The sequence below is a fragment of the Loxodonta africana genome, chromosome 12 (assembly GCF_030014295.1).
Source record: "Loxodonta africana isolate mLoxAfr1 chromosome 12, mLoxAfr1.hap2, whole genome shotgun sequence".
NCBI lineage: Eukaryota > Metazoa > Chordata > Mammalia > Proboscidea > Elephantidae > Loxodonta > Loxodonta africana.
This window is the reverse complement of record NC_087353.1, coordinates 36,301,544-36,445,722: the sequence shown is the minus strand read 5'-3', so window position 1 is coordinate 36,445,722 and position 144,179 is coordinate 36,301,544. Positions and strand designations below refer to the sequence as shown.

General features: G+C 42.2%; 1 non-coding gene across 1 annotated transcript; it reads left to right on the top strand.

Annotated features, from left to right (window-relative positions):
• The first annotated feature begins 138,019 nt into the window (after positions 1 to 138,019).
• TRNAR-UCU (transfer RNA arginine (anticodon UCU)) lies at positions 138,020 to 138,090 on the top strand. The gene has a single exon. It is a non-coding gene; the product is annotated as a tRNA-Arg (tRNA).
• Positions 138,091 to 144,179: the final 6,089 nt, after the last annotated feature.

Here is a 144,179-nt window from a genome sequence, read left to right as displayed (position 1 = left end):
ATGAGCAATTGATGGTCTGTTCCGAAGTCCACCCTGGCCTTGTTCTGATTGATGATATTGAGCTTTTCCAGATGTAGTTGATCTGATTCTTGTGTATTCCACCTGGCAAGATCTACATGTTCAGTCACCATTTCTGTCGGTGAAAAAAGGTATTTGCAATGAAAATGTCCTTGGTATTATAAAATTCTATCATGCGATCTCTGGTATTGTTTCTATCACCAAGGCCATATTTTCCAATTACCGATCCTTCTTCTTTGTTTCCAGGTTTCGTACTCCAATCACCAGTAATTATCAGTGCATCCTGATTGCATGTTTGATCAATTTCAGACTGAAGAAGTTGATAAAAATCTTTAGTATCTTCATCTCTGGCCTTAGTGGTTGGTGGGTAAATAGTGGGTAATAGTCTCATTAACTGGTCTTCCATGTATGCATATGGATATTATCCTCTCACTGACAGCATTGTACTTCAGGAGAGATCCTAAAATGTTATTTTTGACAATGAATGCAATACCATTCTTCTTCAAGGTGTCATTTCCAGCATAGTAGACCATACGAATATCTGATTCAAAATGGTAAATACCAGTCCTTTTCAGCTCTCTAATGCCTAGGGTATTGGTGTTTATGCATTCCATTTCATTTGTGATGATTTTCAATTTTCTTAGATTTATATGTTGTACATTCCATGTTCTGATTATTAATGGATGTTTGCAGTTGTTCTCATTTTTAGTTGTGCCACATCAGAAAATGAAGGTCTCGAAAGCTTAACTCCATCCTCATCATTAAGGTCAACTCTACTTTGAGGTTTTCACTGGCTAATTCTTTTCAGAAGTAGACCATTGGGTCCTTCTTCCTATATCATGATAAATGGAGAAAAGATTAAAGTTGTCAAGGATTTCCTTTTACTTGGATCCACAATCAACAACAATGGGAGAAACAGTCAAGAAATCAAAAGACATCGCATTGGGGAAATCTGCAAAAGACCTCTTTAAATTGTTGAAAAGCAAAGATGTCACCTTGAAGACTAAGGTGTTCCTGACCTGAGCCATGGTGTTTTCAAACGCCTCATGTGCATGTGAAAGCTGGATGATGAATAAGAAGACTGAAGAAGAATTGATGCCTTTGAATTGTGGTGTTGGTGAAAAATATTGAATATACTATAGACTGCCAAAAGAATGAATAAATCTGTCTTGGAAGAAGTACAACCAGATTGCTCCTTTGAAGCAAGAATGGAAAGACTATGTCTCACATACTTTGGACATGATATCAGGAGGGATCAGTACCAGAAGAATGACATTATGCTTGGTAAAACAGAGGGTCAGTGAAAAAGAGGAAGACCCTTAATGAGATGGATTGGCACAGTGGCTCCAACAGTGGGCTCAAGCATAGCAACGACTGTGAGGATGGTGCAGGACCGGGCAGTGTTTTGTTCTGTTGTACGTAAGGTCACAATAAGTCAGAACCTACTTGACAGCACCTAACAATAACATTCTTAATTGATATAAAAGATAACTGTTGGTTTAAAATAATAATTGTAGCAATCTAATGGATGATAATAGCATATGAATAAGTAGAATAAACGGCAGCAATGTCATAAAAGGCAGGAAGGAGGAACTGCGAATAGTCTGTTGTAAAATACCTGTACCATCTGTGAATCCATGTATCATAGTGTTATTTGAAAAATGGGTTTAGATTAGTTAAAAATGTATATTTTAAACTCTATACCAACTACAATTATTTTTTAAAAGAATAATTGATATGCTAAGAAAGGAGATAAAATAGAATGACATGAAATGCAAAAATAAAACCAGAGAAGGCAGGAAAAAAAAAAAAAAAAGAAACAAGGAACAAGCATGATGAATATAAAACAGTTACAAACATGGTCTATATTAATCCAACTATATCATTGTTGTTAGTTGCTGTCGAGCCAATTATGACTATGGCGACCCTATAAATAACAGAATGATTTGTTTCCTGGTCTTCAACTATCTTCATGATCATTAGTATGTTTGAATCCATCGTTACAGCTACTGTGTCATTCCTTCTTATTGAGGTTTCCCCTCATTTTTGTTGGTGCTCTGTTTATTAGCTATGATGTTCTTACCTAGCAACTGGTCTTTTCTGATGACCTGATCAAAGTAAGCAAGCTGAAGTTTCACCATCTTTGCTTCTAAGCAAATCCTAGTTTTATTTCTTCTAAGACTGATATGTTCGTTCTTCTGGAAGTCCTCAGTACAGTCAATATTTTTTGCCAACACCACAATTGAAACGCATTGATTCTTCTTCTGTCTTCCTTTTTCACTGTCCAGCTTTCATGTGAATATAAGGAGACTGAAAATACCATGGCTTGATTCAGGTGCACCTTAGTCATCAAAGTGACATCTTCATTTTTTAAAACTTTAAAGAGTTCTTTTGCCACAAATTTGCCCAATTCAATACATCCTTTGATTTTTTGACTGTTGTTTCCGTGAATGTTGATTGTTGGTCCAAGTAGAATGATATCATTGACAAGTTTATTTTCTTCCTCATTTATCGTGGTGTTATTTATCGCTCCGGTTCTAAGGGTTTTCATTTTCTTCAGCTTTAGGTATAATCTATACTGTAGGCTGTAGCCTTTGATCTTCATCAGTAAGTGCTTCAAGATGTCTTCATTTTCAGCAAGCAAGGTTGTGTCATCTTCATATCCCAGGCTGTTAATGAGTCTTCCTCCAATCCTGATGCCACATTTGTCTTCATATAGCCCAGCTTCTCAGATTATTTGTTCAGCTTACAGGTTGAATAAAGTGAAAGGATATAACCCTACCATATACCTTCTAAAGGAGGCAGAAGAAAAAATAAAATAAAATCAATGAAATTGAAAAACAGGAAATTAATAGAGAAAATCAATGAAAACAAAATCTGTTTTTTTTTTGAAAACATCAATAAAATTGATAAGCCTCCTGCCAGGTTAACCAAGACAAGAGAGAAGGCACAAATTACTAATATCAGACATAAAAGAGAAGCCATTCCTACTAATATCATGGACATTGAAAGTATAGTAAAGGAATAATATACACAATTCTAGTCCCACAAATTTGATAATTTAGGTGAAGTAGATCAATTCCCTGAGAGAAAATCTACCAAACTCTCACAAGGAGAAACAAATTATCTCAATAGCCCTACAACCATTTGAAAAATTAAATAATTAATAACCTTTCATAAAAAGAAAGTACCAGGTACAGACGGTTTTACTGGTGAATTCTATCAACCATTTAAGGAAAAAATTATACCAAGTCTCTACAATGTCATCCAGAAAATAGAAGCAGAGTGAACACTTTCTTACTCATTCTAAGAGGTGAGCATAATCCTAATATTCAAACCAGATAAATTCATTACAATAAAGAAAAACTACAGACCAATATCTCTCATGAACACAGATGCAAAAATCCTCAAGAAAATATTAGCAAGTTGGATCAAGCAATGTATTAAAAGAGTTATACACCACAATCAAGTAGGATTTATTCCATGTATGCAAGGCTGATTCAATATTAGAAATTCAATCAGTGTAAACCACTACATCTGCAGTCCACAAAAGATAAAGAAGAAAAATAAGGTGATCATATCAATTGATTCAGAAAAATCATTTGACAAAATCCAGCATCCATTCATGATAAAAACTCTCCGAAAACTAGGAATAGAGAGAAACTTCCTCAACTTGATAAAGAATGTCTACAAAAATCCTACAGCTAACATACGCAATGATGAGAAACTGTATTCTTTCCTCCTAAGATCCAGAACAAGGCAAGTAGGTCCTCACTCCTATTCAACATTGTACTGAAAATTCTAGTTAGTTCAATAAGACAAAAGGAAGTAAAGGTATACAGAATAGGAAGGAAGAAATTAAACTGTCTTCGTTTTGCAGATAAAATGATTGTCTAGGTGGAAAATACCAAAGAATTGACTAAAACAAACAAACAAAAACTCCTGGAACTAATAAGCAAGTATGGCTAGGTCGCAGGGCACACGGTTATTATATCAAAGTCAATTGCTTTCCTATTTGCTAGCAATAAACAATTAGAATAACAATTGCATTTACAATAATAGATATACATAATGAAATACGTAGGTATATATGTAACAAACTATGTGCAATATCTATATGTGAAAACTACAAAACTGATTAAAGAAAATCTACATAAATGCAGAACTTTTCCAAAGTAATGGATTGGAAACACAAGTCATGAGGCAAATTAAGAAGAGGGTTGGGATTAAAAGTTCTGTTTTCAAACCTTTAATTTAGAAAAGAATTTCAATTTGAGGAATTGGGTTTTGAGGCCTCCTTAACAGGAAAAACTTTTTGTATTAGCTAATTAGTTATTTAATTTTTTATCTTGTATTTTGAAATGCAATGTATGTTGAGAGTGAAAAATCCAGCAGCATAAATGGGTATACTCTGAAAGGTAAGTTAATCTCCATTTCCCTGATGCAAACATGGTTGCCAGTTTCTTATGTGTCTTTCCAGAAATGTTCTAATCATAGCCAATCTTTTGGACAGTAAATCAGAGCCTGTGACTAAAGATGTTAAGGAAGTTGTTGACCGTTCCACCTCTGAAAGGTTCATAAATTATACACATGTGGGAACTTTTACTTCCTACTTTGCATCATTTTATTTATTTATTTTATGATGAATACTTAGTAATTTCATAGTGATCTAATTTATACTTGTGGTTATTAATATTACAGCTAACACAAAAACCTGGCTTCTATTGCTTCCTATTCCTTTTCATCAAATAATCCAAGACTGGGTGTGGATGGGTGAGAGCTGACTGCTCTTTCTGAGTGTGAGTTGAATGTGAGTATGTCTGTGGAGCTTGGAAAGGAGAAAATGCGTAGAAATTATGGACAGCAGTAGAGATAAACAGACTGTTTCCCTACTGGTCTGTCTCTTGGTCCTCCAGGAATCCTTATGGATGTTTAAAGGGGCTTTCCCAGGCCACAAGATCTTCTCAGTGAGCATAACTATTCTCATCTTTCCAGTGCTCTTGTCTTGCTGAAGGTAATATAATTGCTATTTTTGTTCTCATCATTTCTCAGTGGGGTAATTTTTATGTTTTCTATGCCTTGTGAAGAACACTTTGAATTGCTCTGACATAACTGTCTGCGGGCATATTAGAAACAGTGGTCAGAGCCTGAAGCTGCAGCAGACCTTTCATTCCTAGGGCTGTGGTGTGGGGCATTAGCCTGCGTGAGTTTCCAGGGTCTGATTGTGGATAGAGGAGCTCTGCATCCTTAAATATCTCTCTGCCTCCCCACCAGAGTCTCTTTCATTCAGCAAAGTTGGCGTACAGCAAGAAGGGAGATGTACAGAGAGTGCTAACTCATTATTTTCACCACTGATACCCGGTCCTGACTAAACCCAACTTTGCCTTCCTGTTTTCCATATTTTAATTTTCTTGCAAATGATCATGGTCACATCACACTTTTGAAAGCAAGCTTCGTATCATTTTAAAGAACTTTAAAAATCAGTCCAATAAGCAGGAGTTTGACACGAAGAAAAAGAACTGTGACAACCCTTGTGGGTGAAAGTCATCTTGTGCAACATCATACACGAGGACTCCCTCCTGGGGGTTCCAAGTGCTGAGAGGTTGAAGCAAACGTGGATCTCTCTTCTCATTCATGCCACAAGCCTTAGTGTGAGGCCCCAGAGTATAGTGTCCATGCTGATACTGGGGCTGAAGCTAGGCCTGGGCGAGGGCTTTAGAGAAGAAGGCAAAGATATGAGAAATTGGAGAATGGCTTTGTGTTTCCATTGAAGAGCTTAAACTTTGGGGAGGGAGACAAAACATTTGGATAATCTTAAAACGTTATTTCAGCAAGAGTCAAATAATGCATCAGTAGCAGGGAGTGCCTGGAATGGTGCCAGGGTTGGCTTGGGAATAGAGGGAAGCATTGGGGATGAGGTTGGAAGGCATCACACTGTGCACAAGGGGTGTCGAGGAGAACTTTTCAACTGCAATTGGCAGGATGTTCTCAATTCAGTATGTAGTGGATCCAAGTGGCAAGGTCACTTTCTCAAATGCTTTGCTGTGGGAATGCAGCCAGATGTGGGCACAAGATTTGCTCAGAATTTACCAGGTTGCCATGTCTGAGGGTTCAGATCTTAAAAGGCTTAGTGACATTTCCCTGTAATGTGGCATGCCATGTGTATATAATCATATGCTGCCCTCGGACATGAACTCCAGGGGAAATCTTGTGGTTCTGATGTTTACATCCTAAACCACAACAAAAAACCCATTGCTATCAAGTCAATTCCCACTCATCCCACCGCCATTGAGTCGATTCCGACTCATAGCAACCCTATAAGACAGCGTAGAATTGCCCCGTAGGGTTTCCAAGGAGCAGCTGGTGGATATCAACTACTGACCTTTTAGTTAGCACCTGAGCTCTTAACTACTGCACCACCAGGGCTCCCTGTTTACTTCCTGCAGGCTTGAGAATGCGTCTCTCTTCCTGAACTATGCTGATTCTCATCTTCTCAGTGCTCTTGTCTTGGTGAAGATACTATCGTTGTTTTTGGTTCTCATCATTTCTCAGTAGGGTAATTGTTGAACTCTCTATATCTTATGAAGAACACCTTGGATTGCTCTGAAAAAGCATGATCTGAGGCCAGTTGTCTATCAGATATGTGGATGTGTGCAAGGGCAGGCTCGGTGAGTCAGATACCCTCAACACCAAATGAATCACTGGGACGCCTTTTAGGAACTTTCCAGTGACAGGCTCAAATATATTTACTTGATGCTACTAGGTTCTTTGCACTTTAGTTTGCTCATGTCAGAAAGAAGGAGGGTAGTGCTGGGTGCACTGTCAGCTGTCTTTGTCTGCTCTGGGGACCTCATGGCTGTGGAAGTGTTAATCCGTTTCTGATGTATTTGTATAGTGTAAATTTCAGAGCTTGATGGCATCTAAACCACTCTGCAGCCTCCATGCTGGAAGCAGCTCCTTTTTTTCCTCAAAATATTAGACCTACTATTTATTCCATGCCTGCTCTGTGCCAGGCACAATACTTTATAGACCTCTCTTCTAATTCTTTTGCTTAACTATCGCATGAAATGAAGCCCCATCTTATAAATGAGGAAAGTAAGGTGGTGCTTAAAGAATGCTTATTTAATTAACTTCCCAATGTCCCACTATTGGGATATGTCAAATAATGGAATACCTATTCTGAGTCTCCAGGTGAGAAGTTGGCCCTATTTGATACTATTTGGAAGCACTCGTTCAGTGCAGACTCATTTCAAACTGCTCATCTCAGGTTAATTGACATTAAGGAAGATGTGCTGGGTGTGGGGCACACACTGCTTACATCACAGTTGATGATGTTTGAGGCCTAGGGGAGAAGTTCTGACTAAGTATTCACTTCTTCTTCCTTGAAAAATACACGGATTTCACTAAATTTATCCACAACCCACAAAAGCAAAACCAAAACAAAACAAAAAGCTTGTTGCTGTCCAGTTGATTCCAACTCATAGTGACCCTATAGGACAGAGTAGAACTGCCCCCATAGGGTTTCCAAGGCTATAATTCTTTAAAGAAGATTGCTACATCTTTTTGCCATGGAGCAGGTTGTAGGTTCAAACCATCAACCTTTCGGTTAACAGTCGAACACTTAACCATTGTGCCACCAGGGTTCCTTCCACAACCCACAACCCTTCCAAAACATTTGTCATATCCATTTTTACCTGCTGGCTTAACTTGTCGGTCAGCCCATATACAATAATTCCTTCTTCATTTTTCAAACTGTACATTTACCTGCCTCTAAAATTTTCTAGTATTGTTTAGCTGTTTCTATATGTTATGCGTTTACACTGAGAAATAAAGCTAAACTATGTTCAGCAGCAAGTACCCCAGAACAGAACAGATAGTTTTTTTTGTTCCTTCACTAAGATCTTCACCTTTACACTAATCTAGTTTAAGTCAAGTTCAGCTCAATGCCAGCCCTTTTTGCATAGCTGCCTGGACCTTAGTTTTGATCTCTGTAAAACAGGGATTGTGATGAGTCAGATGTATCCAACCACCTCAAGACTTTTTGTGCAAATAAAAGAAGTAGATATACATGAAAATGCTCCTAAATAAGTTGGAACACCACCAAATGTAAGGTCTTGTCACGAGAGGGAGTGGTGTTGACCCTTCTCTTTTGGTTCTCTGCCTTCTGCCTCCCCCCTCCCAGTGGTCTCTCTTAGACTTCGGTCTCAGATGCATCATCATGTCTCTCTGAAGCCTTCCACTGCCACATCCCATTACTTTTTCTCATGCCCCACTCTTCCAAGATGCCCTTCCTGTGTACTTTCACAGCATCCTTTGTTTTTCCCCATCATGGCATTTAACCCTGTTAAAATTTCTTATTTACTTGTTTATATTCCACTCTAGACCCTAAGGAAACACTGGTGGCATAGTGGTTAAGTGGTATGGCTGCTAACCAAGAGGTCAGCAGTTCGAATCCACCAGGCGCTCCTTGGAAACTCTACTGGGCAGTTCTACTCTGTCCTATAGGGTCGCTGAGTCAGAAGTTTGTATTTTCTTTCCCTAGAATTTCCATCTCTTTCCCTAGAATGATACCAAATTGCTAGGTATTGTTTTGTTTGTTTTAGCTCTATTGGCCTGAAAACTTTATACTTTTTCCTCAGGATGGGCTGTCTGTAGCAGACATATTCATAACACCAGAGTATATGTATGCTTGCACCTGCCCCACCATACATCCACCAAGGTTATGTGATGAAATGCCAGCAGAGCTTTTATTTTAAAACCATCAATTCTAAGATGTGGCTCCTTCCATGAGCTAGAATTAAAAATTAGATACGTTTTAGATATATGTCTAGAATTAGAAAAAATGTTTTCTCTCTTGTACTTTGAATGTTCCTCATCCTTCCTTCCTCCTTCTAATCTGTTTTCTGATTTTGTAAATTACTGTGCTATGTGGCTGCTCTAGGAAATCACCCAAATTGCAGTGAAGATATGCCTAGTTGGAATGGAAAGTCTGCAATGAGGTCATTGAATACAGAATAGGTACACACAATTTTATTTGCCTAGCTTCTTAAAAATCCTTACGGACTCTCCCTTCTTCCTGCCAGAATTGACCCTCACAATCAGACTTTTTTACTTACCAGGATGGGAGAAGCTTGCATGAGAAAGAAGTATTGTCCTTGCTAACTTCACAGATAACTCTTTGGGAGAGTCACAGAGTAAAAGGACACTTGGTCTACATGCTTCTCTGCATCTTAGCAGCATACCTGACTGTGGCCAGAAATCTAGAAATTTAATTTTGATGCTGGAAGTCATTCAATTTTTGACAAAGCGGTTTAGTCCAGTTCTGATGTACATAGCCCTTAGATGCTGCCTCCGCTTGCCCTGCTGCCTCAACTCCCTCTCTTGATGTGGGGAGCTTGGTGGTTATCTATCTTGTGTCCAGATTCCAGGTCATGGATTTGGCTTTGGATGTGCAATGTGCCCTCTCCAAAAGATATTTGGACCACCCCTGACTTTGAGGCTTCAACCAATTGCTTCACTCTCCTGAAATTTTCATCCACTTTTTTTTTTCTTTCTGACTATGCAATTCCTACCTATACTTTAAGCTCAATTCAGGTGATACCTCATCTCAGAAGCTTTCCTTAACAATTAAAGTTTACAACCTCCCTCTGTATTTCAATGGCTCCTGTCATCTCTAGTCATGATCTAGCATATATTATTATTATTTTTCTGCGTAGTTAATATTCGCCACTAGATTGTAAGCTCTCTAAGGCCAATGGCTCTGCCCTTCTCATTCTTTGTATGACCAGCAGCTTCTACCTCAGAGACTTGTTTATAGCAGGTGTGAAATAAATGTGTGATACTGTTTGATTTATAAGCATGCCCTCTAGTACAAGACATATGGAGTTTGTTGGCCTGGTGCTTGAGTGTCATCACCCCTACTCCCACCCCTTTCTCCAAGTTATCCTGTTGGCCTGGCCCAGCTGAAGCTGTGGAGAGTAGATAAATCACCCAGCTCCTAGGTCAGACAGCTCAGAGACAAATGAACACAGCAGGTTGTTGCCACTATAATGATGCAGTGGCTGTGCTGTTTGCCAGTTTCTGGACAACAATAGATTGTCTTCCTTCTCTTAACTTTAATTCCATTTCTCATAAGCCTGAAATTGTACTTGCTATTTTCCAACTTCTTTTCCCCCCACCCTGCCCCAGTTCATGTCAGTGTTTCCTTAACTAACATTTTTATGGCTTGAAAATCAATTCCATGCCAGATATAAAGACATACTCTGTCTCCAGCCTTTGTTCTCAGCACTAGCCTCAGCATTCTCCATTGGCCCAGTGCTGTGACTTCAGGCCCACTTGAGGGTTTCTGGAAACCCTGGTGGCGTAGTGGGTAAGTGCTACAGCTGCTGACCAAAAGGTTGGTAGTTCAAATCCACCAGGCACTCCTTGGAAACTCTATGGGGCAGTTCTACTCTGTCCTATAGGATCTCTATGAGCTGGAATTGACTCGATGGCAACGGATTTGGTTTTGGTTCTGGTGAGTGTTTCTAGTCTCTGATTCCTTTTTATTTGAACTCTGTTTATATGTGGGCTTACGTTTATGCGATAGACTTTCTCTTGACCTCTTTTCATCAATTCATTACTGGATTATAGAATCATTGGTGTTATGGAATTGAAAAGATACTGGTTTCCAAAATCCTTGTTAATTGGAAGTCTTACTTATTTTATCCTGTTCACCTAGAAGATTTTGAAAGAGAGGAGATACTTGGGAATTAGGGAAGCGGGCTGGGAAAAGATTTTACTGATTCTCAATGGCCAGGCTTAGTGTGCTATTCAAGATCTCTTACCACCTGAATTCAGATTACTTTATCAATTTTCTTTATGTCAGCTATATTCTTTAAGGGAGGGATGAACCTTCATCAGCAGGCTGGCCTTCCTGAATTAAGGTATTGCTGGCAGTCAGGATTGCTGGTGATGCAGTGTTTAAGCACCTGACTGCTAACCAGTGGTTCTAACTTACTAGCTCCCTCCTTGGGATAAAGGTGTGGCAGTCTGCTTCCATAAAGATCTACATCCTTGAAAACTGTATGGGGCAGTTCTACTCTGTCCTACAGGGCCTCTATGACTTGGAATCGACTCTAAGACAGTGGTTTATGGTCTTTAAATTCAGCACCATGGACAGACAATGTCAGAGCCTGGGATTGCTAGAGCAAAAATAGGCCTAGGAAGCTTAGTAGGACACAATAGGATCACTTCCGTTATAAGGGATGTCATATCCCCATAAGCACATGCGTTTCAAATTGAGCAAGCCTGTTACGGACCATTCTACTTCCATAAAAGATCACCTGAACTAAGTTTCAGTAAAAAGCATGACCCTTGGGATCAAAATAGCAAGACTTGAATTCTAGCTTTTGCATGTACTGAGTGTATGACTTTGGGCATTGATACCGTCCTTGAGGGCCAGTTTATATACATGTAGATTTGGAAAACTACTACTTATAGAAGATGTAGAATGTGGCTCTAAAAACTCGGTGTAAATCCTGGTTCTACTCATAACTAGCTTTGGAATCTTGGGCAAATTAATGAAATTCTCTATGGCTGTTTTGTCTCAAGTGGAGATAAGAATGATACTTTCTGTATAGTGTTGATGAGAGTATTAAGTGAATAATGTATGTAAAGTTCTTAGAAGAGTTGTTGTTAGTTGTCAAGTCAATTCTGACACATGGCAACCGCATGTGTGCAGAATAGAACTGCTTCATAAGGTTTTCAAGGGTGTAACCTTAAGAAGCAGATCACCAGGTATGTCTTCTGAGGCATTTCTGGGTAGGTTTGAACCACTAACCTTTCAGCTAGTAGTTGAATGCTTAATGTTTGCACCACCCTTGTACCTGACATATAAGTGCCTGGTAAAAATTATTATCATAGTTATTAAATAAAATTATTGTGAAAATTAAAGAGATAACGTATATAGAATACTGGACAAAGAGTAGGCATAAAATAAATTCTGGTTACAATTATCTTCTCTCCTCATTGATGTTTGAAATCATTTCTTCCCTTATTGAGTTAAGCATTATCCTCTGCTATGGGTTGATTTAAACCCAAAACAAACAAACAAACAAACAAAAATGAACCCATTGTTGTTGCCTACTCATACTGACCCTATAGCATAGAGTAGAACTGCCCCATATGGTTTCCAAGGAGCATCTGGTAGATTTGAACTGCCAAGCTTTTGGTTAGTGGCCATAGTGCTTAACCGCTACACCACCAGGGTTTATTTGTGTCCCGTCAAAAGATATATTCAAGTTGTAACCTTTAGTACCTGTGAATGTGAACTTATTTGTAAATAACATCTTTGCCAATGGAATTAGTTAGCATGAGATCATACTGGAGTTGGGCGGGCACTAATCCAATATGACTGATGTCTTTATAAAAAAGAGAAGAGACACAGACAGACACACAGGGAAGAACGCTATGTGATGACAGAGGCAGAGATTGGAGTGATGCAGCTACAAGCCAAGGGATACCAAGGAATGCCAGTCACCACCAGAAGCTACAAAAAGACAAGGAAGGCTTCTACCCAGAGTCTCAGGGGGAGAATGACCCTGAGGACAACTTAATTTCAGACTTCCAGCCTTCAGAAGGGTGAGAGAATACATTTCTGTTGTTTTAAGCCACCCAGTTTATGGCATTTTGCTACACCAGCCCTAGGAGGCTAAGCCTTTTAAGTACACTTGGGAGGGGATATATACTTGGACAGCCTTGTGTGTTTACATGGGTTCATCGCTTACTGTGGAACAGGGGTCCATAAAGGTTATTGGTGCTGGAGCTGGGGAGGATGGACAAAGAAAGGAAGGATGGAAGTGTGCTATATTATTTTCCAGTTTGGCGAAAAAGGTCAGTGTGATTTAGAGAACTAAAAGATAGGAGTCCTGTTTGTGATTCTATACAAAAGGCAACCCACAGTGGTCGGTGTTTTGTGATTTTCCGTGTGAAACTATGGAATCTGGTCCACAGTGCAAAGGCACTCAGACAGTATGGGTATATATTCAGGAGCTCTAGAGTCCAGTTTTCATGGAAATTCTACCTATAAAGAGGAGTTATTTTGCTTCATACATTCATCGTTGCATTAATTTATTTATATTTAATAAGCATTTATTGATCATTTACTGTGTGCTGGGCATAATGCCAAGGATTATAGGAAGATGATTTAGACTGAAGCCTGCATTCAGAGTGGAAATATATATATGAAAATCATTAATTAAGTTATTGTTGTTGTCATTGTTAGGTGTCATTGAGTCAGTTCTGACTCAGAGTGACCCTATGAACAACAGAATGAAATGCTGTCCTGTCCTGAGCCATCCTCATAGTTGTTGCCCGTTGTTGCAGCCACTGTATCAATCCATCTTGTTGGGGATCTTCTTCTTTTTCATTGACGCTCTACTTTATCAAGCATGATGTTCTTCTCTAGGGACTGATCTCTCCTGATAACATGTCCAAATTATGTGAGATGAAGTCTCATCATACTCACTTTTAAGGAACATTTTGGCTGTACTTCTTTTTTTTTTTTTTATAATTAATTTTTATTAAGCTTCAAGTGAACATTTACAATTCCAATCAGTCTGTCACATGTAGGTTTACATACATCTTACTCCCTTCTCCCACTTGCTCTCCCCCTATTGAGTCAGCCCTTATAGTCTCTCGTTTCGTGCCAATTTTGCCATCTTCCCTCTCTCTCTATCTTCCCATCCCCCCTCCAGTCAAGAGTTGCCAACACACTCTCAAGTGTCCACCTGATTTAATTAGCTCACTCTTCATCAGCATCTCTCTCCCCCCCACTGACCAGTCCTTTTCATGCCTGATGAGTTGTCTCTGTGATGGTTCCTGTCCTGTGCCATCAGAAGTTCTGGGGAGCATTGTCTCTGGGATTCCTCTAGTCGCAATCATACCATTAGGTATGGTCTTTTCATGAGAATTTGGGGTCTGTATCCCATTGGTCTCCTGCTCCCTCAGGAGTTGTCTGTTGTGCTCCCTGACAGGGCAGACATCGATTGTGGCCGGGCACCAACTAGTTCTTCTGGTCTCAGGATAATGTAGGTCCCTGGATCATGTGGCCCTTTCTGTCTCTTGGGTTCTTAGTTGTCGTGTGACCTTGGTGTTCTTCCTTTGCCAGGTGGGTTGAGACCAATTGATGTATCTTAGATGGCCGCTTGTTGGCATTTAGGACCCCAGGCGCCACAATTCAAAGTGGGATGCAGAATGTTTTCATAATAGAATTATTTTGCGCATTGACTTAGAAGTCGCCTCAAACCCTGTTCCCCAGACCCCAGCCCCTGCTCCGCTTACCTTTGAAGCTTTCATTTTATCCCAGAAACCTCTTTGCTTTTAGTCCAGTCCAATTAGGCTGACCTTCCTTGTATTGAGTGTTGTCTTTCCCTTCACCCAAAGCAGTTCTTATCTACTGATTGATCAATAAAAAGCCCTCTCCTTCCCTCCCTCCCTCCCCCCTTTGTAACCACAAAAGTATGTGTTCTTCTCCATTTTTTCTATTTCTCAAGATCTTATAATAGTGGTCTTATACAATATTTGTCCTTTTGCAACTGACTCATTTTGCTCAGCATAATGCCTTCCAGATTCCTCCATGTTATGAAATGTTTCAGAGATTCATCACTGTTCTTTATCGAGGCGTAGTATTCCATTGTGTGAATATACCACAATTTATTTACCCATTCATCCATTGACGGACATCTTGGTTGCTTCCAGCTTTTTGCTATTGTAAACAGAGCTGCAATAAACATGGGTGGGCATATATCTGTTTGTGTGAAGGCTCTTGTATCTTGCGAGGAGTGGGATTTCTGGGTTGTATGGTAGTTCTATTTCTAACTGTTTAAGATAATGCCAGATGGATTTCCAAAGTGGTTGTACCATTTTACAATCCCACCAGCAGTGTATGAGAGTTCCAATCTCTCCGCAGCCTCTCCAACATCTATTATTTTGTGTTTTTTGGATTAATGCCACTCTAGTTGATGTGAGATGGAATCTCATCGTAGTTTTAATTTGCATTTCTCTAATGGCTAATGATTGGGATCATTTTCTCATGTATCTGTTGGCTGCCTGAATATCTTCTTTAGTGAAATGTGTGTTCATATCCTTTGCCCACTTCTTGATTGGGTTGTTTGTCTTTTTGTGGTTGAGTTTTGACAGAATCATGTAGATTTTAGAGATCAGGCGCTGGTCGGAGATGTCATAGCTGAATATTCTTTCCCAGTCTGTAGGTGGTCTTTTTACTCTTTTGGTGAAGTCTTTAGATGAGCATAGGTGTTTGATTTTTAGGAGCTCCCAGTTATCGGGTTTCTCTTCATCATTTTTGGTAATGTTTTGTATTCTGTTTATGCCCTGTATTAGGGCTCCTAGGGTTGTCCCTATTTTTTCTTCCATGATCTTTATCATTTTAGTCTTTATGTTTAGGTCTTTGATCCACTTGGAGTTAGTTTTTGTGCATGGTGTGAGGTATGGGTCCTGTTTCATTCTTTTGCAAATGGATATCCAGGTATGCCAGCACCATTTGTTAAAAGGACTATCATTTCCCCAATTGACTGACACTGGTCCTTTGTCAAATATCAGCTGCTCATACGTGGATGGATTTATATCTGGGTTCTCAATTCTGTTCCATTGGTCTATGTGCCTGTTGTTGTACCAGTACCAGGCTGTTTTGACTACTGTAGCTGTATAGTAGGTTCTGAAATCAGGTAGAGTGAGGCCTCCCACTTTCTTCTTCTTTTTCAGTAATGCTTTGCTTATCCGGGGGTTCTTTCCCTTCCATATGAAATTAGTGATTTGTTTCTCTATCCCCTTAAAATATGACATTGGTATTTGGATTGGAAGTGCGTTATATGTATAAATGGCTTTTGGTAGAATAGACATTTTTACTATGTTAAGTCTTCCTATCCATGAGCAAGGTATGTTTTTCCACTTAAGTATGTTCTTTTGAATTTCTTGTAGCAGAGTTTTATAGTTTTCTTTGTATAGGTCTTTTACATCCTTGGTAAGATTTATTCCTAAGTATTTTATCTTCTTGGGGGCTACTGTGAATGGTATTGATTTGGTTATTTCCTCTTCGGTGTTCTTTTTGTTGATGTAGAGGAATCCAAGTGATTTTTGTATGTTTATTTTATAATCTGAGACTCTGCCAAACTCTTCTATTAGTTTCAGTAGTTTTCTGGAGGATTCCTTAGGGTTTTCCATGTATAGGATCATGTCATCTGCAAATAGTGATAGCTTTACTTCCTCCTTACCAATCTGGATACGCTTTATTTCTTTGTGTAGCCTAATTGCCCTGGCTAGGACTTCAAGTACGATGTTGAATAAGAGCGGTGATAAAGGGCATCCTTGTCTGCTTCCCGTTCTCAAGGGAAATGCTTTCAGGTTCTCTCCATTTAGAGTGATATTGGCTGTTGGCTTTGCATAGATGCCCTTTATTATGTTGAGGAATTTTCCTTCAATTCCTATTTTGGTAAGAGTTTTTATCATAAATGGGTGTTGAACTTTGTCAAATGCTTTTTCTGCATCTATTGATAAGATCATGTGGTTTTTATCTTTTGTTTTATTTATGTGATGGATTACATTAATGGTTTTTCTGATATTAAACCAGCCTTGCATACCTGGTATAAATCCCACTTGATCATGGTGAATTATTTTTTTGATGTGTTGTTGGATTCTATTGGCTAGAATTTTGTTGAGGATTTTTGCATCTATGTTCATGAGGGATATAGGTCTAAAATTTTCTTTTTTTGTAATGCCTTTACCTGGTTTTGGTATCAGGGAGATGGTAGCTTCATAGAATGAGTTGGGTAGTATTCCGTCTTTTTCTAAGCTTTGAAATATCTTCAGTAGTAGTGGTGTTAAGTCTTCTCTGAAGGTTTGGTAGAACTCTGCAGTGAAGCCATCTGGGCCAGGACTTTTTTTTGTTGGAAGTTTTTTGATTACCGTTTCAATCTCTTTTTTTGTTATGGGTCTATTTAGTTGTTCTACTTCTGAATGTGTTAGTTTAGGTAGGTGGTATTGTTCCAAGAATTCATCCATTTCTTCTAGGTTTTCAAATTTGTTAGAGTACAATTTTATGTAGTAATCTGAAATGATTCTTTTAATTTCATTTGGTTCTGTTGTGGTGTGGTCCTTCTCGTTTCTTATTCGGGTTATTTGTTTCCTTTCCTGTTTTTCTTTAGTCAGTCTAGCCAATGGTTTATCAATTCTGTTAATTTTTTCAAAGAACCAGCTTTTGGCTTTGTTAATTCTTTCAATTGTTTTTCTGTTCTCTAATTCATTTAGTTCAGCTCTAATTTTTATTATTTGTTTTCTTCTGGTGCCTGATGGGTTCTTTTGTTGCTCACTTTCTATTTGTTCAAGTTGTAGGGACAGTTCTCTGATTTTGGCTCTTTCTTCTTTTTGTGTGTGTGCATTTATCGATATAAATTAGCCTCTGAGCACTGCTTTTGCTGTGTCCCAGAGGTTTTGATAGGAAGTATTTTCATTCTCGTTGTTTTCTAAGAATTTCCTTATTCCCTCCTTGATGTCTTCTATAACCCAGTCTTTTTTCAGGAGGGTATTGTTCATTTTCCAAGTATTTGATTTCTTTTCCCTAGTTTTTCTGTTATTGATTTCTAGCTTCATTGCCTTGTGGTCTGAGAAGATGCTTTGTAATATTTCGATGTTTTGGACTCTGCAAAGATTTGTTTTATGACCTATTATGTGGTCTATTCTAGAGAATGTTCCATGTGCACTAGAAAAAAAAGTATATTTTGCAGCAGTTGGGTGGAGAGTTCTGTATAAGTCAATGAGGTCAAGTTGGTTGATTGTTGTAAGTAGGTCTTCCGTGTCTCTATTGAGCTTCTTACTGGATGTTCTGTCCTTCTCCAAAAGTGGTGTGTTGAAGTCTCCTACTATAAATGTGGAGGTGTCTATCTCACTTTTCAATTCTGTTAAAATCTGATTTATGTATCTTGCAGCCCTGTCGTTGGGTGCGTAAATATTTAATATGGTTATGTCTTCCTGATCAATTGTCCCTTTTATCATTATATAGTGTTCTTCTTTATCCTTTGTGGCGGATTTAAGTCTAAAGTCTATTTTGTCAGAAATTAATATTGCTACTCCTCTTCTTTTTTGCTTATTGTTTGCTTGATATATTTTTTTCCATCCTTTGAGTTTTAGTTTGTTTGTGTCTCTAAGTCTAAGGTGTGTCTCTTGTAGGCAGCATATAGATGGATCGTGTTTTTTTATCCAGTCCGTGACTCTCTGTCTCTTTATTGGTGCATTTAGTCCATTTACATTCAGCGTAATTATAGATAAGTAAGTTTTTAGTGCTGTCATTTTGATGCCTTTTCATGTGTGTTGTTGGCCATTTCATTTTTCCACATGCTTTTTTGTGCTGAGACGTTTTTCTTAGTAGCTTGTGAGATCCTCATTTTCTTAATGTTTAACTTTGTTTTTTTTGAGTCGTTACGTTTTTCTTGGCTTTTTTCTTGAGTTATGGAATTGATATTCCTTTCTGTGGTTACCTTATTATTTACCCCTATCTTTCTAAGTAAAAACCTAACTTGTAACCTTCTATATCACGTTGTATCACTCTCCATCTGGCAGTTCAATGCCTCCTATATTTAGTCCCTCTTTTTGATTATTGTGATCGTTTATCTATTGATTTCCATGATTTCCTGTTATGTGTATTATTTTGTTTATTTATTTATTTTTTAGAATTAGTCTTAATTTGTTTGTTTTTGTGCTTTCCCTATTTGAATTGCGTTGATATCAGGACATTCTGTTTTGTGACCTTGTATTGTGCTGGTACCTGATATTATTGGTCATCAGGGCAAACAATCTCCTTTAGCATTTCTTGCAGTCTTGGTTTAGTTTTTGCAAATTCTCTAAATTTGTGTTTATCTGTAAGTATTTTAATTTCTCCTTCATATTTCAGAGAGAGTTTTGCTGGATATATGATCCTTGGTTGGCAGTTTTTCTCGTTCAGTGCTCTGTATACGTCGTCCCATTCCCTTCTTGCCTGCATGGTTTCTGCTGAGTAGTCTGAACTTATTCTTATTGATTCTTCCTTGAAGGAAACCTTTCTTTTCTCCCTGGCTGCTTTTAAAATTTTCTGTTTGTCTTTGGTTTTGGCAAGTTTGATGATAATACGTCTTGGTGTTTTTCTTTTTGGATCAATCTTAAATGGGGTTCGATGAGCATCTTGGATAGATATCCTTTCATCTTTCATGATGTCAGGGAAGTTTTCTGTCAGGAGTTCTTCAACTATTTTCTCTGTGTTTTCTGTCCCCCCGCCCTGTTCTGGGACTCCAATCACTCGCAAGTTATCCTTCTTGATAGAGTCCCACATGATTCTTAGGGTTTCTTCATTTTTTTAAATTCTTTTATCTGATTTTTTTCAGCTATGTTGGTGTTGATTCCCTGGTCCTCCAGATGTCCCAGTCTACATTCTAATTGCTCGAGTCTGCTCCTCTGACTTTCTATTGCGTTGTCAAATTCTGTAATTTTATTGTTAATCTTTTGGATTTCTACATGTCGTCTCTCTATGGATTCTTGCAACTTATTAATTTTTCCACTATGTTCTTGAATAATCTTTTTGCGTTCTTCAACAGTTTTATCAGTGTGTTCCTTGGCTTTTTCTGCAGCTAGCCTAATTTCATTTGTGATATCTTGAAGCATCCTGTAAATTAGTTTTTTATATTCCAGGATTGTATCTTCATTTGGGAAAGATTTTGATTCTTTTGTTTGGGGGGTTGGAGAAGCTGTCATGGTCTGTTTCTTTATGTGGTTTGATATGGACTGCTGTCTCCGAGCCATCACTGGGAAACTAGATTTTCCAGGTAATTAGCTAAAAAAAATGCAGTCAGATCCCTATCTGAATTCTCCCTCTGGCTCCGGGTATTCGGATGTTAATGGAGCCGCCTGGGGAGGGTGGGGGAGGGATCAGAGAGCGAGGAGTGTAGCACCACAGAATATAGAGCTGATCACCGCGTTCACGCTCCACCCCTGTCCACGAAAATCCAGGCGGGACGGCTCCCCGGCTGGGACGCTGCTTTCCCCGCTCCGAGACCTGTCACTTCCTCCTGGGGACTTCTCCCTCCGGTGCGCCGCGCCACACGTGCGGACTGGGTGCGCGTCCTCCTGCACGAACGTGTGGGCCCCGCCCCGGGGTGGCTTTAGGGAAATATAGCTGACCCCCCCACCGCTCGCGCCCCGCCCGCTTCCCGCCAAACTCCTGGCGGGACGGCTCCCCAGCTGGGACGCTGCCCTCCCCTCTCTAAGATCAGTCACTGCCTCCCAGGTGCTTCTCCCTCCGGCTGCACCGCTACGCCACCCGCGCCAACCAGCTAGACTTCCTCCTGGGATGCGTTCGGGGGGGGAAGGGCTGGGCCCCCTGTCTGTGCTGTCTGCCCCCCTGGGCTCTGCCCCAAATCAGGCTCCGAAGGTCACCTGCCTAGTACGCTGGCTCCTAGTTCTGAAACGGTCACTGTCTACCCGTATTTGTTCGTTTTCCATCTCTAAGTCTGTGCTTGTTGTTCAGAGTTCATAGATTGTTATGTATGTGATCGATTCCCTTGTTTTTCCGAGTCTTTGTTGCAAGAGGGATCCGCGGTAGTGTCCACCTAGTCCACCATCTTGGCCCCGCCTCCGGCTGTACTTCTTTTAAGAAAAATTTTTGTTCATTCTTCTAGAAGTCCATGATATATTTAATATTCTTCAGCAACGCCATCATCCAAATGCGTCAATTCTTCTTTGATCTTCCTTATTTATTGTCCAGCTTTTGCGTGCATAGGGCAGTTAAAAATATCATAACTTGGGTCAGGCACACCTTAGCCCACAAGGTGAAATCTTTACTTTTTAACACTTTAAAGAGGTCTTTTGCTGGAAATTTGCCCAATGCAATGCATCATTTGATTTCTTGACTGCTGCTTCCATGGATGTTGATTGTGGATCCAAATGAAATGAAACCTTGACATCTTCAACATTTTCTCAGTTTATCATAATGTTGCTTATTGGTGTAATTCTGAAGTTTTTTGTTTTCTTTATGTTGAAGAGTAATTCACGCTCAAGGTTGTAGTCTTTGATTTAATCAGTAAGTGGTTCTAATCCTCTTCACTTTTAGCAAGTAAGGTTGAGTCTTCTGCATATCTTAGGTTGTTAATGAGTCTTCCTCCAATCCCAATACAGCATTCTTCTTCGTATAATCCAGTTTCTCAGATTACTTGATCAGCATACAGATTGAATAAGTATGGTGAAAGGATACAACCCTGACACACACCTTTCTTGATTTCAAACCACGCACTATCACTTGTTCTGTTTGAATGACTGCCTCTTGGTCTATGTATAGGTTTCTTATGAGCACAATTAAGTATTCTGGAATTCCAGTTCTTCTCAGTGTTAGCCATAATTTGTTATGATTCACACAGCCCAATGCCTTTATGTATTCAATAAGACACAGATAAACAACTTTCTGGTAATCTTTGCTTTCCATCAAGTTCCATCTGACATTGGCAATGATATACCTCATTCCATGTCCTTTTCTGAATCCAGCTTGAATTTCTGACAGTTCTCTGTCAATGTACTGCTGCAACGATTTTTGAATTATCTTCAGCAAAATTTAACTTGCATGTGGTATTAATGATAATTCTTGCATTCTGTTGGATAACCTTTCTTTGGAATAGGTACATGTAAGGATCTCATCCAGTCAGTTGGCCAGGTAGCTCTCTTCCAAATTTCTTGTCATAGACGACTGAGCACTTTCAGTATTGCATCTGTTTTGTCAAAACATCTCAGTTGATATTCCATCCATTCCTGGAGCTTCAGTGCAGCTTGCATTTCCTCCTTCAGTACTGTGGGCTGTTGATCATATGCTCTTGATCATATGCTTCCTGCTGAAATGGTTGTCTGTGTATTTCTTCCATCTTCTTTTGATGCTTCTTTCATGTTTCACCATTTTGCCCCAAGAATCCTTCAATATTGCAACTCAAGGCTTGAATTTTTTTTAGTTCTTTCAGCTTGAGAAATGCTGAATGTGTTCTTCCCTTTAGGTTTTCTAACTCCAGGTCTTTGCACATTTCATTTTAATGCTTTGTCTTCTTGAGCCATCCTTTGAAAAATCCTGTTCAGCTCTTTTACTTCATTTCTTTCATTCACTTTAGCTACTCTATGCTCAACAGCAAGTTTCTGAGTCTCTTCTGACGCCCACTTTTGTCTTTTCTTTCTTTCCTGTCTTTTTAATGACCTTTTGCTTTCTTCATATATGATGTCCTCGATGTCATTCCACAATTTGTCTGGTCTCCTGTCATTACTGTTCAGTGCATCAAATTTATTCTTGAGATGGTCTCTAAATTCATGTGAGGTATACCCAAGTCTGTACCTTGTCTCTCATGGACTTGTTTTAATTTTCCTCAACTTCACCTTGAAGTTGCATATGAGCAATTGATAGTCTGTTCTGCAGTCAGCCCCTAGTGTTGCTCTGACTGATAATATTTGGCCTTTCCATTTTCTTTTTCACAGATGTAGTCAATATGATTCCTGTGTATTCCATCTGGTGAGGTCAATGTGTATAGTCACCGTTCATGTCATTGAAAAAAGGTATTTCCAATGAATAGGTTGTTGGTTTTGCAAAATTCTATCATGCAGTCTCTGGTGTCATTTCTACTACCAAGACCATAGTTTCCAACTATTGATCCTTCATCTTTGTTTCCAACTTTCACATTCCAATCACCAGTAATTATCAATACATCTTTATTGCATGTTTGATCAATTTCACACTGCAGAAGCTGGTAAAAATGTTCAGTTTCTTCATCTTTGGCCTTAATGGTTGGTATGTAATTTTGAATAATAGGCCAAGTAACTGGTCTTCCTTGTAGGCATATGTATATTATCCTGTCACTGAAAGAGCTGTACTTTAGGATAAATCTTCAAATGTTCTTTTTGACAACAAATGCAATGCCATTCCTTTTCAATTTTTGATTCCCAGCGTAGTAGACCATATTATTTTCCAATTCAAAATGGCCAATACCAGTCCATTTCAGCTCACTAATGCTTAGGATATCAATCTTTAAACATTCTATTTCATTTTTGACAACTTCCAATTTTCCTAGACTCATGCTTTGTACATTCTACATTCCGCTTACTAATGGATGTTTGTAGCTGTTTCTTCTCATTTTGAGTCACTCCACATCAGCAAATGAAGGTCCAGAAAGCTTTACTCCATCCAGGTCATTGAGGGATTGACTCTGCTTTGAGGAAGTAGCTCTTCCCTAGTCATATTTTGTGTGCCTCCAACTTGAGGGGCTTATCACCAGCAGTGTATCAGACACTGTTCTGCTGCTATCCATAGGGTTTTCACCGGCTACTTCTTTTCAGAAGTAGATCACCATGTCCTTCTTCTAGTCTATCTTAGTCTGGAAGCTCTGCTGAAACCTGTCCACCACGGGTGACCCTGCTAGTATTCGAAATACCAATTTCATAACTTCCAGCATCACAGCAATGTACAAGCCACCACAGTACAATGAACTGGCAGGTGAGTAATGGAATTAAGTGATTACTTAACATTCATTGAGATTCAGTATTTATTGGCTGTTTTTTCTGTAAGCTACTCTTAATATTGTTAGTATCCAGTGGTTAGTAAATGACTGTCCAGAGATGGAGTTCAGAGGAGGAGAGAAAGATTGCCATTTGGGGGAATGACAGAGGGTATCTTCAGAAAGGAGGTGATATTTGAGATGGGACTTGAGGCATAGGTATAACTTAAAAAAAAAAATTAGTCACAGATAAATGGGGAAGAAGTGGGTCTCCAGCTGAAGGGTATGTTGTTGTTGTTAGGTGCTGTTGAGTTGATTCTGACTTACAGTGACTCTGTGTTACAGAGTAGAACTGCCCCATAGGATGTTCTAGGCTGTTTTATGGGAGTAGATTGTCTGGTCTTTCTCATGTTGAGTCACTGTATGGATTTGAACCACCAGCCTTTTTGTTAGCTGTGGAGCACTTAACAATTGTACCATCAGAACTCCCTGAAAGGTATGATTTGGACCATAACATGGTACAGGAGTGTAAGAGATTGATTATAAAGGAATAGTACGTTCTTCAAAGTGGCAGGAACATTATGTACAAGTACTGGGAGAAAGAACTTGGTAGGAAGGTTAAAGACTTATCCTGATAAACTTGAGTACCAGGCTGTGGACCTTGGGTCTTGTGGCCCTTAGCAGTGGGGCACAACTCAAAGTTTTGTTTCGTGTTTTCCCCAGGAGAATGACTAGGTATTGATGGCTTATCTAGTTTTTTTTTTTTTCCCCCAATAATTGACAATAGTCAACAATAACACTACAGTTCCTGTTACAGGTACAGACATCCCCTGCTTTTTGAAAGTTCTCTTTACTCCACTTCACTTCCATGAAAGACCTACATTAGTACCTGTTTTCACTAATGGAAAGAAATCTGAAGAGGATTTTTGGTTATACGAAAAAAGGCAAAAAGTGGAAATAGCATTTAGCATTTGTTTTGCAGCTAGCCATTACAAAGGCCTTGTGCACCCTGCCCAGCAGCAAGAGTGGTGTCTCCAAGTTCCTTCCCTGGGAACTACACTCAGCACTCGCATCAAGCTACCATAGCTCTGAACCATGTCTGTGAGCATCTGTGCTTTATCTTGATTTATTTTGTGCCTTTGTTAGCAAGATGTGTTCTAAGGTATTTTTTGGGTCTGGGGACACTCAAAATTTTTTCACATATATATTAATGGAAATTGTTTCTTTCCTTTACTCCATTTTGGTTTACAAAAGTTTCATAGGTATGCTCTACTATTTTTTTTGGCTTACATAATGTGTGCATAACTGGAGAAGAAGGAAACACCGATTGAAGCTATAAGTTTATTTGTAATGTTTCCAACCCCTAAAGACAAATAAACATTGGATTTATAGGCATACTGATAATAAAAGGCAATAATAATGAAAAGTTAAAAAAAAAAGAGGTATTTGACTTACGTCAGAACTGACTGAAGTTGGCATTGTCACAATAGAACCCCATTGTAAATCAGGGACTACCTGTATATTTAATTAAATTTTTGTGTGAGAATCTCAGATATACAAACAGACCTCACCTAGTCAGCCAGATTTTGGGTAATAATCTTTTGATTTGTGCTTTTCTATTGGAACGAAACCTTAGCATAAGACTATTTTGAGATACTCATCACACCAAATTGGGAAGAGGGCCTATAATTCTAGGACATACTACAACTGAGAAGGGTGTCTTATTAGCTAGAGTATCTGGACCAAAGTCTCCTGTCCTTACATCCTAAGGGTATAGCTGTTGGTTTCTGTGCTGCATGTGTGCCAAAAGACTCCTGTTCTTGTAATATTTCACTTCTGTCTTGTTCTCTTCTCTGGAAGCTATTATCATTGGATACACAAAGAAATTGAGATCATCTCTGCCTGAGTTCTATCTTCACCACTTAATGCTGATGAAACAGCATTCTTTGCAGGAATGTGAGCTGAGGGGAGGTGATGCTAAACGGAAGCAATGTGGGAGACGAGGAGTTTCTTTATTGTCTTTTTGGTTCTTGCTCCTCTTTCTTCTTTTCCCTTCCCTTCCTTTCCCTTTCCCTTTTTCTTCCCTCTCTTCCTCCTTCTCTCTTTCCACACACACAGTTGTTCACATGCACACAATATGGCATCCTCAGCCTGAAGAACAAAGTTAAGATTATAAGAAAGTCAACTTCAGAAGTTAAAGCCCTTTTTCTCTCCCTCAAAGGCCTACAGTTGGACCTTTGGCTTAGTCTCTAGCACCTGGTCCCATGACCAATACAATAGCCTCTCACATGCTTTCAAATACAATCAAGTGTCATTTAACATCCATGATACATTCTGTGAAATAGGACATTATGTGATTTGGATGTTTTGCAAACATGCCTAAATCACAAGCAAGAGCATTCACTGATTTTCCACATTTCTGATGTTTAATAACCTTTTGTTTCATTTCCAAATCAGTACTTCTCCTTTGTCTCTTTCTTCTGCTGTCACGAGCACAGGTTTTGCTGCATTTGGGGGCCATGATGCACTTCACTGTAATGTTTTCAAAAGAAAATTAAACAGAGAGATAATGCTACAATACTCAAGAGATGTGCGATACACAAGATTGGGTGCTGCTGCCTATATGTTGAAGCATACATTGTTATATGATAAACTTTTTGTTTGTAAGTAGGGGAAATTCAAATTAAAATATTGATAGAAAATACAGTACAGTACATACACAAGCCAGTAACATAGGTGTTTATTATGACTATGAAGATATATCTATTATAAATAGGTCGTACATGTACATACCATTATATGCCTGGCAACATAATCACTTTGTGTACAAGAGGCATGAGATACATGAGTTATGTGCAGGAAGCTGTTGAGTTGGCTATGTCCAGTTATATCCACTAGGTCCTGTTTTCTGATTGGAATTTCTGAACTCCATTATACCCTTATGGGACCACGGATGTATATACGGTTGGACATTGCCCAAAATGATGTTATATGGTGCATGACAGTAAATCAAAGATAGTTTTCATGCTGGTTCAGTTGAGTGGTGCTGATTGTGAGACAGAACTTAAAATAGATCATGACAGCTCATTGACCTGGGCATATTTGTAGGGTGTTTAGACAATGATTGACATGTGTAGGTATAAAGAACCAACAGAGAATGGTTGCATTCTGGAAGACGCTTTCACAAGGAACTGAGCCAATTCTAGGTACTCCTAAGCAGCTGACTTTATTAAGAACAAGTATGAGTTTTCTTTGTGTGAAATGTGACCCCCAGAGATCATCTCTCTTTGCAAAAGAAAAGCCTTGTATCATTCAATCAATCAATATTTTTTGAGAGCCCTGGTGGTGCAGTGGTTAAGAGCTCGGCTGCTAACCTAAAGGTCAGCAGTATGAATCCACCAGCTACTCCTTAGAAACCCTATACGGCAGTTCTATTCTGTCCCATAGGGTCGTGATGAGTCAGAATTGACTCGACAGGAATGGGATTACTTTTTTGGTTATTATGTGTCAGGACTCTACTAGGTCTTAGGAGGGCAGTAGAGAACAAAATAGACAAAAATTCTTGTGCTCACGAAACCTGCTTTGTAGAAGAGATGGAAAAATTTACCTCAGTGATTTGATCTCAGGCATTTGATCCCTGCTTCTTGTTTTCAATCAGATTTTAGTAAAACACTTTGACCCAGAAATGGCAATGAGTCAACCTTCATTTCTGAATGGTTCAAAGTACCAGATCACAGCCTGCTGGTCATATTCAAGCTGAGGAACAGGATGGAAGCCTCAACCAAAGGATGCATACCTGGGGGAGTGGTCTCTTAAGTTGTTTCTTGCCCATTTTGAGAGTAAATGGAGTATAGGACTAGAAGACAGAGAAGTTCAACTGCCAGAAGATTCCAGGGAGGTGTCCCAGAGACAGTGCCTTAATGGATTTTTACAGAGAGTAAGTTTCCTTCCAAGTACAGGATCACAGAGCAGGTCAACATTGGGTTGACTTTTGAGATATCACAGAGCAGCCTAAGAAAATCACCTAGACCAACAAGGATTTGAGCTCAATTTGCCTGAACCTTGAGTCGGTAGCCCATGCTTGCCTCTAACACTTATTTATTCCTTTCTGCTCCTAATTTGGCATTGACACAGGCATAGCCCTTCACTGGCCTGTCTGCTACTAATTGATGGCCATAAAAAACCTGTTGCTGTTGAGTCGATTCTGACTCATGGCAACCCTATAGGACAGAGTAGGGCTGGGGTTTCCAAGGAGCAGCTGGTGGATTTGAACTGCTGACCTTCTGTTTAGCAGCTGAGCTCTTAACCACTGTGACACCAGGTCTCCAATTCAAAGAATAACCCAGTATCCATACCTGGCACTTACCTGACACAGCCCGACCTTGTCATATCAGCTGCAACACAGACAATTCCATCTCTATTGGACACCATGCGGCTCACAGCTTGTGTGCGTAGCTCTGTAGAGCTGGGCCTGTGGGCTCTTTTATTTGCACACACCACATTTGAGGCAGGCTATCATTAACCAAATGGAGAGCAGCTGTGCTTACTGAGAAAGTGTGCTTCCTCAGATTTGTGGACATGCCAGAAATTCTTTAGCCAAGATGTCTGGCTCTGGAGGTCCAGGAACATGAGAAACAGCCTTAGCTAATGTTCTGGAAGATCCCCTTTCTCTCTGGCCTAATATCTTCTGAGCTGGCCTAGTGTTGAAGCCTTAAGCTCCTCAGAGGATCATGCCTTTGTGATGAGTAGGGTTTTCTCTGTTAAAAGGCAAATTCCACTAGCAAGATCTCACATTAAGCAATTCCCAGCCAGTGACAAATTCTTTAGTGTGAATTAAGTCTTGGCAACTTCCTCTAGAAATTAAACATGGATCTTAAAAAGGACCAGATGAAGGAGAGAAAAATAGGGGTTACCTCACTTGGAGGCCACCAGGGATGAGGAGAAGTTCACAGCTGGAAGGAAGAGCTTTCAGAGATGAAGTCTGCACATTTCATAATTTTGTTCAGTGCTGTCCCTGGCCTGGAGAATCCAGGTTAATTTTTATTTGTCCTTGTCATATGACCTAAGTTACTATCAGATAGACATCTTTGCCACACACTTTTTTTAAATCTCTCTCTTTCCTCTCTCCTCCTCCCTTCCCCCCCCCCATTTTTGACCTTTCACTCTTTTTGACTTGTCCCTATTTTCAATGACCTCAAGAACCAAGCTACCATTATCCACTTACTTCTAGGAACTCAGGAAGCATTTGTGAAGAGATGATTTCTGGAATGGCACTGTGAGCAGCTCCATGGACCCCCACCCCCAGCCAAACAACCATAATTGCTGAAAATTAGTTTTTTTTTTTCAATGAGTCTCTAGAAATTGTCCCAAGGCCATAAAAGAAATGAAGAAGCATTTATCCAAGAAAGTCTACTGAATCTTGGTAAGAGCAGTTCCTCCCCCATTCTAAGCTCACAGTGATGGAAGCTCCTTTCCAGGTAGGTGCAGCCAAGAACACAGGGCTCCTTCTTCCCTCAGCTCCCAGTAAAGGGCTACACTGCAAGCATGTCTTACCTCCCCCAGTTGGTGTTGCAGAAGTTCTATTCTAGGAAAGAGTGACTAAGAGGTCTGAGGCTCTTGTTCTAAACCTAGTCTCTACTTTAAAAAAATCAAAACAAACCTGTTGTTGTCATGTGGATTCCAACACATAGTGAACCTATAAGACATAGTAGAACTGCCCCATAGGGTTTCCGAGGAGCTACTGGTGGATTCAAACTGCTGACCTTTTGGTTAGCAGCCGATCTCTTAACCACTGTACCAGTAATCTCTACTTATAGGGCTAGAAATTCTGGGGCCCAAATTGCCCTCATCTCAGCTTGCTCATAGAGCAGTGCTTCCATGCTGGGAAAGGCAAGCTGAGAAGGCTAGCGGCTGTCATCCCAGCTCAGTTCTCTGCTCATGAAGCAAGGGCATCACCCTATGAGAACTGGACCACTGTCTCCACCCTTCGGCTCTGGAGCTGTGGTGCAGAGTTGTTGCCCAAGGACAGAGGTGACCATAAGGACAGAGAGCTCTGTAGATCTCCCCAAGTGCACTGTCTTTCTTTGTAACACATTGTGATGCAGTTCAAGGCTAAGGGCACTTTTGAAAACAATGGAGATTTTGGTGATAATGAATTAAGAGGAAGCTGATAGCAACCTTAGACCACATAGAAGTTTACCAGAGAGAACCAGTGAAAAAGACAGCTAAAGAGAGCCCTCTTGGGGTCAGAACAAACCTCAAAGAGTAGCCTCAAAGATTATCTCTGCAAAGGGATCTGACTCTAATTAGACCAGGTTGTGGAACAATTTATGCCCCAGGGCATTGTCAAAAATAATAATCAGTCAGCAATTAGTGGAGGCAAATAGTTGGGTGAAGTCCCTGGGTGTTACAGATGATTAGTGCTCTAAGCTGCTAACCAAAAGTTGGAGGTTTGACTCCATTCAGACATGCCACAGAAGAAAGGCCTGGTGATCTACTTCTGGAAAATCAGCCATCGAAAATCTTATGGAGAGGCAAGGCCAAAATGGCGGAGTAGTCAGATGTTTCCAGTGATCCCTCTTACAACAAAAAAGACCCCCCCAAAATAAGAGAAATGATTATATTTATCACAAGCTAGGAGTTCTGAACATTAAAGGCAAAGTTAGAAAATGGACTGAGCAGTAGGGGGAGGGAGAGATGGCTCAGAAGTGGAAAGAAGTTACTGGATCTGAATCACCAGGAATCCAAGGCACCATTCCTTGGAGCAACCATGGTGCAGCTGGTGGTAGCATCCTGGAAGCAATTTCCTCAGGGCGAAACAGCCAGCCACACAGCATACTAACACCTCTGGAACTAGAGAAGAACAGTGTTCTCGGCAAAAGCTAAGTGCTTGCATATATTTTCCTGCACCCCCAGCCCCCAAGTCGGGTTCAGTGGCTGTCGATTTCCCTGGGCCTTTTTTTTTTTTTTTAAGATAGGTCATGCTGAGTGTCCTGAGCCATTCTCCCAGCCTTGGAGAAGGAATAAATTCACAATTGGGGAAAAAGATAATCTGCCAGCTGCACTAAGCTGGGGAGCTCAGGACAGAAGTGGCACCTGTCCAGGCATAAAAGGTCCATGGACTTTGAATACCTTTCCCCCCTTCATGGACCTGTGTTGGCCTATTTCAGGAGAATAGGCCCTTGTTGGAAGACTACAGCTGTTTCAGCTGTGTGGGGGAGAGGTGGGTGTTTGATGTTTGACACCACTTCACCTATTAAACAGGGTCCTCACCTACCCACCTACCTACCCTGAGGACTGGTGGCACCAACCATGACAAGGGCCCAAGGATAACTGGTACCTTCCAGTCCTTACAACCAAAAGCATTGGGTGCCCATGGTCTGTCTGCAGAACCCACCCACCTTACGCTCTAGGGATCAGGGACATGCTTTCCTAACAGACACTTAGGGGATACTTGTCAGCCCCTTGCCTTGTTCACAGCGTGACAACCTGCTGCAACCAGTACCTACACCAGTCACTGACCCTCTAAGACTGTAGGGCAGAGCCTGTACCATACACTTGATAACCAACTACCTGGATACCTGAGCTGAATCCATACAAGAAAAGTGACTGGACTCCTAGGCTCATATACCTGATAAAAGCTCTAGCCATCTGGTGACAGGACATTAGAGCTTCAGCAGTAAAAATAATCAGCTAGCTCATTGAAGCAGCCTATTTGGGCATATCAAAACAAAACAAAGCAAGAAGTTAGGACACAGTAAGCAAACATAAAATAAACTAATACAATAACTTATAGATGGCTCAGAGACAACAGTCAGTACCAAATCCCATGAAGAAGCAGATCATGATTGGTTCAACAAGCTCTCAAAAAAAAAAAAAGAATCAAGGGATCTTCTGGATGAAGGTGCATTCCAGAATTACCAGATGCAGAATACAAAAGATTAATATACAGAACTTTTCCAGACATCAGGAACGAGATCAGGAAGATCAGGCAAAATGCAGAACCAGCCAAGGAACACCTAGATAAAGCAGTTGAAGAAATTAAAAAGGTTATTCAAGAATATAATGAAAAATTTAATAAGCTGCAAGAATCCATAGAGAGACAGCAATCAGAAATTCAGAAGATTAACAATAAAATTTCAGAATTAGACAACTCAGTAGAAAGTCAGAAGAGCAGAATCAAGGAAGTGGAAGGCAGAACTAGTGAGACTGCAGATAAAACGCATGGCACCAATATATTTGAAGAAGAATCAGACAAAAAAATTAAAAAAAATGAAGAAACCCTAAGAATCATGTGGGACTCTATCAAGAGAAACAACCTATGATTGATAGGGGTACCAGAACAGGGAGGGATTAGAGAAAATAAACGGAGAATTGTTGAAGATTTGTTGGCAAAAAGCTTCCCTGATGTTGTGAAAGATGAGAAGATATCTATCCAAGATGCTCATCAAACTCCACATAAGGTAGATCTCAAAAGAAAGTCACCAAGACATATTATAATCAAACTTGCCAAAACCAAAAATAGAGAATTTTAAGAGTGGCTAGGGATAAATGAAAAGTCACCTACAAAGGAGAGTCAATAAGAATAAGCTCGGACTACTCGGCAGAAGCCACGCAGGTAAAAAGGCAATGGATGACTTATATAAAGCACTGAAGGAAAAAAAAAAAAAAAGCCAGCTAAGAATCATATATCCAGCAAAACTGTCTGTCAAATATGAAGGCAAAATTAGAACATTTCCAGATGAAGAGAAGTTTAGGGAATTAGTAAAAACCAAACCAAAACTACAACAAATACTATACAGAGTTCTCTGGCTAGAAAATCAATAATATCAGATATCAACTCAAGACTAGAACACAGGACAGAGCAACCAGATGTCAACCCAGAAAGGGAAATCACAAAAATAAATCAAGGCAAAAAAAAATTCAAAACAGGGAAACAGCGATATCATTATGTAAAAGATAACATTAAAGCAATAAAGAGGGTCAAAGAATTGTAGTCATAGATCTTTCATATGGAGAGGAAGTCAAGGCGATATAAAGAAATAAAAGTTGGGTTTAAACTTAGAAAAACAGGGGTAAATATTAAAGCAATCACAAAGGAGGCTAACAATCCTACTCATCAAAGTAAAATACAAGAAAAATAAAGACTCAGCAGAAACAAAATCAACAACAAATAAGAGAAAAAGACAATATATAAAGATAAACTGCTCAGCAGAAAAAATTAAGTGGGAAAAAGAAACTGTCAACAATACGTAAAAAAGGCATCAAAATGACAGCACCAAACTCATACCTACCCGTAATTACACTGAATGTAAATGGACTAAATGCATCAATAAAGAGACAGAGAGTGGCAGAATGGGTAAAAAAAAAAAAAATCCGTCTATATGCTGCCTACAAGAGACACACCTTAGAAACAAAAACAAACTAAAATTCAAAAGATGGAAAAACATATACCAATCAAAAAAGGGCAGGAGTGGCAGTATCTAATTTCTGACAAAATCGACTTTAAAGTTAAATCCATCACAGAGGATAAGAAAGGACACTATGTAATGATTAAAGGGACAATACACCAGGAGGATATAACCATATTAAATATTTATGCACCCAAGGACAAGGCTGCAAGATACATAAAACAAACTCTATCAGCGTTGAAAAGTGAGATAGACAGCTCCACAATTATACTAGGAGACTTCAACACACAATGGTCGGTGAAGGACAGGACATTCAGAAAGAAGCTCAATAAAGACACAGAAGATCTAAATGCCACAGTCAATGAACCTGACCTCATAGGCATGTATAGAACACTCCACCCAACAGCATCCAACTATACTTTCTTCTCTAGTGTACATGGAACATTCTCTAGAATAGACCACATATTAGGTCATAAAACAAGCCTTAAGAGAATTCAAGACATTGAAATATTACAAAACATCTTCTCTGACCATAAGGCCATAAAAGTGGAAATCAATAACAGAAAAAGCAGGGAAAAGAAACCGAATGCTTGGAAGCTAAACAACACCCTGCTCAAAAATGACTAGGTTATAGAAGACATTAAGGATAGAATAAAGAAATTCATAGAATCCAATGAGAATGAAAACACTTCCTATCAGAATCTTTGGGACACAGTGAAAGTGGTGCTCAGAGGCCAATTTATATCAATAAATGCACACATACAAACAGAAGAAAGGACCAAAATAAAAGAGTTATCCCTACAACTTGATCAAATAGAAAGAGAGCAACAAAAGAAACTCTCAGGCACCAGAAGGAAGCAAATAATAACAATTAGAGCAGAATTAAATGAAATAGAGAACAGAAAAACAATTGAAATAGTTAACAAGACCAATAGCTGCTTCTTTGAAAAAATTAACTAAATTGATAAACCACTGGCCAAAATGACAAAAGAAAAACAGGAGAGGAAGCACATAACCCGAATAAGAAATGAGATGGGCAACATCATAACAGACCCAACTGAAATTAAAAGAATCATATCAGGCTTCTATGAAAAATTGTACTCTAACAAATTTGAAAACCTAGAAGAAATGGATAAATTTCTAAAAACACACTACCTACCTAAACTAACACAAACAGAGGTAGAACAACTAAATAAAACCATAACAAAAGAAGAGATTGAAAAGGCAATTTAAAAACTCGCAACAAAAAAACCCTACCCCAGACGGCTTTGGCTTCACTGCAGAGTTCTACCAAACTTTCAGAGAAGAGTTAACACCACTACTACTAAAGATGTTTCAGAGCATAGAAAAGGTTGGAATACTCCCAAACTCATTCTATGAAGCCAGCGTATCCCTGATACCAGGTAAGAACACCACAAAGAAAGAAAATTACAGACCCATATCCCTCATGAACTTAGATGCAAAAATCCTCAACAAAATTCTAGCCAATAGAGTTCAACAAAGTATCAAAAGAGTAAATCACCATGACCAAGTGGGATTCATTCCAGGTATGCAGGGATGGTTCAACATTAGAAAAACAATTAATGTAATCCATCACATAAGTAAAACAAAAGACAAGAACCACATGATCTTATCAATTGATGCAGAAAAGGCATTTGACAAAGTTCAACACCCATTCATAATAAAAACTCTCAGCAGAATAGGAGTAGGAGGAAAATTCCTCAACAAAATAAAGGGCATTTATACAAAGCCAACAGCCAATATCATCCTAAATGGAGAGAGTCTGAAAGCATTCCCCTTGAGAATAGAAACCAGACAAGGATGCCTTTTATCACCACGCTTATTCAACATTGTGGTGGAGGTCTTAGCCAAAGGAATTAGGCTAGATAAAGAAATAAAGGGCATCCAGATTGGTAAGGAAGAAGTAAAAGTGTCTCTATTTGCAGATGACATGATCTCATACACAGAAAACCCTAAAGAATTCTCAAGAAAACTACTGAAACTAATAGAAGAGTTCAGCAGAGTATCGGGATACAAGATAAACATACAAAAATCAGTTGGATTCCTCTACACTGACAAAAAGAACATTGAAGAGGAAATCACCAAATCAATACCATTTACAGTAGCCCCCAAGAAGAAAAAATACTTTAGAATAAATCTCACCACAGATGTAAAAGACCTATGCAAGAAAACTACAAGACACTACTACAACAAACCAAAAGAGACCTATATAAGTGGAAAAACATACCTTGCTCATAGATAGTAAGACTTAACATTGTAAAAATGTCTATTCTACCGAAAGCAATCTATAGATACAATGGAATTCCGACCCAAATTCCAAACAGATTTTTTAATGAGATGGAAAAACAAATCACCAAATTCATATGGAAGGGAAAGGGGCCCCCAAAAAGTAAAGCACTACTGAAAAGGAAGAACAAAGTGGGAGGCCTCACACTACCTGATTTTAGAACCTATTACTCTGCCACAGTAGTCAAAACAGCCTAGTACTGGTACAACAACAGATACATAGGCCAATAGAACAGAATTGAGAATCCAGACATAAATCCATCTACCTATGAGCAGCTGATATTTGACAAAGTCCCAAAGTTAGATAAAGGGGGAAAAGACAATCCTTTTAAGAAACGGTGCTGGCATAATTGGATATCCATCTGCAAAAAAAAGAAAAGAAACAAGACCCATACCTCACACCATGCACAAAAACTAACTCCAAATGGATCAAACACCTAAATATAAAATCTAAAATGATAAAGATCATAAAAGAAGAAATAGGGACAACACTGTTGTTGTTGTTGTTGTTAGGTGCTGCAAGTCAGTTCTGACTCATAGCGACCCTATGCACAACAGAATGAAACACTGCCCAGTCCTGCACCATCCTCACAATCGTTATGCTTGAGCCCATCGTTGCAGCCACTGTGTCAATCTACCTCGTTGAGGGTCTTCCTCTTTTCCGCTGACTGTACTCTGCCAAGCATGATGTCCTTCTCCAGGGACTGATCCCTCCTGACAGCATGTCCAAAGTATGTAAGATGCAGTTTCACCATCCTTGCTTCTAAGGAGCATTCTGGTTGTACTTCTTCTAATACAGGTTTGTTCGTTCTTTTGGCAGTCCATGGTATATTCAATATTCTTTGCCAACACCACAATTCAAAGGCGTCAATTCTTCTTCGGTCTTCCTTACTCATTGTCCAGCTTTCACATGCAATGATGCAATTGAAAATACCATGGCTTGGGTCAGGCGCGCCTTAGTCTTCAGGGTGACATCTTTGATCTTCAACCCTTTGAAGAGGTCCTTTGCAACAGATTTGCCCAATGCAATGTGTCTTTTGATTTCTTGACTGCTGCTTCAAAATCCTCACAACTGGACCAGTGAGCAACATCATGATAAACGGAGAAAAGATTGAAGTTGTCAAGGATTTCATTTTACTTGGATGCACAATCAACAGCCATGGAAGCAGCAGTCAAGAAATCAATTTTAGGGACAACACTAGGAGCCCTAATAAATGGCATAAACAGTATACAAAACATTACTAATAATGCAGAAGAGAAGCTAGATAACTGGAAGCTCCTAAAAATCAAACACCTATGCTCATCCAAAGATTTCACCAAAAGAGTAAAAAGATTACGTACAAACTGGGAAAGAGTTTTTAGCTATGACATTTCTGATCAGCGTCTGATCTAGATACTGCAAAAACTCAACAATGAAAAGACAACCAAATTCAAAAATGTGCAAAGGGGATATGAACAGGCACTTCAGTAAAGAAGACATTCAGGTAGCTAACAGATACCTGAGGAAATGCTCACAATCATTAGCCATTAGAGAAATGCAAATCAAAACTACAATGAGATTCCATCTCACTCCAACAAGGCTGGCATTAATCCAAAAAGCACAAAATAATAAATGTTGGAGAGGCTGTGGAGAGATTGGAACACTAATGTACTGCTGGTGGGAATGTAAAATGGTACAACCACTTTGGAAATCGATTTGGTGCTTCCTTAAAAAGCTAGAAATAGAACTACCATATGATCCAGCTATCCCACTCCTTGGAATATATCCTAGAGAAATAAGAGCCTTTATATGGACAGATATATGCACACCCATGTTCATTTCAGCACTATTTACAATAGCAAAAAGATGGAAGCAACCAAGGTGCCCATCAAGGGATAAATGGACCAATAAATTATGGTATATTCACACAATGGAATGCTACACATTGATAAAGAACAGTGATGAATCTGTGAAACATTTCATAACATGGAGGAATCTGGGAGGCATTATGCTGAGTGAGATTAGTCAGTTGCAAAAGGACAAATATTGTATGAGACCACTATTATAAGAACTCAAGAAATAGCTTAAATAGAGAAGAAAATATTCTTTGATGGCTATGAGAGTGGGGAGGGAGAGGAGTATTCACTAATTAGATAGTAGACAAGAACTATTTTAGGTGAAGGGAAAGACAATACGCAATACAGGAGAGGTCAGCACAACTGGACTAAACCAAAAGCAAAGAAGTTTCCCGAATAAACAGAATGCTTCAAAGGCCAGCATAACATGGGCGGAGGTTTGGGGACCATGGTTTCAGGGGACATCTAGGTCAATTGGCATAATAAGATCGTTTAAGAAAACATTGTTCATCCCACTTTGGGGACTGGCATCTGGGGTCTTAAACGCTAGCAAGCGGCCATCTAAGATGCATCAATTGTTCTCATCCCACCTCAAGTAAAGGAGAATGAAGAACACCAAAGACGCAAGGTAATTATGACCACAAGAGACAGAAAGAGCCACATAAATCAGAGACTACATCAGCCTGAGACTGGAAGAACTAGATGGTGCCTGGTCATCCTACAAAAGATGACTGCCCTGACAGGGAACACAACAGAGAACCCCCGAGGGAGCAGAAGAGCAGTGGGGCACAGACCTCAAATTCTCATAAAAAGACCAGACTTAATGATCTGACTGAGACTAGAAGGACCCCGGAGGTCATGGTCCCCAGGCCTTCTGTTAGTCCAAGACTGGAAGCATCCCCGAAGCCAACTCTTCAGACAGGGGTTGGACTGGACTATAGGATGAAAATGATACTGGTAAAGAGTGAGCTTCTTGGATCAAGTAGACACGTGAGACTATGTGGGCAGCTCCTACCTGGAGGGGAGAGATGAGAAGGCAGAGGGGTCAGAAGCTGGCTGAATGGACACGAAAACAGAGGGTGGAGAGAAGGAGCGTGTCATCTCATTATGGGGAGTGCAACTAGGAGTATATAGCAATGTGCATATAAATTTTTGTATGAGAGACTGACTTGATCTGCAAACTTTCACTTAAAGCACAATAAAAATTAAAAAAACAAAAAGAAAATCTTATGGAGCACATTTGTACTTTGGCACATACGGGTTTGCCTTGAATTGGAATCTACTTGATGGCAAGTGGCTTTAATAGCTGGGTATGATACCAATGGAGTCAGACAACTTACAAGAAAGATCAGAGAGACATATTAAAACCAGTGCCATCCCAGGTGACTGTGTGACATCCAAGTCACTAGACAAATAAACAAGCGAACCACAAGAAGAAGCCCCAGGGGAGAGGGCAGTATACAGAGCGGCTACAATACACTATCTGAAAAGTAGTTCACCATGAGCTGGCACTTTCTCCAGAGAGCTCAAGCAGAGGGAAAGTCTGATACTCGCAGACCTGGCCTCATCCTTGGGAGCTCCACACCACATCAGGGAGGTGGTCAGAGAAAAGAGAAAGAAGAGGCAAAGACTTCCATTTTTTACTGATCTCTCAGTTTTATAGAGGTCCATCCCAGGGACAGAAGGTCCAGCGGGGAGTGCAGGGCATGAGGAATCAGTGGAGGTGGGTGATGGAGTGACTGCCAGTGGAGAGAAGTGGAGGCAAGGCTGGGCTTTGGAACTGCTTCCGTCAATGACTCATGTCTGACCTCAGGTGACTTGCTGAATGATGTTGTGTGTCAGGATCGTCACATACACCGTGAGGGTACTAATCCCCGGGCCATGCTCCTTCAGGGTTGTTGTGACGATCCTGTATCATAATGGGAGTGTTCTTTGAAAAATGTAAAACACTGTGTGACATTTGAGGTGATATTCCAGCTCTCTTGCTAAGACACACAAAGTGCTGCTCAGGTTCTGAAGGTCAGACTAGCCCAGGTTTCCCATCCCCTGTCTCGCTCCTCTGCCCTGTGCAGTTTTACTTGCTCACCTTCTAGGTGCCCCTCCGCTTGAGCACTGGGCATACTACTCCAATGCATGTGAGGTGCTAACTTGCTTTTGCCACGGTGGAGGGCCTGGTTTGGGCTGCGGTTAAACTGGAATTATTGCCCAATCTAATAGTAATTTCAGTAACTCAGGGACCCATATTTAATCCACAATTTAGAAACCCACCTTCATGGTATTGTGTCTGAATACTGATTCTCGTCTCCGAGTACAATAGAGACAGTAGCCTGATCTCTATGAAACCCACTTTTATTAGGTGGGGAAACTTGCAGCAAACTTACCTTGGCACCAGGCTGGGCACACAGGTGGAAGAAAGTGAGCATCAAGGGACTTATTCCCACTGGAACTTAAGATTCTGATATTTAAGGCGGGCCCCTGCAAGGCTTGGTTGAAGGCAGCTCTAGTCAGCAGAGTTGAGAATGGGGAAGTCTGTTTCTGGGATATTATCTGAACACATTTTATACAGTTTTCAAAAATCAATGGGACCCCTCCTGGGATCAGGTAAAGTCACCACAATAAAAAATTTCATAATAACCACACGTTATAGATCGAATTATGTCTCCCAAATATGTGCGTCAACTTGCCTAGGTCATGATTCTCAGTATTGTGTGATTGCCCACCATTTTGTCATCTGATGTGATTTTCCTATATGTTGTAAATCCTACCTCTGTGATGTTAATGAGGCAGGATTAAAGGCAGTTATGTTAATGAGGCAGGACTCAATCTACAAGATTAGGTTGTATCTTGGGTCCATCTCTTTTGAGAGCTAAGCAGAGATACAGGGGAACCTCATACCACCAAGGAAGAAGAGCCAGGAGCATGAGAGTTCTTTGGACCTGGGGTCCCTGTGCTGAGAAGCTCCTAGACCAGGGGGAGATTGATGACAAGAACTTCCCCTAGAGCCAGCAGAGTAAAAAAGCCTTCCCCTGGAGCTGATGCCCTGAATTTGGATTTCTATCCTCCTAAACTGGGAGAGAATAAACTTCTGTTTGTTAAAGCCCTCCACTTATGGTATTTCTGTTATAGCAGCACTGGATGACTAAGACACCATATTATAAAATTATACATGCACATGCAAACACATACAAATATATAAATCTCTCTATATTGCATATCTATTATCTGTTACCTGTCAAAGAATAAAGTGATGTCCGATGTATCTGTTTGATTGTCTTATTTGATTTGTTAATTAATTAAATATTTATTGAATGCTTACAATGTTTCAAACCTTCTGCTGAGGTCTGTTTTTCAAATATTAAAATGATTACTTCTTTGGCTCTTAATTACCAGATCTTTAGAAAATTAGGGAAGATAGTTCAGCCTTCTTCACCATATCAAGCTCTCTTAGCAATAGGAGGTTGGTCGTTTTTTAAGCTACTTCTCAGATATGCCAGTCGGTGCTGTCTTGCAGTGTTGTTGGTCTCGCCTTCTCTAGGAAGCCAATATAATAGCTTCCCTGATATATTGCGTACATGTCCTCATCCCTGCGGACCACCAGACTGGAATGGCTTCAAATTATTTGGAGGGGAGTGAGTGGTTGTTTGTTGCAGGTTAGAAGGGTTTAGTACAAAAGTGAGAGAGCCATGGGAATACCTAGTGTGGCTGTCAAGTATCTGAAAAGTGGTCTGATTCCTTCAGTACGATGAAGGGCTCCCCTTGGCCTGGAAGCTGCCAAAGCAAATTGCAGGACTATCAATAGCAGATATCCACCTCGTAGGTAGAAACCTGGAGTTACTGAAAGATCAATTATCCCGTATTCACTGGCATCCAAGACTGTGGGTCTATGCTCTAAAGATTTGACCATTGTGAGAATCCAAGGATAAAGACTAAGTTAGAGTGACTGAATCTCGGGGGCTAAGGGAATGGACCCAACAGGACAGTGATCGTCCAGCCATGTTTTTCTTATTTACCTGAACCTGTAATTGTGCCGGTGTATACAGATTGTTGTTTAAAAATTTGTTTGGAAGAAATATCAGGAAGTTTTTTCCAGCAGTGTGTGGATGTTCCACCAAATAGCATCACTGGATATAATCTACTCAGGTGCTACTATAGACATGAGGTTTGTCTTTTTTGTGTGTGTGTGTGCTTTAAATGAAAGTTTACAAATCAAGTCAGTCTCTCACACAAAAACTTATATACACCTTGCTTATTCTCCGCCTAATGAGACATCCCGCTCTCTCCCCCCACTCTCTCTTTTCATGCCCATTTCGCCAGCTTCTAACCCCCTCTATCTACCCTCCAGTCAGGAGATGCCAACAGTCTCAAGTGTCCACCTGAACCAAGAAGCTCACTCCTCACCAGTATCCCTCTCCAACACATTGTCCAGTCCAATCCATGCGTCCTGTCCTGGGACAACAGAAGGCCTGGGGGCCATGACCACTGGGGTCCTTTGAGTCTCAATCAGACCAATAACTCTGGTTTTTTAATGAGAAATTGGGGTCTGCATACCACTGCTCTCCTGCTCCCTCAGGGGTTCTCTGTTGTGTTCCCTGTCAGGGCAGTCATCGTTGTAGCCAGGCACCATCTAGTTCCTTGGGTCTCAGGATGATGTAGTCTCTGGTTCATGTGGCCCTTTCTGTCTCTTGGACTGGTAATTACCTTGCGTCCTTGGTGTCCTTCATTCTCCTTTGATCCAGGTGGGTTGAGACCAATTGATGCATCTTAGATGGCTGCTTGCTAGTGTTTAAGACCCCAGATGCCACTCTTCAAAGTGGGATGCAGAATGTTTTCTTAATAGATTTTATTATGCCAATTGACCGAGATGTCCCCTGAAACCATGGCCCTCAAACCCCTGCACCTGCTACACTGGCCTTTGAAGCGTTCAGTTTATTCAGGAAACTTCTTTGCTTTTGGTTTAGTCCAGTTGTGCTGACCTCCCTTGTATTGTGTGTTGTCTTTCCCTTCACCTAAATTAGTCTTATCTACTACGTAATTAGTGAATGCCCCTTTTCCACCCTACTTCCCCCCTCCTCGTAACCAGAAAAGAATGTTTCCTTCTCAGTTTAAACTATTTCTCAAGTTTTTATAATACTGGTCTTATACAACATTTGTCCTTTTGCAACTGACTAATTTCACTCAGCATAACGCCTTCAAGATTCCTCCATGTTAAGAAACGTTTCACAGATTCCTCACTGTTCTTTATTGATGCATAGTATTCCATTGCGTGAATATACCATAATTTATTTATCCATTTATCTGTTGATGGGCACCTTGGTTGCTTCCATATTTTTGCTATTGTAAACAGTGCTGCAATAAACATGGATATGCATTTATCTGTTTGTGTAAAGGCTCTTATTTCTCTAGGATATATTCCGAGGAGTGGGATTGCTGCATCGTATGATAGTTGTTTCTAGCTTTTTAAGGAAACACCAAATCGATTTCCAAAATTGTTGTACCATTTTACATTCCCACCAGCAGTGTATAAATGTTCCAATCTCTCCGCAGCCTCTCCAACATTGATTATTTTGTGTTTTTTGGATTAATGCCAGCCTTGTTGGAGTGAGATGAAATTTCATTGTAGTTTTGATCTGCATTTCTCTAGTGGCGAATGATCGTGAACATTTCCTCATGTATCTGTTAGCTATCTGATAGTCTTCTTTTGTGAAGTGTCTATTCATATGTTTTGCCCATTTTTTAATTGGGGTATTTGTCTTTTTGTAGTTGAGTTTTTGAAGTATCATGTAGATTTTAGAGATCAGGCACTGATGGGAAATGTCATAGCTAAAAACTTTTTCCCAGTCTGCAGGTAATCTTTTTTCTCTTTTGGTGACGTCTTTGGATGAGCATAGGTGTTTGATTTTTAGGGGCTCCCAGTTATCTAGTTTTTCTTCTGCATTTTTAATTCTGTCTTGAATACTGTTGGGTTATACTGTTTATGCCATGTATGAAGGCTCCTAACATTGTACCTATTTTTTCTTACATGATTTTTATCATTTTAGATTTTATATTTAGGTCTTTGATCCATTTTGAGCTTGTTTTTGTGCATGGAGTGAGGTATGGGTCTTGTTTCCTTTTTTTGCAGATGGATATCCAGTTATGCCAGCACCATTTGTTAAAAAGACTCTTTTCCCCATTTAACTGTTTTGGGGCCTTTGTCAAATATCAACTGCTCATATGTGGATGGATTTATGTCTGGATTCTCAATTCAGTTCCACTGGTCTATGTATCTGTTGTTGTACCAGTACCAAGCTGTTTTGACTACTGTGACGGTATAATAGATTCTAAAATCAGATAAAGTAAGGCCTCCCACTTTGTTCTTTTTCAGTAATGCGTTATTTATCTGGGGCCTCTTTCCTTTCTACATTAAGTTGGTGATTTGTTTCTCCATCTCATTAAAGAATGTCCTTGGGATTTGGATTGGAACTGCATTAAATGTATAGATCGCTTTTGGTAGAATAGACATTTTTATGATGTTAAGTCTTCCTATCCAAGAGCAAGGTATGTTTTTCCAGTTATGTAAGTCTCTTTTGGTTTCTTGCAGAAGTGTACTGTAGTTTTCTTTGTATAAGACTTTTACATCTCTGGTAACGTTTATTCCTAAGGATTTTATCTTCTTGAGGGCTACTGTAACAGGCATTGATTTGGTGATTTCCTCTTCGATGTTCTTTTTGTTGGTGTAGAGGAATCCAACTGATTTTTGTATGTTTATCTTGTATCCCGATACTCTGCTGAACTCTTCCATTAGTTTCTGTAGTTTTCTGGAGGATTCCTTAGGGTTTTCTGTGTATAAGGTCACGTCATCTACAAATAGAGATACTTTTACTTTTTCCTTACCAATCTTTATCTAGCTTAATTGCTCTGGCTGGGACCTCCAACACAATGTTGAATAAGAGCGGTGATAAAGGGCATCCTTGTCTGGTTCCCAATCTCAGTGGGAAAGCTTTCAGGCTCTCTCCATTTAGGGTGATGTTGGCTGTTGGCTTTGTATAAATGCCCTTTATTATGTTGAGGAGTTTTCCTTCTATTCCTATTTTGCTGAGAGTTTTTATCATGAATGGGTGTTCAACTTTGTCAAATGCCTTTTCTGCATCAATTGATAATATCATGTGATTCTTATCTTTTGTTTTATTTATGTGGTGGATTACATCTATTGTTTTTCTAATGTTGAACCATCCCTTCATACTTGGTATGAATCCCACTTGGTAGTGGTGAATTATTTTTTTTGTCAGAAATTAATATTGCTACTCCTCTTCTTTTTTGCTTATTGTTTGCTTGATATACCTTTCTCCATCCTTTGAGTTTTAGTTTGTTTGTGTCTCTAAGTCTAAGGTGTGTCTCTTGTAGGCAGCATATAGATGGATCGTGTTTCTTTATCCAGTCTGTGACTCTCTGTCTCTTTATTGGTGCATTTAGTCCATTTACATTCAGGGTAATTATAGATAAGTAAGTTTTTAGTGCTGTCATTTTGATGCCTTTTTATGTGTGTTGTTGACAATTTCATTTTTCCACATACTTTTTTGTGCTGAGGCGTTTTTCTTAGTAAATTGTGAGATCCTCATTTTCATAGTGTTTGACTTTACGTTAGTTGAGTCGTTAACGTTTTTCTTGGCTTTTACCTTGAGTTATAGAGTTGTTATACCTTTTTGTGGTTACCTTATTATTTACCCCTATTTTTCTAAGTAAAAACCTAACTTGTATTGTTCTATATCGCCTTGTATCACTCTCCATATGGCAGTTCAATGCCTCCTGTATTTAGTCCCTCTTTTTGATTATTTTGATCTTTTACCTATTGACTTCCATGATTCCCTGTTATGTGTATTTTTTTTTTTAATTAATCTTAATTTGTTTGTTTTTGTGATTTCCCTATTTGAGTTGATATCAGGACGTTCTGTTTTGTGACCTTGTGTTGTGCTGATATCTGATATTATTGGTTCTCTGACCAAACAATATCCTTTAGTATTTCTTGTAGCTTTGGTTTGGTTTTTGCAAATTCTCTAAACTTGTGTTTGTCTGTAAATATCTTAATTTCTCCTTCATATTTCAGAGAGTTTTGCTGGATATATGATCCTTGGCTGGCAGTTTTTCTCCTTCAGTGTTCTGTATATGTCGTCCCATTCCCTTCTTACCTGTATGGTTTCTGCTGAGTAGTCTGAACTTATTCTTATTGATTCTGCCTTGAAGGAAACCTTTCTTTTCTCCCTGGCTGCTTTTAAAATTTTCTGTTTATCTTTGGTTTTGGCGAGTTTGATGATAATATGTCTTGGTGTTTTTCTTTTTGGATCAATCTTAAATGGGGTTCGATGAGCGTCTTGGATAGATGTCCTTTCGTTTTTCATGATGTCAGGGAAGTTTTCTGTCAGCAGGTCTTCAACTATTTTCTCTGTGTTTTCTGTCCCCCCTCCCTGTTCTGGGACTCCAATCACCCGCAGGTTATCCTTCTTGATAGAGTCCCACATAATTCTTAGGGTTTCTTCATTTTTTTAAATTCTTTTATCTGATTTTTTTTCAGCTATGTTGGTGTTGATTCCCTGGTCCTCCAGATGTCCCAGTCTGCATTCTAATTGCTCAAGTCTGCTCCTCTGACTTCCTATTGCGTTGTCTAATTCTGTAATTTTATTGTTAATCTTTTGGATTTCTACATGTTGTCTCTCTATGGATTCTTGCAACTTATTAATTTTTCCACTATGTCCTTGAATAATCTTTTTGAATTCTTCAACAGTTTTATCAGTGTGTTCCTTGGCTTTTTCTGCAGTTTGCCTTAGTTCGTTTGTGATGTCTTGAAGCATTCTGTAAATTAGTTTTTTATATTCTGTATCTGATAATTCCAGGATTGTATCTTCATTTGGGAAAGATTTTGATTCTTTTGTTTGGGGGGTTGGAGAAGCTGTCATGGTCTGTTTCTTTATGTGGTTTGATATGGACTGCTGTCTCCGAGCCATCACTGGGAAACTAGTTTTTCCAGAAAATCTGCTAAAAAAAAAATGCAGTCTGACCCCTATCGGAGTTCTCCCTCTGGCTCAGGCTATTCAGATGTTAATGAAGCCGCCTGCGTCCAGTCCAAATCCCGGCGAGATGGTTCCCCAGCTGGGACGCTGCTCTTCCTGCTCCAAGACCAGTCACTGCCTCCCGGGGACTTCTTCTACCGGCTGCGTCCCACGCCGCCCGCGGAACCGGCTGGTCTCCCTCCCGGGGTTAGTTCAGAGGGGTGGAGCAGCTCTCTGTGCTTGTGCCGTACCTGACTGGTACGCTGGCTCCAGGCTCTGGAAACAATCACTGCTTCCCCGTATTAGTTCGTTCTCCGTCTCTAAATCTGTGTTTGTTGTTCAGGGTTCGTAGATTGTTATGTATGTGATCGATTCACTTGTTTTTCCGTGTCTTTGTTGTAAGAGGGATCCGAGGTAGCATCTGCCTAGTCTGCCATCTTGGCTCCGCCCCCCGAATTATTTTTTTGATGTGTTGTTTAATTTTATTGGCTAGAATTTTGTTGAGGATTTTTGCATCTATGTTCATGAGGGATATAGGTCTATAATTTTCTTTTCTTGTGGTGCCTTTACCTGGTTTTGGCATCAGGGATATGCTGGCATCATAGAATGAGTTTGGTAGTATTCCATCCTTTTCTATGCTCTGAAATACCTTTAGTATTAGTGGTGTTAACTCTTCTCTGAAAGTTTGGTAGAACTCTGCGGTGAAGCCATCCGGACCAGGGCTTTTTTTTTTGTTGGGAGTTCTTTGATTACCTTTTCAATCTCTTCTTTTGTTATGGATCTATTTAGTTGTTCTACCTCTGTGTTAGTTTAGGTAGGTAGTGTGTTTCTAGGAATTCATCCATTTCTTCTAGGTTTTCTAATTTGTTAGAGTACAATTTTTCATAGTAATCTGATATGATTCATTAAGTTCCTGAATAATCTTTCTAATTTCTTCGATTGCTTTATCTGTGTGTTCCTTGGCTTGTTCTGCATATTGCCTCATTTCCTTCCTGATGTCTTGAAGGGTTCTGTATATTAAACTTTTGTATTCTGGCTCTGGTAATTCCAGGAATGCACTTTCATTTAGAAGATCCCTGGATTCTTTGTTTTGAGAGCCTGTTGAGGTGATCATGGTCTGTTTCTTTATGTGACTTGATATTGAGCGTTGTATTAGTTTATGCTTGCTTATTGTGTCATAGCTTTTTGCTTTGTTTTGTTTTTTTATACCCCTATGGGTTGCTTGAGTGAGCTAGCTTGATTATTTTCACCTTTGGAGCTCTGACGTCCTGTCCCCAGATGGCTAGAGATGTTATCAGGTATATCAGTCTATGAGTCCATTCAGTTTTCTTGTATGAATTCAGCTCAGGTTTTCAGGTAGCTGATCATCAAGTGTGTGGTACAGGCTCTGTCCTACAGTCTTAGAGGGGCAGGGGTGATTGTCGTATATACCGGTATCCGATTGCATCAGGGGGCCACGCTCTGAACAAGGCAGGGGGCTGAGAACGGACCCCCGACTGTCTCTGAGGAAAGTGCATCACTGTTTCCTAGAGCGTGCAGGTGGGTGGGTTCTGCAGATGGACCGTGGGCACCCAAAGTTTTTGGTTGTAAGGACTGGGAGGTACCAGTTATCTTTGGATACCTGTCAAGTGTGCCTGGGTGACCTGAGTGGAGCTACCAGTCCTTAGGTCCCTGATGTCGGTTGGTGAGGACCTTCCTTAATAGGCAAAGCGATGTCAAACATCAAACACCCACCTCTCCACTGCACAGCTGAAATGGTTGGAGTCTGCCAAAAGGGCCTATTCTCCCAAAATAGGCCCACACCGGTGCATGCAGAAGGGAAAGGTGCTCAAAGTCCATGGACAGTTTATGCCTGGACAGGAGCCACTTCTGTCCTGAGCTCCCCTGGTTAGTGGAGCTAGGAGATTGTTTTCCCCCAATTGCAGATATTTTCCTTCCCCAAGACCGGGAAGATGGCTCTAGGTGCTCAACAATGTCTATCTCAGGCCCAAGGAATTCAGCTGCTGAAGCCAGCTTGGGGGCAGGGGGGAGGTGGGGTAAAATATACACAAGTACTTAGCTTTTGCCAAGAGCGGCGTTCTTCTCAGGTTCTGGAGTGTGAGTAGGCTGTGTGGCTGGCTGCTTCTTCCTGAGGAAACTGTGGTGGAATGCTAGTACCAGCCTGCCACCACTGCTCCGGGAATGCCTGAGAGATCCCCACGATTCAGGTCTGGTAACTCCTCTCCACTTCCGAACCATCTTTCCTTCCCCTTCTCCTCAGTTCATTTTCTAAGCTTGCCTTTGAAACTCAGGACTCCCAGCTTGTCACAAATATAGTCATTTCCCTTGTTTTTTGGGTCTTTGTTGCAAAGAGGGCTTGTTGGAAGCGTCTGTCTATTCTGCCATCTTGGCTCTGCCTCTAGTTTGTCTGTCTTTGATGAGATATTAAAAAAGTCAAGGACACCCATGTTTCCAACAATTACATATATCTGATTCCAGCTCTATTTCTATTCAACCTGCTACATTTGATGCCAGAAGCTGCCACACAGCTGGTCAGTTAACCAGGTAGCAGACAACATGCAAGGGGAAAGAAGAGATGTACCTGGGGGAGCAAGTGCCATGTCCTTGGAGTGTGCAGTCTCCTGGGACTGGCTCTTTCTCTGTTCCAGAATACTCCTTCTTCACCCTTGCTCGGCCCTGGACTTGGAGCACACTCAGCTGATGGTTTTCTCCCAGGCTGAACACTTTTTCTGAAAACCATTTTTTCATCCTGGGTAAGACAAAGAGAAAAAGGGAAAGGAAGTGAAGTCTGTTTTCACTGTAGCTGCTCCTGAGTGGTGTCCAGCTCGTGGCGCGCAGGGTGGCATCAGAGGATGGGTTGTTGAGTGGCTGGGCTGAGACGGTGTCAGTGCTGATCCTGAGTACACCAGTTGCTGTCAAGATGATTCCGACACATGGTGAGTCATTCCAACTCAATGGCTGATTTTTTTGGGAACTAGATAGCCAGGACTTTCTTCCTAAGTGCCTCTGAGTGGACTTGAATCTTCAACTTTTCAGTTAGCAGCTGATCGTGTGAACTGTTTGCACCATCCAGGGACTCCAATCCTGAGTATAAGTGGGTGGAGATTGTAGTCAGGGTCTCTGGAGGCAATGTGGTTTATATGTACTGCATGTATGCATTTATCTGGCTAAAATCCCTATTAATTTATATATGAACCAATTTTAGAAATGTCATCTTTGTTGGAAAGGTATGAGCGAGATGGAAGGTAATATTCCCATAACTGACAAGGACTAGGGTGAGAACAGAAAAATATCAAGACTATGTAGATGTGGGGGAGGGATCTGTCTTAATCATCTAGTGCTGCTATAACAGAAATACCACAAGTTGGTGGCTTTAATGAACAGAAATTTATTTTCTTACAATTTAGTAGGCTAGAAGTTCCAAATTCAGGGTGTCAGCTCTAGGGGAAGGCTTTCTTTCTCTCTCTTTCCATCCTGGGAGAAGGTCCTTATCTCTTTTCAGCTTCTGTTCCTAGCTTCCTTGAAGATCATGTGGCGTGTGTCTTCCCCTCTGGTTGTGCTTTCTTGCTTAATTTAATCTTTTATATCTCAAGATACAACTTAAGGCACTCCCTACACTAGTACTGTTTTATTAACATAACAAAACCCATTCCCAAAGGTATTATAACCACAGGTATACCCATTGTCTTAGAATCTACTCCAACTCATAGAGACTGTATAGGACAGACCAGAACTGCCCCATAAAGCTTCCAAGGGTGGTGCATTGGTTAAGAGCTTGGCTGCTAACCACAAGGTGGACAGTCTGAATCCACCTGCCACTCCTTGGAAATCCTATGGGGCAGTTCTACTCTGTCCTATAGAGTCACTGTGAGTTGGAATTGACTTGACGGCAATAGGGGTTAATATTTAGAGAAAAATACTGGCACATCTTTCTTGCCAGGATTGGCTGATGGGGTTGAACTGCCGACCTTTCATTTAGCAGCCAAGTGCTCAATCACTGTGCCACCAGGGCTCCTTACCATAGGTGTACCAAACACACACACACACACGCACACACGCACGCACAAACCCAGTTGCTATGGAGTTGGTCCCAACTCAAAGTGTGACCCTATAGGACAGAGTAGCTGGTGAATTTGAACTGCTGACCTTTTGGTTAGCAACCATAGCTCTTAACCACTGTGCCACCACAGGTATAGGGGTTAAGATTTACAACACGCATTTTTTGTGTGTGGGGGGTGGGAGAGAAACACAATTCAATCCACGACAGTGACTGCTGGATTAAGCAGCTAGCTAGGTATAGAGAGAAAAACACTGCAAGGTGAAGAGGCAAGGCCTTTTCTGGTATTTCATAGAACTGGGTTTGTTACTCCAGCACTTTGAGGAGGCTCTTTCCTCTCAGGTGCTGGCTATAATTTGGGGATATTATGGGCTGGTAAACAGAAATACCTGCGATGTGGCCCCAGGGTCCAAACAGCCATTTGTATATGGCGGCAGGTCAATGGAAAAGAAGGTTCCTATCTTTTTCCAGTCGATTAGAAAATTTTCTAGGGAGTTCAGAGTCACAAACATGACTGTGATGTACCTTTCTTTTTCTGCTTTTGCCTGAACATGGAGGACAGTAAATCCAGGTGAAAATAAAATAGGGGAAATGGTAGGGTCATTCCCTTATCTAAATTGGTCCAGGAGAAAAACAATCTGGCTGTGGTTACGGTTCAAGAAAGCTGTGGACAAGCTGCCAAAAAGGCTTTTGATGTCAGCCTGGCTTGCAATTCAGAGCTGTCCTGGAGGGACTGCTTTTGAAATTAAAGATTTAGGATATATTAGGAAGAAGTCCCCTGATTAAGACTGGAAGTAAACACCAAAGCTAAACAATGAATTAGAAAACAGCGTAAATTTGTGAGAAAGGTATTAAGCATGTCTTGAAATTTTATTTGTTTAAAAGTGTATTTTTTTAGTTCTATCTACTCAGCCTTTCAGGTTTAAACCATGCTTTTTAAAAGTGGAGTTCCTGCACAGTGCAAAGGATTAACACACTTGGCTACTTACCAAAAGGTAGGAGGCTTCAGCCCATTCAGGGGCATGTTGGAAGAAAGGGCTGGCGATCTACTTCCAAAAAGTCAGCCATTGAAAACCTTATGGAGCACAGTTCTACTCTCAACACACTTGGGGTCGTCATGAGTCAGAATCAACTCCACAGCACCTGTTTATTTATTTATTTAAGAGGCAGCATTTTATTACGGAGAATTTTGAGTATACGCAAAAGTGGGCAGAATGACTGTTTACTCATACCAGGCCTACCCCACCCACACCCCATGTACTCTTTGCCCTCCCATATTATTTTGAAGCAAATCCCATCAATCACATCATTTTATCTCTGAACATTTCCTCGTACCTCCTAAAAAGAGAAAGCATTACTCCTTTAACAAGATAAACCTTTTCTTATCCATTCAAACCCATGGGGAGAGGAAATGTTTAATGTGTGAGGTCCTATGTCAGGACAGCTTGCTTCCCTTGGGAATCCAGAACCCATCAGCCTCTGGGGTCCCCAGCCTAGAAACATAAATCACGACTGGAGTAGGGAATGCTACAGTGTGTAATGACCCTCTGTGTTGGGAGAGCCAGTCTTAAGTAAGTGCGGGATGGCCGTTTCTCAGTCAGCCACGTTCTGAGTCAGGCTGTATTAACTGGGTCATTTAGCTCCAAGCAGACTTAAGTTCCTAACTGCAGAGGAGGGAAAGTGAAATTAGAAGTTTTAGTGTGCTTGAGGGGAAAGAGATGGGTTCTCATTTAAGACATACTTTTGTCGTCTGTAACAGGGCAGGCTGGGCAGAGATGGAAAGAGAACACAAATGTAATCAGAACAAACAGGCAGACGTGAGAACCGTGGGCAGGTGAAAGAGCTGGGTTGGACTTTGTTCTTAGCCTGGGGAGTGTACTGAGTCCTGGACCCTGCCATTTCTCCCACTCTGCCCTTGGGTCCAGTGGTAAGGAGGGAAGAGGGGAGTGAGACAATCTTCAGGCTTGTCTTCCCAGGAAGCAATTGTTCATATTCTTTTTTGCTAGTGTATGCTCACCACAAGCCTGTGTGACAACTGTTTTCATTCTCTGTTTCATAATGAGTATGCTGGTGCTGCTGCAGGCTAGGGAAGCAGGGGTCATAGATTGGAGATGCAGTCTAGGGACAAGCCGTGTAGGTTTAATAATTTCAGATGTTTAGTTCCCTCTCTGATTGATTATTGAGCTCCAACTATGAGTAGCCCTCTAGTGGGGCCATTAAAAAAAAAAGTTTATTCTGACTCATGGTGATTGCATGCATGTCAGAGTAGAACTGTGATCTGTAGTGTTTTTAGTGGCTGATTTTCCAGAAGCAGATCTTTAGGCCTTTCTTCCAATGTGCCTCTTGGATGGACTCCTACCTCTAACCTTTTGGTTAGCAGCTGAGCATGTTAACTCTTTTCACTACCCAAGGACTTTGATGGGGCCTTCAGGCCCCCCTATTGCAAACAAAGTCCCTCTGTGGCTTCTAAGAGGGGCCAGCTCCACCAAGAAGCTATGCCTAAAGAAAGAGTAGGTGTCCAAGGTGCTAATTATGGTATTCAAGTCCCAACTGGGTAGATGAGACCTGAATGCTTTGATAGTTCTGGTTTTCTGTGTGAGCTTGGACCTCAGTCATCCCAGCTCTCATCTGGCAATGAGAACTGCCACCATGCCCCAAACCTTCAGAACTTTTGCCATCAGAAAGCTCTCCAAGCCAAACAGAGAAGAAAAAGCACAGGGATGGAAATCAGAAGACACACGTTTGAGCCCCAGCTGTACCACTGATTAACTTTCAGAGTTTCAATTTCTCAGTTTAGAAAGGGACAACAATAGAGGTACTTACAAGGTTATTGTGGAAGTCAAATTAGATCATAGGACCTTTAAGTTTGTTACAAGTCTTATTGTTTATGTTGTTGTCATTATTATTTAAAAAGGTATTGTATTGTACGTCATACATGACAGTGGTATACTTGTCTCAGTAGCATGCTTTTCATATATCCAGTAGATTAAAAAAAAAAAAAAGTGAATTCTGATTCCACTGCTCATTGACTGATGTAATTTTAGTAATTACCATTCTTCCCTCCCCCTCTCCCTTAGAAAAAGTGTATAAAGGATCTTCCTGATAATTAGTTATCACAACACCAGTGCTAGATTCATTCTCATTTTGATTTCCTGGCCCCAACCCAATTCTGCCTCTGTGGGGCCAGGTGCAGTTTTTCTTTCCCTGGCTTTCTTTTCCCTGAGGACACAGAATGTTCACAAGGTACAACATTTTCCTTTGAAAAGATTTCCCCTAAAATCCAAGTGTTATTAATGGATCCTCTCAGTCCCTCCTGGAAGACACTGACCCAAATAGCAGGCGCAATTTAAAAAAAAAACATACAGTTGTATAATGGCCTTTGAGTTTGTACTTGCTTCTCCCCTCTGCCCTTTCTGCTGCCCTCGGGTTTGTAGAATCTAGTTAGAAAGTCACATAATAGTATTTGATACTATATTATATATAATATATAAAATCAACATAATGATTGAGCCAAAGGAATTGAAACTTGCTTATGATTTCTTCAACTATTTCATAGTAAGCTTTCTTAAAAAAAAAAAAGGTTCATTTATTCATTAATAATTTTTTGTATGTCTACTATGTGCCAGACCCTTTGCTAGACATTATGGAGAATACAGAGGGAAAAGTTCAGGTTCCTGGCCTCAATGAGTTCATATCTAAGAGGTAGGTAGTATATCAAATAGAGAAATACAAAATGTGAGAAGATGAAGAATGAGTGTTAGATTTTGCCTAGAAGGATGGAAATGGCATCCTGGCTTGCCTCACTTTTCACTGCTTACATTCTGCATGGGCATCCCCCTCTACCCCTGCCTCTACCAACTCCTACAGACCTGACTCCCAGCCTCCCGGCCTGGACAATCCTTGTCTTGCGGTAGGTGTGGCCACCTCTGGCCTCTGAATGTTATTCCTCCCATTTACACCTTCTCTACACAGGGTTTGTGTCTTACATCTCTTGAAGTCTGTTCTGAAGGATTCCAAAGTATTTCCAGGGATGTATCTGGGAAGGAAAGCAGAGGATTGATTACTGGATCTAAGTCCTCTCACCTACCCATTCCCCTTCTTGCCTCTCCTGAGCTAGAAAGGTAGAATGAGCTTGGGGCCCAGAGCCCTGCTGGTGCTGGAGAAATGGTTGAGGACTTTCTGAATCCCAGACTTGTCTGGAGCTTGACAGAGAGAGAGTGAGGACATGGATCAAATGAACCATGGCATACAGGTCCTCACTGAGCACCTAATGTGGGCTCATCTCTGTCCTTGGCCGTGCTGAGCCACACTGGCCATGGGGAAGGGTGGGGCAGTACTGGCCCACTAGGAGCTGGTAGTGTTCCTGGCGAACTAGAAATTACCAGAACAAAATGTCATGTCCTCAGCCCTGCAATGGGCCTTGCTAGAGGTTGGAAGTGGGTTCGTGGATGGATTTCAACCTTCCAGGAGTCCTAGATTCACAGGTTTGATGTGGGAGCAGGACAAGTTAACAATCCCCAGGCCTTGTGCACTTAGAGGCTAAAGAGAACCAGAGTTCAACAAGGCTAAAGGTGCTCAGAGAAGTAGAGGCTGTCTAGTCTGCAGTGATCAGAAAGATTCTGGAATGAGGATGGGCCAGAGAGGTAAAGCTAGGGCTCAAAGCTTGTGAGAGATTTTGATGAGGCCTAGAGGGGATTAGATGGCATCACTTTTGCCTCTTTGGATTCCTGAAGGTATAGAGGTGGTACTTTGTTATACTGATTGATTGATCGATTGGTTGTTGGGTTGATTCTAAGACTGGCATGAATTCCAAAAGTTCCTTTCGTTCATTCTACTACTGCTTGACTTTCTCATTGTATCTCCTTCTTGCTCCTAAACAGAGATATGAGACTCTTATAGAGAAGCATTTGATTCTATTTTTTAAAATTCTCCAGAAAACCTTTTAATTGACTCTCCGTAGAAAAAGTTTATCTACCCAAGCGTTAGACATAACATATTTTGAATAAAATGCTGGGAACTATCATTCTTGTGTTAATGACTCGTTGTCTAAAGCTCAACCCATATATTTGGTTTCTTTCCAGACCCAAGTATCCAATCGTTTGCTGGACATTGGTACCCTAATATCCAATAACCCGTTGCCATCAAGTCGGTTCCAACTCACAGTGACCCTGAAGGACAGAGTAGAACTGCCCCATATGGTTTCCAAGGAGCACTTGGTGGATTCGAATTGCCGGCCTTTTGGTTAGCAGCTGTAGCTCTTAGCCACTATGCCACCAGGGTTTCCCTGAGGTCCTATACGTACCTCAAAGTTAACATTCCCCAAGCTTTTCTTCATATCTGCCTGCTCTCCACCCCCGCATAAAACTTAGTCTCATTCCTCAAAACCACTATTGCTGAAACACTAGGGTCAGCTCTGCCTTCCTCACCCTCTTTTGGAAGCTGGTGTCTAAATTTCACACTTCCACCTGTTATACTACTCCCTATCCCATCCCTTTTCCTCACACCATTGCTGTGACCTTAGCTAAGTTTCCTCAGGACATTGCTTGGATTACTTCAGTAAATGCAAATTGGTATGTTTGCCCTGTTATTGGTCTCTCCATTTCATTGCTCCCCAGCCCCCAGAGTGCTCTTGCTGAAATAAAAATCTCACCAGTCAATATCTTGCTTAACAACTGCTTGTGAGCTTGTCTGCAGGATGAACATCAAACTTCCTAGGTTGGCTTATCAAATCCTCATCTTGTTTCAGTTCTCCTTTTCAGGCCCATTTCCTCACTTACCCCACCAAACTTCTCATGATCTGAAATGGGCACACTGTTGTGTCTTGCTGTCTTTGCATATGCCTGTAAACACGCTTTCTTTACCACTCTTTCCTCACTACTGCACCTAGGAAAATCAGTTTTCAAGAGCGAAAACATCATCTCTTTGGTGAAGCCTTCTCCAACTCCTACAGCAAAGGTCACTCCTTTATCCAGGCTTCTCTCTCCTTGGAAGGACCACATTTCCTTGTAATTATATCGATATTTGTATTAGGATAGTCTGATTTTCATCTGTCAGGTTAAAAGGAAAGGGATGCTGTTTATCTATCACAGGCACTTTAATGTTCAAGGAATTTTCTGTAAGCATTGTTAATGCTTTGTTAGTGGTTACAATACAAAGGACTTTAGATCTTAAAGAACCTCTCCCAGCTTAATTTCTCTTGAATGCATTCATTCATTTATTCATTCATTTACTTCTTTCACATATATTCATTGGATACCTGCTTTGTGGGAACTCTCTGTCTAGGCAACAAAGCCTTGATTAAACAGACATAAAAGAGCAGCAGCGCCAACCCTTCCTCCAGGAAGCTCTGCACCACAGGCCTTCATTTAAGAATACTGGAGCTTCGGTTTTCTTTCGTCAGCTTTTTCCTTAATGGCCAAACTCGTGGTGGCGGTGACAATGGATTCTGCATTAGTATTAAAAATTCATTCAATAAATAATGGATTAGAACCTCTGTTTAATAATTATTAATGCACTGCAATTTTAGTTGCCCAAATCTCAAGATGTTTTAAAATAACTAATTGAAAACACAATTAACAGCAACTTGCTGAAATAAATCTGAAAGGCAAAACACCCTTGAAAGCCTCAGACGATAAGAATAAAAATTCAAAAGCAGCCTCCTCCCCACACTGTCCCGACTCTCCCAACACAGAGTCCATGCTGGGCTTCGGTGGACACTTTGGAAGGATGGTGGTATGTGGCAGGGTTGGGGACACTGAGATTGGTTTAATGGCAGCTTCTCTGTAATGACTGAAACTTCAAATGATCTCTTCATCATTCTTAGAGGAGCATTTGCCTGACCACTATGCTGTGCTCAGACACTTATGTCAGGTGGGTTCTTAGGGAGAGGCTGATTAAGGCATCTCTTCTTGAGCAAACTGAGCAAATTGCAGACCAGATCCTGGGGTCTGGCAGTGACCTGAGTGGGGCACTGGCTGGAGCCACAGGAGGAGTAAGGAGCAGACCTGTGGCTAGTAAACCCAGGTCCCAGCATCTAACTCTGTGTTCACTAGCTGTCCCTGGTGCTTCCTGTGTTCTTTCTGTGGCTGTTTCTGATTACCCTGGCTCAGCAAAAGTGATACAGCAGGGTCTTTGGATCAAGGGTCTAAGGCAAGGGACCCTTTGACTTCCTTATTACAGTAACAGTCAGAAAGCAAAGAAAGAAAATGCATTGAGGCATTTAGAGGCTGAGCCCTGGGCTGGTGGTTGGGCTCGAGGATCCTGAGAGGGTAGTAATGAAGGCTTTGGGCTCCAGGCTGGGCTTGTTGTTGTTGTTAGATTCTGACTCATAGAGACCCTGTGTACAATAGAACCAAACACTGCGCCATCCTCACAATCGCTGTTTGAGCCTATTGTCACAGCCGCTGTGTCAATCCATCTTGTCCAGTGTCTTCCTCTTTTATGCATATCCTCTACCAAACATGATGTCCTTCTCCAGGGACTGGTCCCTCCTGATTACATGTCCAACGTATGTGAGACAAAGGGTCAGCTTAACATTGTCAAGTATGGATTTTTTTCCCCCACTTTTTTTCTTAAGGTTTTTCCTACTCCACTCCCTACCCCAGGAAGGTTTTCCTTTTTGTATTTGCTTCTGGACTTGGATACACTGGTCTCCTAGCTTCAATCAGTGATTCATAGGTTTTTGTTTTTGTTTGCAGACTGTTAATTGAGACATTATAAGTTATAGAGAAATTAATCAACACCAGTGTTGGCCAGTGATAGGCGCTCAAGACATAGCAATTTTCCTTCCACTCCCTTTTTTTTTTTTCCCCAGACTTGTCCACTGATCTTGCTTGGTTAATGCATCACCAGGATTGTGAGCACTGCTTGTAAGTAACAGAATGATATGGCAGATGTTACTGGACACATGAATGTTAGTCGTATAGACACGGACAGGTTACCCAATAAGCAAAGTATGCATGGGCTTACTTGTGCTTACTTACTAATCTGTAGTGCACAATTTCACCTGTTTTTCACTCTATCAGAGTAAACACAATTGTGTACCTTGCCTACATAAGGTGGTGTGTACCATGCTTACCGGTTAATCTGCCCCTGCTTATAGAGCAAAAGGTAGTAAAAGAGAAAGCTGCCCCATCCTGCAAGCAGTCTGGAGAGCAGCTTGGCTTGAACTTGAGGTACGGACGAGGGGGCAGCAAGTGATGTGACCAGACACACAGGATGGAGACATATTGGAAAGCCAGGCCAGACGAAGGGGTCAATGACAGCTCTTTAAACTGAAAAGTAACATGGTGTTTAGCTTAACCTGTGTACTACAGAGCAGTGGTCCCTAAATTTTAGCACCCATTAAGATCACCTAGGGGGCAAATTCAAACACAGATTTCTGGGCCTGACCTCCAGAGTTTCTGATTCAGTAGTTCTGGGATAAGGGCCTTAGAAATTGCATTGCTGATGACTTCTAGGTAATGTTGATGTTACTGGTTGAGGGATCACACTTTGAAAACCACTTCAATAGAGGATGACCTGGAAGCAGGTAAGCCTGCAGGCAAAATACAAGATGGTGGAAGCCCGATATAGGGCAGGTGCTGTGGCTCTTGAAAGACGGAGAGAGACCACAGAAGGAAGAATCAACAAGATTTGGTGGTCCAACTGGATGAGGGGTAAAGATAGGAGAATCTTCCATGGTTTTTCTAACTGGCAGACTGAAAGAATGATGGTGTTTCTCACACTCAAAAACATGGAGCAAAGACTCCTGGTCTGGTTAGAGGCAAGGTGCTTGGTTGAAACTTCCAAAGCATCCCAGGTGTAGGTTTATCAAGAAATGTGACAGAGACCGGCTGTTTCCTACATGGGCACTTTGAGTATGGCAGTGACCTGCAGGAGAAATATTTCCAAGAAAGGAACACAGGGATGGGACTAGGGTGATTCAAGTTAGGTGCCTCACACAAAAAATTTAATCAGGCACTCACTCTCAGGATCACGCCTCCTTAAATTTTGCACCCTAGGTACCTAGCTTGACTCACCCTAGCTTCAAGGTTTTGTGATGTTGTTGCTGTTGCATCCAGCCTGGAAGGAGGCTGGTGAGGTCAGGAAGGTGAGAGGGAAGCTGTGAACCCAGCTATGTATTGAACCCTGCCGTTGGCATTTCAGTCCATATTGGAACAAAGGCATAAGCTATTATGTGCTGCCAGAGGCTCCTACACACCAGTACAAGGCTTGTATTGATTCAAATTTTGTGCCCACAGGACTGTTTGGATGGGGCCAGTCATTGGAGAACAGAGAAGACTGGAAGCCTTGAAGTTCTGCAGGGTCTCCAGTGGACAATGTGAAAGCACTTTCTTAAGGTGTTAGCAATGCTGGGCATTTCTGCACTGGCTGAGCCAATGAGCAGAGCCTGCTATTCAGTAGAAGGGCAAAGATCACGCCTGGAAGCTTCTTTCTTGAACATATTTTTAAATACAGTTTTGTTGTTGTTGTTTTTTAATCTAACGAGTTCCATCCTGCAACCATAGCAATCTAAGTTTAATCTCTATGCATTCATCTCCCAAGTTCAGATTTTTCTTCCCTCTTCTCAGCTGGTGCATTTGCCAACTTCTGAATTTCTAAAAATACCCAGTGTGGTTCCCTCTGCAAAACACCAGCACCCTGCCAGCTGTTAAATAAATAAACTTGAAACAAAAATGCTTTGGTCGTGAAATAAGATATATTTAATTAAATAAAAAAAAGGAAAAGCAAGTGCTATTACAAGAACATAAAACTGTAAGGCATAAGATAAAAACTAAATTACTACAAGGCAGCTCGATCCAATCTAATCCTTGAAGATAAAGATGAAACCAGAAAATTGCATGTATTGAGAAATCAGCATAAGCCCTGAACAAATATTAACTAGAGATCTATAAACTGGTTGATAATAAACAGTACTATGAACATTTTTTTTTTATGAACATTAGGATTAGGGGAGGAAATGGAAACAGAACCGCACTGGTGTTTGGGAGACTAGAGTTGGTCTCACCATCCTGCTTGGAGTGAACGTTTGTGGAATGATCCTGTGAGAGTTCCTTTCCCATTAACTAATTTCAGTAAATCTGAGAGGAAAAATCGAATGGTGTGGAGGTACCTGGGTGAATTTCTATCATTTTTTGAAAGACACTGAGATGGATGTGATCTCATCTTACCAGGCTATAAAATGGAGCCTGCAGATAAAATGTTTTGCCTTTTACCATGGGCTTCTAACTTAGCTATTGCTGTGATTTTAACAGGGTCTTTAAGCATGAAGAATGGTCCAATTACATATTAAGTAGCCTTTTTCTATAGTTCTAATAAAGATTCATTTAGACGTTTATACTGACAGCTTAGTTCTCTAGAAGGACATTTTTCAAGTTGCCTGCTCTAAGAGGACATTTCCTGAGCTCCCCCCCATCCCCCCACCCCTCCAAAAAAAAGCCTGCTATTATATGGAGAGTGTTGCCCCAGCTCTCAGAGAGCCCTTTGTGTAGTTGCTTAGAGGCCGGGCCTTCTGATGGAGGAGTCAGCAGCAGCAGCTGGAAAAATCAAGCTAATTCACAGGTGAAGATGTCCTTTTTGTCACGGTTTCAGGCTCTGGGATAAAGAAGCTCCTTTGAGAGCATTCATGCATTTCATACCCCACACAGGGAGCTGCTGAATGCAGTCTGAATGGAAACCTATGTGGAGAGTGAGGGGGACGGCTCTGACAGGCAGGGAACACAGTCCTCCATCAGATCAAGGTCCGCAGATGGCCAGGTCCTCAGAGGGAACCAGAAGGCCCTCCGGGGACAGAGTTAGTGTTCTTAGGCCTCCAGGGATGTAAGTGACCTGGGGGCTCTTAGAAACATAGGTTTTTTGTTTTTTTTTTTAACCTCAAGTAAGACTCCAACTAAAGTGTTTCTGACAGAAAAAGAGAGGCCTGTGTGCTCTTTGGAAACCCTGGCTGTGCAGTGGTTAAAAGCTCAGCTGCTAACCAAAAGGTTGGAAGTTCGAATCCACCAGGGGCTCTTGGAAACCCCGTGGGGCAGTTCTACTCTGTCCTATATGGTCCTATGAGTTGGAATCTACTCAAAAGCAATGGGCTTGTTTGTTTGTTTGTTTTTGGTGTGCTCTTAGCTCTAGGTAAAAAGCCTCCACCACCACCTGGAGCCAGGAGTCTTGTTTGAGTCTTGTTATGAACTCATCTTGAATCTTCTTGCGGGCTCAAATTCTTGCTGCTAACTCCACCTAGATAAGGACTGTGTCTTAGTCCTCTTTGTATAACTGGGAGTCAATGTGCATCTACTTCTCACCCTGCTTCCAGAAGTTTGCTCAATATGTTGTTGTGTGCCATTAAGTGATTCCGACTCATAGCAACCGCATAGGACAGAGTAGAACTGCCCCCTAGGGTTTCCAAGACTGTAAATCTTTACAGAAGCAGACTGCCACGTCTTTCTCTCATGGAGCAGCTGGTGGGTTTGAACAGCTGCCCTTTTGATTAGCAGCCGAACGCTGTAACCATTGCACCATCAGGGCTTCTCAATATAAAACCAATAACCAAACACGTTGTCATCGAGTTGATTCTGACTCATAGCAACCCTATAAGACAGAGTAGAACTGCCCTGCAGGGTTTCTAAGGAGCATCTGGTGAATTTGAACTGTCAACCTTTTTGTTAGCACCCATAGCACTTAACAACTACGCTACCAGGGTTTCCCCTCAATATGGCGGGGGTGGGGGGGGTGAGGTAAAAAAGAAACTTCATGTATTCCCCCATTCTGTGTATGAAAATCTGAAGGAAACCTGTCCTACCTAAGCATTTCTGTTGCAAGGTGTCTACAACACGAATACCACAAATGGGTGGCTTTAAAGAACAGAAATTATTCTCTCACAGTTCTTGAGGCCAAAAGTTCAAACAGGGGTCTGGGCCACATTGATTCTTTTTTGTCAGAATCCTCAGGCATTACTTGGTTTCTTGGTGATCTTTATATGAAATCTATCTTCCTCCGTGTGTGTGTCTTTGTGTCTAATCTGCTCTTTATAACTTAAAAGTGATTAAATTTAGAATTCACCCTCCTTGGGTATGGCCTAATTAATACAACAAAGAAAGCCCTATTTACAAACAGAATTAACATCCATGGGTCTAGGAGTTAGGATTCCAACACATATTTTTGGGGGGTAAAATTCAATCCATAACCCAAGGTAAGAACAAACTTGATTTTTAAAGTTCTACAAGATTGACTCTCAACCCAGGCCTGGACCCCATGTCCAGGGCTTCTCATATAACTGCTCTGGGTTCAAGTTCAGACACTGAGATTTTTTCAAAGCTCCCCACACAATTCTAATATGCAACCAGAGTCGATAGTCACCATTTTATAGATAAAGGTGACCATCTAGGGTATTTGGTTTTATTTGGCAAAGCATTTTTGAGGCTGGATACATTCTGAAAACAGGAGAGAAGACCTATAACTGATTTGCATAATAATGTACAGGGGATTTTCATGGTGGTCAGGGAAAAAAATCTTTGCCCATGTTGCCTTTAGAAAAAAATGTTTTTCCTCTTGCTGAGGATTTAAACTGTGCTGTCCCTCAGAGTTATTGTACTCACTTGGGAAATGTACATGTCTGTATGTGAGTGTGTGTGTATATTATTGCAAATATCTCAAGAAAAATAGGGTGTCAAAGGTTCTGCTTGGTCCAGATGAAAGGACTTTAAAATCAACTGAACATGCAGTGCCATAATCCAGGAATGATCAGCTGACAGCGCAGTGGGGGTTATTCCACATAGAATAAGCCAGATCATGGAAAGACTTGTGTCTGAAGCATTGTCTTATCGAGAAGAATGGTTGGATGAAAGACTGAGACCAGCTTCTAGTGGTAACATGCATGGGGAGTCATCAGCGGAAGGTCTGAAGCAGTGCTTCTTTTCAGGAGAAAGGGTTGGCAGATCTCAATTCTGGGAGGCAAGGCTAGGAACAGGGGTCTGCTCATGAGAGGGTCTGCTGTGAAGACTTTAGTATTCTTTTGATATTTCTCTTGAATTCTACTAAAATCATATTGAGTCCTATGTGTAAAATCATATTGTGCCCAACCCCTTCATTATCATTCCCCGTAGTTGCCCACACACTTTTAGTAGTCTGTTTACAGATTCAGCCTTTATAGACAAAGAGAAGGGCCTTAAAGAGCAGTGAGTATGGCTCTCCTTGCCCTCCCCTCTCTGACTGTGGCAGTAATGGGTGCGTATAGTGCAGTGGTTCTTAACGATAGCTGTACATTAGAAAAAAGTGGGGGCTTTTCAAAAAGTGCTAATGTCTCAGCCCCCGCTAGATCACTTAAATCAATCTCTGTAGGCTGGGGTCCAAAGATCTGGTTTTTAAAAGCTCCCCAAGCTTGTGCAGCCAGGGTTAAAAGCCAGTGACACAAAGACAAAAGCTTGTCATGGAGCTCTGGGTAGTGAAACAAGTCAAAGATCAGGACTACTCTAAAGGAGCATGATAGAGAAAGAACAGGTGAGACAGGCCTGCTTCTCCAGATATACTAGAAGAAGGTGAATCATAAAGTGATGGTGCGAGTGACCTGGGCTACTGTCATACCCCTAGAATCTAGTAAAGGGCTTGATATTTAGGCATATAAAATTTCTGCTGTATTAATCTGCATGCTTTGTTATATAGTCTCAGGATTAGTGGAATGTCGGCCAGAATGCTGGACAGGTACAACGAAGCAGATTCTAGCATAAAGAGTAAAGCGTTAGGATTTATTCTTTCTTATGTTTAACCCCACATGCATCCCATTTCAATTCCCCTTGCTCTACCCTTAAAATCAATAGAGAGTGATTGGCCACAATCCTTCATTTAAGAAAATATTTATTAAGTATTAACCATGTGCTCAGGGCAGCACAGTAGAATTCTCACCTTCCATGGGGATACCTGGGTTCAATTCCTAGTCAATGCACGTCATGTGCAGCTACCACCTGTATATCAGTGGAGGCTTGATGTTGAGCAGGTTTCAGTGAAGCTTCCAGACTAAGACAGACTAGGAAGAAAGGCCTGGTGATCCAACAAATCAGCCAGTGAAAATCCTATGGATCATAGCAGTCTGATCCTATTATGCATGGGGTCGCCATGAGGCAAGGGCAGATTCAATGGCAACTAACAACAAAAATAACAACCATGTACTGATCACATGGACCTCCAGGAAGCTTTTGATTAAGTTGTGAGGATAAAGTATGTTCACATGAAAATAGAAATTTCCACACAAGTCTGTGCATTTTAAAGTCTATGGGAAGAGTCCATGGCATAAGTACTGCAGGGTTAGAGGGAGGAGAGCTCCCTGTGAACTGAAAGGAGGCTGGACCCATGGAGAATCAGAGGCTTGAGGTAGGCCTTGCAGGATGGGGATATTTATATGGCTGTAGGAAGGGGAAAGGGCCTTCTTGGTACAGTTGGTCATGTGGGGGCAGGCATGGCTTATATTATAGGGAGTGGGGATAATGCAATAGTGCATAATGCTTGACTATAGGGTTTGCAATGCGGAAGATTTAGGAGTCTCTACAAGATAGTACATGGCACTTTGGAGCCACTAGGCACAGATGTGGTTAAGTGGTAAGTGAGTGCGCGGCTATTACTTGGTTACCCAGTCATACTCACTGCCCATGCCCATCTCTGCAGTGCTATGACGATTAAAACAAGCAACCACTGAGAAGCTACCAAGGGCACGTATCTCTGAGTTAAAGAACACTAAGTAGTCATAGATAGGGATGGGGCCAACTGAGTTGAAGTCAAGAGGAAAGAGACTGAAAGGGAAAAAGCAACTGCTGCATTTTAATAAGAAAAGAATGAATGGGTAGATTAGATGTGGATGATTTCATTTTAGACTCGAAGGCTCCTTAAAGTATCCCTGTCTCTTCAACTGTCTCTTGTTAAAACTGTATGACCACAATTCCTAACCTACCTTAAGGCGTCCCATTTTCCAAGTCATTAATTGTTTTCTTGCATTCTTACCAATTTTCATGTTTCTCCTAATCCTTCCTAAATCCTGTGCGTTTCAGAGGCAACCTGGAGAGTCTCAGAGTGCCCTAGAGATGTTGATAAATCTCCAAATACTTCGTTTTCTGGAGGAGCGTTTTCATCATTCACCCATGCATTTATTTCACTTAATGCATTTGGTTCACTTGTGGACAATGGTGATGCCCCATGTGCTGGGACAGGAACTGATTGAACCTGGCGCAACTAGAACACCAGCCTTCACTTCACAGGCAGGAGTTTCTATACAGGACTTTGTAGTCTACACAGGATTTTCTACTCAGTAAACTGTAAAATCAGGTATGTATTATTAGGGAAAAAAGGCAACTCTGGTTTATATGAATTATAATTATACTTAATTGATGAGCTTTGGAAGAAAAAAAATCACCCTGTCTTAGTTACCTAGTATTGCCATAGCAAAAATATACCATAAGTGGGTGGCTTTAAAGAACAGAAATTTATTTTCTCCAAGTTTTAGAGGCTAGACGTCCTTCCTGGTTGGAGCCCTGAGTGTTCTGGCATTTCTTGGCTGCTTGTGGCTGGATCTTCACATGGCTCCTGTTTTTCCTCTGAGTGTGTGTCACTCTGTGTCTGTACTCCCCTTTATAAAACGCCACTCGAAGGGATTAGGTTTAGGACCCACCCTACTCCAGTATGGTTTCATTAACATAACAAAAGAAAGCTTATTCCCCAACTGGGTCACAGTCATAAGTATTAAAAAAAACCATCACTGTTGAGTCAATTCTGACTCATGGCAACCCTATAGGACAGAGTAGAACTGTCCCATAGGGCTTCCAAGGAATGCCTGGTGGATTTGAACTGCTGACCTTTGGTTAGCAGCTGTAGTTCTTAACCTCTATGCCACCAGGGTTTCCTTCGCAGGCATAGGGGTTAGAATTCTAATATCTTTTTTTGGAGGGATGCCATTCAATCCACAAAATACCACTTTATAGGAAAAAGAAGAGTGACACAAAATTACATCAATGATGTCATGTTATATTCACCATATGTCACAAAGTTTAAATGAAAAACTCTAAAATGGAATATCTAGGCCAAAATCATGACAAGGCAGGACAATCCCTGGCTTTTCGGGAAGTTGTTCAGCCTGTTTCCTGACCACTGACTTTGCATCTAAGGGGATTCTTTCCACCCCATTGCTCGAACTTGTCAGCCTCCTCCCTCTTCTCTGCCCAGAGGTGTGCTGGCCCCTGCAGAGAGTGGTACAGGAACCTTGAACAAAGAGGAAGTAGTTGTTTGTGGTAGGGGCCCACAGTGCAGGTGCAGAGTTCGCTGGATAATGCCTGGTAGGCTGCCAGCTTGTGCCTGTATGGACTGTCCATTCCCAAGCAAATTGCTCCTTTATCACATTAACTGATAGCTTTGGCCTCATTTGGAGCTGGAGTCCCTGGGCTGTGCAAACAATTAAGTGCTTGATTACTAGCCAATATGTTTGCAGTTCTAACCCACCCAGAGACACCTCAGCAGACAGACCTGGCACTCTGCTTCTGAAAGGTCACAGCCTTGAACACCCTATGGAGTAATTCTCCTCTGTACACATGGGGTCACCATGAGTCAGAATCGACCACAGCAGCTAACAACAACAGGAACATTTGGAGCTGTGGGGACACTCAGTGCAGGGCATCTGTTTTGCTTGGAGAGGATGTCTGAACTGGACAAAGGGGAAAAGAGGGAGAGCCGGGCACTTTTTTCCAGCCTCCAATTTTGGGTGTGTAGATACGGCAAATCTGTGATTGAAAGTTACTACGAGTTCACCATGAGTTGAAATTGACTTCATGAGAATTTTTTTTTTTTTAACCTTGGGAATTCAGTCAAGTGAATTTCTGTGAAGACAGTAGAATCTTAAGTAGTGGAAGCTTTCAGGGGAGGGGCAGAACATCAGGAAACGCTCCATGGGGCCCTCTGCCAAACAGAGGGGCAAGAACGTCTATGCCCTCTGGAATCGCCTAGCACCAAGCACTCCAACTACAGGCACGCCCTCCCCTCATGGTTCAAGGCCCTGGGAGTGTGGTCAGCCATGACGGCTGAGGAGCAGTTTATCCCCACAATAAGTAGGAGGTATGGGGCTGGAAAGGGAGTCCTGAGATGATATTGGTGGTGGTGGTGGGGTAATGGGCTGGAACAGTGTGAGCTCCTACAGAGGGCTGGCTGGGCCTGCCCTAGGGCTGCTGGCCCCAACCACACAGGGAAGGCACTGACGCTGGCAAGTGGAGGCATCAGTAACAGGGGAGGCTCCCTCTGCCTTTCCACCTTCTACCAAGGTTGGCCCGTGCCCTTCGGTCCCGCTAGCCCCTGGCTGAGCGACATACGTGTGTTGTGGGGGATGGCGGTAGGCAGGAACTAGAATAACAAGTCATATGTGAGACTCCCAAGAAACCTGTCCACCCCTTGTCCATTCTGAGCGCAGGGAAGCACTGAAAACTTTGGTGCTATCACTTTTCTTCCAACTCTGCCCTGGGCTGGAGGCCTAGGGAAATGTCTGTTGCATTGCATAAGCAATGAGGACAAACCGGTGCAGAGAGTGAGGGGAACAAAGGCTCCGGCGGGCATACAGTATGTGGGAAAGAATATTAATTTAGAAACAGGTTGGGCTATAGCCCTGAATCACGTGAGTTAGGTGGGTCGGGGAATACTTGTTTTCTTATCCATAAAATGAGAATTACAAGAGTGCTGCTTCACAGAGTTGGCATGAGGGTGATAATGTATCTAATGACCCCTTGATTTTTGAAGTAGATGCACATATCAGTTATGATGACAACACGTGCCACCCATATATTCTCTCGTAGAAGAGAGTAGTTATATTCTTGTTGTTGTTGTTGTGAGATGCCATTGAGTCACTTCTAAGTCATAGGACCCTACATACAACAGAACAAAACACTGCCTGGTCCTGCGCCATTCTCATAGTCATTGTTATGCTTGAGCCCATTGCTGGACCCACTGTGTCAAGCCATCTTGTTGAGGGTTTTCCTCTTTTTCACTGACCCTGTACTTTACCAAGCATAATGTCCTTCTCCAGTGACTGGTCCCTCCTGATAACATGTCCAAAGTACGTGAGAGAAGTCTCACCATTTGAATAATAGCTATATACTTAGTCCCTTTATTTTCTCAACTGTGAAAATGTTGAATAAATAGTGCTTTAATTGGGCATGTAATCCTACAGTGTGGCAGTTACAGAAAATGGTAACAAACTACTTACTGGCAGCAGGGTAAGCCTGGCCATGGTGGGTAGGGAGTTAAGATCAACAAGGCATAAAAGAGCTAGGGGATTTGGTTAGGCCTTGAGGAACAGGCCTCGTGGAGCATGTTTGGGCAGTGCACAGAGCAGCAGGTACTCTGCAGGGCAACACTGAGAAATGAGATGTTCTCAGTCACTGCCTTCATTTTGTCCCTAACTGATACCTGTGCTATCCTACAGACACATATTAGCCAGGGTGCATGTATGTCACAATCTTGTTCTTTAGTCCTATTGACTGTGACCTCTGAGGTCCCTCCCCAAGCTGGGAGCCTATGATTTGCTTGTAGGAAGGTCCTGGGTCTTCAGTTGCCCAGCAGTGAAGGACCTTTTGTATCTGCCCTGTTAACCAATTCTGGATTCCTCTTTTTGGTAGCTGTACTGTTCATAAGTATATACTCACCTTTACTATACTCAAATAAAGGGAGCCTTCTCCATTCCTCCACCACCCATCAGTAAGTTTGCTGTGCTATGGTGGCTTACATGGTGTTGTGATGCTGGAAATTGTGCCACTGGCATTTTTAATACCAGCAGGGTCACCTCAGTGAACATTTTTCAGTGGAGCTTCCAGATTAAGACAGACTAGGAGGAAAGGCCTGGTGATCTACTTCTGAAAATTGTTGTTGTTGTCACATGCCATTGAGTCAGTTCCAACTCTTAGTGACCCTGTGTACAACAAAATGAGACACTGCCCAGTCCTGTGCCATCCTCACAATACTTGTTATGGTTGAGCCCATCGTTGTAGCCACTGTGACAGTCCTTGTCAGGGAGGGCCTTCCTCTCTTTCGCTGACCCTCTACTTAACCAAGCATGATGCCCTTTTCTAGGGACTGGTCCCACCTGATAACATGTCCAAAGTCTTGCCATCCTTCCTTCTAAGGAGCACTCTGGCTGTACTTCTTCCAAGATAGACTTGTTCGTTCTTCTGGCAGTCCGTGGTGTATTGAATATTCTTCACCAACACCATAATTCAAGAGTGTGAATTCTTCTTCCGTCTTCATTACTCATTGTCCAGCTTTCATGGGCATATGTTCATTGCATCAAATTTATTCTTGACATGATCTCTAAATTTAGGGTACAATACATTAAGGTTGTATTTTTGGCTCTTGTGGATTTGTTTTAACTTTCTTCAGCTTCAGCTTGAACTTACATGTGGGCAATTAATGGTCTGTTCTACATTCAGTACCTGGCCATGTTCTGACTGATAATATTGAGCTTCTCCATGGTCTTTTTCCCCAGATGTAGTTGATTTGATTCCTATTTATTCCATCTGTTGAGGTTCACGTGTATAGTCACTGTTTATGTTTTGGAAAAAGGTATGTGCAATGAGTAAGTCACTGGTCTTTCAAAATTCTATGATGCGATCTCCAGTATCATTTCTATCACAAACAATTCTTTGTTTCCAACTTTTGCATTCCAATCACCAGTAATTTATCATTGCATTTTGATTGGATATTTGATCAATTTCAGACTGCAGAAGTTGGTAAAAATCTTCAGTATCTTTGTCTTTGGCCTTAGTGGTTGTTGCCTAAATTTGAACAGTCATTCTATTAACTAGCCTTCCTTGTAGGCATATGAATATTATCCTATCACTGCCAGTGCTGTACTTCAGGATACATCTTGAAATGTTCTTTTTGACAATTAATGCCACATCATTCCTCTTCAATTTGTCATTCTTCGCATAGTAGTCCATATGATTGTCCGATTCAAAATGATTAATACCAGTCCATTTCAGCCCACTAATGCCTAGGATATTGATCTTTATGTGTTCCATTTCATTTTTTGATGACTTCCAATTTTCCTAGATTCATACTTCGTACAGTCCACGTCCTGATTATTAATAGATGTTTGCAGCTATTTCTTCTCATTTTCACTTATATCACATCAGCAAATGAAGGTCCCAAAAGCTTTGTTCCATCCATATCACTGAGGTAGGCTTTACTTTGAGGAGGCAGCTCTTGCCCAGTCATATTTTGAGTGCCTTTCAACCCAAGGTGTGCATCTTCTGGCAGTCTATCAGACAGTGTTCTGCTGCAATTCATAGGGTTTTCATTGGCCAGTTTTTTCAGAAGTATACTGCCGAGTCCTTCTTCCTAGTCTGTCTTAGTCGGATGCTTCACTGAAACCTGTCCATCATGGGTGACCCTGCTGGTATTTGAGATATTGGTGGCATAGCTTCCACCATCACAGCCACATACAAGCCACCACAGTAAACTGACAATCGAATGGTAGATTGAGTGTGAAAATTAGCCAATGAAAACCTTATGGATCACACCAGAATATTGTCTGACTTGTTTGCTTCAGACACATCATCAGGAGGGATGGATCACTAGATGAGGACATCATGTTTGGTAAAATATAGTGCCCTCAAGGGTGAGGGAGACCCTCACTGAGATGGAGTGGCACAGTAGCCTCAACAATGGAGTTGAACATGCGGGTGATTGTTAAGATGATACAGGACCAGGCAGTGTTTCGTTATGTTGTACCTAATGTCGCCATGAGCCTTCCACTGTGATCTTGTAGATTGCCACAGTTGTTTTGGTCAGTGCCCCTCTGTGTCTTGTGTGTGGTCCTGGGTTTGCATTTGTGCACATATATGGTAATCACAGTGTTTTACCTTCAGTATTTCTCCTCTGACCCCCAGTCCTATTCTTGGTCTTTTCCATCTTCATCTTTGTTCCTAGACTGACTTCTTATTACTTAAAGGCTATGAAACCACACCTTTTCCTGCAGCCTGAAAGGGGAGGCAGCTGGTTAACAAAGAAAGCTGCGGCTAGTGATTTTTCTTTTTCTTCTTGCTTAGTTCTGAAGCTGAAAAAAATTGTAGCTCACTTCAAGCTTGAGCAGTGGCTGTGAATGTATTCACTCTTGAATTCATCTGTGAGGTTATTATACGCAGCTTTGATGTTACAGCAAGACTACCTGGGTCGTTTTGTTCCAATTACTCAGTGCAGAGGAGGAGGACTTCCATGCTCGATGAAGGTGCCCAGCTTTGATGTTGTGGCAAGGCTGCCCTTCACGGGGCTGGGGCTTCGGGAGGGACTCTGGGCAGCTAGGGCATGTCCAAATGGTGGGGCTCTAAACCTGGAGGTGAGGAGGTGGGGGCCCTCTGCACACAGCAGTGGGCTTTCTCAGCCCTGAATGGCTGGGGGTGGGGAAGCCCTAAGTGCGGCCTATCAAGCACATTTCCCATCGCATCACAGAGGGTTTGGAAATAACCTCATTTTCCTCAATTAGGAAGATGGAGATTGTAATGGCTATACTTTGCTCTCCTCAGATGTCTTTCATCTATCTCTGAATCACAAAGTGCTCTGAAAGCATGATTAAGGAAGCTTCCCAACTCCCCAGCCAGGCAGGCGCCCCGCTGCCTGCTTCGGTCCAGGCTAAATGGTTGAGGCCAGCTCACTGGGTGAGTCCAGGGTAATGGGGGAGCCTGCTGACCCCAATGCAGGGCGAGGAGGATTGCTGGCAACCTGCAGGATGGGGGCAGGGAAGGAGGGGACATGTTGGTTGTGAGATGCAGCCCAGTCTAGGGGCAAATTTCTGGACTGGGAGGCAGGGGTCTTGGAGCCACCCTGGCAGTCTCCCTGGCCTATTACAGACTGTGGACCTGTGAGGACCTGCACCCTTGCCCTGGGTCTTGAAGTCAGTGAGTGAAAAACAGACAGTGGACTTTGAAGATGTCTCAGGTCCCCCCCAGCTCTGCCCTTCTGAGTTGGTGTAAGAATGTATCCTGACACTGTGGAATCCCCTCCCGGCCTCATGTCTCACCTCCGTGGCCTCCTGCTCAGAACCTGGAGTGCTCCTCAGGCCTTGTAGAACTCCCTCAACTTCCGTGTCCCAGGAACTCTCCTCATTGCCTGCTTCCTCCATCGCTGCCCTCTGTCCCCAGTGAACAGGCTCCAGAAGTCACAGTCCTCAAAAACCACCTAGTCACATTATCTCCCTGTTCCAACCACCCTGTACTTGACCTGCCTTCCATACAATACCCTCAGGGTGTGGTCTCCTCCCCTTATCTCTTTCTTCCAAACAGAAATACCGGCCCCTTCTATATTTTTGCCAGGCTGGTGGGGCAAATGGTTAAGCATTCAACTACTAGCTGAAAGGCTGGCAATTTGTACCCACCCAGATGTGCTTCCGTAAGGTCACAATCTGCTTCTGAAAGGCCAAAGCCTGGAAAACCCTATGGAGCAGTTCTACTCTGCATACATGGGATTATGAGTTGAAATCAACTGGAGGCAACTAACAACAATAACGAATTGTTCTTATTTGTCCATTTAAGTGAGACCCATCCTGCAAGACCCTCCCAGCCTACTACAGGGTCTGGGGTTGTTTGCTCAGCATCAAGGACCCCAGCTGCACTTCCAGAGCTTTGTCACCTTGTTTTCGATTTTATGCACTCTCCTCTCTTTATGCTGCTGATATCTCTACCTGCCTGTGGCAGTTCCTCTCCCTTTCCAATCAGCTGTCCTTTGTATGAGGGCAGTGGTGGTTCAGTGGGAGAATTCTTGCCTTCTATGTAAGGGATCTGAGTTCATTTCCCCACAAATGCACTTTCTGTGCAGCCACCCCTATCTGTCAGTGGAGGCTTGAGAGTTGCCATGATGTGGAACAGGTTTCAGTAGGGCTTCAACACTAAGAGGGACTAGGAAGAAAAGCCTGGTGATCTACTTTAGAAAATTAGCTGCTAAAAATTCTAGGGATCACAACAGGCTGAACCTGTTGTGCAAGGGTCTGTTGTGCATAGGGTCACCATCAATCAGTGATTGACTCCACAGCCTCTAACAACAACAGTATGCTATTCTGGGAATGGAAATCACTGAGCTATTAAAATGTAGGTACAAAAAGAGAGTTACAGGGTTTTCTCATGAGTACCCGTGTCTCTGATTGGGTAGTGGGACGTCTAACCTGGATACTCAGCTAGCATTTTCAGGGTCTCTCTCTTCTCCACTGTGCTCTGGCTGGTCGAGGCTGTAGGCTACGTGAGTTCTGGATAGGGGAGACATACTGTAACTGTGCAGATACGGGCAGTGTACAAGGATGAGGGTCTAGCAGAATGAGGGTAGTGGAAGGTTCATTCCCTTTTACTCAAAGAGGAATTGAAAAAAAAAGAGTGAAGCTAGACCTATTTTTTATTATTGCTCATTAATATGCTTCTAAATGTTCTAAGTCCCTGGGTGGTGTAAATGGTTAGTGTGCTTGGCTGGTAACCAAAAGTTTGGAGGTTCAAGTCCACCCAGAGTTGCCTCGAAAGAAAGACCTGGTGATCTACTTCTGAAAAAAATCAGCCCCTGAAAACCCAGTGGAGCACAGTTCTCCTCTGACAGTAATGGGGTATCTATGAGTTGGAGTTGATTCAATAACTTGTAATTAAGTGTTGCACTTGGAAAAAAAATTGTGATGCTACACAAACACGTTTTCCACCTGTGGTTTGGGAATCCTAAGAATTTCTCAGATGAGGAAGTTGACAGGGTCAAACCATGCCTTGGAGGATGACTTATTCATTGGAAAAATCCCTGTTCCGACCCTAGAAGTTGTGACCTCTCTTCCTCACTTTCCCATCCAGTGGACACGACCCCTGGGGGCTGAGGCATGCCATCAGTCTGGAAGGTTGCCCCTTGTTTTCCCACTTGTGGGGTGCCCTCACCAGCCACAGAAGAGGTCCTGGGGAAAAGCTCTATTTTGTTTTCAAGTATACAACGCAGAGTAAAACTTAATTCTATCCCTTTTCCGAAGCAAATAAAAAGGAAACTGCTGAAGTGGAAAGCTCAGAGTGGGAAATATTGGATATCCATTAAGTTAGAGTTTTCAAAGCTGGAAACAATTTCATTGCGTGTGCCACACGTGCCCATGCTCTCTTAGGTTGGAGCCGCTCATCTGTTGGGCAATCGTCGTGGACTCAGGTCTTCAAGGCTGTTCATACACGGGAGAGGTGCCGTGCATGGACCCTAGCGAGCTTCTCTTCACATCGTCATTTCAACTACCCTCCTCCTCCATCCACATCCCTGTCCCCCATCACATAGGCTCACTGGTGCCCCAATCACAGTCCTCAGTCCTGAGTTCGCCCTTCCAAATCTATCAGCAGCTGCAGTGCCACTCCTGTGGTTCTCCAGGACCAGGTCCAGGGACCCAGTCACCTTACTATGCTCTCGCGTGTCTCTGCTACTGGGTTTCCTTTGCTGCCACCAAACCTGGGCCAAGCCCTTGAAGTGCACCTGTGGGATGTGACTGCACCCTGACTCCTGAGTTTTGGGCTCTCAACCTGCCTCCTTCTCCAGTTTCATCAAGCTCTGCAATGTCCCTGTCTCCCCTTTGACCAATGGCCAGAGGCCTCTCTCACCATTGCTGGAAGTACAAGATCACCCCTTGGGGAGCTCCATAGTGTATTAAGCTGCAGGGAGCACCTGCCAAGTCAGTAAGTATGGACAGTGAGGAGCTGACAGACCTCTAACTAGGATTTATAATGGAAGACATTTGAGGTACAGCACTGACAAACTGTGGCAGTACATAAAAAAAAAAAAAAAAAAATGGCAGGCAGAGGATAGGGGTGGGAGGTGAAAAGGGGGATTAAATACCCTGCAGGAATGATGAAAAGATTACTTTTGGATAGGACTGTAATGGTTTCTTTTTGAATGCTAAATTAACAGAAAGAGTAAACAGTGAATTTTCTTTGTTATCTCTTTAGGATATTTGTCTTTTCATTTAGTATGTATTGCATGACATGTGGCATGCAGTCGTCCAGCAGTTCACAAATTCCTTGAGATGCTCATCCATGCCCTATTAGTATCCCATTGTTGGCAGATGTGGCCAGCTAACCACTAAAGATTTGTGTTCCCTACTCTATTAGTTAGAGTCCCGGTGTGGTGAAAAGTGTTAACACACTTAGCTGCTAACCAAAAGATTGGAGGTTTGAGTCCACCCAGAGGTCCCTTGGAGGAAGGTTCTGGTGATCTGCTTCTGCAAAATCAGATGCTGGAAACCATATGGAGCAGAGCTCTAGTATGACACACATTGGGCTGCTTTGAGTTGGACAGCTGGTTGTTTTTGTTTGTTGTTTTACTGTATTAGTTAAGGTTCTCCAGAGAAGCAGAACCAAAAGGATATATTTGTATACATACATACGTACACACACATGCACATACACACACATACATATACATGTTATTGTTGTTAGTTGCTGTCAGGTCAGTTCCTACTCATGGTGAATTTATGTATACCGTAAGGGAACGTTGCCTGATCCTATGCCATAATCACAATTTTTGATATGTTTAAGCTATGTCAATCCATCACATAGAGAGTTTCCCTTGTTTTCACTGACTCTCTACTTTACCAAACATGATGTCCTTTTCTAGCAACTGCTCTTTGCTGATGATGTAGCCAAAGTAAGCAAGACAAAGTCTTGCCTTCCTCACTTTTAAGGAGGATTCTGGCTATAATTCCCCAAGATGGATTTGTATGTTTTTCTGGCAGTCCATGGCATAGTCAGTTTTCTTTACCAACACCGCAATTCAAATGTGTCAATTCTCCTTTGATCTTCCTTTTTCATGGTCTAGCTTTCACATGCGTATGAGGCAATTTAAAAGACCATGGCTTGGGTCAGGCACACCTTAGTCATCAAAGTGACATTCTTGGCTTTTTAACACTTTAATGAGATCTTTTGGGTAGCGGATTTTCTCAATGCAATATGTCATTTGATTTCTTGGCTGCTGCTTCCACGGGGCACTGATTGTTTCTCCAAGTAGAATGAAATCCTTGATAACTTCAATTTCTTTGCCATTTATCATGATGTTGTTTATTGGTCCAGTTGTGAGGATTTTCATTTTATTCATGTTCAGGTGTAACCCATATTGAAGACTTCAGTCTTTGACCTTCAGTAAGTGCTAGATAGATAGATAGGTGTTGTCATTAGGTGTGATCAAGTCAGTTCTGAGCCATAGTGACATTATGCACATCAGAATGAAATGCTACCTGATCCTGAGCCATCCTAACAATTGTTATATTTGAGCCCATTGTTGCAGCCACTGTGTCAATCCATCTTGTTGAAGGTCTTCTGCTTTTTACTGACCCTCTACCTTGCCAAGCGTGGTGTCCTTCTCCAGGGACTGATCCCTCCTGATAACATGTCCAAAGTACGTGAGATGAAGTCTCACCATTCTTGCTTCTAAGGAACATTCTGGCTGTACTTCTCCCAAGACAGATGTATTTGTTCTTCTGGCAGTCCATGGTATATTCAATATTCTTAGCCAACGTCATAATTCAAAGACTTCAGTTCTTCTTTGGTCTTCCTTATTCATTGTCCAACTTTCCCATGCATGTGAGACGATTGAAAATACCTATGGCTTGGGTCAGGTCCACCTTAGTTTTCATAGTGACATGTTTGCTTTTTAACATCTTCAAGAGGCCTTTTACTGCAGATTTGCCCAATGCAATACATTGTTTGATCTCGTGACTGCTGCTTACGTGAGCATTGATTGCGGATCCAAGTAAATGAAATCTTTGACAACTTTAATACTTTCTCCATTTATTATGATGTTGTTTATTGGTTCAGTTGTGAGGATTTTTGTTTTCTTTATGTTAAGGTGTAATCCATACTGAAGGCTGTAGTCTGATTTTCATCAGTAAGTGCCTCAAGTCCTCTTCACTTTCAGCAAGTAAGGTTGTATCATCTGCATATCATAGGTTGTTAATAAGTCTTCCTTCAATTCTGATGCCTCGTTCTTCACATAGTCCAGCTTTTCAGATTATTTGCTCAGCATACAGATGAAGTAAGATAAATAGATAAATAAATAGAAAGGGAGAGAGGGAAATTTAATTTAAGTGTTTGGCTCACACAATTGTGCGTTTGGCAAGTACAAAATCTGATCAGGCAGTAGACTAGAAACTCCAGCGTCTGAAATTGGTAGGCCAGGCATCGGTCTGGAAACCTTGGCAAGATGTCTATTTAGAGGTTTGAGGCAGAATTCTTTTTCTCCAAGAAACCTCAGTTTTTGCTTTTAAGGCCTTCAATTGATTGGATGAGGCCCGTCCACATTAATAAGGGTAATTTCCTTTACGTAGAGTCAACTGATGTTAAATGTTTATCCCATCACTAAAATACCTTTACAGCAACACCTAGACTAGCGTTGGGCCAACAACTGGACACTCTAGCCTAGCCAAGGTAACACATAAAATTAACCCTCACACATATCATGGCATAGAGCCATTGTTGGGAAGTCGTTGTTCAACAAGGGCTAAATTCACCATTACCCTTGCCCTTTAGGCAATATGTATGCATATACAACAAAATGTATATATATGTCATTGGTTTTGCTCCTCTAGAGAACTCAAACTAAACAGGTAGAGCCATATAACTTGTTACCAACTGGTTAAAAAGTTAAAAAGTCTTCCCCCATCTATCGGCTGATTGGACAAACCTTTGAAGACTGACAGTAGGATAGAGCCACAAAAAAGAAGGAGCCTAGGTACCCTAATGATGACGTGGGAGGCTACCTGATCAGGAGCACCTGAATTGGACCATGACATGAGTAAAAAATAGATTTCATTGTGTTAAGCCTCCAAGAATTCATGGGAATTTACAGCTTACCAGTTATGGTAGTGAGTGCTACTGTAACTGAAACACATTGGTTTATATAATTCAAAGCCTTTTTGGTCCTAAGCAAGCATGGGCCACTCCATTCTAGTCTGCTTCATCTTTCTTCCTTCTCTCTGTCACTGAGGCACTCAAAAGCTGCTACTCTCACATGGAAAGATTGTGAGGAAAGAATTATGTGAGGGGGCAAACAATGTAAGAATTGGGTTAGGGTAATTGTTGAAGGAATTTCTTCCCCGGGCTCTGTGGGGATTTTTTTTTTTTTTTTTAGTGATTTCTGGGGCTCTGGAATTATGAAAGTAATGGAGTCATGAATATAATTACCTCTATTCTGTAATTACCCAGCAAATATCATATGAATACATAGGGGGTTTGAGTCAGCAAATCTGGCAGCTGCAGAGTTTGATTATGATGATTTAGCTGTTGTGAAATGCCAAGGATTAATTTCCGTCATCAGTGTAGGAACAACAAGGAGAAATGGCCCCAAATTAGGAGAGGACAAGTGCAGGCTGCGTTTTGAGAGCACTTTGTGACTGAGGTCAATTCGACAAAGGAGCCCCCTCTGGAGGTGGCCAGGGACCACCCCTCTGAAGCCACTCCTGCAGGACCAGAGTGAACTGCAGATTTGTTTTGCATGATACAGTGATCCCTCAGGTGATGGTTCCTTCAGAATCTCACCTGTGAGACCTCTGAAGGTAACAGATGGGTTTGTTTGAGCTCATTGCCTTTTGCAACAGTGGTTCCCTTGCATCATTGCTGCAGTACCTAGTGAGGCGGGGGTAAAATGGGCTTTCCACATTTTACAGACATGGAAAGGGGTCTTAAAGGAGTAGACTTTTAAATGTGAAACAGTTCATTGTATTTTCTAGGTTAGAACTCGGGTATCCTGTGCCCTTTCCATTATCTCGTACTGGCTTTAATGAGGAAGATACCTCCATTTATAATGGTTTTCCCATGGATTCCTTTTATGATTTTTTTTAAATCCACATGGAAAAAATCTGAATATTTGTGCAAATCATATCCTCCTATTCCAGTAAGGAGGAGGTGGAGAAGATCCTCTGTGAGCCACAAGTCTCCTAGAAGACATCAAGGATCTCCTGTGGTTGTGAGTTCTACTTACTAGGTCCCTTGGTCTCTCCTCTAGAAACACCCTCTCCTTCCCTCCTGCCACCACTGAGTAAGAGGGTTCTGGTACTTGTGTTGGGGCCAGCACTGTCATGAGCATTTTACATAGTCTGAATTGCTCTTTTCTTCTGGGATTCAGGGTTCACAATCTACTGTCCTGAAAATTCCCTAGAGACTGAGTTATTCAGCTCCAAGTCTGGCTGCCTGGGAAAAAGGCCTTGATGAACAGGGACAGCCAGGGCCATTTGGAGTTGGGTGAGTTATGAGAGAGGTGGGTTGTGGGAGAGAGCCCATAGGCAAATTCCATCTTGGACTTGTTCCCTGCATTCGATTTAAAGGCATCAGAACAATTACTTGCCTTTATCAATGGAATAATCAAATCTTTATTTTTTTACAGGCTTGACAGGCTAGGTTTGCCAGGGTGCAGGTTATTTTCTATCTTTTTTTTGAGGGAGACAGGGCTGCTGGTTAGAGGGTGAGGAAGCAGAGAAAGCCAGGGTAGAAGGGCCAGGTGCAGTGATTTTGATGTGGTGAAGGGTCTGAAACCCTGGTACTCCTGTCCCACAGCCACATGTGACACCAGGAACCCAGAGATGAAGCTGCTGTAGGCTGTAGTTGTGTTCACCAGATAACTTTTTTTTCCAGTTGCTGTCAAGTCAATTCTGACTCATGATTGTAACCCCATGTGTGTCAGACAGAGAGGAACTGTGCTCTATAGGCTTTTCAGTGGCTGATTTTTCAGAAGTATAGTGCCAGGCCTTTCTTCCAAGGCACCTATGGGTAGACTCAAACTTCTAACCTTTTGGTTAACAGCTAAGCAAGTTAGCCATTTGCATCACCCAGAAGGTAGACCTCAGAAGAAAGGCCTGGTAATCTACTGCTGAAAATCAGCCACTGAAAAACGTATGGAATACAGTTCTGCTCTGACATACGTGGAGTCACCATGAGGTGGGATCGGTTTGACAGCAATTGATTCTATTTCTTAGGCTCTACATATAACTAAAACCATTTAAAATTTCAGAAAAATAAAGTAACTTAAAAATGTGAACCAAATTTTTTTTTCCATCAATTTTTAGCAAAAGCTGCCATTGGAATAATAAACATTTTTGGTAAAGGTAACCTCTCTGAAGGTCAAGTTCGGTAGGGTTGCAAAAAAAATTTTTTTTTTCTGTTAAATAGAGAGGTCAATGAACCACGGTAAGAGAAGGTACATGTGTATGAAACAGCACTCATTTAACACATGTAGTTCAATGTAGGACCCCGGGTGGCACAGTGGTTAAGAGCTTGGCAGTTTGAATTCACCAATTGCTCATTGGAAACCCTATGGGACAGTTCTACTCTGTTCTGTAGGGTTGCTATGAATCAGAATCCACTCGACAGCAACAAGCTTTGTTTTTTGTTTTTTTTTTTAGTTCAGTGTGACGCAGTGAAAGAACAGAAACTCTGGCATTAGATAGACATGGGTTATTATAGCCATGCTTTGTTGCTTAGAAGTTATGGGCAATTCATTCATTCATTCATCGAATCATTCTCTTCTATGTCTCAGGCACTGAAAAGAGTAGGTATTGTTCTAACCCTCATGGAGCTTTCAATCTAGTGACAGAGAGAGACAGTAAATATGTAAACAAATGCTTACGTAGTTATAATTTGAGATAAATTAGAGAAACAAAAAGAAGGTATTGTGAGCAAGGCTAACAGAAGTGGAGGGTTCTCAGTTGGGGGGCATTGAAGATGGCTATTCTGAGGCTGAGGGATGAATAGGAGTTACTCAGTGGAAGAATGGGGAGAGTTTTCCTTATACAACAAGGGTTCTTAACTGGAGAGAAAAAAAATTACAACTATATTTCACTGTAGTCTTAGCAGTACTTAAGTTTGTTGCTAATGGAAATCACTGTTGTTTTCATATCTCATTGCAATTATGGAAGGTACTAGGCCTGCATCTTATTAGTTAATACCTTGGTAAAAAAGCACATATATTATTACTTCATCACAAATTTATTTAAAAAATATTTCGATAACTGCATTTTGGTATAGTTGGGTTCCTTTGTAATCCCATGCATTTTATTTTACACATTTAAAGATATTCTGAGCATGGTTCCATAGGCTTCACCAGACTGCTATAGTAGCCCATGTAATACAAAGAGTTAAGGTCACAGGCTGTAGAAGGAAAGGAAGACAGCTGTAGCGTAATTGAAGTAGAGTCAGCCAGAGGAAGAGAGTGGCAAGATGAACCTGAAGGAAGTGGAGGGACCAGATATTGAAGGGCTTTGGGGGCCAAGTTGAGGAATTTGATTTCTTTTAGAGACAATGGCAAGCAATTGGAGAGTTTTCAGCAGTGGGTTGACTCCATGATTTGAATTTCATCAAAATAATGAGAACAACAATAACAACCACCATCACCACCACCTCTTGGCTGTCGTGTGTGAGAAAAGGAATGTAGGGTGGAAAAAGATAAAATTGGGAGACCTTCGACTCAGACTAGGTTATGACAGTAGAGATGGACACAATGGGGTTGGAGTTAAGATATAAATTAGAGGATGAATTGAAGGCCTTTGGCAATGGATAAGATGTGTGAGGTGAGCGAAAGGGAAATGTCAAGGATGATTCCACAGTTTCTGACTTAAATCACTGGTGGATGATGGTGCCATTGTCTGTGATAAAGACTGAGGGGGGCCAAGTAGAAGGGGAGTGTTCAGTTTTAGACATGCCAGTTGAGATGCCCGTGAGACATCCAAATGGATGTGTCAAGTAGGTGATTGGATAAATGAATCTGAAGTTTAATGAGATCTGGGTTGGAGATATGAATTTGGAGATGCCAACAGATAGATGACACTGAAAGTCAGTGAGATGAATGAGGCTGCCTTAGGCCAGAGTGAGCCAAGAAAAGGACCGGGAATGGCTTTGTGCAACTTCAGGGTGTAGAAATGGTCCAATAATGCATTAGATCTTGCTAACCAAAAGTTGGCAGTTCAAATTCACCAGCCGCTCCTTGGAAACCCTATGGGGCAGTACTACTCTGTTTTATAGATAGGCATTGTTCTAAATGTGTTAATTTGCTTATTCCTTTATTTTCACAACGACTCTATGAAATCAACAGAATATAGAAGGAAAACCAGAGAGTGATGTCAAGACAGCTCAAAGAAGAACGTTTCAAGGAGGAGAGGGTGATCAACTAGGTCAAATGCTGCTTAGACCTCATAAGATGAGCTCCAAAGAGTATCCATTGGATCTGGCAATGGAGAGGTTGTAGGCAATATGAGAAAAAACAATCTTGGTGGAGTGGTAGGAGTGGAAGCCAGAGGGATTGGCCGGGAGAGATACTGTGAGCTGAAGATGTGAGATGGCTCCTTAACTGTCCCCTAAGGATAGAATACTTACTTGTCATGGTAATTACAAGGTTTAGAGAAAGTGTATCTAAAGCACCCAGCACTATGTTTAGCACACAATAGGCACGCAATGGATGTTAACAATTATAATAGCATATGTATAAATCTTGAGGTCACAAAGGCCTGCATCTTGGTGACACAGAAGCAAAAGTCACAACATTTAATTGGTCAGCATATGTATGTGCACACACTATGACAGGTTTAATGAGAGATTTCAGGATGAATAAGGCAAGCTCTACCAGCTGAATGAATTTACAGGCAGGTACTAGATGGAAGAAATGCCTGTGAAGGGGTTCAGGGAGAGAGACTTCTGGGCCTGGATGGGATGATGCATGTCACTGGAGAAGAGATGGACCGTTGCATGGTACCCTTGTTCCTGCATAAGGGGTCAGGGTCTCAAGGCAGGGGGACAATGGCTTTGCCCCCACTCTTGGTAGGTTTCAGGCAAAGCTGTCAGTCACACACATCCCTCCTTCTGTGGTGATAACACTTAACATTTAGAACTGCCTCTCTCCACAGGGCTGAAAGCAATTTGTAAACAGAACACAACATACCTCGCATCTCATTACTCCTCCTCACCCAGCCTTCCATCCTGCTGTGACTGATGGCTTGGGCTGTGGGAAGGAGCCAGAGGACTCTGGTCAGACTAAAAGCAGTGGAGGGAAGCTCCCATGGAAATAACTTGGAGCGTTGAGTCAGAAAATTGGCCCTAGGCATGGGTTATTCTTAGAGTTCTTCAGAACTACTCCTTAAAATCCTTCCCTAGAGGGACAGGCAGTATAAATGAGTCTTCCTTACCCTTGGATGTTTTAACTGCTTCTGCTCACTGAAGATGTGTGAATCTAGTACAGTGTTCAAACTTTCTCCCTCCAGAGAGACCACTAATCTTCCTTTGGCCACTGAGGCTGTGTGATTGGTGAAGAAGCTTCTTTACATTCTCGTGGGGATATTTCTCCCCAGGCCCCTGCAGCTTTGCTGGGACCCCTGACTTGTGCCCTGATGGAATCCTGGAGAGTAAAGGGAAACAACCAGGCAGGTCACGGTGGGTAGGTTACATGATAGAGCTGGGGGTGCCTCCTGGAACTGGGGTGGGCCATGTGATGCACTGGCATCCAGATCTTCTGCCTGCAAGGCCGAGACTAATTTTGGGTGATGTAAAGCTTTCTGAGACATTTGGAATTTGCCCCAGTTTTTCTGATATTAGCACATTCTTCTTTAGTAAGGGCTCTTTTTCACACAATTAATATAAAACATCTGCAAATGTGTAGAGTGCCCTTGGTAATTCCTGCAGAGTCTCTGAGTGCTGAGTTGAATTTTTGGAGGGGACTGAGGTGGGAAACTGCCAGATGGCCACCGGGCAGAGTTAAGCTGCCATTTCCCCTCCATTACAGCCCCAGTGCAACTGTGCCCTGATGACCTTGGCATCATTATGGGAGCTGTCCACCAATCCTGATGGACCACGTCCCTGAACACACCCTGAAGAAGAGCCTGCCACTAGTCTGTTTCCTCCCTATATATAAACCCCTGTGCCTGCTGGTCAGGGAGCCATCTTGACTACACAGGTCCCGGTGAGCTCCTTTGCTTGGCCAACGAAATAAAGTTTTTCTCCTTTCGCTTTCACTTGGCTCATGCCTCACTGTCGAGCTGAGTGAAAACTGGAGGTCCAATAACAGGACTGAGATGAAAGGAGCTCTGGAGGCACAGTGATTACGCACTTGGTTGCTAACCGAAAGGTCTATGATTCAAACTCACCAGTCGCTTTGTGGGAGAAAGATGTGGCAACCTGCTTCCATAAAGATCATGGCCTTGGAAACCATGTGGGGCAGTTCTACTCTGACCTACAGGGTTGCTACAAGGTAGAAGGAGCCCTGGTATGCAGTGGTTAAGCGCTCACTGCTAACCAAAAAGTTAGCGGTTTGAACCCACCAGCAGCCCTTCGGGAGAAAAGACCTGGTGATCTGCTCCTGTAAAGATTACCAAAAAAACCAAAAAACCAAACCCAGTGCCATCAAGTCGATTCCAACTCATAGTGACCCTATAGGTCAGAGTAGAACTGCCCCGTAGAGTTTCCAAGGAGTACCTGATGGATTTGAACTGCCTATCCCTTGGTTAGCAGCCATAGCACTTAACCACTATGCCACCAGGGCTTCCCTGTAAAGATTACAGCCTAGAAAACTCTATAGGCAGTTCAACTCTGTCATGTAGAGTTGCTATGACTCAGAATCCACTTGATAGCACTGAGCAACAACAACAAAGGAGGTGAGCCTGGGGCAGATTATGAAGGAATTTGCAGATATGCAAGAATGCCCATTGTGTGGGTTAAAGGGAAATTATTCTCTATTTTTGCTCAATATTTCATCTCCTCCTAGTCTGCCTAATCCCAGCCATCCTTTGGGGGCCAGATTAAGTTCCACATGCTCTAAAACATACTTCTTGATTATTTTATTTCATAGTAACTCTTCTACAAAGGAAATTACTATGGATGTATATATATATATATATATATATATATATATATATATATATATACACCTATAAAAAACACCTATAGGCATCCCAGGCGGAGCCAAGATGGCGGACTAGGCAGACGTTACCTCGGATCCCTCTTACAACAAAGACACGGAAAAACAAGTGAATTGATCACATACATAACAATCTACGAACCCTGAACAACAAACACAGATTTAGAGACGGAGAACGAACTAATACGGGGAAGCAGCGATTGTTTCCAGAGCCTGGAGCCAGCGTACCAGTCAGGTACGGCACAAGCACAGAGACCTGCTCCACCCCCCTGAACTAACCCCGGGAGGGGGACCAGCCGGTTCCACGGGCGGCGTGGGACGCAGCCGGTAGGAGAAGTCCCCGGGAGGCAGTGACTGATCTTGGAGCAGAAAGAGCAGCATCCGAGCCGGGGAACCGTCTCGCAGGGATTTGGACTGCACGCAGGTACGCCATAAACACGGAGAGTTGCTCCACCCCCTGAACTAACCCCGGGAAGGGGACCAGCCGGGTCGCGCGGGCGGCGTGGGACGCAGCTGGTAGGAGAAGTCCCCGGGAGGCAGCGACTGGTATTGGAGTGGGGAGAACAGCGTTCCAGCCGGGACACTCGGTCGCGGCACAAGCACGGGGAGCTACTCCACCCATCTGAACTAACCCCGGGAGGGGGCCTACCTGGTTCAAGGGGGCGGCACGGCCACGCGGCTGGAGGGAAGAGAAGTCCCCGGGAGGCAGCAACTGATTTTGGAGTTGAGAGTGCACCGTCCCAGTAGGGGAGCCTTGACGCTGGGCGTGGGGCTGGAAGCGGAGGATCTGACCGTGACTCCAGCGGGCCAGACCCCCTGGGGGCAATCTCCACACAGTCAGCACACATAGGCGACGCGCCCGCAGGAATCTCAGATATAACAGTCATTCCAAGCAAGACAAGCAACTCTGGCTATATTCTGAGGTGCTACTCTCCTATCTCTCTGTTCCCTCCCGCACCCTCCCCAGGCGGCTTCATTAACATCTGAATAGCCTGAGCCAGAGGGAGAACTCTGATAGGGATCTGATCGCAGTTTTTTTTAGCGGATTTTCTGGAAAAACTAGTTTCCCAGTGATGGCTCGGAGACAACAATCCATATCAAACCACTTAAAGAAGCAGACCGTGACAGCTTCTCCAACCCCCCAAACAAAAGAATCAAAATCTTTTCCAAATGAAGATACAATTTTGGAATTATCAGATACAGAATATAAAAAACTAATTTACAGAATGCTTAATGATATCACAAATGAAATTAGGATATCTGCAGAAAAAGCCAAGGAACACACTGATAAAACTGTTGAAGAACTCAAAAAGATTATTCAAGAACATACTGGAAAAATTAATAAGTTGCAAGAATCTATAGAGAGACAACATGTAGAAATCCAAAAGATTAACAATAAAATAACAGAATTAGACAACACACTAGGAAGTCAGAGGAGCAGACTCGAGCAATTAGAATGCAGACTGGGACATCTGGAGGACCAGGGAATCAACACCAACATAGCTGAAAAAAAATCAGATAAAAGAATTAAAAAAAATGAAGAAACCCTAAGAATTATGTGGGACTCTATCAAGAAGGATAACCTGCGGGTGATTGGAGTCCCAGAACAGGGAGGGGGGACAGAAAACACAGAGAAAATAGTTGAAGAACTCCTGACAGAAAACTTCCCTGACATCATGAAAGACGAAAGGATATCTATCCAAGACGCTCATCGAACCCCATTTAAGATTGATCCAAAAAGAAAAACACCTAGACATATTATCATCAAACTCACCAAAACCAAAGATAAACAGAAAATTTTAAAAGCAGCCAGGGAGAAAAGAAAGGGTTCCTTCAAGGGAGAATCAATAAGAATATGTTCTGACTACTCAGCAGAAACCATGCAGGCAAGAAGGGAATGGGACGACATATACAGAACACTGAAGGAGAAAAACTGCCAACCAAGGATCATATATCCAGCAAAACTCTCTCTGAAATATGAAGGCGAAATTAAGATATTTACAGACAAACACAAGTTTAGAGAATTTGCAAAAACCAAACCAAAGCTACAAGAAATACTAAAGGATATTGTTTGGTCAGAGAACCAATAATATCAGATATCAGCACAACACAAGGTCACAAAACAGAACGTCCTGATATCAACTCAAATAGGGAAATCACAAAAACAAACAAATTAAGATTAATTAAAAAAAAAAATACACATAACAGGGAATCATGGAAGACAATAGGTAAAAGATCACAATAATCAAAAAGAGGGACTAAATACAGGAGGCATTGAACTGCCATATGGAGAGTGATACAAGGCGATATAGAACAATACAAGTTAGGTTTTTACTTAGAAAAATAGGGGTATATAATGAGGTAACCACAAAAAGGTATAACAACTCTATAACTCAAGACAAAAACCAAGAAAAACGTAACGACTCAACTAACATAAAGTCAAACACTATGAAAATGAGGATCTCACAATTTACTAAGAAAAACGCCTCAGCACAAAAAAGTATGTGGAAAAATGAAATTGTCAACAACACACATAAAAAGGCATCAAAATGACAGCACTAAAAACTTATTTATCTATAATTACCCTGAATGTAAATGGACTAAATGCACCAATAAAGAGACAGAGAGTCACAGACTGGATAAAGAAACACGATCCATCTATATGCTGCCTACAAGAGACACACCTTAGACTTAGAGACACAAACAAACTAAAACTCAAAGGATGGAAAAAAGTATATCAAGCAAACAATAAGCAAAAAAGAAGAGGAGTAGCAATATTAATTTCTGACAAAATAGACTTTAGACTTAAATCCACCACAAAGGATAAAGAAGGACACTATATAATGATAAAAGGGACAATTGATCAGGAAGACATAACCATATTAAATATTTATGCACCCAATGACAGGGCTGCAAGATACATAAATCAAATTTTAACAGAATTGAAAAGCGAGATAGATACCTCCACAATTATAGTAGGAGACTTCAACACACCACTTTCGGAGAAGGACAGGACATCCAGTAAGAAGCTCAACAGAGACACGGAAGATCTAATTACAACAATCAACCAACTTGACCTCATTGACTTATACAGAACTCTCCACCCAACTGCTGCAAAATATACTTTTTTTTCCAGCGCACATGGAACATTCTCTAGAATAGACCACATATTAGGTCATAAAACAAACCTTTGCAGAGTCCAAAACATCGAAATATTACAAAGCATCTTCTCAGACCACAAGGCAATAAAACTAGAGATCAATAACAGAAAAACGAGGGAAAAGAAATCAAATACTTGGAAAATGAATAATACCCTCCTGAAAAAAGACTGGGTTATAGAAGACATCAAGGAGGGAATAAGGAAATTCATAGAAAGCAACGAGAATGAAAATACTTCCTATCAAAACCTCTGGGACACAGCAAAAGCAGTGCTCAGAGGCCAATTTATATCAATAAATGCACACATACAAAAAGAAGAAAGAGCCAAAATCAGAGAACTGTCCCTACAACTTGAACAAATAGAAAGTGAGCAACAAAAGAATCCATCAGGCACCCGAAGAAAACAAATAATAAAAATTAGAGCTGAACTAAATGAATTAGAGAACAGAAAAACAATCGAAAGAATTAACAAAGCCAAAAGCTGGTTCTTTGAAAAAATTAACAAAATTGATAAACCATTGGCTAGACTGACTAAAGAAATACAGGAAAGGAAACAAATAACCCGAATAAGAAATGAGAAGGACCACATCACAACAGAACCAAATGAAATTAAAAGAATCATTTCAGATTATTATGAAAAATTGTACTCTAACAAATTTGAAAACCTAGAAGAAATGGATGAATTCCTGGAAAAACACTACCTACCTAAACTAACACATTCAGAAGTAGAACAACTAAATAGACCCATAACAAAAAAAGAGATTGAAACAGTAATCAAAAAACTCCCAACAAAAAAAAGTCCTGGCCCGGACGGCTTCACTGCAGAGTTCTACCAAATTTTCAGAGAAGAGTTAACACCGCTACTACTAAAGGTATTCCAAAGCATAGAAAATGACGGAATACTACCCAACTCATTCTATGAAGCCACCATCTCCCTGATACCAAAACCAGGTAAAGACATTACAAAAAAAGAAAATTATAGACCTATATCCCTCATGAACATTGATGCAAAAATCCTCAACAAAATTCTAGCCAATAGAATCCAACGACACATCAAAAAAATAATTCACCCTGATCAAGTGGGATTTATACCAAGTATGCAAGACTGGTTTAATATCAGAAAAACCATTAATGTAATCCATCACATAAATAAAACAAAAGACAAAAACCACATGATCTTATCAATTGATGCAGAAAAGGCATTTGACAAAGTCCAACACCCATTCATGATAAAAACTCTTACCAAAATAGGAATTGAAGGAAAATTCCTCAACATAATAAAGGGCATCTATGCAAAGCCAACAGCCAATATCACTCTAAATGGAGAGAACCTGAAAGCATTTCCCTTGAGAACGGGAACCAGACAAGGATGCCCTTTATCACCGCTCTTATTCAACATCGTGTTGGAAGTCTTAGCCAGGGCAATCAGGCTAGACAAAGAAATAAAAGGTATCCGGATTGGCAAGGAAGAAGTAAAGTTATCACTATTTGCAGATGACATGATTATATACACAGAAAACCCTAAGGAATCCTCCAGAAAACTACTGAAACTAATTGAAGAGTTTGGCAGAGTCTCAGGTTATAAAATAAACATACAAAAATCACTTGGATTCCTCTACATCAACAAAAAGAACACCGAAGAGGAAATAACCAAATCAATACCATTCACAGTAGCCCCCAAGAAGATAAGATACTTAGGAATAAATCTTACCAAGGATGTAAAAGACCTATACAAAGAAAACTACAAAGCTCTACTACAAGAAATTCAAAAGGACATACTTAAGTGGAAAAACATACCTTGCTCATGGATAGGAAGACTTAACATAGTAAAAATGTCTATTCTACCAAAAGCCATCTATACATTTAACGCACTTCCGATCCAAATTCCAATGTCATATTTTAAGGGGATAGAGAAACAAATCACCAATTTCATATGGAACGGAAAGAAGCCCCGGATAAGCAAAGCACTACTGAAAAACAAGAAGAAAGTGGGAGGCCTCACCTTACCCGACTTCAGAACCTATTATACAGCCACAGTAGTCAAAACAGCCTGGTATTGGTACAACAACAGACACATAGACCAATGGAACAGAATTGAGAACCCAGACATAGATCCATCCATGTATGAGCAGCTGATATTTGACAAAGGACCAGTGTCAATTAACTGGGGAAAAGATAGCCTTTTTAACAAATGGTGCTGGCATAACTGGATATCCATTTGCAAAAAAATGAAACAGGACCCATACCTCACACCATGCACAAAAACTAACTCCAAGTGGATCAAAGACCTAAACATAAAGACTAAAACGATAAAGATCATGGAAGAAAAAATTGGGACAACCCTAGGAGCCCTAATACAAGGTATAAACAGAATACAAAACATTACCAAAAATGATGAAGAGAAACCCGATAACTGGGAGCTCCTAAAAATCAAACACCTATGCTCATCTAAAGACTTCACCAAAAGAGTAAAAAGACCACCGACAGATTGGGAAAGAATTTTCAGCTATGACATCTCCGACCAGCGCCTGATCTCTAAAATCTACATGATTCTGTCCAAACTCAACCACAAAAAGACAAACAACCCAATCAAGAAGTGGGCAAAGGATATGAACACACATTTCTCTAAAGAAGATATTCAGGCAGCCAACAGATACATGAGAAAATGCTCTCGATCATTAGCCATTAGAGAAATGCAAATTAAAACTACGATGAGATTCCATCTCACACCAGCAAGGCTGGCATTAATCCAAAAAACACAAAATAATAAATGTTGGAGAGGCTGCGGAGAGATTGGAACTCTCATACACTGCTGGTGGGAATGTAAAATGGTACAACCACTTTGGAAATCTATCTGGCGTTATCTTAAACAGTTAGAAATAGAACTACCATACAACCCAGAAATCCCACTCCTAGGAATATATCCTAGAGATACAAGAGCCTTCATACAAACAGATATATGCACACCCATGTTTATTGCAGCTCTGTTTACAATAGCAAAAAGTTGGAAGCAACCAAGGTGTCCATCAACGGATGAATGGGTAAATAAATTGTGGTATATTCACACAATGGAATACTACGCATCGATAAAGAACAGTGACGAATCTGTGAAACATTTCATAACATGGAGGAACCTGGAAGGCATTATGCTGAGCGAAATGAGTCAGAGGCAAAAGGACAAATATTGTATAAGACCACTATTATAAGATCTTGAGAAATAGTAAACCTGAGAAGAACACATACTTTTGTGGTTACGAGGGGGGGAGGGAGGGAGGGTGGGAGAGGGTTTTTTTATTGATTAATCAGTAGATAAGAACTGCTTTAGGTGAAGGGAAAGACAACACTCAATACATGGAAGGTCAGCTCAATTGGACTGGACCAAAAGCAAAGAAGTTTCCGGGATAAAATGAATGCTTCAAAGGTCAGCGGAGCAAGCGCGGGGGTCTGGGGAACATGGTTTGCGGGGACTTCTAAGTCAATTGGCAAAATAATTCTATTATGAAATCATTCTGCATCCCACTTTGAAATGTGGCGTCTGGGGTCTTAAATGCTAACAAGCAGCCATCTAAGATGCATCAATTGGTCTCAACCCACCTGGAGCAAAGGAAAATGAAGAACACCAAGCCCACATGACAACTAAGAGCCCAAGAGACAGAAAGGGCCACATGAACCAGAGACCTACATCATCCTGAGACCAGAAGAACTAGTTGGTGCCCGGCCACAATCGATGACTGCCCTGACAGGGAGCACAGCAGAGGAACCCTGAGGGAACAGGAGATCAGTGGGATGCAGACCCCAAATTCTCATAAGAAGACCAAACTTAATGGTCTGACTGAGACTGGAGGAATCCCGGCGGCCATGCTCCCCAGACCTTCAGTTGACACAGGACAGGAACCATCCCCGAAGACAACTCATCAGAAATGAAAGGGACTGGTCAGCGGGTGGGAGAGAGATGCTGATGAAGAGTGAGCTAATTATATCAGGTGGACACTTGAGATTGTGTTGGCAACTCTTGTCTGGAGGGGGGATGGGAGGATAGAGAGAGAGGGAAGCCGGCAAAATTGTCAAGAAAGGAGAGACTGAAAGGGCTGACTCAAGACGGGGAGAGTAAGTGGGAGTAGGGAGTGATATGTATGTAAACTTATATGTGACAGACTGATTGGATTTGTAAACGTTCACTTGAAGCTTAATAAAAGTTATTATAAAAAAAAAAAAAAAACCTATAGTAATTTATATATATAGTATGTATATACTACATACAGTAATATATGTATATATACCCCATGTTAGATGCCTAATGGGATCTGTGTCATTGTATATCTTCTCTTAGTTTGACTCTAAGCTCTATACATCAAGGACACCATCTTTTTCATTATTTATTTACTAATTTATGGATTCAATTAGTAGTTAGCGGTATAAGTTTTTTTTTTTTGGTATAGTTTAGTAGTTAAGAATCCTGGCTCTGGAGTCAAACTACCTGGGTTCAAGTCCTAGATCTGCCACTTGCTAGGTGAATGATTTGGGGCAAGTTTTTTTTACTTCTCTTAGTTTCTTCATTTGTAAAGTGGGGATAATGATAGTTGTATTAGCCTGCTATTGCTGCTGTAACAAATTGCCACAAACTTGCTGGCTTTGAACAACACAAATTTATTATCTTACAGTTCTGGGAGCCAAAAATCTAAAATGGGTTCCTTTTAGGACTCTTAGGGGACAATTTGTTTTCTTGGATTTTCCAGTTTCTAATTTTTTTTTTTTTTAAAGGCTGACTTCATTTCTTGGCACATGGCCCCTTCCATCTTCGAGTTATTTATCTCGTCACTCTGACTTCTGCTTTTGTCATCATAGCTCTTTATCTGACTCTGACTGTCTTGCCTCCCTCTTATAAGGACGCTTGTGATTAAATCGGAGCCACGTGGATAATCCAGGCTAATCTCCCTATCTCAAGACGTTTAACTCAATCACATCTATAAAATCCCTTTTGCCACATGAGGCAACATATTCACAGGTTCATGGATCAGATGTGGACATCTTTGGGTGGGGAGGCATTATTCTACCCCTCACAATAATATTACCCATAAGATTATTTTGAGGATAAAATGAGATATTCCACACAAAGCACAGGTGCCCCAAGCTGCTAGCCGTTGCTGCTGTTCCTAATAATGATGGCTATGCTAATGGCTCCTTCTGAACCAATACTGTTAAATACAGCAAATCAGCTATGTCTGCCCTGTAGGTATCTGGTGACTATGTGTCTGATCCTGGAGTCTCAGAGTAATGTAGCCTTCTTTGGAGGTACTACCTTTTTCTCAATAATGGCAGTCACTCATCCAAGTCCCCATATCAGAGTTCTCTCTAGTGTTGCACTTAGTTCAGACCTATCTCACTGGGGACCAAGAATCTGAACCTTGAAGAGGTCTTCCATGTTTTTATTGTCTCTGAACTACAGATTACAGGAGTTCTGGGTCTCTGGGAAGATATACAAGGAGTTGTTGGGTGGGGCAAATGGTTAATATGGTTGGCTGCTAACTGAAAAGTCAGAGGTTTGAGCCCACCTAGAGGCCCCTGGGAAGAATGGCCTGGGGATCTACTTCTGAAATATCTGCCATTGAAAACGCGATGGAGTGCAGTTCAACTCTTACACAGAAGGGGGTGCCAGGAGTCAGCATCAGATCAATGGCAACTGGTTGGGAAGACATATTGAGGACCAAGAAATTAAGATTAGAAGATTGTATATACAACAGAGGCAGGTATCCCTGGAACTTGTGTTGAACTATGAAGGCCTCTGAATTGCTGTCCCTGGTAGACTTAATTCTGCAGAAGATTCTAAGAGATATTCTACTAGGCAATGATGGAGGATGGGTTCCTAACCCCCTCTCATTTTGTCTCTCTCAAGAAATGGTCCAGAAGATGAATAGAGAATGGGGACAAGACTCTTCAGATGGCATGGCATCTACGTGTTACCACTTAGTCACACTGGGAGAGGGAGGAGAAGATTTTGCTATTGCGCCTGCTGCAGCACCCCCAGTTGGGAGATGTGCAGCTGCTGTCAGACCTCATGACAAGAGCAGAGATTCCTTCCCTGTGTGTAATTTAGAGGTGTGTGAATGGAACCCAGATCCCCGGATGAGGCAGCAGTGGGTGGGGTTGGGAAACAGAGGGTTTGGCTGTAGCGAGAAAATTGAAAGTTGTTAATTTGCCTCTCTTGGTCTTGGCCACTTCATCAGAAAAAGGAGGGTGAGTTGAAGATATTTCACAAGTCCTAGCAGCCCATGATCCTATAATTGTATAAAGAGCTACGCCAAAGACATTTTAAATACATGATTCTCTGATGATTCATTTTAAGATCCTATCAACAAAGCATAACTTTTGGGTTTGAACTTGGTCCATGGAAATGTCTGGGTCATGATCTGCTGACTTTTGTTTACTCATCTGCTACACTTTAGCGAAACCCTCAGTTCTCTTGAATTCTGCCTTTTCTCCACACCCTAGCTTTGCCATGACAAATTGACCTCTTGGGGCTTCCAGAGGCTCCAAATTTCCTGGGGTGGAGGAGAGGTAAACATACACTGGTGGACATGGGATATTTTTCCAGAAACAGAAATAAAGGTGCTTTCTTAGCCTTAGCCATTATGGTTGTGGGAAAAGGGAACAAGAGACTGAAGTGTCTGATGCTTAAACAGAATTTTGAATCACTGCACACCCTGGGGCTCTGTCCCTCAGACCACAGAAGACACAGTGCTAAAACCAGAGTGCAATGTTGCTACCTTTCAGTCCATGACCTTTAGGGAAAAGTCCACCTTCTGGACACTTTCAGGGAACCCTGACCTTTGAAGGGACGCTGAAGAGTTCTAGGACAGAATGGATCTTTCTAACAGTTCAAATGAAATTATACTCCACCAAGAAAAAGGTCAAGCCCCATAGGCAACAGAGGAAGTAGCTCCTCAAGGCCTCAGAGAGGGAAGGAGGAAAAGTTAGAGGGGTGGAGGCTAAGCAGAGGGACCACATGAGCAGAGGTTCAGGGGCAAGAACAGGCTCCATGTGTTTGGGAATCTACAAGCAGTTCAGTGTTTCTGGAATGTCAGGTGGAGCACGGCGGGGGCGGGGTAACCACAAGTACCTGGGGAAGTAGGCAGGGGGCAGGCCAAGGGAGGCCTTGAGGACAGGGTTAATATGTTTGAACTTGATTTTGTGGAGGTGTGGAGGTGGGGAGTCTGGAAGGGTGTCAGGCAGGGCCATGCCACGGTTCATTGAGGGTTCACTAGCCTTTGTTCCTTGTCATCATGTGCACACTGTCTTCTTATTTTCACGGCAGCCTCAGGCTCTTCACTCAAGGAATTGTCACTTCAGGTTGAGAACAAGCAGAACAACAAATTCTCAAGAGGGGTCTGTCTTTTCCCAAGGTGTTGTTTGCAGAGTGGGAGGAAAGAAACTCGTCACAAGATAATTTGGGACTTTGGGGACAAACAGTGTATTTTGTTCATTGCTGCAGGGCAAATGAGTGTCCTCTTGTCAGTTAATTACATCCTGCATGGCTTCCTGGAAAATGCCGAGGTCACAGCTTGTTTTTGGTAGGCACATCTCCAGCAATGTCTGGTGATGCCCTTTCTGCTCCCTAAATTTTAACCCTCAAAGGCAAAGTAGACATCAATGCAGTCTGAGCAAAGACTTTAGGAAAAATGAATAGAATAAAAGGGAGAAAGGGAGTTGCCTCTTTGTCAGTCTTGCTGGCAACAGAAGATGTGTCTGTAACAGAATTTGAAGAGGGAACTGAAACCCTACTACCTACTGCCATCAAGTCAATTCTGACTCATAGCGACTCTAGTACAGCAAATGGCAAAGGAAGGGTGCCCCATTTGGGGTCACGTGCTTCAGTTCACTGACTGGTTGAGGGACCTTCATTGGGCAAATCTCATTCCCTTTCTGGACATCAGTGTTCCAATCTTCAAAATGAGACATTAGACTGTATGTTCTTTTCTTGCTCCAAAATTCTATATATAGTTACTGGAAGGATTCTTCCCCCAAGTTCAAGTTCCTCCCCCCACTTTGTCTGAAACAATTTTTGATGGTGTTTAATATTAATAACTGACTTATTTCCAAACAGAATTTGAGTCAGGCTACAATAAAAAATGTGGTCATGCAGTAATCATTAAAAAGACAATTAAAGATCAAATGTCATTTGATAGATGGTGGTGGTCGGGTGAGAAATAGACCAGAAGCCTAGGATGAAAACAGCTTTTTTACAAATAAGCACTAAAGGAGAGCTTCATGGCTGTCAAAGAAAAGACAAAGCTTCCATCTCATGCCCAGAAGGAGAGCGTGCGTTTGCTGGCACCAATATAAGAGGTACAGGAAGCACTACCACCACCATCAGCTGCTGTTCAGTTTGATTTGGACTCACGATGATCCCATGTGTGTCAGAGTAGAACTGTGTTCCAGAGGGTTTTCAATGGATGATTTTTTGAAAATAGATCACCAGGCCTTTCTCTTGAGGCTTTTCTGGGTGGACTGGAACCTCCAGCCTTCTATTAGCTGGCAAGCCCATTAACTCTTTGCACCACGCAGGGACACAGCGAGCACTAGAATGCACAACTCATCAACGGCACTTCTATAAAGACCCAGGATGTTCTACATGTGACGTTGGTTTATTTTATCTCTTTTAGAGATTCCCATTTCCTTTCGCAGAAATGAACAGATGTGTCTCAGAAACTGATGAAGGGTGACAAATTCAAGGTTTGCTTAGAGCATTTTTTAGAAAGGGGAGCAAATAAACAGGGCTGCTTTCCCAGGGCCCTGTTTATGTGCTGTGCATGTAGTGTGTGCCTGTGCTCTGGAGACACCTCTCCCCTGGGCCCTGGAGAACCCCCTGCAGTCCCCTCCTTTGCACATTGCATGTGGGGTTAGAGCCTCTTCCAGCCCCACTCTCCTACCTCATGCCAAGCAGCCCAAATGCGGTCCTTTTATCTCCCTTCACCAGCTACCTCACAGAGCCTCTCTAGGGACCCTGTGCCAGGCTTCTCAGCAACTCTTTTGTCCTACTGACCTAGAAACCCTTTTGAGATGTTTTAGGAGTCTGCCTTTCCTCTTCTGTAGAAAGCGAAGAAAATGTCACATACTGAGTAGATATTCTGCACAGTAACCTGTTGAAAACAGTGCAAATAAAAACTTAGCTTGAAAACGAACAAGTTCCATGTTCAGCAGCTGCCTCATCAGAAACACATGTCTGCTGCCTGAACTGTGGCAGAGACAGAAAGCCATCCTTCAAACAATTGTGCTTCTGAGTCTGCATAAATTTGGGAGCTGCTCTGGGAACTGAGGGCTGTGAAGCCTACTCTCTTTCCCACTGAAAGTGCAAGTAGCTCACATTAAGGATAATATAAAATACGTGGGCACTCAGACACGAGCAGAATTTAACTCATAGCATGGGTGGAAGCATTCTCTGTGTGTATGTGTTTAATTTAGGGCTTGGGAAAATGCTTTATTAAGAGCTCATAACATTGACCCTATATCCATTTTTGTACTGTGTGACTTTTAGCAGTTGAGAGGGTTCAGTCCAATATAATCAGGCCACACGAAAGATGGAAACTCAACTGGGAGGCTCAGATGGTAACACGACTAGGCACAAATATAGATGGGACTGGAGCTCTGGGCATCTTTTAACCAGGAAGGCCTGAGAGCTCAAAACCTTATCATCATCTTTCTTGCTATTCTTCCTAACTTCCTCCTGCCTACTGAAATCCCCCATCCCCATCATTAATTTCCTTTTTGTCTACGCAAATTCTGACTCTGCTTCAAATCCCATTCTTGTTCTATTTCCTCTTTGAAATTTCTCTTGGCTACTCAAACCAGCAGTAATCATAGGATGGTAAACTCAGGCCTGTACAACCAGAATGCTTCTTAGAAGTAAGGATGACAAGACTATATCTTATTTACTTTGGACATGTTACCAGGAGGGATCAGTCCCTGGAGAAGGACATCATGCTTGGTAAAGTAGAGGGTCAGCGAAAAACAGGAAGACCCTCAACAAGATGGATTGACACAGCGTCTGCAACAATGGGCTGAAGCATAACAACGATTGTGAGCATGGCACAGGACTGGGCAATGTTTCATTCTGTGGTATGTAGGGACACTATAAGTTGGAGCTGACTTGACGGCACCTAACAACAACAAAAAACTCATTGAAGCTGAAGGCTGGAAGGACCTTAGAAGACAGTTGGCTTCCCCCTTCCTTTAAGGGAAAGAATTCCCTAGAACATATCTCTCTCACTGGGGGTCATCCAGCTCTGCTTGAACACTGACAGTGATGGGAAGTTCACTATTCGTATAGTATACTACTTATAAACTTGAACTCTGGAACCAAATAGTATTAGGTTTGAAGTCAGCTCTGCTCTGTTACTTAGCAATGGGTTATCCTTTGGCAGTTTTCACAACCTTTTTGTGATTAAGTCTCTTCATCTTTAAAATGGAGTTAATAAATTAGTAGATACTTCATAGGCTTGTTGGCCCACCCTTGGGTTTTGACCAAGACTGTGTCTTATAAAGGCTAGCATTTGTAAAAGATACTTTTAGGGAACTTTTATTTGTAAGGAAATCAAGGCTTATATACATCTAAACTGTGAAATAAAGGACACATATCTCCAAAGACTCTGACACTGCCACGTGTTCCACTCCAGACATGTATTGCCGAAAGATGGACAAGGTACCAGGCTGGGCATCTCGAGGCCTTAGATTGAGTCCAAGTTCTAGCACTGACTGGTTGCTTGATTCTGGTTGAGTCTTGGGCCTACGTTCTTCCAGCTGTGGCATTTGTGGGTTGGCCTGGATGACCACTGAGGTCCCTTCAAGCCCTAGAGTTCTATGATTTGATGGGCCCATTTATTTTTTACTATGAACTGATGGAGATTCCAACAGACAGCTCTAAATATGGAGCTCAGATAGTGGGGGAGACAGATGTTTCTGAGTCAGGAGCTCATGACTTGATCTGAGGTGACCAGTTCACCTCAGATCACATCATCTGAGCTACAAGAAATGGGCAGCAGCTTTCCACTGCTCTGAAAGAGTCCTTCCTTCCATAACATCCTGTTTACAACCCTGTTGCTTGGGGAATGGCTCTATTTTAGCAACAGTGTTGTATTTTGAAGGCCTTAAAAGCTCCATAAAGCAATGACTTGGGGTGAGGTAGCTGAGGAATTCAGTGACTTTGAGAACATATTTGTAGCATTTCATAAAAATAAATCAACTTTTACCTTTTATGGGAATAAACTTTTCCAACTGGAAGAGTTTTTTTTTTCTTTCTCCTCAACTCTAATTCTTAGAATAGTCTTGCAAAAATGGTACCCAGTAGGGTCTTTTTTGTATTTCTACCTTTCGACATACTGTTGTAGTCATTGCAGGATGGTTTTATTTTTGTTAAGTGATAGAGTTTAAATGTTGATCTTTTTCAGTGGACTGCTGAAGCCATCAACATATAATTGCATAAATATTAATTCTCATTTCAATGAGAAACTCACTTGGTAATCACCTGTTATTTAACCCTGACTGCAACCTTCTGAGCAAAGAAGAGGACATACTGACAAGTCCTCCTACAATATAAGATGAGCCATTGCAATATCTCTCCATTCAGGGACATTGTTGGAGGAGAACAGCAAACCCCTCACTCACACAACACGGTACTGGGCACACATCAAGATTTTCATAAAAGGAGACTAATGCTTTTTGCTGGATTCAAGAAACTAAATTTTAGCCTCATGTAGGGAAAAGTTTAGAGTTGTTGTTTGTCAAATGTAGCTAGGAGATTCTGACTCAAAACAGATGTACCCAAGGTCATTTCTCATTTTGACGCGATGTGTTCGCCAAAGTTTTCTCTTGGAGAAAGTAACTCCTCTTGGGATTATGAGCAAGGTGCCTACCAATGGAATGAAGCTGCCCTCACAACTCCCTACTGTGACCTAGGAGGGACTGAAGGCTGAGGTCCAAGGCCTCCCAGCTACAGCTACCTTGTTAAGAACAACATAGCAAGCTGCCTCTCTCCCTCCCTTTTGAAGTGAGGAAGTGAGGTGTACAATAGCAATCTAGGTACAGCAGGGAGCTCATAAGAATGAAGATCCATCATCTAAATCTCAGAGTCCAGCCTGGCCTTTGCATTGAAATTTAGGCTGTATCTGGACATTCCATTCTACCCTTTTGTGGAGATGCTGCCAATGGTATGTTGCTTTGGCTCCAATCAAGGAGCTCTTCTGGGCCCACTTTTCTGCCAGGAAAGGCCTTCGGGTGCTCACATGGACTGGAAAGCAGAATTATGCCTTTGATGCTTCAGTACCTGGTGAGTCCAGGTCAAAATCCCTAAACTTCAGGCCAAGTTATTCTTGACTCATCCTGCCTCTCATCGCAGCTTAAAGAGCATTTGATGCATCATAGAAAATTCTGGGAAATGTTTTGATCAGGGAAAATTGATTTATATGTACTAATGTGAAATCTTTTAGTAAATGAAGTATTACTATTAAGACTGTAAAGGACTAAGGTGTGCCCAACTGAAGCCATGGTATTTTCAAAATTTGGACAGGCAGCTGGGCTAGTACATGAGTAATATGTGACAAGGCTCCTTTGTGAGCGCCTGTGACCTTGGAGGGTGCTTCTTTTTAGAACTCTTCCCTGGGTTTGGCTTGAAATAGCTCTGTCATTTCTGTACAGGTTCAAACCAAAAACCAAACCCATTGACTCTGAGTTGATTCCGACTCACAGTGACCCTAAAGGACAGAGTAGAACTGCCCCATAGAGTTTCCAAGGAGCACCTGGTGGATTCAAACTGCTGACATTTTGGCCCCCAAATCGGGAGGAACAGAGCAGAATGTAAATGTAAATGTAAATGTAAATGTATTTCTTTAAAAAAATATATGTATATATTAGTTTTCTTTTCCTAATTTTACACTTTCCAACCCATTTTTGCTCCTGTTCTCCCCCAACTGACACTTTCTGATTTCTTCTTTGATATTAAGATCTTTTTTTTTAATTGACTAGTGAAGTGCTGCATTTAAAAGCTATCTAGTCTGCCAAGTTATGTTCCCAAGTCCTCTAAGCTCCACATGCAGCCAGAATAACTTAGGATGAAGCTCATTAATAATGTGCATGATAAATCACATCCTCCGTAGGAGGCCTGCAGAGGGGAACTCTGCCCCTGTCATTGAGTCTTCTGAAATGGCAGCTCACAAATAGGACACCCTGTCCTCACATCCTGAAGGTGCTGGAGCCGTTCACACAGGCGTCCTGTGGGGAAACTCCTTTGGTGAAAGTTCTCCATCCAAGGTAGTTCTCCTCATATAGAGTTGCTTCATTGCCCACCATCTTTGATGCATCTTCATGGGTATTTTGGGGTGGGGGAAAGGAACTTCTAATGCATGTCACTTAGTGTGAGTGCACCCATTAGTTATAATTGAACAGGCTGTTGCAATGATTACAAATCAATTTAGCACCAAAAGTACTGTGCATATATTGAAAGCCATAATAGCAGTCTCCAGACAACAAATTAACCAGGTTTTCCAGCAGGCTCTGGGGAAGCTCAGGGGAGAGGTTTGTCTCCCTGGTTGATGACCACAGAGTCTCAAAGGGCGATGCTTCCCAGGAACAGACGCAGCTTGAATCTATTTCAGGTAACACCCTTAAGCCCTGGGGCCCTGGGGGTATCTTCTTACTTTCCCTAATACTTGTGTACTGTTTTGTTTCCCTGTTTCATTCTGAACGTGCTTGCGTCATCCATGCCTGGCTTCCTTCTAGGAGTGGGGGATGCCTGCTGTTCACAACAGGCTTTCCCTGGAATCCCGTGCTCATCCTTACTTTGCTTGTGCAGGGTTTGGAGGGAGCCTGAGTGTCCATGTTAACCTCTGACTCCTAAGCTGGAAACCTTTTGGTGGTGTCCTTGAGATGCTCATCATCAGGTTATGCCAAATTCGAACTTGTGAACATGTGGTTAATATGTCATGGATATCAGCCTGGCTATTTTATTTTGTTTTTCTAAAGGCTGTGCTATCCATGCGTTTGACATACCCTAGACCTCATGTAACGCAATGCTTCCCTGTGGTTGTTGTTGTTAGTGGCCGTGGAGACAACCTGACCCAGGGACTCCCTCTTGGACACTAGTCCAGCTTTTTTCTTGTGTAAATATAGAACCACTGAAGAGTTGAAGGTTCAAACATAATCTTATACCTTGGGCCTCCTGTTTGGTGACTCTGGATCCAAAAAAAAGACAGTGATGGTGATGAGGGGTGAAAGGAGGAGCTATTCATGCCTCAAGATGGCTGCTTTCAGAAAGTAGCAGACATTTATGCAATGAACAAGTAATGAGCACAAAAGAGCTTGATAATTGAGAGCTTTGTAGGAAGATGGGAGGGAGAAGGGAGGCAGAGGTAGAGACCTGGGCTCTGCTCTGACTTGAAAGAAAAAACAGAGAAGGCAGAACATTGGAAGAATAATCAATTCTTAACCCTGGTGGCATAGTGGTTAAGAGTTATAGCTGCTAACTTCTAGTCAGTTGGCCAGGTAGCTGTCTTCCAAATTTCTTGGCATAGACAAGCGAACACTTCCAGAGCTGCATCCTTTTGCTGAAACATCTTGATTGGTATTCCTGGAGTATGTTTTTTTTGACAATGCCTTTTGTGCAGCTTGGGCTTCTTCCTTCAGGACCATTGGTTTTTGATCGAATGCTATTTCCTGAAATTGTGGAACGTTGATCAATCCTTTCTGGTACAGTGAATCTATGTTACTTCCATCTTCTTTTGATGCTTCCTGAATCATTTAATACTTTCACCATAAAAAAAGGCTTGCATTTTTTTCTTCAGTTCTTTTAGCTTGAGAACTGCTGAGCATGTTCTCCCCTTTTGGCTTTCTATCTCCAGGTCTTTGCACATCTCATTATAATACTTTGTTTTCTCCAGCTGCCCTTTGAAATCTGTTCAGTTCTTTTACTTCATCATTTCTTCCTTTTGCTTTAGCAATTCTATGTTCAAGATTAACTTTCAGAGTCTCTTCTGACATCCATTTTGGCCTTTTCTTTCTTTCCTGTCTTTTAATGACCTCTTGCTTTCTTCATGTATGATGCCCTTGATGTCATTCCACAACTACTCTGATCTTCAGTAATTAGTGTTCAATGTGCTAAATCTATTTTTGAGTTGGTCTTTAAATTCAGGTGGGATATACTCAAGGTTGTTCTTTGGCTCTTGTGGACTTGTTCTAATTTTCTTGAACTTCAACTTGAACTTGCGTATGAGCAAATGATTGTCTGTTCCACAGTCAGCCCCTGGCCTTGTTCCGGCTGATGATATTGAGCTTTTCCATTATCTTTTTCCACCAGTGTAGTTGATTTGATTCCTGTGTATTCCATCTGGTGAGTTCCACGTGCATTGTTGTTCTTATGTGCCCCTAAGTCAGATCCGACTCCTAGTGACCCCATGTATGCAGAACAAAACACTGCCCGGTCCTGCACTCTCCTCACAGTCGTTGTTATGATTAAGCCCATTGTTGCAGCCACTGTGTCAATCCATCTTGTTGAGGCTTTTCCTCTTTTCACTGGCCCTCTACTTTACCAAGCATGACATCCTTCTCCAGGGACTGCTTCCTCCTGATAGCATGTCCAAAGTATGTAAGAAGCCGTTTATTTTGTTGAAAAAAGATATTTGCAATAAAGAAGTTGTCGGTCTTGCCAAATTCTATCGTGCAATCTCTGGCATTGTTTCTATCACCAAGACCGTAATTTTAAACTACCAATCCTTCTTTGTTTCCAACTTTTGCATTCCAATCACCAGTAATTATCAATGCATCTTAATTGCATGTTCGATCAAATTCAGACTGCAGAAGTTGGTAAAAATCTTCAATTTTTTCATCTTTGGCATTAGTGGTTGGTGTGTAATTTCCAATAATAGTCCTATTACCTAGTCTTCCTTGTAGGTGTGTGGATATTATCCTATCACTGACCAGCATTGTACTTCAGGACAGATCTGGAAATTTTCTTTTTGACGATAAATTTGACACCATTCCTCTTCGATTTGTCATTCCTGGCATAGTAGACCATATGCTTGTGTGATTCAAAATGACCAATACCAGTCCATTTCAGCTCACTAATGCCTAGGATTTCAATGTTTATGTGTTCCATTTCAGTTTTGATTATTTCGAATTTTCCTAGATTCATACTTTGAACATACGACTTTCTGGATATTAATGGATATTTGTAGCTGTTGCTTCTCATTTTGAGCTGTACCACCAGCAAATGAATGTTCAGAAAACTTGACTCCATCCACATTATTAAGGTCGACTCTACTGTGACGAGGCAGCTCTTCCCCAGTAGTATTTTGAATGTCTTCCACCCTGAGGGGCTCCATCTTCCTGCAGTATATGAGACAGTGTTCTGGTGCTATTCATAAGGTTTTCACTGGCCTATTTTTTCAGAAGTAGACTGCCAGGTCCTCCTTCCTAGTCTGCCTTAGTCTAGAAGCTCAGTGAAAGTTGTTCACCAAGGGTAACCTGGATAGTATTTGAAATATCAGTGGCAAAGCTTCCAGTATCACAGGAATATTCGAGCCACCACAGTACAACAAACTGACAGACATATGGTGGTGTGAAGGTTAGTTACTTCTATTATCTCAGTATTTCCCAGTCTTTAGTCATTACTACTCTCAGCATTTTGTTTTAATCATGTATCTATACACTTACTTAATATTTAAAGAGTTTATAAAAAAAGTTTTTAAAGTTATGAAGTAAAATGTACATATTGAAAAAAGCACACAGCATAAATTTAGAAATCAATATATTATCACAGAAGGAACACCCAGGTCAAGAAACAGAACAGGGCTAGGACCTCAGAACTCTTCCTCCCGTTAATGCCCCCTGCCTTCTCAGAGGTAACCCTATTCTAACTTTCAAACTCTATGTTTTCTAATTATACATATATATAGGATCATACAGTGCATATATTTTTAGTCTTTCTTCTATGACTCAGTATGAACATTTGAGAGATTTAGCTCTATTGTTGCCTGAAGCTGTGATTCATTGCTTTCATTTTCATTGTTGTGTAGTATTCTTTTGCATAAATATAGCACTATTATTTATTTATTCTACTGTTTATGGACCTTCGGGTTGTCTCCAGTTTGGGGCTGTTATGCATAATGGAAGTATGAAAATTATTTAAAACTTAATTTAATTTAATGAACATGATGACGTTATTGAAGTGCATTTATGCTGAGTATATACTTACAGTAGAATTTCTGGGATAGAAGATATGTGTATGCTCAACCTTAATAGGTATTGTCAAATTGGTTTTCCAAAAGTTGCACCAATTTACATTTTGACCAGTCAAGTACACAAGCTTCCACTGCTCTCCATTCTTACCAACACTTAGTATTATCATTGCTTTCATTTAGCCATTCTGGGGATTGTGCTGTTGTTGTTAGTTGCCATTGAGTTGATTCTGACACATGGTAACCCCATGTGTGCAGACCAGAACTGCTAATAGGGTTTTCAACCTGTGACCTTTCAGAAGCAGATCACTTCAAGGCACCTCTGGGTGGGTTTGAACTGCCAAACTTTCTGCTAGTAGTTGAATGTTAACCATTTCTGCCACCCAGGAATACATTATTGTGGTCTTAATTTCCATGACTGTTATTGAGGTTAGGCATCATTTCATATGTCTGTCGACTATGTGGATATTTTGTCTTGTGAGTGTCTGTTTAAGTCTCTTATCTATTTTTCTATTGGTTCTTTATTTCCCTTTTCATATTGACTTGCAGAAATTCTTGATTTATTCTGAACATAAATGCTTTGTTGATAACATGTGTTGTAAACAACTTTTCCCACTCTGTGTAAACTCATTTTTCTCTTAGACTTATCTTAAGTAGTTTGTGAAATCATAATTGTGATGTTTAATTATATTTTTCCTAAAATAGACATCTTTTTTTTTTTTTTTTTAACATTGTCCCTTGCAATCTAAAATTATTTCTTGTACCATTGATGGAGCTCTTGTCCTTCTCTGAGCAGAGTGTGTGAGGCACATTTGAGGGTTGATTCCCATGTGCTTGACACCCACATGCTCCATGTCACCTCCCTTGTGCTTTTCTTTGCCAAGAAGAACTTGCAATTGCTCACTTGAACATTTGTAGCTGGTTTTGTTGTTTCTGTAGAAAGAATAGTGTCTTCATTTCCTAGGGCTGCCATAACAAAATACTGCAGAGTGGTATTTTCTCACAGCTCTGGAAGCTAAAATTCCAAATCAGGGTCTCAGCCGTGTCAATTCCTTCTGTGGGCCTCTGTCCTAGTTTCCAACGGCTGCTGGAGATCTTTGGTGTTCTTTTGCTGCTTATGGGTGCATCTGCCTCCATCTTTACATGGCATCTGTACTCCCCATGAGTGTCACTCTCTTTTTATAAGACATCATTTGGAAGGAATTAGGACTAGGACCCACCCTACCCCAGCATGATCTTGTTTGATACAACTGATAACAAAAGAAAAATCTTGGCATGGACCGCATGGTGCAGCATAGAGAGAATGGTGTTCATGCTGCTTTATGTGCTGTGTTCTCTGAAAGTATTCTCAAACAGTGATGAAAGCCTTATTAACAAAAAGTTACCCAAAGACCTTCTCTTAAGTGTGGAGTTCTGTCTTTAAGAGGAGCTTTATTTATTTTTTTTAGAGAGGCAGAGCCAAAATGGCAAAATAGACAGACACTTCTGGCGAGCCCTCTTTACAACAAAGACCCGAAAAAATAAGTGAAACCAGTATATTTATGACAAGCTAGGAGCCCTGAGCATCAAAGGCAAGATTAGAAAATGAACAGAGGGGCAGGGGGAGGAAGAGATGGTTCAGAAACAGAGAGGAGTTACCAGACCTGAATCACGGGGACCACTCAGGCACCGTTTCTAGAGCAGCGGCACAGGGCTGGTACTAGCGTTCGGCTGCAGTTTCCTCAGGGAGAAGCAGACAGCCACACAGCCTGCTCACAACTCCAGAACCAGAGAAGAACAGCGCTCTCAGCAAAAGCTAAGTACTTGCGGATATTTTACCACACCGCCCCCCCCCAAAGCTGGCTTCAGCGGCTAAATTCCCTGGGTCTGAGAGGTCCTGTTGAGTACGTGGAGCCATTCTTCCAGCCTTGGAGAAGGAATAAATTTGCAGTTGGGGGAAAAGATAATTTGCCAGCTCCTCTAACTGGGGGAGCTCAGGACAGAAAAAACTCCTGTCCAGGCATAAAGGGTCTGTGGACTTTGAGTACCTTTCCCCTCTGCATGGACCTGTATGGGCCTATTTCAGGAGAATAGGCCCTTGTTGGCAGACTCCAACCATTTCAGCTGTGTAGTGGAGAACTGCGTATTTCATGTTTTACATTGCTTTGCCTATTAAACAGGGTCCTCAGCTACCCCCATCGGGGCCTAAGGAAAGGTAGCTCCACTCAGGTCACCCAGCCACCCATGGCAGGGGTCCAAGGATAACTGGTACCTCCCAGTCCTTACAACCAAAAACACTGAGTACCCATGGTCCGTCTGCAGAACCCACCCACCTGTATGCTCTAGGGATCAGGGACACACTTTCCTCAGACACATGTGGGGGATGATTCTCAGCCCCCTGGCTTGTTCAGAGTGTGACCCCCCTGCTGCAACCAGATACTGGTACCTACACCAATCACCAATGCCCCTCTAAGACCGTAGGACAGAGCCTGTACCACACGCTTGATGATCAGCTACCTGGACACCTAAGCTGAATTTATACAAGAAAAGTGAATGGACTTCTAGACTGATATACCTGATAACAGCTCTAGTCATCTGGGAACAGGACACCAGAGCTCCAAAGGTGAAAATAATCAAGCTAGCTCACTCAAGCAACCCATTTGGGCATATCAAAACAAAACAAAGCAAGAAGCTATGACACAGTAAGCAAACATAAAATAAACTAATACAATAACTTATAGATGGCTCAGAGACAATAGTCAATATCAAGTCACATAAAGAAACAGATCATGATCGCCTCAACAAGCTCTCAAAAAAATGAATCAAGGGATCTTCGAGATGAAAGTGCCTTCCTGGAATTACCAGAGGCAGAATACAAAAGATTAATATGCAGAACCCTTCAAGACATCAGGAAGGAAATGAGGCAATACACAGCACAAACCAAGGAACACACAGATAACGCAATTGAAGAAATTGGAAAGATTATTCAGGAACAGAATGAAAAATTTAAAAAGCTGGAAAAATCCATAGACAGACAGCAATCAGAAATTCAGAAGGTTAACAATAAAATTACAGAATTAGACAACTCAGTAGAAAGTCAGAGGAGCAGAATTGAGCAAGTGGAAGGCAGAATTTCTGAACTTGAAGATAAATCACTTGGCACTAATATATTTGAAGAAAAATCAGATAAATTAATTAAAAAAAATGAAGAATCCTTAAGAACCATGTGGGACTCTATCAAGAGAAATAACCTACGAGTGATTGGAGTACCAGAACAAGGAAGGATAACATGAAATACAGAGAGAATTGTTGAAGATTTATTGGCAGAAAACTTCCCTGATATTGTGAAAGATGAGAATATATCAATCCAAGATGCTCATTGAACTCCACAGAAGGTAGATGTTAAAAGACAGTCACCAAGACATATTATAATCAAACTTGCCAGAACCAAAGATAAAGAGAGAAGTTTAACAGCAGTTAGAGATAAACGAAAAGTCACCTACAAAGGAGAGCCAATAAGAACAAGCTCAGACTACTCAGCAGAAATCACGCAGGCAAGAAGGCAATGGGTTGACTTATATAAAAAATTGAAGGAAAAAAAATTGCCAGCCAAGAACCATATATCCAGCAAACCTATTTCTCAAATATGAAGATGAAAGTAGGACATTTCCAGATAAAGAGAAGTTTAGGGGATTTGTAAAAACTAAACTAAAACTACAAGAAATACTAAAGGGAGTTCTTTGGTTAGAAAATCAATAATATCAGGTATCAACTCAAGACTACAAAACTGGGCAGGGCAATGAGACATCAACCCAGATAGGAAAATCAAAAAATAAATCAGGATTTAAAAAAACACTCAAAACAGGTTAACATTGATGCTATTACGTGAAAGAAGACAACATTAAAACAATATAGAGGGACTAAGAAATGTAGTCATAGATCCTCCATATGGAGAGGAAGATAAGGTTGTACAAAGAAATAAAAGTTAGGTTTAAATTTAGAAAAATGGGAGTAAATAAGGTAATCACAAAGGAGACAGACTATCCTACACATCAAAATAAAATAGAAGAAAAAAATAGAGACTCAGCAGAAACAAAATCAACAGCCACGAATATGAGGAAAGGACAATATATAAAGAAAATCCACTCAGCACATAAAATTATGTGGGAAAAAGAAACTGTCAACAACACACAAGAAAAGACATCAAAATGATAGCATTAAATTCATACCTATCCATAATTATGCTGAATGTAAATGGACTAAATGCACCAATAAAGAGACAGAGAGTGGCAGAATGGATTAAAAAACACCATCTGTCTATATGCTGCCTACAGGAGACACACCTTAGACTTAGAGACACAAACAAACTACGACTCAAAGGATGGAAAAAAATATATCCAGCAAACAGCAATCAAAAAACAGAAGGAGTGGCAATATTAATTTCTGACAAAATAGACTTTGAAGTTAAATAAATCATAAAGGATAAAGAAGAACAGTATATAATGATTAAAGGGACAATATACCAAGAAGATATAACTATATTAAATATTTATGCACTCAATGACAGGGCTGCAAGATACATAAAACGAACTCTATCAGCATTGAAAAGTGAGATAGCTACACAATAATATTAGGAGACTTCAACACACCACTTTTGGTGAAGGACAAGACATCCAGAAAGAAGCTCAATAAAGACATGGAAGATCTAAATGCCATAATTAACCAACTTGACCTCATAGACATATACAGAAAACTCCACCCAACAGAAACCAAGTATACTTTCTTTTCTAGTGTACGTGGAACATTGTCTAGAATAGACCATATATTAGGTCATAAAGCAAGCCTTAGAAGAATCCAAAACATTGAAATATTTATTACAAAGCAACTTCTCTGATCATAAGGCCATAAAAGTGGAAATCAATAACAGAAAAAGCAGGGAAAAGAAATCAAACACTTGGAAACTGAACAATACCCTGCTCAGAAAAGACTGGATTACAGAAGGCATTAAGGATGGAATAAAGAAATTCATAGAATCCAATGAGAATAAAAACACTTCCTATCAGAACCTTTGGGACACAGCAAAAGCAGTGCTCAGAGGTCAATTTATATCAACAAATGCACACATACAAAAAGAAGAAAGGGCAAAAATAAAAGAATTATCCCTACAACTTGAACAAATAGAACGAGAGCAATAAAAGAAACCCTCAGGCACCAGAAGAAAACAAATAATAAAAATTAGAGCAGAACTAAAATAGAAAACAGAAAAACAATTGAAAGAATTAACAAGACCAAAAGCTGGTTTTTTGAAAAAATCAACAAAATTGATAAGCTATTGGCCAAACTGACAAAGAAAAACAGGAGAGGAAGCAAATAACCCAAATAAGAAATGAGATGGGCAATATTACAACAGAACCAACTGATATTAATAGAATCATATCAGATTACTATGAAAAGTTGTACTTTAACAAATTCGAAAACCTAGAAGAAATGGATGAATTCCTAGAAACACACTACCTACCTAAACTAACACAAACAGAGGTAAAACAACTGAATAGACCCATCACAAAAGAAGAGATTGAAAAGGTAATCAAAAAACTCCGAGCAAAAGAAAGCCCTGGTCCTGAGGGCTTCACTGCAGAGTTCTACCAAACTTTCAGAGAAGAGTTAACACCACTATTACTAAAGGTATTTCAGAGCATAGAAAAGGACTGAATACTCCCAAACTCATTCTATGAAGCCACCATCTCCCTGATACCAAAACCAGGTAAAGACACCACTAAAAAAGAAAATTACAGGCCTATATCCCTCATGAACATAGATGCAAAAATCCTCAACAAAATTGTAGCCAATAGAATTCAACAACATATTAAAAAATAATAATTCACCATGACCAAGTGGGGTTCATACCAGGTCTGAAGGGATGGTTCAACATTAGAAAAACAATGTAATCCATCACATAAATAAAACAAAAGACAAAAATCACATAATTTTATTAATTGATGCAGAAAAGGCTTTTGACAAAGTTCAACACCCATTCATGATAAAAGCTCACAGCAAAATAGGAATAGAAGGAAAATTTCTCAACATAATAAAGGGCATTTATACAAAGTCAATAGCCAACATCATCCTAAATGGAGAGAGCCTGAAATCATTCCCCTTGAGATCAGGAACCAGACAAGGATGCCCTTTATCACTGCTCTTATTCATCATTGTGCTGGAGGTCCTAGCCAGAGCGATTAGGCTAGATAAAGAAATAAAGGGCATCCAGATAGGCAAGGAAGAAGTGAAATAATCTCTATTTGCAGTTGACATGATCTTATACACAGAAAACCCTAGGGAATCCTCCAGAAAACTACCGAAACTAATAGAAGAGTTCAGCAGAGTATCGGGATACAAGATAAACATACAAAAATCAGCTGGATTCCTCTACACCAACAAAAAGAATATCGAAGAGGAAACCGCCAAATCAATGCCATTTACAGTAGCCCCCAAGAAGATAAAATACTTAGGAATAAATCTTACCAGAGATGTAAAAGACTTAAAGAAAACTACAGTACACTTCTGCAAGAAACCAAAAGAGACCTAAAAAAGTGGAAAAACATACCTTGCTCATGGATAGGAAGACTTAACATTATAAAAATGTTCATTCTACCTAAAATGATCTATAGATTTAATGCAATTCCAATCCAAATTCCAAGGACATTTTTTAATGAGATGGAAAAACAAATCACCAACTTCATATGGAAGGGAAAGAGGCCCTGGATAAGTAAAGCATTGCTGAAAAAGAAGATCAAAGTGGGAAGCCTTACTCTACCTGATTTTAGAACCTATTATACTGCCACAGTAGTCAAAACAGCCTGGTACTGGTACAACAGCAGATACATAGACCAATGGAACAGAATTGAAAACCCAGACAAAAATCCATCCACATATGAGCAGCTGATATTTGACAAAGGCCCCAAAACAGTTAAATGGGGAAAAGACAGTCTTTTTAACAAATGGTGCTGGCATAACTGGATATCCATCTGCAAAAAAATGAAACAAGACCCATACCTCACTCTATGCACAAAAATGAGATCAAAATGGATTAAAGACCTAAATATAATATCTAAAATGATAAAGATAAAGGAAGAAAAAACAGGTACAACGCTAGAAGCCCTCACGCATGGCATAAACAGTATACAAAACATTACTAACAATGCAGAAGAGAAACTAGATAACTGAGAGCTAAAAATCAAACACCTATGCTCATCCAAAGACTTCACCAAAAGAGTAAAAAGATTCCCTACAGACTGGGAAAAAGCTTTTAGCTATGACATTTCCGATCAGCTCCTAATCTCTAAAATCTACATGATACTGCAAAAACTCAACTACAAAAAGACAAATAACCTAAGTAAAAAACGGGCAAAAGATATGAATAGACACTTCATTAGAGAAGACATTCAGGTAGCTAACAGATACGTGGGGAAATGCTCATGATCATTAGCCATCAGAGAAATGCAAATCAAAACTACAATGAGATTTCTTCTCACTCCAACAAGGCTGGCATTAATCTAAAAAACACAAAACAAATGTTGCAGAGGCTGTGGAGAGATTGGAACACTTATACACTGCTGGTGGGAATGTCAAATGGTACAACCACTTTGGAAATCGATTTGGTGCTTCCTTAAAAAGCTGAAAATAGAACTACTGTACAATCCAGCAATCCCACTCCTTGGAATACCTCCTAGAGAAATAAGAGCCTTTAAATGAACAGATATATGCACACCCGTGTTCATTGCAGCACTGTTTACAACAGCAAAAAGATGGAAGCAACCAGGGAGCCCATCAACAGATGAATAGATAAATAAATAATGGTATATTCACACAATGGAATACTACGCATAGATAAAGAACAGTGAGGAATCTGTGAAACACATCATAACATGGAGGAATCTGGAAGGCATTATGCTGAGTGAAATTAGTCAGTTGCAAAAGGACAAATATTGTATAAGGCCACTATTATAAGAACTCAAATAGTTTAAACAGAGAAGAAAATATTCTTTGATGGTTACAAGAAGGGGGAGAGAGGGAGGGTAGGAGAGGGGTATTCACTAATTAGATAGCAGATAAGAACTACTTTAGGTGATGGGAAAGACAACACACAATATAGGCGAGGTCAGCACAACTGGACCAAACCAAAAGCAAAGAAGTTTCCTGAATAAACTGAATGCTTCAAAGGCCGGTGTAGCAGGTGCGGGGTTTGGAGACCACAGTTTCAGATGAGATCAAAGTCACTTGGCATAATAAAATCTATTAAGAAAACATTCTGCATCCCACTTTGGAGAGTGGCATCTGGGGTCTTAAACGCTAGCAAGCGGCCATCTAAGATGCATCAATTGGTCTCAACCCACTTGGATCAAAAGAGAATGAAGAACACCAAGGACACAAGGTAAGTACAAGCCCGCACAAGGTAATTACGAGCCCAAGAGACAGAAGGGGCCACGTAAATCAGAGACTACATCAGCCTGAGACCAGAAGAGCTGGATGATGCCCGGCTACAACTGATGACTGCCCTGACAGGGAACAAAACAGAGAACCCCCGACGGAGCAGGAGAATAGTGGGATGTAGACCCTAGATTCTCATAAAAAGACCAGACTTAATGGTCTGACTGAGACTAGAAGGACCTGAGTGTTCATGGCCCCCAGACCTTCTGTTGGCCCAGGACAGGAACCATTCCCAAAGCCAACTCTTCCGACAGGGATTGGACTAGACGATGGGTTTGGAGAGGAATGCTGGTGAGGAGTGAGCTTCTTGGATCAAGTGGACACTTGAAACTATGTTTGCATCTCCTCCCTGGAGGGGAGATGAGAGGGTACAGGGGGTTAGAAGCTGGTGCCATGGACATGAAAAGAGATTATGGAGGGAGGGAATGGGCTGTCTCATTACGGGGAGAGCATTTGGGAGTATGTAGCAAGATGTATACAAGTTCTTGTGTGAGAGACTGACTTGATTTGTAAACTTTCACTTAAAGCACAATAAAAATTAAAAAAAAAAAAGAAAAATCCTATTTCCCTAAATGAGGTCACATTCACAGGTACAGGGGTTAGGACTTCAACATATTTATTATTTTTTTTTGGTTGTAGGGGGGATAATTCAATCCATAACAGATGTAAATGGGATTCTGTCTGAAGAGTTTTGTGGGAGATCCCCACAGGAAGAGCCCTGCTAGGAATTGGGGTAGGGTGATTATGAACATTACTGCTCCTGGCTAGAATTCTTTTCTTGAGCTATTTGTTAAACCTTTGTTCACAGTAAGTAGCCACTAGCACCCTTTCCCATTCTGAGTGCAGGTGATGTGCTGCTCTGGACTTTTTCTGAGTGCTTGTCTAGGAAAGTGCTTGTTGTATTTAATAAATTGCATTGATTTATTGCCTTTATTGATCTACTGAAGCACTCTGTATTATCAGAGGTGATAGCCTTCTTAGGAAAACAGGGAAGGTCTCTTCATTAGCATCCATTTTTCTATGAGGCTGTGGAGGGTGAAATACCAAGATGCACCGTGTTCATTCTGGTGATATATTGAATACCATCAGGGTGAACAATGACTTTGGTATAAATCAGGCAGAGGGAAGGAATAGAGACCATTTGCCATAGGCTCACTGGAGTTTTGTGATGAAATGAGCAGGCTACTTTTCTCTTGCAGTCATGACAAATTCTTCTCTTAATTTCTCACAGGGGAATAGCAGTAGGTTGAAGTGGCTCTTCAGGGAGAAGCATACCTACACAGCAAGAACAGTCTGGATTGTTTTAGCACATCCCACTTAAGGTTTGCCATGCGACAGCAGCTGAATTACCTGCCACTATTGTGTCTGTGTTCTTGTTTGTGCCAATTTCTGCCCCTACCCTCACCTCTGAAGTGGTCTCTTTCTCTCTTTCTGCTTCCCGCCCCAGACCCACTTGGGTCTGAGATTAGCTCTGGGGGTTCCTGTGTGCAGTCGGCCCTGAGTTTCAGGGAGAAGCCCTGATGAGCAGGAGAGAGATGTTGAGAACCTAGAGAGGCATTGATTGCTGGCATCCACACCTCCTTCCACTCCCATTGTCTGACTTCCTTCCAGTTCCTGAGTCAAGCTTGTCTCTTCCTCCTGCAGCAGCCCAGTGGAATCTGACACCTGACTTTACCTCCTCACAAAGAATCCTGTGAGTGGAGGAGCCCTATCTCTGAAAAGCTTTAGAGCCTGACAACCGGCAATCCTCTGCCTTCCCGTGGATGCATAGAAGCTCCTGATTTTCTTTGAGGCTGGTGAAAAGCAGCTCCCCCCACCTGTGAACTTGTAGAAGAGAACATGCTCTCACTCTGTGACCCCAGGCTAGCACCTAAGGGGACCATGGACAGCTCTGAGTTTTAATCTAGTCCCAAGCTGGGTGACTTTGGCCATATTACCTAACTTCTCTGAACTTCAGCTGCCTTATTTGTCTGATGGGGCTAATAATGCCAAACCAAAAAAGATTATTGTGAGAATTAAATTTGCCGAGTGCTTAGCAGTGTCTGGCACTCAATGCCTGTTCAAACAATGGCGGCTACCATCATTAGCAGCAAAGGTCCCTAAATGCGCATCAGGCAGGCAGCAATCAAGGCTGTCTCTGAGACTTACTCATTACAAAAATATTTTGGGGGCCAACTACATGCCACGTTCTCTGTAGGCCCTGGGGGGTCAAAATTGTGTTGTGAAAGAGACCGACATGGGCCTGTCCTCAACGATCTTATTGTCTAGGGGGTGAGACTGGCAATTAAACCGATAATTAAAATATCATGAGACATTTTATGAGTGGTGATGGTGAGGGACATCACCTAATACAAAAGGAGAACATAGTAGGGCCGTCTAATCCAGTCTGAGTTCTGGTGCTGTGCCAGTCCTTTCAGGCTGGATGGAGCCTCTGGAAGCCAACAGGAAGCAGAGAGAGCTATGGTGGAAGCCTCTTGCTTATAGGTGAGCAATTTTTTGTGAACTCAATTTCCCACCCACCCCATGATTATCACTTTGTGACTTTGCTCTTTAAAAATAATGTTTGGTTCAATTTCTCTCAGCGATTACTTGTAATACTTGCCAAATGTTTTTCTTCCCTGCTAGAGTGTGTGCTATGTTCCCTAGAGGTCTGGTTCGGGGCTGTCTATATATCCATAGCATTCAGCATAGGGTATGAGACTTTTTCATGCTCAAGAATACTAGTAGGTTAGTTGAAGATGGAGCAGGCATTGAGATTTGCCCCATTCTACTATTCAGAAATGCCCCTCATCTTTGTCTGTCTCCCTCTTCCTCCCCATCTTACCAAACCGGTGACTGGCTCAGAGAAGGGGAGGCTTAGGCCCTCCTGATTGCCGGGGAGGAGCTTGAGCTGGGAGGTGCAGTCATTCTAGCGAAGCAGCAGCCAGTACCCCCTCCCCAACTGGCTTTGGCCCCTTTGCTCCTCAATGGCCCCTGGTTCCTCTAGGCTGCCTGTACTTCCTATCTGATAATCAATGCTGTCCTTACCTTGGGAGGAAAGGCTGCCCAGAGATATGACACACTAAATTGATTAAAAGCAGAACTTCGAACTCATCTGTTTGGAGAGGTCTCTGAAGAGTGAATCAGTCAGTCCTCGCTTACTGTTGTCCCGAGGCCTGTCAGAAACACCACGTGCAGTTCAGAAGCAGCTCCCCATTGCAGGACCAGAATATCTGCATTGCCACAGATTAGCTTGGCAGGAGCCAGTCTGTGTACTTATCCACAATGAGGTCACCTTCCCCAATTTACCCACCTTTAACTTTTGTTTTTAGCTGAGTTCAAACAGAATGACCTCCAAGTTTTTTCTACTTTCCTTGTTTTTGTCATTTTGCTTGTTTACTTTTGTAATCCAACACTTAACCATTATTGTACTTTCCTCTCAAGACAATCCACACTGGAAGGGTGTTTGCATCTGTTTCAATATTGCCAGCTTCCCCGAGGTGGGAGGTGGAGGTGTGTGTGTCGCTCTCTTAATTCAGAAATAAGGCTGAAGAAAGAAGGAGATCACGAGGCATGTGACCAAAGGCTGGGTCTGTGCTATGGACAATTGACGATTCAGGAGTCCTGGAGGGAGACAGGTTTAGCCCAGAGAAGCCAGAGTAGAGTCCATAAAGAAAGTGGGGCTGGAACTGGGTCTTGAAAAGTGAAGGAAAGATTTGAACAAGCAAGGTTTGGATGTTGTTGTTAGTTGCTATCAAGTCAATCCTGACTCATGGTGACCCCATGTGTTACTACTACTCCAACTGTTCCACAGGGGTTTCTTGGCTATCATCTTAATGGAAGCAGAGTACCAGGCCTCTTCTTCTGAGGCACAGCTAGGTGAGTTTGAACCACCAATCTTTAGGTTAGCAGTTGAGTATAAACTGTGCCACCCAGAGATCGAGGTTTGGGGCAGGTGTGCTTTTCCATAGCAGGGGTAGGGGGTAGGTAAGCATGAGCACTGTGTGCCCAAGGAGGAGGCTGGCACCTCTGGGAGTGCAGGTGAGGGCAGATTGGCTAGACGAGGGTGGCCAGACAGTGGGCAGAGCAAGGCCAGTGAAGGGAGGGCTTTGCTGGGAAATCATGGTCCTGAAGGCACAGTCCCATGCTCCCTTCAAAAGGTGTTTGAAGACCAGGCATAGAGGCCAGTTCTGTACCCAGGTTCAATGCCCCCAACACTCTCTGTCCAGAAGAGATCATGTCAAGGAAATCCCTGGTACTCTTTCATACAGACCTTCCATGAGGCAGCCACGTGACAACTGTCTTAGGTGGAGTCTGCCTGTACCACAATTTCTCCCCTTCTTGGGCGGAATCAGTTTTAATTGGCAAGAAGTCCCACTATTGGTGGGGACCAACGCTCTGTTAAAAACCAATGCTCCTGCATTATGTTCTGCAGCAGGAAGATGGATTTGCAGTAAGCACGCCTTGGATTTTCCCAGCCAATTGTGTGAGAAACACCTCTTATACAGACTGCAGTGCAAGCGAGTCCCCAGAGAAACACGCCGGGCTGTCAGGTGCAAGGAGGAATATCTTTAGTAAGAGCAGGTCATGGAATGAGACTTCCCCACAGCAGCAGAGATGGGCAAAGGGGGTTTCCACAAGGGCAGTTCTTAAGAATCTCTGTAAAAATGCATGACTCCATCTGTCTCTTTTCTCTTCTTTGGCTTCTGATGAGCTGAACCATTTAAAAATTCCCTAGCATGGGGCCCCAGGCACCAGAAGAAGTGATGAACAGATTTTCAATTTGGCCCTGATTTGCATGATTTTTTCTTTCCTTTCCTTTATTTTATTTTATTTTTTGGCAATTGAAGTTGTTGTCTGGAACTAGAGCTGGAAATGGATAGTAGGTTTTCCCCGTGACAGGCAGGGTCTTGATTGGTCTGGATGGGCTGCTGGAGTGCCTGGGTGTGAGGCTCTAACCTCAGCTGCTTGAGAGGATGGAAAGATGGCAGAGGGGGAGCAGGGCGGAACGTACCACCAGAGCAGTGCTGCAGGGTCCGGGCGAGGGCTTTGTGTCTAACTGGGGGTGTAGAGGAGTCCTGGGGTGCTGCAAATGGTTAAGTCCTTTATTAACCAAAAGGTTGGTATTTTGAATCCATTTAGAGGCACCTCAGAAGAAAGGCCTAGCAACCTGCTTCTGAAAGTTCACGGCCACGAAAACCCTATGGAGCAGTCCTATTCTGCACACACTTGAGGGCAACTGGTTTAGTTTGAGTTGGGGAGGTAGATTCACCTGGGCTCCTCCCAGAGCTGTTGTCTATTAACTTCCCCAAGGATATCCCTGTGGAGGTGTCGACTCTTCAGCATTGCTATCAGAGTGATTTCTTCTGATGAAGGGCTGCCTCGTAATTTCTCACAGGCAAGGTAATGGGGACTTTGGACAGAGCTTGGTGACTCTGTTGTCTTGGGAACTGGACCCTGGCCCTTCAGAGGGAGCACTGGTATTTCTTTAGAGGAGGGACTTGGAGGAGGCAACCTGGCTGGAAGGGGAGGCCTGAGGACATGTCTTAAGTTTCTGTGTGGATGATCATTTTGGGTGGCTTCGGAGCAGTAGTAACTGGTGGAAAGTAAATGATAATAATAGCTAATATTTATTGAGGGTTTATTCTGTTCTGGAAACCCTGGTGGCGTAGTGGTTAAGTGCTATGGCTGCTAACCAAAGGGCCGGCAGTTCAAATCTGCCAGGTGCTCCTTGGAAATTCTATGGGGCAGTTCTTCTCTGTCCTATAGGGTCACTATGAGTTGCAATCGATTCGATGGCACTGGGTTTTGTCTTTTTTTTTCTTTTATTCTGTTCCAGGCACTGATCTAAGCCTCTACTCATATTTAGTCATTTAATTGCCACAGCAAGACTATGAGATGGTTACTTTTGTTATACGCTCATTTTCAGATGAGGAGAGATGTTAAGAAACTTGCCTAGGTTCATAGCCAGTAGGTAGCAGTGTGGGCTACTGGGTAGTGCAAACGGTTAATGCGTTAGGCTGCTAACTAAAACGTTGGTGGGTCAAGTCCACTCAGAGACACTTGGAAGAAAGGCTTGGTGATCTTTTTCAGAAAACTCAGCCATTGAAAACCCTATGGAACACAGTTCTACTGGGACACATAGGAGTCCATGAGGTCAATTCCACGGCAGCTGGAAGGTGGTGGTACAGCCAGGTTAGAACCCAGGTGTTCTGGTTCTAGAACTTGTGTTCTTAACTACTGCACATGCTAACTAACTCTCTCCCTAAGCTGCCTCTTGGCTTCTCCACCATGTCCTTTTCTCCAGCCTAACATGTGGACTCCCAGTATGGATCTTTCTGGAGACAGTTGCAGACTGTGTCAAGACTTTCCAACTCAGAGTGGGTTTCCACTTAGCCTGAGCTGCGTGCCTCTCATCTGCTGGAATCCCCTCCAGCCTCCCTCCTCTTGCGAATCAAATCTTTCCTCCTGCACTTCCAGGCCTCAGCTGTGGTCCTACTTACTCAGAGACTGTTTGGATAGGCTGCCCCCAGGGCGGTGTTCTCTGGGCAAAGTTTCAGCCTCATCAGGCAAGTAAACTGAACTCCAACAGCATAAATAGAAATAAAAACTTCAAGTCCAAATGAAAAAAAAAAAAATCCAACCCCCATATGTGGGAGATTTCCGTCCCACGGGAAGGCATGGATAGAGAGGCAAGTTAAGAATGCTCTTCTAAACCCATCCCTACGCCCTTGGGGAGGCAGACCCACCCCTGAGATCTAGGCCCTGTTTGAATTCTCTCCTAGAGGGCTAGAAGCGGGACCTGTGGGTATAAAGGTGGATACGGGAGCCCCGGTGGCACAGTGGTGAAGGGCAATGGTTGCAAACTAAAAGGCTGACAGTTCGAATCTACCAGCTGCTCGTTGGAGACCCTGTGGGGCAGTTCTATTCTGTCCTATAGGGTCTCTATGAGTTGGACTTGACAGTAATGGGTTTTATGGAAGAGGTAAGGGGTGGGACAGGTAACTCCGTTTAGAGAAACTCGGGTCTCTCCCTTAGGAAATAATGAGAGCAAAGTTTCCTGCTTAGTGTTGGGGTGCGGGGATATGTGTAGACACTGACTCCCCTCAGCCAGACGGCCAGGCCCCAGGAGCTTCTGGATCTCAACAGCCAGCTGCCTACTCTGTTCAAAAGTATCCTTTTCTGTGTGTGTTGTGATGTTAGAAAAAATGATTGAAAGGCCTGGGATTAAAGTGGTGTGGACCAGAGAGAATTAAATTATAAAAGTTAAGGGCGGTGCTTATTAGGGCCCTGTTGAGCTCCAGGGGCTTTGGTGAGGCTCGTGGGATTTCAGTTAGAGGGTAGGGGTCCCCATGCTGCAAAGAGAGTCAGCTCTTTGACAGGCTCAGCAATTGTGTGCAACACATTTTTCTTGTTTTACAGGTGGGGAAACCAAAGTCTTAGAGGTGGCTCATCCCAGGTCACAGGGACCTCTCCTACTTCAGCTTGAGCTTCTCGAAGCATTTTAAACGCAAAGAATCCTACCTACACAGGGATGCTACATGACTACCTGGCTGATGGTTATTCATTCAAATCCATTCACTCATTTATTCGTTTGATAAATATTTATAGAGCGCCTACCATGGGCCAAAAGGAGCCCTGGTGGCACAGTGGTTAAGCTCTCAGCAGTTTGAACCCATCAGCTGCTCCACAGGAGAGAGATGTGGGAGTCTGCTTCCATAAAGATTTACAGCCTTGGAAACCCTGTGGGGGCAGTTCTATCCTGTTCTACAGGGTCACTATCAGTCAGAATTGACCTGACAACAACAGGTTTGGGTTTTTTGATGATGGTCCAGGTACTGACTGCTGGGGATTCAGTTGTGAGCAAAACAGACTAATATCCCTCCCCTCATAATTTTTTTTTCATAGAACTAATATTTTAGTGTGTGTGTGAGGGGGGGAGGAGGGGGTAGAAATTAAACACAAATTAAATAAATACCAGAAGGTGGTAAGGGCAGTGGTGTTTTAATGATAGAATTATCACTTATTGTGTGGGAGATTGGGTTTGATTTCTGGCCAGTGTACCTCATGTGTAGTGTCCAGCTGTCTGTCAGTGGAGGCTTGTGTGTTGCTATGATAGTGAGCAGATTTCAGCGGAACTTCCAGGTTAAGATGGACTAGGAAAAAAGGCCTGGCTATCTCCTTCCAAAAATCAGCCAATTAAAACCTTCTGGATTGCAATGGTTTGATCCACAACTGATCATAGGGATGGCGCAGGACCAGGCAGCATTTTGTTCCATTGTGCATGGGGTAACCGTGAGTTGGGGGCCAACTTGATGGCAGCTAAAAACAAGGGCAACAAAGAAAAATAAAGTCTGGAGGCTTGCTGAGATCGTGGCAGATCTCAGGTCAGGGACCAGCAGGGACACTTGAGCAACTGTGGCAAGATGAGCAATCCCACCCCTCAGCAATGGCCCTCTTAATGGCTTCTCCAGCCTTGAGAAGGGGCAAGAGGTAGGTTTAGAGGACAGAGTTGAAGACTCACAACTGCACAAGGCAACATAGAAGGTGGCCAAGCAAGAGTCACGGGACCAGGGAGAGACCTGGGCAGGTGGGTGAGCTGGGAAGGTCAGGAAGAACTTCCTGGGGGGAGGCTAGATTTGCCCAGGTATTGAGGAAATGCATGGGATGGGGCCCCAGGGGTAAATTTTAGGTATCACAGGGAATTTAGGAATGGCCACAGGAGGGTGTGGTTAGACCTTCCTAACTGGCTGGAAAATGGATGTGAAAGGAGGATAAGTTGGCGTAAGGCTAGAGGTGTAGCTTGGAAGCAGACATGGGAGGCTGTGAAGTACAGGCTAAGCAATTTTATCTCCCAGCACGGGAGCTCTTTACGGTTTATAGCTGGGGATGACATTGTGAAGAGGCCACTTTATAAAGGTCACTCTGACAGCTGTAGAAGGATTGTGCTGGAGTGAGAGAGAGTCTGCAGTCATAGGGCCTGATCTAGGGCAGTGATTGTGGAGTGGAGAAGAGGGGATGGGGCAGAGGAGGGAGGAAAAATCACAGGACTTGATGCCTGGGCTCACTCTTCCTCATCTCAGGCTGCTCTGGGTTTGGCAGGGTCAGCAGCCTCCTATTTCACTGCTCTTCACATGTGGTGACTTCTCAGGATGAGGACGGGAGACCTACCTGATCGTCTGGGGGCTTTTTTCCAGATATCGAATCTCAAACTATTACTGCAATACATCACCTGGTCTCTTCTCAACAACCTACCCCCTCTCTGAATCTAGCTTGGACTTGGACAGCCAAAGTGAGACAGACTCTGGGGAACAATCAAAAGGAAAAGCTGGGATCAGCTCAGGGCTACAGGAGATGAGCATGACCTGTTTCCAGAAGACCTAACTGGGCTGGGGGGAGTGTATGAGGCCTTAGATGGACTGAGCCTAGTTCATCTGCAGTGAAAAAGCCCTGGGACAGGTCTGCAGTCCTGGAATCCTGGAAACCAGCAAGGATCATTTTGGGAAGTTGCAGAGGCATCCAGGGCCACTTTAAAAATCTGACTGGTCTGGGTCCTGTGGCTCATTGCAGCGGCCCTTGGGTTTTCTGAGTGGACAAGGCCCAACACAGTGCCTAGAGTCCCTGTGGCAAAGGGTTGGGAAGAACCTCACAAAAGCCATCAACTCCAACCCCCAGGACTGTGGGAGGGGAATGGTTCTGTGGTCCCTGGTCTCACCAAATGACTCTTGTGGGATCCAGATATGTTACCCAAAGTGACCTCTGGACAGACTGGAGCCTGGACTGTGATAAGGGCTGTGGGGACTGCTTGCGGGACAGTTTATTGAAGCCTCCGGGCTGGCCTTAACCAGTGCAGTGCCAGATGAGGGACCTGGGCTCATCTATATTGGAGAGTAGCCGGGTGGGGAGATCAGATGAGGAAATGGATTTCAAAGGCAGAAAGAATTCCTCAGTTGCAGAACTGAGGCTAGAATCCTGGCCTCCACACCTTTCACTCCAGGACCCCTCCCTGACAAGCTAGAGTCCTGAGTGGCATTTGACTGAGGGCTCCCAGGTGCCACTAGGGATAGGGGACAGCTATGTCTGAGAACCAACAATGTGACATTGGCACTTGGATTGTTTCAGCAAGGCAGCTCTGCTGTGCTGCCGTGGTCTCCCCACCCCCTCTGTGCCGATGGAGGTGGGTGGGGACTTTGTGCTTAATTATAGTGCACATAACCAGAGCGGAGCTGCTTGGAAGCACTTGTCATTTTGTTTGGGGATAATAGACACGAAAGCTGGAAAATATCTATTAGATCATCCTGTCCTACCTCTGCCAAAACTAGCATGATGGGTGTCAGATCATTTGGATTTTCTTCAGCTGTGACTCAAGCAGTGGGGCCTGTGCTGGGTCTCTAGGGAGATGGCAGCCCTACATGTGTGTCTCAAGCTCTGCCCTCATTCTCCTGGTCTACTTACTCATTTTCTTTATTTGGGTATCTGGGTCTGCAGGCCTTGCTTCTCATGCTCTCCCAGTGGGCCTCGACTCCTCAGCTCCTGTCTACTGAACACCAATTCTGTGGTGGACCTGCCCTGTGCTCAATTCTGGGGGTCCAGAAGACGATGGCAGTGGATCCCTGCCCAGAGTGAAGAGCAAGATGAGACATGCCCACGAACCATTACAATTTCAGTGCTAAATATGAGAAGGACCATGGAGGAAGTATCCATGTAGGTTAGAGATGGGAGAGGTTACTTCATAGAAGAGATGGCACTGGAGCTGGTGAGAGCCCTCTAGATGGACAAAAGGGTTGAGTCACAACCTTGGGAGGCCATAGTTTCTTTCTCTCCCTCCTGCTGCCTGCCTTGGGTCAGGTTAATGCCCCTTATCTCTGTCTCATCTGTCTAAATTTGACCTTCACCACCTCATTCCTTTATGTCTTCCTCTTCTCGTCCCACCCCTGGCCCATTTTATACGGAAATGCAGCTCACTTGGTACTAGCCTGATCTGCTCCCAGAGAATTTGGTCCTCCAGGAAGCTGTAGCCCCTTAGCTGGCACATTTGTTAGAATCCTCCAAAGAAACAGAACCAGTAAACCAATAAGATATACCTTATCTATGTATCTCTACCTCCACATCCATCCACCCGTCCACCCGTCCACCCGTCCACCCGTCCACCCGTCCACCCGTCCACCCGTCCACCCGTCCACCCGTCCACCCGTCCACCCGTCCACCCGTCCACCCGTCCACCCGTCCACCCGTCCACCCGTCCACCCGTCCACCCGTCCACCCGTCCACCCGTCCATTGACCTATCCATCCATCGACCTATCCATCAATCATTTATCTATCACCTATATATTGAGAGATTTGTTTTAAGGAATTGGCTCACATTATTGTGGGGGCTGGCAAGTCCAAAATTGGTAGGTCAGGCAGTGGACTGGAAATTCTGGAAGGATGTCTATGTTACGACTAAATTCTTCTCCTATTAGAAATCTCAGTTTTTTGCTCTTAAGGCCTTCAACTGATTGAATGAGGCCCACCCTATTATCCAGGGTACCCTCTTTTACTTAGAGTCAACCAATTATAAATATCAATCACAGCAACAAAATATCTTCACAGCAAAATACAGACTGGTGTTTGCTAAAACGACTGGGTGCCATAGTCTAGCCAAGTTGGCATATACAATTAACCTTCACAGTTGGCATCTCTGGGCTTTACTACTCAATGGGCAGGGAGTTCAAGAGGTTTAGGGGCTGGGGCAGAGGCGGGAATCAGAGAGTTACAGCCACAGCTGCTGCAAGCCTTCAGCTTTCTTATCTGTATCTCCAGCACAGATTTCTCCCCTGAGCTACCAAACCACATACCCCACTGGCTTCTGCATGTCTCTCTGCAGGTGCCTTAAAATCAGCATGTCCAAAGTTGAAATGGCTGTATTTCATACCCCTCTGATTCACCTTTCTGCCAGAATGCATGTGTATATACACACTCACACACACACTCACAATTCTGACCATGTCACTCTCTTGCTTAAAACCACACCATCAAGATAAAATCCCCAGAACACCAAACTTAGGTGTGGCATAGGCCTTTGTGACCTGGTCCCAGGCTCATTTATCATCACTTCACACTCTAGCCACCCCAACTGCTCTATATACCTTGATATTTCACATCTTTGTGTCTTTGCATGGGTGGTACAAATGATTAAGCAGCTTGGCTGCTAACTAAAAAGTTGATGGTTCGAGTCCACCCAGAAGTGTCTCAGAAAAGTGACCTGGCAACTACTTCTGAAAAATCAGCCACTGAAAACACTATGGAGCACAGTTCTACTCTGACACATACGGGGTCACCATGAGTTGGGGTTGACTTGACGGTAACTGGTTTTGTTTTGTATCTTTGCATATGCCCTTTGCCCTGTATGGAAGATCATTCTTACCACCTGTTTTCCTGGTAAACTCTTATTCGTTAATAAAAACCCAGCTTGCACAATACCTCTGTAAGGAAACCTTCTCTGACATCCCTTACTCCAGTTAATTGATCATTCTCATTCCTCCTTGCTACCTTTGACCTCACGAATAATTTTTATGGCACTTATCAATTAGTTATTATCATTTTACAGGTCTGTTGGCACCCTGTCTCAGATTCATCTTCTGACTCCAGGTTTCTTTAGCACAATGCTTAGCACACATTAAGTGCTAAGGGAGGCATTATTTGTTTATTATTTATTATTTTAATAGAATTGAACTGAGTCCCAATAACTGACCTGTGGGACTCACAGCCAGTTGACATCTAGGTCCCACCCAAAGGACAAGACTTTGCAGAGGACTCTACAGCAGGGACTAGCAGGAAGTGTCTCTGTGTATTCCACTGGATACATGTCTTGTGTTCAGCAGTGTTCTCTCTTTGGCAGAGTAGAGTGAGCCCTTGAGCTGATCCAGAAGTTATGAGCGCTCATCACCAGTACGGATGACCATGTACTTTGCCTCTTGTCTTTACATCTAGAGATGAAGAAAGAAATCCAAGCTCAGGTTACAAAGAATATTTCCCTGGTTTATCAGCTTTCCCCCTCTCAGCTCGAGCTCACAATGATTTCTTAGTTTTCAGCTTTTATTCCTCTCATCAAAGGCCCTCAGGCAGTGAGTGCCAGGAGGCCATGAGCATTTCTGGCTGAGTCTAATGCTCTCCTCTTCTGGAATGTTCAGTTTTTAGAATCTGTGGCCCAGAGGTGTGGTCTGACTATGGAAGGGTCTCCAAGGACCTATAGGTCCTGGCTGCAATAATGGGGGCTGTTGCCCTTGTCCATCTGGAGCAGATCAAAGCCCCTTTCACCTTTCTTTGTCCCTCTCTTTCCCATTCTGTTCACTCAATTGCTCTTTTCTCTCCAATGAATTAAATGCAGAAAAATCCATGAGCTGGATTTCTCTCTTCAAAGGATCAAATAACCTTTCCTTTTTTTTTTTTGGTCCAACGTGCAAAAGGAAAACATGCAAACAGACTTTGAGTTAAAGGTGAGAGAGAGAAAGAGAAGTTCAGCAAAGTAATTTCTACTTGAGAAGTAGAGCAGTTGAAGCCTAGAAAAAAATGTATGCTCAGCAATATGGTCCTTTCCTACAAATTAATTAACCCAAAGTGCTTGTTTAATTAGTGTGAGGGGCAGGGAATTGAGTAGCTAACAATATCTCTCACCCAGTTCAGAATTATGTTCACAAAAGAATTTTCTCCTCCCTTCCTGAGATGGCTGAGGGAGCTGCCTCATTGGTATGCAATCAGCAGGCTCCTCATGACTGGAAAGATGCTTTCAAGTAGGTTGGCCCTCCGAATGGTGGTCTTCTGGACGTGCCTCCACCAACTCCCTATTCTGTGCATGGCATACGCCAGCCTTCATTCAGAGACCAGAGGCAGCTCAGCCCTGCTCCTGGAGAAAGGGACTCTGAGGGGCTCCGGAGTCCCAGCCTCCTGACTTCTCAGTCCTTTCCACCCTTCTTCTCACCCTTGTGCTGCATATAACCTTTTTGAGTTTCTCGCTTTTGATGTAAGGGTGGATATTTATCATGTTTCACAGCACCAGGAGAACCCATCTGTAAAGTGCTCTGAGAGCTGCAGTTTAAGACCCTGTGGCCTGATGTTGTTGTAGGAATCTTTGTGGTTGGGACATACTTCACGGGGGCCACAGGGAGTCTTAACCATTTTTTTTTTCCTCCCCCATAGACTCCCTTGGCATCTGGTGACACCTATGGACTCCTCAAAATAATGTTTTTAAATACATAAAATACACAGGATTACAAAGGAAGGCAATTATATTGACATACAGTTATCAAAACATAAATTAATCAGCTCTGTGAGATAGTCATATGTGTGCTTCTTAATAACTCATTAAAAAACAAGACCTATTTGTTGATCCAATAACTGCCACAAGTTTGAAGCAAATAACATTTGAGAAATCTGCCATAACTGTCATATATTAAAATATTGAATTTCTACTGTTGACGAATCATAGGTATTGCTACAACTACTGTGGTATATTGCCCACTTTCATAATAGAAGGAAATACTATATTTCAGTTAAAAAAGAAGAGCCAAACCTGTTGCTGTTGAGTGGATCCTGACTCATAGCAACCCTATAGGACAGAATAGAACTGCCTCATAGGGTTTCCAAGGAGCTGCTGGTGGATTCAAACTACCAACATTTTGGTTAGCAGCTGAGCTCTTAATCACTATACCACCAGTTACAGGTTAGTGAAATAGAATAGTTTCCCATCTAAGTTCAATGATCCTGTGAATTCTATCTTTGGACCTTTGGGTAGTCTCCATTGATGAATAAGTAGGTTTCTTGTGAATCTAACTGAGCCATTTGTGACTTCTACTGAATTCTTCTATAAGTTTCCCTACTTTCGGAAGACTTTTCCTCTCTCTAAAGACTGAAGGATTGATTTCTTGGAGTTGGTGAGGGTTGTGCTGTTCAGGGATTGGAGGACCCAGGGGACAGCAATGAAGAAACATCAGTGTAATGTGTTTAAGATGAGAAGTTCTAGATCGTGGGGCTGTGCTGGGAGGAATTGGTGAGAACAGAGCATGGCTGAGGAAGAATGCATGGGTGCCTTCTGCACTCTGCTTCCTAGGTAGGAAAGGCTGGGTGTTTAAAAGGTAAATTGGCTAAGTCATGTGGCAAAAGAGAAGTAACTTGGAACCAGGTAGGGTGCTGGGGGTGTGGGATCATTTTAAATGGGCTACCTGAACAGAAAACGCGGGGCTTGAGACAGGACTCATTGTAAGCCTGTGGATTCTCAGATACTTCTGGTCCCAGTTTGAGTTCCTATTCTTCTCCATGATTGAGGCTTCAGCATTATCTTACATACTTAGAACATTTTCACCCACTGGTTGCTTCCTTTCCAAATAGCCCTTCCCAGGCTCTCCTAAGCAACCAACTCAGGCTTCATGAGCAACTCTCTGTAAGCCAGATGCTCATTTGCCACATATTTAGTGCCTTTGATAGCTGTAACAATCTCTGAACAGGAAAATATTTTTGTCTTTCTTAGCTGCTATTCAGAGGAACGGGGGTGGGCGATTGAACTTCTCTGCTTGAGACAGAGTGGTTGCTCCAGGTAAGATTTAATTTTACCAAAGAAAAATTCCAAAATGACTTTTCCCCTCAAGTTAGTATCTTTTGTCCTTGAAAACTGAATCCACACAATACATGGTACCCTGAAGTCTTTGTTCCAGGTCTGAGTCTCAGAGCTGAGTGCATCGAATGGGGACTAAAATCTGCAGGCAGAGGCTTATAAACTTCAATTCTCCCTTTTAATGCGAAGTCCAACCTCTTCCAGAGCACTGAGCCAAACCCTGATGACTGAAAGTCCATTAAGAGACGTGGTGGGGAAGACTAGGTGACAATGCCAGTTCAACCAGGGTCCGTAGGACCTGCTGTTCTCCCTCGTGAAGAGTGTGCGTGTGTGTGTGTTAGAGTTGACTTTGTTGATTTCTTTGCCATAGCAAAAGGAGAAGAACAGCATGTCTTTCCTTGGTGGGCTGAATTCCCTTTTTCCTCAGGTGCTGTTTGTTAGGAGCTTTCTGTTCTTGGTATGTGCTAGGCTCTGGTGGGCAGGAGAGAAGGTGAACATTAGAAGTAAATCAGATGCAGGTGCTGCCGTCAGGGAGCAGAGCATGATGGGAGAGGTAAGAGGGCCTGAGTTACTGCAAGAAGAGGCAGGCTGAGAAAAGTGCCACATGAGATATGCCAGACATAGGCCACTGGGATAACCTTTAGTAATGTGGCCCAGTTGGTGACTCAAGATGCCCAATTATGAAGACAAATGCTGCAGTGCATCACTGGGTGAAGGGGAGAAGTGGGCCAGGAAGGCTTTTCTTAAATGCTAATTACACAGGGCATCTAAATGCAAGGAATACACAGGGGTTTATCATTTGAACTTCACCAATGTCAAAGCACTTTGTCAAAGCACTTTACACTTGTTGTTGTATTAGCACTTTCTTATGAAACAATCACATAGAATAAAATTATTGTTACCATTTGAGAGCAAAAGGACTACAAGCCCAGGGAAATGAATGGAGTTTGTACAATGCCTTATGAGATCCATGTGATAACTTGGGCAGGAAAAGGAAAGGGAGGTTCCACACAGAGGTGCCTTGGAATCTTGCGAAAAGACCCTAGTTTCCCTTTCCTCAACATTCAAAACTCTACCATCCTCCTTCTGTGGGACTGGGGAGATAATGAGCCTCAAATGGGTTGGAATCTGCCAGCTTCAGAGTACATTCTTGCTCACTAGGTGCCGAGTGTCTGAGCATCAGAAATAAGGTCCAGGAAAGCAGAGGGGAAGACCCAGGAAGGCCTTGTCATAAGAGGTAGGAGCAAACATAAAATCATCATTGGGGCCTGTCAGCATTTCCTTTAATTCCTACCCAGGTGTTAGCTGATCAAGTCTGAAATTGTGAATTCTCAGGATTATTTATCTTTTACTTTGGATGACCTATCAGAAAAAAAACCCTACACATACAGATCCCATAGCCAAGAAGTGACAATGGTGGAAAGACTGGCAGTGGATGTGACTGAGGCAGCCTTCTCTTACCCATTTATAAGACATACTTGAAAAATGTGACCCCAGATAAGTGAGTGTCTGCCAGTGAGAAATTCATTCTTTTCCACCAACCACGTGATATGTAAAAAGGTGAATAAAACTTGGGCATCTGAGGGAATATGTGTCTAGAGAAAGGGCTGGGAATTCAGACTCTGGAGACAGAGCTCTGGGGGGGAAAAAAAAAACAGTCAATGGTCAGGGCAGCCAAGGGGAAGATGAGAAGGGCTGGGCCATGACAATCAGGTGCAAATTGCTTTGGTCAGCTTTGGTAACTTGCCACCTTGACTATCCCTACTATTTTGGCCCTTGGTCACCCATTCATGCTAAACCTAGTCTCCTTAGTAATTTAACCAGTAACCAGTTCCTGTGGAGTCAATTCTGACTCTTATGACCCCATGTGCATTGGAGTAGAAGTATGCACCATAGAGTTTTCATTGGCTGATTTTCTGGAAGTAGATCAGCAGGCCTTTCTTCTGAGGCACCTCAGGGTGGACTCATCTCTAACTTTTTAGCAGTCAAGTACGTTAACCATTAGCACCATCCAGAGACTTGTCCTTGGTAATGACACCCCTCTGATTGATTAGATTCATAATATTCATCCTTATACTGAATGGCTGTGGGTCAGCACTTCTGCAATACAAATAATCAATATAGGAGCCAGTCTGTTCTAATGTTCACAAGCCCCCTGACTCCTCAGTCCACAGGGTCTCCTCCTCAACATGCACAGCACTCACACGTTCCCTCAAAGGACATCTCAGGGCATGGCACTCCTTGGCAGGAGGGGCTGAAAGAAAAATGTTTTTTAATGCTCATTTTATTTAATATTTATCTAGCACTTATTATGCTAGGCACTAAGTGCTTAGCAAACATTAATCATTTAATCCTCACAACTATTATAATCCCCCCTTTTTTTGTTTTTTTTTTTACAAATGAGGAAACTGAAGCCAAGAGAGGCTAAATAACTTGGCCAAAGTCACTTAGCCATTAAGTAGCAGAGGCAGACTCAAATCCACGCATTCTGGCTCTAGAGCAGCACTGTCTAGCACTGTCTAACACAAGCATAATGTGAGAGCAAATATAAGCCCCATACAAAATTTTTTAAGTAGCCACATTTAAAATATTTAAAAAGAAACAGATAAATTTTAATACATTTTCCTTAACCTAATATATCCAAAATATTATCATTCCAATGTGGAACCAGAATTTAAAATTATTGTGATATTTACATTCTTTTTTTTTTTATACAAAGTCTTTGAAATGCAGTGTGTATTTTATACTTGCCACAACCCATCTGTCAGCTTGTTGCACTGTGCTGGCTTGTCTGTTGGAAGCTGTGCCATCAGTATTTCAAATACCATCAGGGTTACCCATGTTGGATAGGTTTCAGTGGAGCTTCTGGACTAAGATAGACTAGGAAGAAAGGCTTGGTGCTGTGCTTTTGAAAATTAGCCAGTGAAAACCTTATGGATCACAACAGGACATTGTATGCATGCCATCATGAAAGATCAATTACTGGAGCAGGGCGTCATGTTCAGTGAAGTAGAAGGCCAACAAGGGTGAGGAAGACCCTTGATGAGATAGATCGGCAGAATAGCTGCAACAATGGACTTGAACCTGTACCTTTGTGGAGATGGTGTAGGACTGGGCAATGTTTTGTTCTGTTGTGTGTAAGGTTGCCATGAGTTGGAGTCTACCTGACAGCAACTAACAAACTAACATTCTGTACTTACATCACATTTTAATTCAGACTAGCCACATTTCAAGTGTTCAGTAGCCACATGTGGGCTGTGGCTACTATACTGGGCAATGTAGCTCTAAGTCTTGCTCTTAATCAGGGATCTAAGCTGCCCCTTAGCTAATCTGCCCACATAACTCAGGAGAACCTTGAAGGTAGGGCTGTTAGAGAAATTGCTGAGTGGCAAAGGCATGACTATGATGCAAGGACACAGGAAATCACAGTGGGGGATCCACAGATAACACCAGGACCTCTACAGAAAGGAGCAACTTGAAGATGACCATTCTCTTGAGAAAATAAAAAAGGTCCCTCTTGGAGTTTGTGGGCATTCTGAGGGCAGGGGAGACATATTCTTGAAGACAGACCTGATGCTGTGTGTGGAGCAGATGTCCAGAGCACTAGGAAGAGCCATAGGCCAAGATCATGGCAAGAAGAGGAGGAAGAATCGCGGTGTCTCCAGCTTGCTATAGTAGCTCCTGATCCACTGGCTTCCCTTGTATTTTGCTAGTTAATTTGTTGACATTTATTTGTTTAGATTCCGTTTTATTCCTAGAATGGACTAAATGAAGTTTATAAAGACAGTTGGAATATACCAAGGTAAAAGAAACACTCAGAAAAATGAAGTAGAGGAGAAGAATAGGAAAGATGAATGGAAACAGGCATGAGGCTGGTTCAAAAGAATGCATCTGTCAAGGTTCCACGTGTTTGCAGGAGACAGACCATATCAATCTGAGTCCAAGCTTCCTAGCAGCCAAGGCAAAGAAGGAAGCACAACCAAATCAAAGAACAACGAAAAAAAAAACAAACAAAAAAGAGAGCAAGTGCTGAGGAGAAATTTCACTTTCAGAGATGCAAGAGAGAATTTTCTGCTGGATTCCTCCCAGAAAGGAAACTTCATCAGACTCTGAGTGCCATCTTCGGCAGCACTTTGCAGGTGTCGGTAGGAAATCCTCCCTACACTCTCACCATGTCCAGTATTTCCTCTTTTGTCTCTATTAGGACGATGCCCTTGCTATTCCTTAAAAGGTATCCTTTGGGAACCCACACAGTACAGTCCAGATACTCAGCTCTCAGATGCACTGGCCTAATTTGGGGTCAGTTTAATAGATTTAGAGCAATGCATTTCTATGGCAGGGACTACTTCGAGTTCACCAAAACCTGTTTCTTTCCTCCTGGGCACACAGCAAGGGCCCTTTTCCCACTCTCCTTTGCAGTGAGGTGTGGCCTTGTGATGGACTGTGAGCAGCAGAGATGTATGTCACTTCTGAGCTGAAGTGGCTGGGAAGTAGATGTGTTCTTGCCAATGTCCGTTTCCCCAACTGCTATCTGAAGGGCCCAGAGGAGAGAGGAGCCATAGGGTGGAAGAAGCCTGGGCTCTTGAAGGACAGGTGAAAGGAAACCCAGGCAGAAAACCTTCATTAGACTGTAATTTGCATGAGAAACCAATTTCTACTGCATTAAGCCACAAAGGATTCAGGATCTATCTGTTAGAGCAGCTAGAGTTATCCTAACTAATATAATTCCCTCTTAGGAAATACACCCTAAACACAATTCCTCTGAACCAAAAGGAACTGAAAGATTTGAGTGGCACCAAGTTCAAGGTTACATTCTCTGACAACTACCAGGAGTACAGATATTCTCTGTTGCAGGGAAGTAGGTAGGTGTAGAGAATTACGTTTTAACAGTCACCCAAGGTGGGAGTAAGATTAACATACTCTTGTCAAAATTGTGTCACCTTACAAGAACTCCTCCCTGAATAGAAAGCTATTGCATCTCCCTTTGGAGATAAGCCAGGATGTACCGGTAGGTAAGGCCAAGATTCTCCTCAGAAAGTCATTTTGGGTTTTAAGGCATGGAAAAAATGGTAATCAAGGCCACAGAGTTTCATACAATGAAATCAGTCATGGTTTTAGCCTGAAAAAAATTTAAAACAGCTTTAACCCTATGACTGCCATGATCCTTAAAAAACAAAAGAAGGCAAAACTTGGACAAATGAACTTTACCAAATCCCTTTCCCACCATAGACCTTCGTTTCCAGGCATGTAGAATGTTCAGTGGATGTGATGGAACAAAAGCTATCTTCAGTTCAGCAAGTCTACAGTCTAAGTCTATGATGCCAAACAAACAAGCAAACTCTCCAAAGCACTCATATGTAGTATGCCTATAGCAAACACAATTCTGTTCCCATTGTTCTTACAAGGTATGAGCACATGAGCGCTAGAAAAGGCAGCAGAGCAGACATCTGCAGGTACCATACCTACTATGCAAAGTGTGATGGTCATAATATTTATGGCCCAGGTCCTGGGTCCCAAACAAGGAGGGAATGGGCTTAGCCTCCATATCCCCTGGCACACGGTTGTGCTTAGTTATCATTGGTTGATGGTGATTCTGTTGTCATGACATTAGATGTTAAGAAGTCTCCAGGTTTGTGTGCCTTGTTGGTGAACAGCACTACTTTGTTTCTGATGGAAGTTAGGCATTTAGTCATCTGCAGACCTTGGTGAGCTGCCCAGGAATGAACTCATAAGTTCTTCAGATTCCAGTGAGCAGACAAGAGCAACAAAAGAATCAACTGTTGGGACAAATTGCCTAGGATCTGGGGTTGAGTGCTGCACAGAACCTGACTTCTTTGTCCGTAGAGCAGGCAGAGGCCAACTCCTGCTAAGACTGAGATATTCACAACTAAGAACCCAAAATCTGATTATTTATTTTATTTTTTTCACTCTTTTTTAGTTTGTGAGGCATAGACTTTTATCATCCCGGACTTGAGCTCCATGGTTTTCACTTTTCTGGGAAGGATTTAGGGCAGGGTATGAGCCAGGTGCTGCCTCACTATAGAGGACCAGAGCCCCAGGAATAGTGGGGTCTGTGATCCAAAGAGGAGTCTGTGGGTAGTGCAAACGGTTAAACACCTGGCTAGTAACTGAAAGGTTGGCAGTTTGAACCCACCTACACATACCTCAAAAAAAAGGCCTAGTGATCTGCTTCTGAAAGGTCACGCCCTTGAAAACCCCATGGAGCAGTTCTACATATGGGGTTGCCATGAGTGGGAATCAACTTGACAGCAACTTGTTTGCTGGTTCACAAAAAAAAACACACTGCCGTTGAGTCGATTGTGACTCATAGTGACCCTATAGGACAGAGTAGAACTGCCCCATAGAGTTTCCAAGGAGCGCCTGGCGGATTTGAACTGCCAACCTCTTGGTTAGCAGCTGTAGCACTTAACCACTACGGCACCAGGGTCTCCGGGTGTTTGTTGGTTCATGTGGTCCAAATGTCTGTTACTCAGACTCAGGGCTGCAAACTGCCTGCTGTGTGAGGGAGGGCTCTGTCACCTGGGCTTCTTCACAGTCCGTTGTCCTCAGCTGCCAGGGCCTTGAAAAAGGAACATCTGCCCATTACGAGGATGCTCTAGGAAGCATCTAAGGCAATGTTTCTGAAACTTTAATGTCATATGAATCATCTGGGGGTCTTGTTAAAATGCAGATTCTGATGCAGCAGGTCTGGGGTGAAGCCGCAGATTCTGCATTTCTAACAAGCTCCCAGGTGCTGGTCTGTGACGCACACTCTGAGTAGGAAGAGACCAGGGACTTGTGCCACATGTAGGAGTGATGTTTGGATGAGCAGCACTTCCGAGCATTTCGCAGGAGCCTTGGTGGAAGCGGGGCCGGGTTAACCAGTGAGCATGGTATGCACCAGCCTACGGTAAGCAAGGTATGAAGGCTTAATTGTGTTTATTACTAATCTGTAGTGCATAATCAAAGATGTGGTGAAACTCAGGTGAAATCGTGTACTACAGATTAGTAGGCAAACACAATTAAGTCCATGAATACCTTGTTTATTGGGTAACCCATCCCTGGGTAGAGGGGCTGAGGTGTCTGAGAGGGGAAGGGGTTCGAGTTTGGGTATCCCCATGAGAAGAGGGAATCCTTTCAAATGGCTCTCTGAGGCCTGAGATTGATAGTCCCTTTTGGGCTTCCTTTCACTTAACCTGGCTTTGTGCTTTTGTGTCTTTGTTTTGACAAATTCGAAGGGGCCTCAGGCCCTGCATTGTACCTGAGAATATAAACAAATTGGCAGAACGCACTGACTGAAAAGTGTGGCCAGGGGGCATAGGAGCTGTATACATTCTCAGCTCTTTGCTCCTTAGCAGACTTCTCAGGTCAAATCCTGGCTCTCTCTTGTCCTTCCCGTCCTCCAGGGATGCTGAGAAGGATGCCTCCACTCTCTGAGAGGCTTGGCTCCTCGCATCCTGACACATGCATGTTTTCTGTTTTATAGGAAGAAATGTGTCTTGGCTGGAGGCCCACATTTCATTCCAGCACATCCTTTTTACCAAAAGAGCCATCCCTGGAGCTGCCAACAGTGTTTACAGGAAAGCCATCCAACAATACTTCGGATGTGGGAGCATGGCCTGACCACAGACACGGCCTTCCCCACCCAGTGAACCATCCATCAGAAAGCCTGGCACACGGCATTGGTATCTTTATTTTTACCACCAAAATGTAAAGCTGGTTTCTTTCTTTCTTTTCTTTTTCCAGCTGGGAAAACTCCTGTCAGCGGATGCAGTGTCCTTTCCAGATTCAATATTATGCAAACTGCATATTGGCAAATAGAGTAAACAAATATGTCCGTGAAGCTTCCTGATGCGCAGAGATGGGGCTGCCCCAGTGCATAGATGTAGACCTGCTAATCTGCATGGGAGCTGCTGAAACATCCTTGCTGTCTGCTCTGCCACCATTTCTTTCCTTCTGAGCTTCACATGGCTGGAGCTGGATAGCCTGGGAAGATGTGCTACCGTGACGTCCAGCAGGGGGCGGCTGGTTATTGGACAGTTCTGGGGGCGCCGTAGGGTCAAGTTGGAAGCAGTCATTGATTGGGGTTGGGGCTCAGCCTGTGTCAGGGTGTCAGCACAAAGCTCACTGATCCAGCTAAGCCTGCGCCTGCTCTAAGCCCCACCCTTTTTAGGCCCATCCCCAACAGGGGGTCTTCTCAGCCACAGACAAAGCTGCTGAATATTTGTTTTTCTTGACTGGCCTCTCCTGACTGGCAGACATGGCTAGGATATAGTGATACACATTGACACTTTCTGGTGGCAAGATTTTCCCACCAAGAGCCTTAGTTTCTAGGCTTGTAGATGAGTTCCCGGGTGATACAAATGGTTAATATGCTCAGCTGCTAATTGAAAGGTTGGAGGTTCCTCAGAAGGCACCTTAGAAGAAAAGTCTGACAAGCTGCTCCCAAAAAGTCAGCTATTGGAAACCCTGTGGACTGTAGTTCTACTCTGGCACACGTACGTTGTCATGATTTAGCATGGACTCCATGACAACTGGTTTGGGGGGCACTGGTGGTTCAATGGTAGAATTCTTACCTTCTGTGCAGGAGACCCAGGTTCAAACCCTGGCCAATGCATCTCACGCACAGCTACCGTTTATCTGTCAGTGGAGTTTTGCATGTTGCTACGATGTTGAACAGGTTTGAGTGGTGCTTCCAAAATAAGATGGACTAGGAAGAAAGCCTGGCAATATACTTCTGAAAATTAGCTGCTGAAAACCCTGTGGATCACAATGGTCCGAGTCATAATTAATTATGGGGATGGAGCAGGACTGGGAGGCTTTTCGTTCTGCTGTACATGAGTTCACCATGAGTCAGGGGCCAATTTGACATCAGATAACAAAAATGTAACTGGACTGTTCCAGGCCTGCTTGGCGTGGCCATAGAGACACCAGATGGGTGAAAGTGAAAGAAGCAGCTTTATTTAGTTGGCCAAGCAAAGAAGCATACTGGGACTTACATTATCAAGATGGCTCCCAGAACTATAGCCCAAGGGGTTTACATGGGTGAAGTAAATGGGGTTTGGGGTCTTCAGGAAAGCCTCACGGTGGGACCAGCTTGCTGATTGGTCTGGCCTGAAAAGGCATTTCAGGGGCAGGCAGGTCTTTCTGCACTTGCTCAGTCTAAAAAGGAAGGGGTGGTCTCCCAAACCAGATCTTAGGCTTGGCTCTCTCGCTTCTGAAAGCCTTCCCCCAATCTTGGTCTGCTAGAGTTTGGTTCCATGTGGTGGAAGAAGAGTTCTGGGGTCACCCAGAGGATGGGAGATGCATGGTTCTGTGCATATCAGGTGGGCCAGGTTTGTCCTTAACTGGTTCTGTGGTCTGCAACCCCCAACTTCTTGTTTTTCTTATCTAGGCCAGAAACAGGAAGCATACCTAAATAAGGAGATAGCTTAAGGACAGGGAGTCAGTTCCTATATCACAGAATATGGAGGGCACAGCCCTTCACCTATTCAAGATGGCTGTCTTACCAAGAGTGGTTAAAATGGGTGTGATGGACCGAAAGCTGGCTTTAGTTCTCCAAGTCTACAGTCTATGTTGCTTTCTTTGCTTCCAAAATGTGGCCACTGCAGTACCCTGTAAAAATTTCCCTTAAAAAATTTTTACCTTTGCACCTTTAAAAAAAATTTCTCTCCTAAGCAGATGAGGGAACAGATTTAAGGGCATTAGGGTGTTTTGTTGAAAGGTGAACAGACAGTAAATGGAGAAACTAGGGTTTAGACATGGGGTTGACTTTTGTTTTTATTTTGTTGTTGTTGTTGAGAATATACATAGCAAAAACCAAACCAAAAACCAAACCTACTGCCATCAAGTAGTTTCTGACTTACAGCGACCCTATAGGACAGAGTAGAACTGCCCCGTAGAGTTTCCAAGGAGCACCTGGCAGATTCAAACTGCTTTTGGTTAGCAGCAGTAGCATTTAACCATGATGCCACCAGGGTTTCCATACACAGCAAAATATACGCCAATTTAACTGTTTCTACACGTGCAGTTCAGTGACACTGATTGTAACCGTTGTGTAAGCATTCTCACCTTCCTTTTCTGAGTTGTTCCTCCCCCATTAACATAAACTCACTGCCCCCTAAGGTTCCAGTCTAATCTTTCTAGCCACTGTTGTTGCTTTGACCCCGTGTAGATAGTCCTTAAAAGAGCATAATGCTCAAGGCAGATGTTTTTTTAGCAGTTAAGCTAAACTATTGTTTGGTTTTTCTTTTTTACAAATTGTGTTTTCTCAAACACCCCTGTCTTCACAAAACAAACAAAGAAAACAGAAGGACAAGGACATCCAATGGGTCCATTTTCAAAACCTGAAATGAAATGTTTATCTACTCATCCTCCATGCACCACCTCTCCTAGACTGACTGGCTTGAATGTTTTTTCTCTGTGATTGGGGTAATCAGCTCTTTAGAGAGAGATGAGTGTTTCCCAACATGCTTGTGTTTTTGGACAAGCAGAAATGAACATGTCCTCTGTTGGTTTTTGATGAGGCAAGAGGCCCTTCTCACTACCACCTACCTGGTGAAATCCAGCTTTGCAAAAGCAGTTGCTGAAGCAGACTGGGTTCGATTACTATCAAACATACTTGAAGTCCTAGAATTACTGAGAACAAATATTTGCTGCCATGCTAGCTGCGTCCCTGATAAACAGGACATGTCTGGCCTTATTGTTTTTGAGGGGAGATGAGTTCTGAGGCGTCAGGAAGAAATGGCCCCATACTCAGTTTCACGTCCTGATCACTGTCCCTGGTGCCTGGGATGCCGTATTGCTGAGCAGATGGCAGTGTCATGAGCACGCTTCTGGTAGAGAAAAGACTGAGATGAAACCGCATCAGCCTCTCATGCTGACAGCTCTGGGAGAGGCTCAGCCAGTTCTTACCGGGAGGTGCTGGGATGCTAGACCACAGAGGATAACCGAGGCCAAGGCTTCATGCATTCTGTGATTAGACTTCCGTTTGCAGAGGCTGTTGATGAATTGGAGTATCTGGGATCTGATTTTAGCACCTAGCATATATTTGGTACTTCCTTCCAAAATCTCATCAACTCCATTCTTTCTGGTAGAAAAGTGGGAAGATCAATCAACCAAAATGTTCATTGAGCAATTACCATGCCCACTCAATGTTCAATTCCTATGTCAATATAACCGTCCAAGAATTTTAAGGATTTTTATCAGGCTAGCTTATTTGTCTACCCTTGCCCACCTTCAGAGCCCTGGTGGCACAGTGGTTAAAGCAACTGACTGCTAACTGAAACGTCCGTGGTTTGAAACCACCAGTGGCTCTGCGGGAGGAAGATGTGGCAGTCTGCTTCCGTAGAGATTTACAGCCTTGGAAACTGTTTGGCATCACTACGAGTTGGAATCGACTCGACAGCAGTGGGTTTAGTTTTGGGGTCCCACTTTCAGCATTTCTGAAATATTTGATAGGACTCTTAGAGTTATATCAATGAAATTATTTAACAAGAAATGACACTAACAAAGGGGTTAATATATGTATTTAGCAAAAATATTTTCCCCACCATGATGCCAAAATCTCTGATTATTGCATGTCTTCTCTGGCTTATCATAGCAGAATATGTGGTGAGTGTTGTCGTGCCTCTCACTGCTGTGCTTGCCCTTTGCTGATGTCTTTTCAATTACGTTCCCACATCTCTCCGTCCATGCACCATGCACCACACACCACGAGGACAGATTCTAAGGTCCATGATCCTCTACTCCTGGTATCCTGCATAATCCCCTTCCTTTGAGTACGTGCAGGCCCTGTGTCTTGCTTCTAACCAGCAGAATATGGTAAAGGTGATGGGATGTCACCCCTGAGATTATGTTGCATTATATAACACTCCATCTTGCTAGCAGACTTGTTCTAGAGACACTCCATGCTGGCTTGATGAAGTAAGTGGCTAAGTCAAGAAGCCCACTTGGCAAGGAACTGCAGTGGGCCTCTCTGAATGGCAGGAAGCCCCTAAGAACTGAGGGCAATCTCCAACCAACAGACAACAAGAAGCCAGAGTCCTCAGTCCTGCAACCCAACGCAAGGAAATGAATTCTTTCAGCAACCTGAGTGAGCTTGGAAATGAATTCTTCTCCAGTCAAGCTTCCAGATGAGAACATAGCCCAGCTAACACCTTGAGTGCAGCCTTTGAGACCTTGAGTAGAGGACCCGGTTAAGCCTTGTTCAAACTCTTGACACATGGAAACTTTGAGATAATAAAGGTGTATTTTTTTTAAGCCGCTAATTTTTGTAACTTGTTATGCAGCGATAGAAACCACTTCAGGAGATTCTGGCCACCTGCACGATGAGAGCGGTTCAGCACTGCTACTTGGAACTCCTTCTATATGTCATCTGAAACTTGTGCTTTTGCCAATTAAAAACCGAGCAATTTACTAATGAGAAATAAAAACACCCCTGGCTTTGAGGTTTATAGTTTTACATTTGTGTCTGTAGACTGGGTGTTTTTCTTGAATTATGAGTCTAAATGCATACTTGTACATCTTCATTTGGTAGTTTCACCACAAACTGAACTCCTCATCTTCCAAATCTGTCACTTCTTCATTGCTTTCTGTGTTAGGGAATGGCACGCCTCTCCTGTTAGCCTAAATTTCTTTGTCTTCCCCTCTTCCCACAGCCAATTGTTCCCTGTGCTCTTGCAGAGAAGAAGTGGTTCTCAGGCATTTCTTATCTCATGGATGGAGTGGAGAGACACCATAAGGACTCTAAGTCTTGGACCTTTGTAAATTGAATGTCTGGGCTTTGATAGGGCCTTTATCCTTGTCTCAAGGGCCAAAGAGATTCTTTTGTCTGGGAAGTGAGGAAGTCCCAAGCCCGAGGCCAGGCACATAGGACATCTCAAAGCCACCGGCTCCTGAAGGCTCTCAGAGACTCTCTTAGGTTTTCTATGAACACAGGCAGAAGGATGTGGACTTCCGCCATGGATATATGTCTCCTTGCCCTGCCTTTCCAGTCTATTAAACCTGTGCTATTAAGGATTCAAAGAATTGATATATTTGAATTACCATGTTGGCAAAGAATAATATACCATAGACTGCCAAAGAATGAACAAATCTGTTTTGGAAGAAGTACAGCCAAAATGCTCATTAGAAGTGAGAATGGCAAGACTTTATCTCACATACTTTGGACATGTTATCAGGAGGGACCAGTCCTTGGAGAAGAACATCATGCTTGTTAAAGTAGACGGTCAGTGAAAAAGAAGAAGACCATCAATGAGATGGATTGACACAGTGTTTGCAACAATGGGCTCAAACATAGCAACGATTGTGAGGATGATGCAGAATCCAGCAATGTTTTGTTCTGTTGTACATAGGGTTGCTATGAGTCAGAACCAATTTGATGTCACCTAACAACAACAACAAATTAAGGATTCAGGGAAAGTATATACAAACTCCCACCTGAATTAAGAGTGTTAAAGTGAGCATCAAAATAAAGTTATGAAAGGTTTATTTAAGAAGGAATGCTTTCACTTTCTTTCTGAACCTCAGCTTATGTGTGACTGCTCTTGACAAGTCACAGGTAAAGTTATTCCTAAACATCTGCAATGTTTGTCAAAATTTAAAGCCTCCAAAGTTGCATTTTCAAATGTGTGCATACTGAAAAGGAGGGGTTGTGTGTTCAGATGATGAAGAACAGATGCAGAAACATACAATTCATTTAGCTCTGCAGAAGTGATAGAAGATCACATAGCCATTTACTTTAAAAAGTGACCACAACTAAGTCTATTAGGTCTAAAACCAAAACTAAACCCGTTGCCATCGAGTTGATTCAGACTATTAGATCTAAAACCAAACACAGCCCTCTTCCTTGTTTGCTTATGCCCCTGTCACTACCTGGCCATGCCTCCAATAGTTAAAAATATTATGTGATCTTAACGTGGATGTCAAACACACAACAAACACAATGTTTGAATGCATACACAAACCAACATATATCTGTATAAGCATAGCATGGTGTTAAAATGAAAACCTTAGCTAATCCTGCAAGACTATAGGTTCCACTCTCCAAAGTGAGGTGACTGCCATGGCAGAGAATTGATAAAGAAGATTACAGAAAAGCAGTTCGACCATCTTAAACTTCTCATCCACTTGGAAAAAATAAAAGAATTAAAAATTGAAAGTAAAAAGGAGTATTTTTTGGGGGAGGAGGAATGTGGGGGACGGCTGTTGGTTTGCTGCGAGTTCTCTCCCCTTATGAGGAAGGCATGGGAAGTAGTGTTTTTCATCATGCTTGGGGGAAAGGGCTTCAGTAGGACCATTTGTAGAGTGTCATATCGATATGAGTCCTCTATTGGGAACACAGAGGACTGGGTCAGAATTGTGCCTGAGAAATGCAGAGGATGAGGAGCTGGCTGGTGGACTGAGCTGAAGGAGAGCATGGGAGAGAGGGCTGTGCTCTGTAGGGTTGGCCTCTCTCCCAGGGCTGATGATGGCAAGAGTGCTCCAGTGTCTCCTAGCTGTGGGCCAGGTGTAAAAGTCACGGCAGGCTCTCTTAGAGCCTGTAAAAGGGACCAGGGGAGGCACAATGGGACCCTGGTAGGAAAAGGATTGAGGTTTACACAGATTTTCTAGGTGCTGCAGAAGGAGTCACAAGTGACCAGCCAGGATAGAGTTGTACTTGCCCACACCAAAAGTGAGAGGTTTCCAGCAAGGTGGAGCCATTTA